At 37.5% G+C, this 144,179-nt stretch overlaps 4 protein-coding genes and 1 pseudogene across 12 annotated transcripts in view; 2 read left to right on the top strand and 3 right to left on the bottom strand.

Moving 5' to 3' along the window:
- The window catches only part of LOC136329974 (uncharacterized), a 3,465-nt gene extending 1,431 nt beyond the window's left edge, over positions 1-2,034 (bottom strand). Inside the window, exons 1-3 of the mRNA XM_066266519.1 lie at positions 1,864-2,034; positions 1,361-1,510; positions 635-745 (exon numbers count right to left, since the gene is read on the bottom strand). Of these exons, the coding sequence (XP_066122616.1) occupies positions 635-745; positions 1,361-1,510; positions 1,864-2,034 (432 nt within the window). The remainder of the gene's footprint in view (positions 1-634; positions 746-1,360; positions 1,511-1,863) is intronic.
- Positions 2,035-3,233: 1,199 nt separating this feature from the next.
- LOC136328981 (centrosomal protein 20-like) lies at positions 3,234-5,063 on the top strand. Of its 3 annotated transcripts, none has more exons than XR_010730123.1 (2): positions 3,234-3,913; positions 4,438-5,063. XR_010730123.1 is itself a non-coding variant. In XM_066264949.1 (2 exons), the coding sequence occupies exons 1-2, from the start codon at positions 3,246-3,248 to the stop codon at positions 3,878-3,880; spliced, it is 525 nt and encodes a 174-aa protein (XP_066121046.1). In that variant the 5' UTR covers positions 3,234-3,245; the 3' UTR covers positions 3,881-4,066. The 3 variants fall into 3 exon arrangements, 2 of the variants coding, with proteins under 2 accessions (XP_066121046.1, XP_066121045.1); XM_066264949.1 differs by lacking the exon at positions 4,438-5,063 and having other exon boundaries at positions 3,234-3,675; positions 3,786-4,066; XM_066264948.1 differs by lacking the exon at positions 4,438-5,063 and having other exon boundaries at positions 3,234-4,066.
- Positions 5,064-36,256: 31,193 nt separating this feature from the next.
- Positions 36,257-125,107, bottom strand: LOC136330949 (guanylate-binding protein 6-like). 4 transcript variants are annotated; one of them, XM_066268600.1, is made up of 12 exons: positions 124,853-125,107; positions 114,148-114,343; positions 110,749-110,876; positions 109,668-109,777; positions 109,284-109,480; positions 75,403-75,648; positions 74,430-74,710; positions 73,453-73,665; positions 72,329-72,431; positions 71,800-71,993; positions 70,724-70,799; positions 36,257-36,405 (listed from the first exon to the last, which is right to left on the bottom strand). In XM_066268600.1, exons 2-12 carry the CDS (start codon positions 114,335-114,337, stop codon positions 36,362-36,364), a joined length of 1,782 nt encoding a protein of 593 aa, XP_066124697.1. In that variant the 5' UTR covers positions 114,338-114,343; positions 124,853-125,107; the 3' UTR covers positions 36,257-36,361. The 4 variants fall into 4 exon arrangements, with proteins under 4 accessions (XP_066124697.1, XP_066124696.1, XP_066124695.1 ...); XM_066268599.1 differs by lacking the exon at positions 36,257-36,405 and adding an exon at positions 53,675-53,760; XM_066268598.1 differs by lacking the exon at positions 36,257-36,405 and having other exon boundaries at positions 67,933-70,799; positions 124,853-125,106.
- On the bottom strand, positions 46,299-46,816 carry LOC136328980 (large ribosomal subunit protein uL6 pseudogene; annotated as a pseudogene).
- LOC136330950 (uncharacterized) lies at positions 124,859-129,691 on the top strand. 4 transcript variants are annotated; one of them, XR_010730419.1, is made up of 3 exons: positions 124,859-124,995; positions 128,924-128,992; positions 129,292-129,691. XR_010730419.1 is itself a non-coding variant. In XM_066268602.1 (3 exons), exons 2-3 carry the CDS (start codon positions 126,295-126,297, stop codon positions 127,759-127,761), a joined length of 693 nt encoding a protein of 230 aa, XP_066124699.1. In that variant the 5' UTR covers positions 124,867-124,995; positions 126,271-126,294; the 3' UTR covers positions 127,762-128,386. The 4 variants fall into 4 exon arrangements, 1 of the variants encoding a protein (XP_066124699.1); XM_066268602.1 differs by lacking the exons at positions 128,924-128,992; positions 129,292-129,691 and adding exons at positions 126,271-126,331; positions 127,106-128,386 and having other exon boundaries at positions 124,867-124,995; XR_010730418.1 differs by lacking the exon at positions 124,859-124,995 and adding an exon at positions 126,133-126,331.
- The last annotated feature ends 14,488 nt before the right edge of the window (positions 129,692-144,179 follow it).

Genomic DNA, 144,179 nt, shown 5'->3' with positions numbered 1-144,179 from the left:
AGACCCCTCGGGAGGACCTAGCCCTGGTGACACCTCCTGTCTGACTTGTAGCCTCCGGAGTTGTAGGAAAATCCACGTCTGCAGTTGATTCCGCCCAGCTTGCCTCTGTGTGCAAGCGGCCAGTGCGTCCCATCCGGGCACACTCAAGTGTTCCCTGCAGCATTGCTGACATGGCCCCAGATTGAATTAGGCCAATGTCCCACAGCACCGAAAGGCTTTGGCACTGTCATCAATTCCCTCCATCAATTGAGACGGTCTGCAAGAACAGTGGAGCTGACTGCTCTCAGGACACCTGGGCCAAGTAGTTCAAATGACAAAGCTGGAAAGCCATGAATGTGCTCGTGGTCTACTGGGAGGTGAAAGACCATATTTCTGTTTCTCTCTCACATTCCTACAAATATGTGAGGAGGGTCTTTCTATCGCCCCATGTAGCAGGTGAGAGAGGTGAAGGTCCGGAGGTCCTGTTCTGTTTGTGAGTACATGGGACTCTGTACTCTGGGGGGGGGGGGGGGGAGGGAAGCCCAGGGAGGACCCCTGGTGGGGGGAGTGCCCCGATTTGAGGCTAGGTTCTTGGCCCTATCTGGTCACCTTATGGTCTCACCCGTAAGGATATCTCCCCCGGACCAGCTCTCACCTTGCCTGTGCCCTGGACGGTGCTGTCGGCCTGGTGCTGCTGCACTCTGATCCGATACGTGAAGTGGTCGGGACCATGGAACAGCTTCTCGACGATGTCGTTGTGGGAGCTCTGCAAAGACAGAGCCGTGGACTGAGCGAGTAGCATTGGGGACCTCCCCCCCTGACCTGTGCTCCTGTGTTGTGGCAGACCCAGCACACTAATGCAGGCTGACCACACAGCGCAGGCACTCCTGGCCGCACTGCTGAAAGGACAGCAGAAGTGAATCGCGACAAGTAGGAAGAGCAGTGAAGGGCCGCTTCACTGTGGAAAATGACCTCCTTATGGGACACTGTGGAGATGAATAGGGCCAGAGCTCCAGACCTGGCTGGCCTGTAGTGGTTTGTTGTGCTTTGTGAGAGGGCTGGTTATAGTGACATTTGTCCAATACTTTAATCTCCTCTCTACACCCATTTTTTTGCTGTTGTTTGGTTCAAACTGCCCTTTCAGGTGTGATGATGTGGCAAGCTTGGAGAAGGTCAGCACAAATAGTTGAGCTGAGAGCTCCATAGGGTACCTGGCATGGAGATAAGCAATTGAAAGCAGAGGAATGCCAAGACACCCAGAATTTAATTTAATTTAATTTTTTTATGGTTCCAAACTGCATGTGAAGACTGTGTTTCTACTAGAGCAGGGCCTGGGCAGGAGGATTGGAGGTACAGACTCCTTACGGAGGTGGACTCTTACCCCAGCGATCTCGGGTTCCTTGGTTCGGCCAGCTCCCACCTGAGACCACCACTGGACGCTGCTCCTGGCCTGGCGCACTGGTCCGTCGTACCGGCTGAGGGCGTAAGTGAACCTGTCAGGCAGCTCCTCTACGCTGTCCTTGTCGGGGCTCTACAAAGACAAAGAATGGTACCAGGCTAGGAAGCATCAGTGGCCAGCCTCGGCATCACCCCTGGAGGCAATGTCCACAACACTTTAGCTGCACAGATCACGCTCGGACAGGCACCTGCAAAGACCTCCGGCCAGGGAGAGAATGGGAAAACGCCTTCTGGTTCTGCAGGAGCTAGTGGGTAGAGGAGCCTGGTCCCCAGCACTCACTCACCTTCTCTTCCCGTCAGGTATGACCTGGGCTCAGCACAACATACCTGCTCAGACTTCTAACCCCTCACAACTCCCCCCTGCCCAAGATGAGCGCCCCTCACTCATGTGCAGCTGCGCAGGTCACGCCCTGGTGGGACCTGGACCTGATGACCCTGCCCGGGGCTGCCCATGGTCACCTGAGGCTTCCTCGTGCCAGAGGGCGACTGGCGCCGGCGGTGGCGCCTGCGCCATGGTCTCCAGCAACAGGAACTTCTCTCGCTCCGGGCTTTCTTCCGACCAGAGCCCCGGAAGGACGGGAAGCAGCAGAGAAACATCCTACTCTCCTGACTGTCTATAGTCAAGTGAGCTCTACTGGACGCTGTCTCTGGAATGTGGGTGCCTGGTTACCAGACTCCTAATTCCTGTTGGAGGTCGGTCACCAAGGAAGTGAGGTCAACCCTTCCAGGTTCCATGACCTGGGCTTTCTTCTTCAATCAGGGCCACTGAAGCCCTTCTCTGCCTGATGACTGGTCGTTTTCTTTGCCCATTCTTCTCTGTGGCTACTTTTCATTATTGTTTTCAATTGTTTGCAAGACTATGACCTCAGTTAGCCCACATCAGCGGCTCTACTTTAAATATACTATAACACAGAACCTATAAATGTACCCTTTTGTTCTTGAGAACTATGGCACCTATAAATTGTTTAACGTTTACTAATCACCTTTTTTTTTTTTTTTAGGTAATATCAGGGAAGCACAGCTGCTCGTTATCCCTTGACTGAACAATGGTCCTCGGCTCTATCGGGGAAGGTCGTCCTCTTCGATCGAGTGCGCAGCTTTGGGAGGGACACACTTGGAATGGTGAGGAAGGAAGGGCACACCTGCCTAGCCAGCCAGATTAGCCGAATCAACTCTGGTGATCAGTGCGGTGACAGATGTTGCAGCCAAATCACCCTCGCATCCTCTCCTTCATAATAGTATGTTTAAAAAATGTGTTTGGAGATTTATAATGAGATAAATTAGTTCTACTTAAATTTATTCATGGTAGTCACTTCAGAATGGTACTGGCAAGTATCAGTATTGGTGCATTTTCATCTTAGATGTTAAATTTTAAATAGTCATACTTGACTGTTTTCAAGTTATTGAAGTTCCATAAAAGTTTCACTGGCAGACTTTAAGAATGGAAAATTTAAAAGAAAAATGACTACATTCAGAGGTCTGTAAAATCTAACACATAAGTAAGAGTTATGTAATAAAAGTATTAATTTTCAAAGAAACAAGAGTGGTCACCTGTAAAATACTTCTGAGATCAAATTCAGTGAGTTCTCTGTCTACCTGTGCACCTTGCCATTACTTATAACTTCTGAAAGGCCGAGATTCTGAAACTTACCTTAATTTAAAGTAAAACATATTATTTTACCTATTACTGTTATTTGTTAACCTAAAGATGAAATCTTATGTGATTATAAAGCTCAGCATAAACTATTATTGCCATAGCCTACATCAAAAAGTGATTATCGGAGGCGCGCCGCTGGCGGCCGTTAAAAATGGCGAGTGTCGCCGAACTGAAGGCTGTTTTAAAGGACACCTTGGAAAAAAGGGGAGTCTTGGGGCACTTAAAAGCGAGAATTCGAGCTGAAGTTTTCAATGCTCTAAATGATGATGGTGAACCCCAACCACCATTGTCTCATGAAAACCTTCTTATTAATGAATTAATTCGAGAGTATTTGGAATTCAACAAATATAAGTATACAGCATCTGTCCTCATAGCAGAATCTGGTCAGCCTGCCGTTCCATTGGACAGGCAGTTTCTCATCCATGAACTAAATGCATTTGAAGACTCAAAGGATAATACAATACCTCTTTTATATGGGATTTTAGCTCACTTCATTCATGGAACTAAGGACAGCATCCAAAGTACATTTCTGAAAGGACCTTCACTTCAGCCTTCACACCCACACTGTGGTAGACAGCCTGGTGGGAGAGAGCGAATGGATAAGAGGAAGAGAGAAAGGTTTTCCAGACAAACAAGAGCTGAGAAAATTGAACAGCAGCAGACCTGCATTGTAAGAGGTGAAAGAAGCTAGTCTACAGGAAACAAAAAGATGACCACCTAAGAAAAGAGGAGGGGAAAAAAACTGAAAATGAAGATCTTCGTATTTCTCAAATCGTGAAAAGATGACATTTCCATTTGGCTATCTTTTATCTTAAAATTGTATGCATTAAATAACTTATTTATTTTCTCATTACCAAAATGTATCACCAATATTTATACTTTGTAGACATTTGAGTTTCTGCAAAACATTTAGTATTTCATGTTTTACTGCATTTGTGAATAAAAGCTCACTCTGTCATGTAGCTTACTGGATTTGACTTGAAAGAGAATGTATTGTTTTTAGAAAGTATTTTAAAGGTCCTTAGATTTGTGAGAAGTGAAAAGGTTTTGTAGTACCCTGTATGTTGTTCCTAAAAAAAAATCCAGGTCTTTATAACCATATCATCTGCTGTGTAGCATGGTACATTAATTAAATTCCCTCAGGCTGGAACTATAGTGGTTTGTAGAAGAAGAATTCATGCTTTCTTTTTTTAAGTAGTTTAAAGGAAAAATTATTTCTATGAAATTTGATCTTTTTGATTAGCTATTTTTTATATAACCACTTATAATTAGACTAAAATATCTGAATTACTATCTAAAATTGAAGTCTGAAACTAGGTAACAATGCACTTTTTCTTTCCTAGGATCATTTTGGCTTCTACTGGAAAATTTAATTAAAATGTAGAGGAGAAACTAATTTTTTTCAGTTTGCTGTAAGTAAAACAAAGAGTTTATTACATGAAGAATGTGGAATCAGCATGAAGAGACAGGCTTTAGGAAAATCCAGAAAGTACCTTCTAAAAGATGGCATTGTAATGTCCATGTGGCCTTCAGTTGTGCAATTATAAAATGAGCTATTAAACAGCCAACCCCTAGTTATTTGGGCTGTGAAAGTCTTATTAAATGTTAGTTATTATTCTTGGGATAGAAAAAAAGTAAGAGCTATTGTAATGCTATCTCTAAAATGCTGTTTTGATATTTATTAAGATATTTTTATAATGTAGAGTCTACAGACTGATTTCGCTGAAAACTGTTACAGTAGACAGCACCTGATTAGCAACAGTCAGAAGGTGTATTCAGAACACAGCTGCAGCAGCACCTGTACGCTGACAACGTTCAGCTTAAACGTCTTCCACAGGGAAAGTGGTAAGGGCAGCTGTTGGTAAAACTGGCATTCTCTGTAGAGTATTGATTCTGTGCTACCTTTGGAAATTATTGAAACTTTTGATTTTATACTTGATGCTAGTCAGTGTTTATTCCTTACAGATTAATCAAGAATTTTTATCTAAATAAAACAAATTGTTAAAGAAAAAAAAAGTGATTATCATGAAAACAAGTGTCTTTTCACAGCCTCTGCCCATTTTTTATTAATTTTTTTTTGATGAGGAACTGGATGAGTTCTTTATACATTTTGAACATTAATCCATTGCCAGAGATGTTGTTTACAAATATCTTCTCCCATTTGGTTAGTTGACGTTTGTCTTTTTGATGGCAGTTTCTTTTGCTGTGGGGAAGTTTTTTAGTTTGATATAGTCCCATTCACTTATTTTGGCTTTACTTCCCTTGCTTTTGGGGTCAAGTTCATAAAATATTTTCTAAGACCAAGGACTAAAAGTTTTAGTGCCAATGTTTCTTCTATGTAATTTATTGTTTCAGCTCTCATAGGCATATGAATGGTTAACAGATATATAAAAGAAGCTAATTTTATTAGTTATTAAAGAAAATTCAAATCAAAACTACAAGGAGATACCACTTCATACCTTTGGAAGGGCTGTTATCAGTAAGGCAGGCAACTACATGTATGGAGAAGACGTGGAGAAAAAGGAACCCTCGTTCACTGCTGGTAGGTATGTAAAGTGGTACAGAGTGGTACAGTCACAATGGAAAGCAGTAAGGAGGGTCTTCAAAAAAGTAATAATAGAGTTACCATATGAACCAGCAAACTCTCTTCCAGGTATCTACCTGAAATATTTGAAAACAGGTACTCTTAAAGATATATGCACCACTATGTTCATTCCAACATTGTTCATGGTGGCCAAGACATGGAAACAGCAGAAGTGTCCCTTAATAGAGGATTGGATAAAAGAGATGTGGTACATATATGTACAATGGAATACTATTCAGCCATAACAAAGATGAAATGCTGCCATTTGCGATGACATGGATGCATCCTGAGAATATGAAGCTAAGCAAAATTAATCAGTCAGAAAAGCAAAGACCCATATGATTTCACTCATCTATGGGATAGAAAATAGAAAGCAACAAGTGAACAAAGAAACAAAAACTCACAGACACAGACAACAATATGGTGGTTGCCAGAAGAAAGGGAGGGAGGGCAGTAAAAGATAAAGGGGTCAAAGAGTATAGAATGAGTTATAGCTGTCAAGGTTCCTATTGCTCAGAAAGAAGCTGGAGAGTTCTGATTAACCTTAGACTTCATTAAGGTATTAAGCACTGACAGCACAAAAAGAATGTTAACCTCCAAGCCCATTGAGAAAAAGAGAAAAACTGAGAACAAGAAAAATCAATTATTTGAGCAGAAGAGAGAAAATAAGAAGAAAGAAGCAAAAGAAAAGAATAGAATATACAAAATAAGATAGTAGGAATAAGTTCAACTACATTGAATTCAAATGGTATTATTGCAATAACTATATTAAACGTGAAAATACTCTGTATAATTTATGAATAAAGACACATGTGGCATAAATAGAGAAATATGAACAGGATGCAGACCACACTTGGTAGAGGGGTTACCTGCTGTAGAAGTAGGAAAAAGAATAGTTTGTGAGGGGCATTTCAAGTATTTCTACAATTTATTTTCTCCTTTAAAAGTTTAAGTAAATACAGCAAATGCTAACATTTCTGAGGAAGATGTAACTATTATATTCATCTTTTTCTGAATTATTTCATAATTTAAAGAAATTAACAGAAAAGCAATAGTCAAAAATATGATATTCTCATTACTACAAAATACAAAGTTCTGACCTGCCTTCTAATTGTATAGATTTCAGAAAATTTACCTTCATTTTAGAATGGTTAAGTTATTTTACAAATGAATGACATCTAAGTTCTCAACATAGTAAAAAGTGTTAAAAGTCTTATAATTTATTCAAAATCAAGATCAGTTCAATTCCAAATTCCTTATGTATTTTCAGAATTGTCTTTAAACTGAGAAACTAGTAATATCTCTGATAACAGCATCATTTTTAAAGTGCCCCTAGCCTAATTAGACCATAGGAGGTAAAAGTTCTAGCTTCAGAGAGTAACTTCCATGACAGCGAATTGAAACAATGAGACTTCAGCTATTACTGTAACAGAAAAAAAGGCTACCCCTAACCCCCTACTTTCCCTTGTATATAAAACCTAGTGTTTTCACAAAAGAGCATGTAGAATTAATTGCTTTTATGGTTATACAGTACCTGTTCAGTCCTTTGCCAAATCAGAGTGGTTTCTAAGACAGTGGCTAAAATTTCACACATTCTATGCATATTGGTCCATGGATGTCATTAAATCTGATTAAAGGCGCAGTGATCTTTAAAATCAGAGGAACAGATATATGTATGATCTGCACCTAATTTATATTTATTTGTCTACTTGAAAAAATAAGTTCTGTAGACTTATTCAAAGTGTAACAAAATTTTGATATATATACTATATATGTATAAGCAGTGGTAGGATTTAGCCGATTTGCACTTGTTCAGCAGAACTGATACTTAGTTTTTTGTTGAGTTCTTCAAACCGGTTGTTAAAATAGCACTTGCAATCAGGTTTCTGTCTATGGTGGGTGCCTGGGTAGCTGCTCAATGTGGAAATCACAAATTTACATTCCTTATTCTTTTTTTTTTTTTTGGATTTTTCTGAAGTTGGAAATGGGGAGGCAGTCAGACAGACTCCCGCATGTGGGATCCACCCGGCATGCCCACCAGGGGGCGATGCACTGCCCATCTGGGGCATTGCTCTGTTGCAACCAGAGCCATTCTAGCACCTGAGGCAGAGGCCATAGAGTCATCCTCAGCGCCTGGGCCAACTTTGCTCCAATGGAGCCTTGGCTGTGGGAGGGGAAGAGAGAGACAGAGAGGAAGGAGAGGGGGAGGGGTGGAGAAACAGATGGGCGCTTCTCCTGTGTGCCCTGGTTGGGAATTGAACCTGGGACTCCTGCACATCAGGCTGATGCTCTACCACTGAGCCATCCGGCCAAGGCCTTCCTTATTCTTTTTTAATGTTCACCTGCACAATAGCATATTCTAAGCATACTAGACAAGCCTGGAGGCTCATAGAAAGATACCTTGAAAGCAACTAGTTCCCAGCCCTGCCTGACTACGTTGGCGGCACTGACTGACAGAGCCTTACCCAGAGCTCTAAACTGAGTGGGGATAGAGTGGGGATTTGCCAGCTCTTTGAGCCTCTTACTCTCCAGGCAGTGGCAGGGGCAACGTCATAGCTGGATCACCAGGCTGCTATTTCAGGAAGGAGAGACTAGGAGACAGGCTCTGGGAAAATGACTGTCCCATTGTTGAAGACTGCAAATGATAACAAGCCCTGACTACCAATGAGACTGAGGCTTAGTATATGACATCGCCATAGCGACACATCAACTGCAAATCTCTACCTAAGCGTGACACAGGGGTAGAGCCTGGCGTACAGTGCCAGTGACCAGGAAGAAGGAGAAGAAAGAGAAAGGAAGAAGATAACCTCTCAAAATCAAGAATAATCCACAGTCTTTATAAATTTTTCCACTTTTTTTTGTTTCTAACATTTTCTTATCTTTATTTTTTTCTTCTTCTTCCACCTTGGTCCTTTTATCCTGTGCTCGTCTTATTCTTTTCCCTTCATCTTGAACTATAATACTCATAAGTGTTACATTTCCCATTTTTTTTCTTTTCTTTTTTCTTTCTCTCTATGAGGGTTACACTCCAAAACACGTAACACTCTCCTTTTTTTTAACTTTTCTTTTCTTCTTTTTCTTCTTTTTTCTTTTTTTCACTCTCTCTTAGTTACTTCTTTTCTGTTTTACTTTTCCTCTCATTTGATCCTCACTCACAAATTATTTTATTTGAGATTCAAACTTTTTACTTCACTTCTTAACTCATTAGCATTCCTCCCAACCCCAGCTCTCCATTCTATGTAGTTTTTGTTCCACTTAGTACAATAATTTTACTTGTTTTCTTCTTATCTCTTTCACTATATCTCTCATTCGACCATCATTTACAAGCAAGTTATTTTATTCTTGATCCAAATTTTTTCCTTTTTTGCATTTTGTGGGACCCTACTTTATTTTTGGTCCCTTTGTCACTTCTCTCCAACACAGGCCCTCTGTTATAGGTAGTTTTTGTTTCATTTAGCATAATATAATTCTCAGTTTTTCATGGTGTTTTCTCAAAGAAAAAAATAATAATTTTTAAAATTATTTTTATTCATTGTCTATTTTTTTACTTTTTATTCTTTATTAATTCTCATTAGTGTTATTAACAGAATCACCCTCAGATGCCATTAAGGAAAAGGAAATCAAATATCATGGATACAAAAGACAGAGATGTAGCACAGATACATGAGGAAAAAATATATAAAAGCAATTTTAATAGATTGGAAACCTTGGAGTTAAATGATAGAGAATTTAAAATAGAAATCATAAAAATACTCAGACATATACAAGAAAACACAGAAAGGCAATTTAGGGAGCTCAAAAAACAACTCAACAAACACAAAGAATATATTACCAAGGAAATTGAAACTATGAAAACAAATCAAACATAGATGAAAAACTCAATTCGTGAACTGAAAAATGAGGTAACAAGCTTAGCTAATAGAAACAGGCCAGATAGAAGAGAAGATTAGTGACATAGAAGACAGGCAACTTGAGACACAACAGAGAGAAAAGAGAGAGACTCAAGAAGACAGGCAACTTGAGACACAACAGAGAAAAGAGAGAGACTCAAGAATTTTAAAAAAATGAGAAAGGCCCTAGCCAGTTGAATTAGTGGTAGAGCGTTGACCTGGTATGCAGGAGTCCTGGGTTCGATTCCCAGCCAGTGCACACAGGAGAAGTGCCTATCTGCTTCTCCACCCCTCCCCCTCTCCTTCCCCTCCCGCAGCCAAGGCTCCATTGAAGCAAAGTTTGCCCAGGCACTGAGGATGGGTCTGTAGCCTCTCCCTCAGGCACTAGAGTGGCTCTGATTGTGGCAGAGTGACGGCCCAGATGGGTAGAGCATCACCACCTGGTGGGCATGCCAGGTGGATCCCGGTCAGGCGCATGTGGGAGTCTGTTTGACTGCCTCCCTGTTTCCAACTTAAGAAAAATACAAAAAAAAAAATGAGAAAGCACTACAGAAATTGTCTGACTCCATCAAAAAGAGTAACATAAAAATAGTAGGTATATCAGAAGGAGAAGAGATAGAAAATGGAATGGAGAACATATTCAAACAAATAATAGATGAGAACTTCCAAAGTTTGTGGAAAGAACTAAAGCCTTGAATTAAAGAGGCAAACAGAACACTGAGTTATCTTAACCCTAACAAACCAACTCCAAGGCACATCATAATGAAACTGACACAAACAAATGACAAAGAAAAAATACTCAAGGCAGCCAGGGAAAAGAAGAATACAACATATAAATGAAGGCCTGTTAGATTATCATCAGCTTTCTCAGCAGAAACTCTACAATCTCGATGAGAGTGGACCCCAATATTTAAAGTTCTGGAAGAGAGAAACCTCCAGCCAAGAATACTATGCCCATCAAAACTATCCTTCAAATACAAAGGAGAAATAAAAACATTCATAGATACAGAAAAGATGAGGGAATTTTTCACCAGAAAACCCCCACTTCAGGAAATACTAAAGGGGGGTTTCCAACCAGATACAAAGAACAAAACAAAACAAAACCACAAGTAAAAGCTCCACCAAGAACACAATAAAATCAAATTTAAACTGTGACAACAATAAAAAAAAAGGGAGAGGATGAATATTAACTGTAACAAAGGAGGATGGAGTACAGAAGCACTCATAAGATAGTATACTACAATGAACATGGTAGGTACCCTTTTCATTACTTAATGGTAACCACCCGTGAATAAACCACCACAGAAGTACATGACTTGAAAAAAGAAGTAACAGAGGAAAGAAGTATGGAATACAACCAAACAAAAACAAATGATAGAAAAACAAAAGAGAAGAATCAAACAAATACAAAATTAACAGAAAGTAATATATAAAATGGCTATAGAAAACCCTCAAGTGTCAATAATTACACTAAATGTAAATGCATTGAACCCTCCAATAAAAAGACACAGAGTAGCAGAATGGATTAAAAAAGAAAATCCAACTGTATGCTGCTTACTAAAAATACACATAAGCTACAAGGATAAAAACAAATTCAAAATGAAAGGCTGGAAAACAATACTCCAAGCAAATAACGTCCATAAAAAAAGCAGGTGTAGCAATACTCATATCTAACAATGCTGAATACAAGACAGCAAAATAATCAGAGACAAAAATGGTCATTTCAAAATGATTAAGGGGACACTGAATCAAGAAGACATAACACTTCTTAATATATATGCACCAAACCAAGGAGCACCAAAATATATAAGACAGCTACTGACTGATCTAAAAACAAAAACTGGCAAAAATAGAATCATACTTGGAGACCTCAATACACCTCTGATGGCTCTAGATCGTTCATCCAAACAGAAAATCAATAAAGACATATTGGCCTTAAATGAAACACTAGAGCAATTGGATATGATAGATATCTACAGGACATTTCATCCCAAAGTGACAGAGTACACATTTTTCTCTAGTGTACATGGAACATTCTCAAGAATTGACCATATGTTGGGCCACAAAAATAACATCAGCAAATTCAGAGAAATTGAAATTGTACCAAGCATATTTTCTGATTATAAGGCCTTGAAACTAGAATTCAACTGCAAAAAGAGGTAAACAAACACACAAAAATGTGGAAACTAAACAACATACTTTTAAAAAATGAGTGGGTCAAGGAAGAAATAAGCTCAGAGATCAAAAGATACATACAGACAAATGAAAATAACACTTATCAGAATCTCTGGGATGCTGCAAAAGCAGTAATAAGAGGGAAGTTCATATCACTACAGGCCTATATGAACAAACAAGAGAGAGCCCAAGTAAACCACTTAATTTCACATCTTAAGGAACTAGAAAAAGAAGAACAAAGACAACCCAAAACCAGCCAAAGAAAGGAGATAATAAAAATCAGAGCAGAAATAAATGAAATAGAGAACAGAAAAACTATAAAAATATTAATAAAACAAGGAGCTGGTTCTTTGAAAAGATCAACAAAATTGACAAACCCTTGGTAAGACTCACCAAGGAAAAAAGACAAAAGACTCTTATAAACAAAATCCAAAATGAAACAGGAGAAATCACTATGGACACTGTAGATATACAAAGAATTATTGTAGAATACTATGAAAAACTATATGCCACCAAATTCAACAATCAAGAAGAAATGGATAAATTCCTAGAACAATACAACCTTCCTAGACTGAGTCTTGAAGAAGCAGAAAGCCTAAACAGACCCATAAAGCAGGGAGGAAATAGAAAAAACTATTAGAAAGCTCCCCAAAAATAAAAGTCCATGGTCAGACAGCTATACTAGTGAATTGTATCAAACATTCAAAGAAGACATCTTTCCTATTCTACTCAAAGTCTTTCAAAAAATTGAAGAAGAAGCAATACTTCCAAACACATTTTATGAGGCTTACATAACCCTCATACCGAAACCTGGCAAGGACGGCACAAAAAAAGAAAACTACAGACCAATATCTCTAATGAATACAGATGCTAAAATACTAAACAAAATACTAGCAAATCGAATACAACAACATATTAAAAAAATAATACATCATGATCAAGTGGGATTCATCCCAGAATCTCAAGGATGGTTCAACATATGTAAAAACGATTAACGTAATACACTATATCAACAAAACAAAGAACAAAAACCACATGATCTTATCAATAGATGCAGATAAAGGTATTCAATAAAATACAACACAATTTTATGTTTAAAACTCTCAACAAAATGGGTATAGGAAGAAATTATCTCAACATAATAAAGGCCATTTATGATAAACCATCAGCTAACATCATATTAAATGGCATAAAACTGAGGACTTTCCCCCTTAAATCAGGAACAAGACAGGGTTGTCCACTCTCTCAACACTTATTTAACATGGTGCTAGAAGTTCTAGCCAGAGCAATCAGACAAGATAAATAAAAAAAATGCATTCATATTAGAAAAGAAGAAGTAAAGGTTTCACTTTTTGCAGATGATATGATCCTATACATCGAAAACCCCTAAGACTGCACAAAAAAGATTACTAGAAACAATAAACCAATACAGTAAGGTCACCGGATACAAAATTAATATACAAAAGTCTATAGCCTTTCTATATGCCAACAAAACATTAGAAAACAAACTAAAAAAAAAATCCCTTTTATGGTTGCAACAACAACAACAAAATACCTAGGAATAAACATAACAAAGAATGTAAAGGACCTATATAATGAAAACTACAAAGCTTTGTTAAGGGAAATTGAAAAAGATACAATGAAATGAAAAAATATTTCTTGTTCTTGGATAGGAAGAATAAATTTAATCAAAATGACTGTATTTCCCAAAGCAATATACAAAATTAATGCAATTCCCATCAAAATTCCAATGACATTTTTTAAAGAAATGGAACAAAAAATCATCAGATTTATATGGAACTATAAAAAACCCCAAATAGCCAAAGCAATCCGAAAGAAAAAGAATGAAGCTGGGAGCATTATAATACCTGACTTCAAATTATATTATAGAACCATGACAATCAAAACAGCATGGTTTGGCAGAAAATAGACATTCAGACCAATGGAACAGAATAGAAAGCCCAGAAATAAAACCACATATATATGGTCAAATAATTTTTGATAAAGGGACCAACAACACACAATGGAGAAAAGAAAGCCTCTTCAACAAATGGTGCTGGGCAAACTGGAAGGCCACATGCAAAAGAATAAAACTCAACTACTATTTGTCCCCTGGTAGTAAAATTAATTCAAAATGGATCAAAGACCTAAATATAAGACCTGAAACAATAAAGTATATAGAAGAAAACATAGGAACTAAACTTATGGACCTGGGTTTTAAAGAGCATTTTATGAATTTGACTCCAAAGGCAAGGGAAGTGAAGGCAATGATAAATGAATGGGACCACATCAAACTAAGAAGTTTTTGCACAGCAAGAGAAACTGATAACAAAATCAACAGACAGCCAACTAAATGGGAGATGGATATTTTCAAACAACAGCTCAGATAAGGGCCTAATATCCAAAATATACAAAGAACTCATAAAACGCAACAACAAACAAACAATCCAATAAAAAATAGGAAGAGGAGATGAACAGACACTTATCCCAGGAAAAAATACAAATGGCCAACAGATATATGAAAAGATGCTCATCTTCATTAGTTATTAGAGAAATGCAAATCAAAAGCAATGAGATACCCTCACACCTGTTAGATTAGCTATTATCAACAAGACAGGTAATAGCAAGCATTGGAGAGGCCGTGGAGAAAAAGGAACCCTCATCCACTGTTGGTGGGAATGTAAAGTAATACAACCATTATGGAAGAAAGTATGGTTGTTCCTCAAAAATCTAAAAACAGAACTACCATATGACCCAGCAATTTCCCTACTGGTTATATACCCCCAAAACTCAAAAACATTGTTAAGTAAAGACACATGCAGCCCCATGTTCACTGCAGCATTGTTCATAGTGGACAAGACATGGAATCAAACAAAAAGCCCTTAAGTAGATGACTAGATAAAGAAGATGTGGTACATACATACTATGGCAGGGGTAGTCAACCTTTTTATACCTACTGCCCACTTTTGTATCTCTCTTAGTAATAAAATTTTCTAACCGCTCACCGGTTCCACAGCATTGGTGATTTATAAAGTAGGGAAGTAACTTTATAAAATTTATAAAGCAGAGTTACAGCAAGTTAAAGCATATAATAATAATTACTTACTAAGTACTTTATGTTGGATTTTTGCTAAGTTTTTCAGAATAAATTTTTATAAAACAACAATTGTTTTAACAACAATTATAGTTAAATCTATCTTTTTATTTATACTTTAGTTGCTCCGCTACCGCCCACCATGAAAGCTGGAACACCCACTAGTGGGCGATAGGGACCAGGTTGACTACCACTGTACTATGAAATACTACTCAGGCATAAGAAATTATGACATCGGATAATTTACAACAAAATAGATGGATCTTGATAACATTATACAGAGTGAAATAAGTAAATCAGAAAAAACTAAGAACTGCACAATTCCATACATAAGTGGGACATAAAAACGAGACTAAGAGACAGGGACAAGAATGTGGCGGTTATGGGGTGGGGGTAGGGAGGAGAGTGATTGAGAGGGGGGAGGGCAGGGGCACAAAACCAGATAGAAGGTGATGGAGGACAATTTGACTTTGGGTGATGGATATGAAACATAATTGAATGACAAGATAACCTGGAGATGTTTTCTTTGAACATATGTACCTTGATTTATTAATGTCACCCCATTAAAATTAATTTAAAAAGTGGCAAGAATTCATGTAAACACAATAAATTAAAATTAATAATAGAAAAATGGCCAAAACTCAAATAGAGGTACACTGAAGGTCTAGGGGTTTTAAAGTCTTGGAGTTTGGGTGACACCATTAACTACATAATGTATACATTATGCCCACCCAGAAGGACACGCACATGTAAAACTTGAACAGCTGCAGCCAGATCCCAAAGTGAAAGTCTGCAGCAATGACGGTGCCAACATCAGTTTTGTGATGATGGCTGCTGCCTCTCCCACAGCCTGGCCCAGGGAGTCACACTCATTTAAATTTATACCAACACAAAGCAAGGTATCCAAAACCCAGGGTAAGTGGCTTTGAATAGATTTTTTTTTGTTGGATCTTTAAGAGGGTGTCTGCATCTCTGAGAACTCCTGTCTCTTTCTCAGTGAAATCTCACCACTTTTCTCTGTAAATGCTATGTGGACACCACTTCTAGGCTCTGGTGCTCTAGGCTGGGGTGCCTAGCCTGGGGCTTAGATCACCTCTCAGTGCAAAACTCCCCACAGCTAAGAGTTCCTCTGGACCTTTAGCCCGCCATTCGCTCCCAGATATGGGGGCAGCCCTTTTTGCATTTCTGCACTTCCAACAGTCTCCATGTGGCTTCTGTGACTTCTTGGTTATGGACTTCTTACTATTTAGTTCAAACTTGATTTTTCAGAAGCATTGTTTTTAAGTTTATTTATAACTCCAGTTTGGTCCTGGGAGGTGGTAGTTGGAACATCCACCTACTCCATCACCATCTTAGAATCTTTTATTTTAATTTTTTTAAGTTAATTAAGTTACCAATTTTTAATGATTGTGCTGAGTTTGATATGTGATAAACCTCTTATATACTCATTATTTCAATTAAGCCTCACAAATCATCATGAGTTGGGTAATAATGTGCTGATGGGGTATGCCAGAGAACCAAAGCTGATGAGTGGCTGTTCATTTACTTCCATGGTATGCCAGCAGCTTCCTCTAGTGGTGATTCTATATTTTTCTCTACTTATTTCCACAGAGCGGGAAGTGAGGTAGATTAGTTATCTGTTTTGCTCTTCATAATTACTCCTACAACATTTATGCATTTTTTTTAGCTACATCCTAGTACCCATGCCATAAAAAACAAAATAACAAAATCACCCACAAAACCCATGATGTGCCTTTGAAGCACATGTCATTAGATCATACCACTCACTAACCCTCCCCCCCTTATTCCATGGGCCCTGAATCATTTCATTCACTAACCATTTTAGCACCAGATTATTCCCCATTTTATGACTGCTCTTCTTAGTAGTCTTGAGACCTTTAGTATTCAGTAGACAACCATCTAAGGGCCTGGCCTGTCAGATCTGTGACCTCATATTCAAAGTCTTGTCAGTCATTTCACCTCAGCCTGGATATTTCTTACTGGTGACTAACCGTCTTCCATATCTCAATTTCAAGCATACTATACAATCAGTTCCTCTTGAGACCTCCTCCATGGTGAAATATCAAGTGGACAAGTCTTTATCTTCATCTTCATCTTCATCTTCAATATTTGTCAGAGATAATCACCCCTTCCTTCTGAAGCATTTTATTTTTCTGGCTGCTTTTGTTATCACTCTGGTTTTGCTTTATCTTACTGGCAAGTCTTTTTTTTTCCCTTCAGTTTCTGATTCAGTATTCTCTGTATTTTTGTTTCTAAATATCATAACTTCTCAGTTCTTGAGTTATTATTTCTTTTAAAAAGTTTTTTTCCCATTGATTTGGGAGGGAAAGAGATAGAGGAAGGGAGAGAGAGAGAGAGAGAGAGTGAGAGAGAAAAGCATCAACTCATTCATCCACCTAGTTGCCCCATTTATCTGCACATTCACTGATTGATTTTCCTACATGCCCTGATCAGAGGATTGAACTCGGGACTTTCGTGCACCAGGATGATACTCTATCCAGTGAGCAATCTGGCTGGGGTGAAGTAGTTTTTCTTAATCCACTCCCCAGTTCCTTGGCTGTAGTGAATGTATATTAATAATGTCCAAATTTGTCCCTTCAGCTCTGTCTTTACTCCTGAACTTCAAGCTTTTAAATTTAATTGACTGTTTGACATCTTTGCCTCTGTGTCTGATATCACAAGCTTAACATGTCCAAACCAGAACTCTTGATTTTCCCTTCTGTGTTTAAAAACCTGACCCTCTTATAGTCTCTCCTGTTTCAATAAATAATAACTTCTTTAATTCATCTTATTTTCTGTTTTCCTCTATAGCCTCAAACTCAGTCCAATGGCAAAACATACCAGCTCTAAATTTGAATTACATTTATGGTCAGACAAAATGTCACCATTTCTAGTCCAAGTCCATATTATCACTCATCTAGAATTCTGGACTTCTGATTCTACAGTTGTGTTTACTTTTGCTCTCTTAAACTATACTCCAGGCCTAGCAATATTGGCTATTAAAATTAATTGAAAAATCTTATATATAAATAAGTTAGCAAATTATACTTTTATAGTACATACTTTTCAAACAGCATATATGTTGCAAATGACAAGTTTTTGTTCTTTTTTATGACCAAGTAATGTTCCATTGTCTATAGGTACCACTGTTTTTTTCCATTTGCCATTTGATGGATACAAGGTTGCAGTCATATTTTGGCTATTGTATAAATGCTGCAATGAACATTAGATGCATACATCTTTTTGAATTAGAGTTTTGAATTTCTTTGAATTAAAATACAAAAATGAAATTCCTGGGTCATATGGTAGCTCTATTTTTGATTTTTTGAGAAACTTCTATGCTATTTTCCATAGTGGTGGTACCAATTTACAATGCCATCAACGAGGCACAAGGGAGTGGGGTTCATTTATTTTCTTAATGCCAACATTTATTGAACAGTGTACCTGGTTGTTCATTTGTCTTCGAAAAATAAATAAACAGACAGGATTATATAATGATTTATGGGCTGTAGTCAATGAGATGGACAATCAGCAACATGGAAGGAACATGATTAAAAAATTGGTGAGAAAAAATTTACAGAAGATGTATATCTATAGATCTTTCTGAACAGGTAAAAAAAAAAGTGAAGATATTTGTATGCCAAGACAATCTTCACTAAATTGTGATCTCAGCAGAGAAGAATTTTAATATCCAGTTGATAGGATGACACATTCTGTAAATATTTTTTTTTTGTATTTTTCTGAAGTTGGAAACAAGGAAGCAGTCAGATAGACTCCTGCATGTGCCCGACCGGGATCCACCTGGCATGCCCACCAGGGGGCAATGCTCTGCCCACCTGGGGCGTTGCTCTGTTGTAACCAGAGCCATTCTAGCATCTGAGGCAGAGGCCACAGAGCCATACTCAGTGCCCGAGCCAACTTTGCTCCAATGGAGCTTTGGCTGTGGGAGGGGAAAAGAGAAACAGAGAGGAAGGAGGGGGGAGGGGTGGAGAAGCAGATGGATGCTTCTCCTGTGTGCCCTGGCCGGGAATCGAACCCAGGACTCCTGCATGCCAGGCCGACGCTCTACCACTGAGCCAACCAGCCAGGGCCCCATTCTGTGGATATTAAGTCTCTTTCCCCAGCCATCCCTGTCATCACATAATTGATTCATAAACGCAATGGCCATGTTGGTAGGAGTGGAGGTTATACAGGGGTTCAAAAATATGAACTTCATCAAAAGTGATTTGGCCACTGCCACTGCTAAGTGCCTAACCTGCAAATAACAGAGACCAATACTAAAGCCCCAGCATAGCACTCTTTCCTGTAGTGATAAGTTAGCTAACTAGTAGAAGGTTGATTACATTAGACTGTTTTAATCATGAAAAGGGTATCATTTTGTTTATACTGGAATAGAAAATTACTCTGGGCATAAGTTTGCCTTCCTTGAATGCAATGATTTTGCCAAAATTACCATCTGTGGACTTGTAAGAAAGCCTTATCTGCCATCATGGCATTCCACATAGCATTGCTTCTGATCAAGAAATTCACTTCACAGCAAATGAACTGCTGTAATGGGCCAATGTTTATTGAATTCACTGATCTTACCATGTTTACCACCATTCTAAAACATCTGGCTTGATTAAAGTGTGGAAAGACCTTTTAAAGACTCAATTACAATAACAGCTAGGTGGCCAGATACCTTGTAGGAATGTAATACCCTAGGAAATCTCTTAGCATTACCATAAGAAGGTCAATGGAAAGGTACAACAATGCAATCCAGGGAGGATTAATAGTGACCCAGTCCTTTAAGGAATTAAGGTTTGTGTCACTCTGTCAGGTAAAGAATCATAACCACCTGAGATGTTTGTTGAAGGCTAAGGAAATATGGAATGGGTAGTGAAAGGAGGTAATTATAAATTCTAGTTAAGACCACATGATCAGTTACAGAAGCATAGACTGGAACTGTCGCACAGATTACCTCCTTATTTTACTATTGAATATGTTTGTGTCTCTATATGCAGATAGCCTTTTGTTTTCTCTCTTATGTTCATGTGACATAAAATGTATTGATTTTACATCATAATATTTAAGTTATGGGATATCAAGGAAAATAGTCAACATTGCTCAAGAATTTTACCACCTTTTCTAGGGATGAGGTTAGTATATTTTTCTAGTGCATACAGCGTGGTTGTATGATGTTAGTTAATTATGACCTTGTTTTTTCTATTTGGAGACTAAGTATGATTTAAAGAGATTCATATGAGCGCCAAGTTGAAAAACGGTGAACTTGTAATGTGTTTCAACTTGACTGTTCATGTAGAGACCAGATTAAAAATTATTTCTTCGTTTGAGCTGGTGTTTCCAGATGAGATTAGAATTTGAATGAGTGGACTCAGTAGATTGCCCTCTCCAATGTAGCTGAGCATCATTCAACCCATTGAGGACCTGAAAAGAACAAAAAGCAGGTGGAGGAGAAATTATTTTTTCCTGCCTCTCACTGTGGAGCTGGAACATTTCCTCTTCTGTTCTCAGATTGGAATATACACCATAGGCTTTCCTGATCCTCAAGTCTCAGGATTCAAATTAATTACACCTCCAACTTTCCTGGGCTTCCAGCTTATAGATGGCAGAACCTGGAACTTTTGAACCTCCATGATTGCATAAGCCTTATTTTATTTTTATATCTATCTATCTATCTATCTATCTATCTATCTATCTATCTATCATCATTATTATCTATCTATCTATCTATCTATCTATCATCATTATTATTATTATCTATCTATCTATCATCATTATTATCTATCTATCTATCTATCATCATCATTATTATTATTATTATCTATCTATCTATCTATCATCTATCTAATCATTTCCATCTTATTGGTTATGTATCTCTGGAGAACCTAACATGCTCTACATGAAAATTCTGATCAAGAAGTGAGTCATACTATTTCTATGATAAGATAATTGAGTGGTTTCCCAGGGCTGACTGAGATCATGCTGGGTCACTGTTTGATCCTTTTCAGCATCACTACTGCAGTCATGCTAAAGGTGACCTCTCAGTTTTTGTATGCTAATTTATCCGAGATAGAGATAACAACTCCTATAAACCCCACTCCAAAATACAGACTATCCAGAGGGAATTTATCAGTGTACCAGATTCCACTAAAAGTCTGTTTAGCAGGCATCATTTTTCCTAAGACTTTTGTGCCCATCACAGCCTGAATGGGAACACAAGCCTTTCATATCCTTGAAGATCATTCTCTTTCTACTTTGATGACTCCGTTCTTCTTTCTTATTCTCTTTCCTCTACCCACTACCTTGTTGTTTGGAAGAAACACAATTATTTAGAAGTAATTTATTTTTTCCTCTTTTTAATTGTAAAAAAGTTGGTCACCTTACATTTATTGAATAGCTAAATATAATCTTGTTCAAAAGTGCATGTTTTGTTTCAGACTGGTGTACATTTGAGTTTGGCTCATAGCATCTTAGGCGTTTGACCTGCTTTCAAAAAATGTGGAAAATCCATCCTTCAGTGCTTTGACATGATTTCATGAATGTGAGCTCCTGTTTCTATTCTGTTACTGTGATTTTCATCGTCATTATCATCATTATCACCATCATCATCATCATTATCAGCATCATCTTATCATCCTGGGAAAAAATTCCTCTCTAGCTGTGAACCTGGGATGTCAGACAAGTTACCTGCTTCTAATGTACAATGATGAAGCAGACATAAGACACGCATTCATGTTCCAAAAGGGAGAAATTGGAAGAAATAGAGACATTTTGGGTCTCAAACAAGTCAGAAACCCAGTACAACAAATTCCATTAGATTTTAAGGTTTGAGATAATCTGCCCTGGCTCCATGCTCTGTCCTTCTGGCCCCAGTGGACCTGCCATCCAGGACTGCCTGGACAGCAAGCTCATGCCCTCACTCTTTCCTCAAAGACCTTTTCCCTTTATTTGCTCATATCTGTTTCTTTTGGTATAGGCTTGTTTCTGCTAGTGTAAAATTCTCAAAAACCTTGTTGACCTCCTGGGGGTCCAAGCCATCAGAGAAGCTCTTCCATAGATATTTCTTGGATAACTGCATCCCGATTCCTGGTTTCTGCAGAGAAGTTTGATGGACTCAAAAGCCAGACACCTCATCTCTTTAGCAAATGGTTGTCCAGTCACACTCTTGCCACTATTTACAGAGCATGCTATCTGCACAGGCAGAGAATCATCCAAATCAAGTGGTCTTTTCTTTTTGCTTAGCTATTTCTTTTTTATTTTACCTGTCTCCTCTTGCATTTTACTATAAGCAGCAAGGGGAGAACAGACTATAACTTCAGAGATTTTCTTAGAAACCTCCTCAGTTAAATATCTAAGTTAATTACTTATACATTCTAATTTGCACGAAACAAAAGAATACAAATGGCCAACTTTTTTATTACTTTTATAACAAAGACTGCCTTTCATCCAGTTTTCAATAATAACTTCCAATATTATTTTGTTTGGGATCTCATCAAAAGTAATTTTAACATTCCCATTTCTAACAACATTTTGTTCATGGCAGTATACATATTCTCTGAGAGATCAGAAGCTTTCTCTATACTTTGCCTGTTTTGTTTCTGAGCTCTCACAATGATCACCTTTAATAGTCTCTTTAAAACAATCCAGAATTTTTCTATTATTCACCTTAAAGCTCTTCTAGCTGTTACCCAATTTCAAAGCTTCCACAATTTTAGGTATTTGTTATAACTTCCAGGTACCAAAATCTATATTATTCTGCTGAGCTTACAGTAACAAAGTACTACAACAGGGTGACTTATATTTAAAAAACTATATTGTTTCAAAGTTCTGGAAGCTAGAAGTCCAAAAAGAAGGTGTTGGCAGAGTTGGTTTCTTCTGAAGACTGTGTGGAAATAATGTTATATTCTAGGCTTCTCTCCTTGGCTATAAGGGGCCATATTTCTTCTATGTTTCTCCTCCTTCTTCATTATTTTTCCCTTCCAAATATTAGTTTTTTTGCACTTATTCTTGAAATTGATTTTATTTTTATTACATCCAGGTTGATAATCACATTTTTCTCAGTACCTTAAAAATATCATCACAGTATTGTCTGATTCCATCGATACTCCAGAAAGTCAACTTTCAATTCCTTTTTTAAAAAACTTTGTCATTTCTCTGTAAACACCTTCAGACATTCACATTTGTATTCTATAATACTGCTCTGATTTATCCATGTATGAATAACTATTTTTCTACTTCTTTTCACTGTGTTTCTTGTGTCTGCTAATGAGTGATTTTATAATTTCTAGAAAATCTTTGGCCATTATATCTTCAAATACAATTTCTGTCCCATTTCTTTGTTTTCTCACCTATATCTACTGATTAGATATACTTCAAATTTTCCTGTTTTAGCCTCTCTATGAATTCACTTCTTCCCCCTGTATGATTTTCTCTGATTTGTATCCCAGGTCCTTAATTCTCTCCTGAACTGTCTAACCTGTTGATTAATCTTTTGATTTTTTTACATTTTTTAATTTTTTACATTAATTATGCTAATTTTTAGTTTTAGTAATTCTAAAGGATCATTTTTTTAATGTAATATGGCATTATTGTAGATTTGTAATTTGGCAGATATTTTTATGCTTATCTTTTATTTCTATAAGCCTAGAATATATTCAAAACTGCTTCCTCTTCCACAACATAGTTGTTTACTTGGTAATTATAGTATATCAATCATTGTTATCCATAGTTGTCTTTCTAAGTACAGATTTCACAGTTGCACACAAACACCAATACAGAAAGAGAAAGAGAGAGTGAGATAAGAGAGAGACAGAAAGAGATTTATTTTAGGGAGTTAGATCAATTGTAGGGTTGGCAACTTCCTGCAAACTACAAGTTCAAGTAGAATTTTATACTGAATTTTTTACTTCAAAACTCAGAAAGCACCAGGTTAGAAATTCAAGCAAGATTTCTCTATGGCAATCTTGAGTTTGCCTCCTTTCACCACCTGCTGCTGCGCCCAAACAACCTTGAGATTTGAAAGTTATGAGAGTAGTCATCTCATGATGAAAAGCTCTTCTCCCACAGTGACTTGATATACAGGACTTAGGATCTCAGTCTCTACTGAGGCCCCACAACAGCCCAGAAGTAGCTATTCAGATAGCAAGTAACCTTCAGATGCATAAGCTTTAACCTTGTCCTGCAATACTAACAGCTCCGCTAAATCTCATGTTAGGGTTGCCAGATATGTTTTTTTCCTCATACTTCATTTCATCACTAACATCTCTCCCCTGCCCAGATTAAGGTAACTACTGTCCTGCTTTGGCACTTGATACAACTGGATTCATAAAGTTATATGATACTTGATACAACTGGAATATCTGGTGTCTTTAATCAATATCATGTTTGTGATATTAACCTATATTTTAGTGTGTAGCTGTAGACCTTTTATCCTCTATGTTATATATTATTCTACAGTAAGAATATTCTATAATTTATTTCTCTAGTTATCTAATGACAGATGGAGTAATTAGATATTTTAGCTATTATGAAAAGGGTTGTCATGAACTTTCTTGCACATATTTTTTAGCTCATATATCTGCACATTCTTCTCACAGGCATATCTAGGAATAGAATGCTGAAAATGCGTATTTTCACCATCAGTAGGTATGACAGGCACTATCAATCTCCTAGTTTTACTTATATTTTCACCAGGTGTTGCACAAGCACATCACACTGCTTATTGTCTGTTTTTTTTTCCTTTGGCAGAAGAGTAGTGGTAACATATTGTAGTTTTAATGACACAAAATTAAGCATATTTTAAGCTGTTTTTGGCTGTTTGGTATCGACTTTGTTATATACAAGGGTTGTTAGAAGTAGGTTTACAGTTGTGAGTACATGAAAAAGTTTATTTATTATTTAATTATTATATTTATTAGTATTACTAACCTATTTTGCCCACCCATGTATTGTGAAAAATTAATGTTATTTATGTATGTTTCTGTTTTTAATTTTTTTTTTTGTATTTTTCTGAAGCTAGAAACGGGGAGATACAGTCAGACAGACTCCCGCATGCGCCTGACCGGGATCCACCCAGCACGCCCACCAGGGGCGACGCTCTGCCCACCAGGGGGCGATGCTCTGCCCCTCCGGGGCGTCGTTCTGCCGTGACAAGAGCCACTCCAGCGCCTGGGGCAGAGGCCAAAGAGCCATCCCCAGCGCCCAGGCCATCTTTGCTCCAATGGAGCCTCGGCTGCGGGAGGGGAAGAGAGAGACAGAGAGGAAGGAGTGGGGGGTGGAGAAGCAAATGGGCGCTTCTCCTATGTGCCCTGGCCGGGAATCAAACCCGGGTCCCCCGCACACCAGGTCGACGCTCTACCGCTGAGCCATCCGGCCAGGGCCTCTGTTTTTAACTTTTTTTTTACATGTTCATTTTTTATCTGGAGATGTGTGTATTTGTGTGAGTGTATCCTTAAATACCTACTTACAATGAATATAACATTTGTATTTCCCAATGAAACACTTTAGGCAGTTCACAATTTTCTATTTTTCTGAGGCTCTCTTTAGTTTTGGTAACACATCATGTCTAGCTCATCATCCAGGTAACATCTCAGTTTCAAATTTATGCAAGCAACTAGTGTGCAGGACTCTCTGTCTGTGTAAGAGGCATGATAAAGAACAGAAATTGGTCCCAGAATATCTGGAAAGGACCTTAATTCCTTTACATAGGAACTCACTTTCAGAGCTCATTTCACATGCTAAGTCATTATAGAATTATTCACTTTATCAAGAACACCTAGCATACCAAAATTCATTTCTCTAACTCAAACATATTACCTCAACTGCATGTTCTCCTTAAAGAGAAAACAGATCAAGACTAATTCCTTTCATTTTCCACAACATTTGGATGCTTTCCAGGGCTAGCTGAGACCATACTTGGTCATGTCCTTTTTTTTTTTCATTATTATTATTGAGAGTCTGGGCAGCAGAGAATCAGACTCCCACATGCACCCTGAATGGGATCCACTGGGTAACCTCCTACCCTGGTAGTGTTCTGCCCATCTGGAGCTGTTACTCCATTGCTCAACAACCGAACTATTTTAGCACCTGAGGCGAGGTCATAGAACCATCCTCAGCACCTGGGGCCAACTTGCTCAAACCATTCGAGCCTTGGTTGTGGTAGGGAAAGAGAGAGAAAGAAAAGGGGGAGGACTAGAAATGCAAATGGTCACATCTGCTTTTTCCCCTGTGTGCTTAATTCCCCTGTGTGCCCTGACAGGGAATCGAACCTGGGAATTCCGCATAGCAGGCCAACGTTCTACTGCTGAGCCAATCTACTAGAGGGCCATGTTCTTATAACATGATTTTTTATCATCATGGCGATGATGATCTCTCATCTTTGGGATGTAATTGAATCAGAGATGGAGCTGAATATAGCTTCTGTTATAATTCCCATTCCCAAATGTAAGACTATTTAAAATTCAGTTATAAACATAGATTTTACTGAATGTGTGAGGTGGGGGTATCTGTTTTCCTTAGATATCATTGCCTTTCAGTTTTGTGGGGAATGATGACCTTCCACTCCTCCAAAGCCCATTCTTTTCTACAACTTAGGTTCATTCTTTCCTCTACCTATTCTGTTTTCTCTTCTCTATTTACTACCTTGCTTTTAAGAGCACATCTAATCGTCTAACAAAGCAAGGTAGCAGTTATTTTTCATTGTTTATCTCTCTGCTGAAACTTAGAACAGGGTGGTCTCTGCCTCTGCTTCAGTAGGCATTTCAAAGTGTTTTTAATAAACACATACCTTTTTCTCTTTATCAAGAATTTTGAAACCTGTTGTTAAAATTGTAAACCCTTGTTTTAGCATTTAATAACATGGAACCCAGCAATTATTCTGCTGTAATAGAAAAGGAGGCTGTATGTAAAATTTTGAGCATTGCAAAGTGTGTGCAGGTACCCTTGCTTTGGAAATTCTGGGGCAATGTTGAACAGAAACATGGAGGTGAAATGGAATAGATATTTTGTTAGCATTGGAGTTTTGGTGACTTTTTTAGCCAAGCCATAGCTTCCCATGCCATCAAATTTTTCTAGACCATGAATCACAGGCAGTCCCAGTGGAAGAAGGAGATGTCTGCAAATGCATCCTTAAGGAACAGTGGTTTGGTTTTCCTTGAACAGTTTTTATGCAGCCTGCTATGAGTTTGGAGCTTTAAAGAATCAGTTCTTATTTTTCTAGAGCTGTAAAGCAATGGATTTCCAAGAATTCAGCTTATTATATAATTAGCTCTTCTTTGTTTTCAGGTTCAATCTGAATTACAATTATGGGAAATACCCTGTCAAGTGACTTGAATGGCCTAAGAGATTGTCCTTCTGGCTTCCAAAACCTTACAGGGGATTATTTGAAAAACAAAGATTAGTCAAATTCTTAGAAAAAGAATGTAGAATGGTGCTCACCAGAGGTTGGAGAGAGGAGGAAATGAGTCATTTAACAGACATAGTGTTTCAATATTACAATATGATAAAAGTTCTGGAGATCTGTTATATAGCAATGTGATTACTCTTAACACTACTGAACTGTAAGCTTAAAAATGGTTAAGACAATAAAAAGAACAATGAGTGAAAATGTGTGTAATTTGGAGAGTAAGAAGAAATATATTATTTTTGGGAGTTACCATAACTTCTTTTGTTGTTCATCAAGACAAAGTACATAGCCCATGGAAATTTCTTTCTTTCTTTTTTTTCTTTCTCTCTCTTTCTTTCCTTCCTTCCTTCCTTCCTTCCTTCCTTCCTTCCTTCCTTCCTTCCTTCCTTCCTTCCTTCCTTCCTTCCTCCTTTCCCTTCCCTTCCCTTCCTCCTTCCTTTCCTTCTTTCTTTTCTTTCTCTTTCTTTCTTTCTTTCTTTCTTTCTTTCTTTCTTTCTTTCTTTCTTTCTTTCTTTCTTCTTTCTTTCTTTCTTTTTTTCAAGGTAGAGGAATGGAGACAGAGAGACAAACTCCCCAGTTGGGGATCCATCCAGCAAGCCCCCTACAGGGCTATGCTCTGCCCATCTTGGGTTGTTGTTTGGCAACTGGGCTATTTTTAGTGCATGAGGTGGGAGGCACCAAAGAGCCATCATCAGTGCCCAAGGCCAACTTGCTCCAACAAGCTATGGCTTCAGGAGAGGAAGAGATTGATAGAGGAGAGAAAGAGAGAGAGAGAGAGAGAAGGGAGGAGTGGTGGAGAAGCAGATTCTGGCCTCTCCTGTGTGCCTTAACCCAGGACATCCACACACCAGCTGGTGCTCTACCACTGAGCCAACCAGCCAAGTCTTCTCAAGGAACAGAACTGAGCACTCACTCATAGTGATTTTTTTTCTATAAGCTCTCTACTCATCTGATGCCCATATTTTTTGAGATGTGATTATTTCTGCTATATAATACATAAATGAGCTCTTCATCTGTCATACAAGTAAAGAAAAGCTATTCAGAAAATGTTTGTCCTCTGGATTTCTTTATGGCATTTTTATCTCAATCAATTTATTTGAATATATTTATGTAGTTTTTTTTCTATGTTTTTAAGTTCTCTGGGTTTTTATTCCACTAGAATAAAATAAAAATTACAAGATTATTTTTTAATTGTATGAATTTGCTTGTATAGGTAGAATAAATCTAATCTTTATTTTTTTTAGGTGCCTACCCAGTTATCTGATACTACCTTTTAAATAGTTTGTATTTTCCTCCAATTTGAAATGACACCTTTAACATCGAGCATATTCCTATATGCATTTGATTCTATTTTCTAGTGGGTCCTATGGCTTTGTTTCTACATGTATGCCCCAATGATACACTGTTTTAACTATTGTTCTTATATGGTCAACTTAGCTATCTTTGTTCTCTGTATTCACAAGTCACCATCTCTTGAGAAGGATGGTACTGGGTCAGGGAGGCACTTGGAGAGAACTGAGCCCCCCTCTTTGAAAATCAGTTTCCAAATGGACATGTAAGGACTTTAAAAATTTTCTTGAAGACTGAGTTTAAACTTACTCCGCATATCACTATTCTAGCATGTGTCCAGGTGTTGTGTTTAGAAGTCAGCGCATTTTAACATCACTGAGTTGAGTCATACAGACCTTTGCATTTGAGAGAACTTTGGGAGATAGGCCTTCTCTTCTTCTCTAGTGTTTCCCATAACTGGCTGAACATTACTGTCATGTAGCAGGACATTTGGTTGTTTAAATAATGCCGTTTCTTAGGGTACCCTTCAAAACAATTAAGTCAGATGGTGGAAGGAGAGGGAGTCATCAGTGTGGCTTATGCAGCCAGTTTGAGCACCAGTGGTCGGTCATAATGCTCATTACAGTGAGATAACTTAAGATCATGAATGAAAACTGTCTCCCCTTTTTAAAGAACCAGGAGAAGAACCCCATTTCTCCATGCAGTGTTCATCCACTCCTCTTGCTGCTACTCCTCTTGGGTTATGTGATGTGATGTGAGGTTATCACTTCATAGTGAGCTCTTGTCTTGGAGAAGTTGAAAATCTCCAGAAATAAAGCCAGTAATTGACACCTCTGGGCAGATAATCAGGAAGTCTTTATTTTCTCTCTACTTTTCAACTGCTGTTTTGAATTAGAAATGAAAACTTTAAGCTCAAGAATGTGTTGCATGTTAAGGGAATTTGATGAATGAGTATTTCTTCTCCACAACACTACAGGACAGTGAGTTTGAGAACAACTCTCAGTTGCTTCTCTCACTCTGGTTACTCTCCTTGGAACTTACTGTCTCTTTTATGGAAGCTGAAGAAAACTAAGATGGTGCAGGCCTGGGGATGGAGGTGGGAAGAGATCCACTGAGTAAATACATTCCCATCAGCTTCCCATTTTCATTCCCCAGAGCTGCTTTATATAACAATTAGTTCTCTGCTGCAGAAGAATAGCTTTATTCCCAAACCCCAGGGACTGTGTCAATACTCTTATTCAATTAGGTCTGGCAGGTATTTCTAGAAGCATCAGATAGGTTGGACATGTCACAGTCAGAAAGGGTGCTCTCGGCACAGTTATATCAGTTTAAGTACTTGTTTATAGTAGATCCCACTCAAATAGAAAGCTTCCAAATCAACTAATAAATAGATTACAGAATATTTTTCCAAATGAATTATTATAAGCAGTTTCAAGAATAAGAGGCCCAGCAAACAATGGTAGGGAGTATTAGAAGCAACAATTTATTGATTACCTCAGAGTCATGTCCTGGCATGCTCTAGAACATTAGTCTCTGTGTTTTTATGTGGTTTATCTTCTACAGTCTGACATACATATATCTTAATTGGACATCTAGGGTTCTTGACACTTCCTGCTCACCAGGTACAATTAGTATGCTAACCTCAATAGAGTGGACTGGCACAGCAATCTGTAGATATCCAGAAAATCAAAGTCACTGTGCACTACATTGTGTCAGAAAGAAAAAGAGTTAACAAAGATTTTTTTAAAATCTTATTTAGAAAAATTAATTTAACAGGGTGACATTAATCAGTAAGAGTACATAGGTTTCAGGTAAAATTTTCTATAACATTTGAACTGTTGATTATGTTGTTTACCTATCACCCAAAATAAAATTGTTTTCTGTCACCTTATATTTGTCCCTCTTAACTCATTTCCCCCCACCCCACCCCTTATGCCCTTTAACCCTGGTAACAACTTCACTTTTATCTATGTCCATGAGTCTCAGTTTTATATCCCTGGATACAATATCAATGTACAGGAATCTATTCCTTTTCTATACACCAATGATAAAACTTCAGAAAATGAATACAAAACAACAATTTCTCTTACAGTTGCAACAAAAAATATAATACTTAGAAATAAACTTAACAAAAAATGTGAAGGAACTATATACTGAAAACTACAAAGCATTATTAAAATAAATTGAAAAAGACACAATGAAATGAAAAAATATTCCATGTTCATGGATTGGAAGAATCAACATAGTTAAAATGGCCATATTTCCCAAAGCTATGTACAAATTTAATGTAATTTCCATCAAAATTCCAATGTCATTTTTTAAAGAAATAGAACAAAGAATCAGCTGATTTGCATGGAACCATAAAATAACCCAAATAGCCAAAGCAATCCTAAGGAAAAAAAGAAAGATTTAACAAAGTTTTGAGCAAGAAGTTGAATGTCATTCCACTAGAAACAAACTGCTGATGGAGTTAATCCCTTTGCTGATGGAGATGATAAAGAACACATTCACCAGAACAATAATAGTATAAAAAGGTCTAAAGCTAGTGTTTGTTGGGTGATATCACAATTGGCATCTGGTGATTTCTACTGCTATTTCTTTTAAGATTTGGGTAGACCACCCTTATCCAATACAATCCATCTAGTTTCTGCAGTGACCAAATAGGTGAATTAAATAGATATACTATAATGCCAGACATCTCTTCAGCTTTTAAAACTTTATGGATAAAAAAATGTGCTATATGTATTCAGTGAAATATTCTGTTATAAAAAGAAAGAAATACTGCCATTTATGATAACATGGATGAATCGTAAAGGCATTATTTTAAGTGAAATGGGCCAGACAGAGAAAGACAAATAGTGTATGATCTCACTCATATGTGAAGTCTAAAATTACCAAACTGATAGAAACAGAGAACAGATAGGTAGTTGCCAAATGCAATGAATAGATGAGTGGGTTATAGAAAGAAACTGAGCGAAGGTTGTCAAAGAGTGGAAACTTCCAGTTAAAAAGTGAAAAAATTTTGGTATGTAATGTACAGCATGGGGACTATAGTTCATACTACTATATTATATTTTTAAAAATTGCTAAAAAAGTAGATTTTTAAAAGTTCTCTACACACAAAAAAATTATAAGTATGTGAGGTAACAGATGAATGTGTTAACTAATTTTATTATAGTAATCATTTGGTAATATAAGCATACATAATCTGTAAAAATTAATATTTCAATGGAAATAATATTTATTGTTAATATAAGGTCTACTGGAAAGGTGTCCGTTTCTATCACAAGTTTCTTTTTTTTTATAATTTTATTTTTTTAATGGGGCGACATCAATAAATCAGGTTACATATATTCAAAGATCAACAAGTCCAGGTTATCTTGTCTTTCAATTATGTTGCATACCCCTCACCCAAAGTCAGATTGTCCTCTGTCACCTTCTATCTAGTTTTCTTTGTGCCCCTCCCCCTCCCCCTTTCCCTCTCCCTTCCCCCCTCCCCCCGTAACCACCACACTCTTATCAATGTCTCTTAGTCTCACTTTTATGTCCCACCTACGTATGGAATAATGCAGTTCCTGTTTTTTTCTGATTTACTTATTTCACTTCATATAATGTTATCAAGATCCCACCATTTTGCTGTAAATGATCCGATGTCATCATTTCTTATGGCTGAGTAATATTCCATAGTGTATATGTGCCACATCTTCTTTATCCAGTCATCTATTGACGGGCTTTTTGGTTGTTTCCATGTCCTGGCCACTGTGAACAATGCTGCAATGAACATGGGGCTGCATGTGTCTTTACGTATCAATGTTTCTGAGTTTTTGGGGTATATACCCAGTAGAGGGATTGCTGGGTCATAAGGTAGTTCTATTTTCAGTTTTTTGAGGAACCACCATACTTTCTTCCATAATGGTTGTACTACTTTACATTCCCACCAACAATGTATGAGGGTTCCTTTTTCTCCACAGCCTCTCCAACATTTGCTATTACCTGTCTTGTTAATAATAGCTAATCTAACAGGTGTGAGGTGGTATCTCATTGCAGTTTTGATTTGCATTTCTCTAATAACTAATGAAGATGAGCATCTTTTCATATATCTGTTGGCCATTTGTACTTCCTCCTGGGAGAAGTGTCTGTTCATGTCCTCTTCCCATTTTTTTATTGTATTGCTTGTTTGTTTGTTGTTAAGTTTTATGAGTTCTTTGTATATTTTGGATATTAGGCCCTTATCTGAGCTGTTGTTTGAAAATATCATTTCCCATTTAGTTGGCTGTCTGTTTATTTTGTTATCAGTTTCTCTTGCTGAGCAAAAACTTCTTAGTCTGATGTAGTCCCATTCATTAATTTTTGCCTTCACTTCTCTTGCCATTGGAGTCAAATTCATAAAATGCTCTTTAAAACCCAGGTCCATGAGTTTAGTACCTATGTCTTCTTCTATGCACTTTATTGTTTCAGGTATTATGTTTAGATCTTTGATCCATTTTGAGTTAATTTTAGCACAGGGGGACAAACTGTAGTCCAGTTTCATTCTTTTGCATGTGCCTTTCCAGTTTTCCCAGCACCATTTATTGAAGAGACTTTCTTTTCTCCATGGTATGTTCTTGGCCCCTTTATCAAAAATTATTTGACTATATATATGTGGTTTTATTTCTGGACTTTCTATTCTGTTCCATTGGTCTGAGTGTCTATTTTTCTGCCAATACCATGCTGTTTTGATTGTCGTGACCCTATAATATAGTTTGAAGTTTGAAGTCAGGTATTGTAATGCCCCCAGCTTCATTCTTTTTCTTTAGGATTGCTTTGGCTATTCGGGGTTTTTTATAGTTCCATATAAATCTGATGATTTTTTTGCTCCATTTCTTTAAAAAATGTCATTGGAATTTTGATGGGAATTGCATTAAATTTGTATATTGCTTTGGGTAATAGCCTTTCTATATGCCAACAATGAAACAACTGAGAACGAACTCAAAAGAATAATCCCCTTCACAATTGCAACAAAAAAATAAAATACTTAGGAATAAACATAACAAAGAATGTAAAGGACTTATATAATGAAAACTATAAACCATTATTAAGAGAAATCGAGAAAGATATAATGAAATGGAAGAATATTCCCTGTTCTTGGTTAGGAAGAATAAATATAATCAAGATGGCTATCACAAGTTTCTACACATAAGCACATATTTGGCGCATGTGTGCCTCTCTATTTTTATCACTTAATGTATACATACTGATGTAGCAAATTAACTAAAACAAAGTTGATTCACGTTAGTCTTATGTGTGAAGCGATAGTGTACCCATGGCTATTGATAAAGTTCATTTATGCCACTGTAATTTTTATGAATTTCAACAAGGAAGAAATGCTACAGAAGCATGTCTGTCACATCCACCATATTCCCCGGACTTAGCACCCTCTGATTATCACTTGTGTTTTTTTTTGGGGGGGGGGTTGTATTTTTCCAAAGTTGGAAACGGGGAGGTAGTCAGACAGACTCCCACATGCGCCTGACCAGGATCCACCCAGCATGCCCACCAGGGGCCGATGCTCTGACCATCTGGGGCGTTGCTCTGCCACAATCAGAGCCACTCTAGCGCCTGAGGCAGAGACCACAGAGCCATCCTCAGCACTTGGGCAAACTTCGCTCCAATGGAGCCTTGGCTGCAGGAGGGGAAGAGAGACTTGTTTCTGTCCTTACAAATTTTTTGAAGGGCAAAAAATTCAAAAATGAAGAAGATATCAAACAAGCACTGGTTCAATTTTTTGCATCAAAAGATAAAACATTTTTCAAAAATGGGATATACAAATTGCCCCTCATGCTGGCAAGAAATCATTAATAATAATGGCAATTATATTATTTAATTAAGTTTATTGACAGTAAGAAAAATTTGTATTTTGTTTTATTCCAAAAATGAACAGAACTTTCTGGTAGACCTTATATTTAAATAGAACAATATTAATATTAAAATAAAAATAAAAGACAAATTTTCAACAGAAATAATGCAAATTAGATGATAGTGAAGTCTTATCTTTATAATACTAAGAGAAAAACTTTCAACCTGAATTTTTTGTCGAGTGGAAATAATTTTCAAAAATAAAGGCAAAGACTTTTTTAAACATACAAAAGGTAAAATGTATTCACATAAGATCTACAATACGGAAATGTTAAAGAAAGACTTTTAAGCAGAAGGAAAATAATATCAAATGGGGGTCTGGATTTTCACAAAGAACTTAAAATGAGACTACAAGAGTGAATATAAAAACTTGTCTTTTCATTAATATAATTTTAAAGCATAAGCAACTGTTTAAAACAAAAATAATAAGCATAGATTATATGGTTTATAGCATGTATACTACTAACATACGTGACAACAATGGTATAAATCCAAGAGGGAAAGAAAGTAATTGTAATGTATATGTATTACATACAAAATTTTATAGTATCACTTAAGAATGGCCAGTTGTAACTTAAAGATAAATGCCAAAAATCTTACTTCAAACATTTACAAAATGACTCTAGCTAATAAGTCAATCAAAGAGATAAAATAGAATCATAAAAAAATAATGAATGCAACAGAAGTCAGAAACAAAGAGAAAGGGAAACAAAAATATGTTGGACCAATAGTAAAATAGAAAATTTAAACTCAATCAATAATTGCATTAAATATGAAAGGGTTAAACAACCCAATTAAAAGACAAAGATTAATAGATTTAATAAAAACCCCAAGATTTAACTGTGTGGGCTTTTTATTGTGACTGTAACACAGTACCACAAAGTTGGTGTCTTATAAACAACCACAATGCATTCTCTTTTAGTTCTGGAGGTTAGAGCCTAAAATAGAGGAGCAGAGGTACATTCCTTCTGGAGCCTCTAGAGGAGAATCCATTTCTCCTGCCTTTTCTAGCTTCTCATGGTTTTTCATCCTCCATCCTCAAAGCCAGCTGTGTTGCACTTATAAATTTTGTTTTCTGTGTTCCATAATCATCTTGCCTTTTCTGACTAATCCTTCTGCCTCCCTCTTACAAACACCCTTGTGATTACATTGGGCCTACCCAGATAACCTACAATAGTATCTGCATCTCAAGATCCTTAATCACAATACTTGCACTGAGATTTTTTTCTCTGAGCTTCAACTCCTTGTGTGTTATGGAATTGTTAAATGAAGTTGTAATTTTCCAAGTACAATCTACATAATTTACTAATAAAAAGAATAAATAAGAAAAAAAACCCAACAACAACCTAAAAAACAAAACTATTCTAATCACATTTGCAAAGTCCCTTTTTCTCCGTAAGGTAAAATATTCACAGACTCCAAGTGTTGGGACGCAGGCATCTTCTGGGAAGCCATCATTACTCAGCCTACCATGCCCCTACACACTATTTACAGGAAACCCTCTTTAACTGTAAAGAAAAATAGAAGTTGAAAGCAAAAGAATGGAGACAGATGTACTGTGCTAGCACAAAGAGAAAAAAAAAACCTCAGAGAGGCCAAAGTAATATGAGAAAGTAAATTTCAGAGCAATGAATATCACTGGAAAAGAGAATGTTATTTTACAATGAAAATGTTCTTCAGGAAGACATAAAAAAATCATAAATGTTTAGGCATCAAATAACAGCTTCAAAATGCATAAAGCTAATCTAATAGGACAGCAAAGAGAAATAGACAAATCTACAATTACAGTTGGAAATAACAATGTCTCTATTTCATTAATTGATAGAATAACTAAATGGCAACCAAATATAGAAGGCCTGCTTACTTGTACCAATTGATGTTTATGGAGCATTCCACCCAATAATAGCAGAAGTTATGTTCTCTTTAAATGCACACATTTTCCAAGATAGATGAAATCTGAGGACATAAAACATAAATTAATAAATTTATTTATTATTTTTTTTAGTAACTTGGCTAGACTGATTTATTAATGCTTATTTACCCCACAATGTAAAGCATCTGGTGTCACTCCTCAGAGTGCTCAGCCGTAGGCTTGCACACAATCATCCTGAGATGGCAGTGCTTCTATTAGGCTTTTTAGAGTCTCTTTCCATAATCTCTCCATTAAACTGTCTTGTACCACTGGTATCATAACCAGCTGTTAGAGCTCCACTAATTTTGGTTCATTGAGGTATAGTTTTGGATGGTGCCTTGGAGAATAAATTGGTCTTGTGTGAACCAACTAAATTTGGGGAAGGGTAGTTTTTGAGGTTTTTGACTGAGGAGGGTTCCTAACTGTCTCTTCCCCTGGTTCTTACTGATAGCTAGCTAGCCTATGGTTTAGCTTGCTGATCTTAATTAAGAGGAGTATGTAATTTTTTACCACCCAGATTTCTTGACTGCTTACCACTCAAACCTCAATTGGTTGTGAAATAATTCTTGAGCTTGAATTCCTTTACAATTTGTACAAATAAAGTCAAATAATGTCTTTGGGAAGAATTGCACAGTTCTTTGTTCTTATGTACCTTCCCTCACCCTGAGCAAAAACCTCTGAGTTCCTGTTCTAGAGCTGTGGGTATGACAGTGGCCACTTCTCTCAGTAACACCTCTGCTTCAAAGCAAGCACTATATAAGGGCAGAAGCCTCTTATTTTCTCAACTTGCCCCGGCTGAATTGGAACCCCCGCAAACTATGCAAGTGTGAGCAGAACTCCAGAATCCTCAGCCTGCTGCACTTACCATAGGTCCTCCACCGTATGAAGGGTGTGGTTAGGGAGCCCCTGATGTCTGTCTCACCAGAAATTTAGCTTCTTCAGCTCAGAGCTGGGCTGATGAAAAACACTAATGGCCTGCCCCTCTCAGTGTGATACTGTGAGCTGTGTCCCTTAGCTGGGAGCTGAGGGTAGACAGAGCCTTGTTTTCCTGGCCATACCTAACCAAAGTGGAGATTCTGTCATACTGAGCTGGGAGGAGTGTGGAGAGAGAGAAAGTATTGACTCAGGTGCCATGGACTCTCACTTTTCTTACCAAAATTTAGTAGATTTTTCTGAATAAGTATTAGAGCAACTTCTAGAGACTTTAAATGGTTTTTTTTTTCCTGTATTTTTCTGAAGCCGGAAACAGGGAGAGACAGTCAGACAGACTCCCACATGCGCCCGACCGGGATCTACCCCGTACACCCACCAGGGGGCGACGCTCTGCCCACCAGGGGGGGATGCTCTGCCCCTCTGGGAGGGGTCGCTCTGTTGCGACCAGAGCCACTCTAGCGCTTGGGGCAGAGGCCGAGGAGCCATCCCCAGCGCCCGGGCCATCTTTGCTCCAGTGGAGCCTCGGCTGCGGGAAGGGAAGAGAGAAACAGAGAGGAAGGAGAGGGGGAGGGGTGGAGAAGCAGATGGGCGCCTCTCCTGTGTGCCCTGGCCGGGAATCGAACCCCGGACTTCTGCACGCCAGGCCGACGCTCTACCACTGAGCCAACCGGCCAGGGCTAAATGGTTGTTTTTAAAGTAATTAGCTACAGGTCTGGCCTGTGGTGTTAACCAGGAACGCTGATGTCAGTTCGAAATTCTGGGTTTGCACAGTAAAGGCACATATGGCAATCAAGCAATCAATGAACAACTAGGCTGAAGCAACTATGAGTTGACACTTCTCACTTCCTGTTTCTCTTTCTGCAAAATTAATAAATAAAATCTTTAAAAAATAATTTGCTCAGGAATGATTGTTTTATTTGGGTATTGGTTCTCTGAAACTCTTGACATTGCCATTCTAGAATTCAACAACTTTTGAATTTTTTATTTTTGTGTAGTAGTGTATAGAGCAGAGGGAGACTTTTCCTGGTACAGCTGAAGACAAAGGTGGTTAAGTATTTACTCTTCTTAGTTGAAGAGACCCTCAGATCTTGGCACACACCACCTCCCTTTGCTAACTGCCTGTTTGGCACAACTGGAACAAATGCTCTCTATCTCCTCCCTATCATTGTTTGGGAACCACAACAGCATCTCCAAAGGTCTGCCACCAAGTGACCACTAAAAAGCAGTCACCTAAAAGAGCTAGATGATGTTGTTCAGGAGTTGGGGTGGAACCCTTGACCTCATCAGTTCTATGGAGTGGTTAGAGAAAGACAGAGTAAAAAGTCTTCTAATGTCTCTCTCTTCTTTCCTTTCCAATCATCATAAAAAAAGAAACATTGATTCAAGGAGAGAAAGCATGTGTGTACAACAGTATACCATGTCATATGGAAGTGTTCAGTGAAATCACAACTGAGAAGAATATATTGTGTAATGGTGTGCATTGCCTCTTATTTTGGAGAGATGAACACAGCAATTATTATACTGCTTAAAAAGCCTGACTTAGAACATCTTGAATAGGAGAAAGTGGAATAAGAAACAAAGAAAATTTATGAACATCAAAATAGAAAATGATTTTCATCTTAATGTCTTTTTTTTTTTGGTGACAGATACAGAGAGAAAGACAGATAGGGACAGATAGACAGAAAGGAGAGAGATGAGAACCATCAATTCTTTGTTGTGGCTTCTTAGTCTCCTTAGTTGTTCATTGATTGCTTTCTCATATGTGCCTTGACAGGGGGTGGGGGTGGGGTTCAACTGCTGCAGAGTGAATGACCTCTTGCTCAAGCCAGTAACCTTTTGGTTATGTCTGTGATCCCACACTCAAGCCAGTGACCCCGCGCTCAAGCTGGATGATGCTGCTCTCAAGCTGGTGACCTTGGGGTTTTGAACCTGGGTCTTCTAAGTCCCAGTCCGATGCTCTATCCCAGTGGTTCTCAACCTTTCTAATGCTGTGACCCCACAATACAGTGCCTCATGTTGCGGTGACCCCAAACCAAAAAATAATTTTGGTGGCTACTTCATAACTGTAATTTTGCTACAGTTATGATTCGGAATGTAAATACCTGATATGCATTATGTATTTTCCGATGGCTTTAGGCGACCCTGCCGGGGTTGCGACCCACAGGTTGAGAACTGCTGTTCTATCCACTGCACCACTGCCTGGTCAGGCTTAATGGGTTTAAGCAAACCACTTGGATACTATCTGATTATCAAGCACAAAACAAGCAATATGATATCTGCTCCAAATATTTTACCTTTTATCTGTTTGATGACCTTGGTTAGAATTTCATTGGTCAAACTGAAGAACAGACATATATTTCATAAAGATAAACCATATTTGGAAACGTAAAACAACTCTGAATAACTGTCTGAAGTTATTAAAGTTTAAAGAACTAAAATCATATAGAATATGCTCCTTGACTTAAGAAATTTAGATTAAAAATTAATTTAAAAATTTATAAAAATGCCAAATATTTGGAAATTAGTCAAGCACACCAATATACTGTAAGAATTAAATTAGAGGTAAGAATTAAATTACAAAGGTAAATTAAAAAATATTTTGAAACTACAGTATATCAATATTTGATATTCATATTGAATTTAGGAAAATTTATAATTTTAGAACTTTATTAACTTAAAAGGATTAAAATCACTGATCTAAGTTCATATTCTAAAAGATAAGAAGAGAAAGGAATTTAAGTGCAATGCATATAGAGGAAAGAAATTTATAAATGAAAAAGATAATGTAAAGACACATGCACCCCCAAGTTTATCACAGCATTATTCACAGTGGTTAAGATATGGAACCAACCAAAGTGTCCTTCAATGGAGGATTGGATAAAGAAGATGTGGTACATATATACAAGGAAATACTACTCAGCCATAAGAAACAACATAATGCCATTGACAACAACATGGATGGACCTTGACAACATTATACTGAGTACAATAAGTAAATCAGAAAAAGGTAAGAACTATATGATTTCACATATAGGTGGGAGACTCATGGACATAAATAAAAGTGAAGTGCTTAGTAAGGGGGAGGGGAGAAAAGAGGGACAAGTATTTCATGACGGAGACAGTTTGACTTTGGTGATGGGTACACAACACAATCAACAGTTCAAAGACTATGGAGATGTGTACCTGAAACCCATGCATGTCACTGGAAGAAAAAGTCAGACACTGGGTTACCCATCACCCCAATGCCAATAAAGAGAAATGAGGACCAAGTAGGCATAAGGTATGTCTTTCATTTCAAATTGCAGCAACTTGAGAAGGCAGGTTACTCCTGTTCAAAAGAACAGTCTTAACAGTCCCCTGGTACTTCTGGTTTTTTTAGGGTTCAGGGGCTGTTAGTAATGGCATAAGGGGCAAAAGAAAAAAAAGAGAAAAGTCCGTGCAGATAGTCATGTAACAGTGTGTGGGAGACGGGAGTCCGGTTTGCAGGAACATCTTTTCTGCAAGTTCTTCTGATGTAGCACAGGCCTAATCAGCATAGTCCAGTCCTATCTGGTGTCTTGGTAAATTTTCAAGGCCAGGGTGGAAGAGGGAGTAGCCATCTCCAGGAACAGCCAGGGTTATGATACCTCTGAGAAGCTGTGCAAGAGAACTCCCTGTGTTTCTTAGGCCAGTGATTTTCAACCTTTTTGGAGCCGCGGCACATTTTTTACATTTACAAAATCCTGGAGCATACCACCTAACAAAATAACACAAAATGACACTCTAACACAGTACATATTATACATATAGTTAATAATATAGTTTCTAAATGTAACTATACTCACTTAGTGCGAAACCTGAGCCTGTTTCAATGAACACAAAAGGGATATCCTGGCAGGAATGGTAGAAAGACACACACAAAGCTCTTCCTCAACAGTTCTCAGTCTCTCTCTGCTTTTAGTTTTTATCGCAGTCAAGCTTGAGAAGCTCAGCTCACATAGATATGTGGTTGAAAATGGGAGCAATGTCAAAATAGCTTTGTTGGCCAGAATGGGGAACTCCTTGGCAACAGATAACCAAAAACTGTCCAAAAGAAGATCAGCAAACTTTAGCTTTAAAGTTATATAACATTGTGATGCATTGTATATCGCCCTCTGCGGGGGCCTCTTTTAAAAAGAAAAAGGTCAAATATCTATATACATCATCAGGATAGACATAACCAGCTGAGGCTGAGGCTTCATCTAGTGGTGGCAACATTTACCTCCAGTCCTGACCAGGATTAGAAATCGGGACCATGGGGAGGAGTAGCAGCTTCAACTACTCATGGCCACACAATGACAAGTGAGCAGCAGCCCAAGCAGGGACCTTCCTGGGTGTGGATGAGAGGCGGCCTACTATAGGTTCATCACTAGTGGTTGGGATGAATCCTAGAAGGTGATTGGTCAGTGAGAGTTCTTGTGCCTCCACTCTTCCTGTCGCTGATAGCTGGAGGGATTGTGAGGGGAATGTCTATGTTCGGATGGAGGCAGCTGGCGGGCCAGATAAATAGCCTCCGCGGGCCATATCCAGCACGTGGGCCGTAGTTTGGGGACCCATGTTTAATTTCCCCAGGGCACACCTGACCATGTCTCACGGCACACTAGTGTGCAGTGGCACACTGGTTGAAAAACACTGTCTTAGGCAACAAAATAAAAGTAAATTTGTGAACTAAGCTCTTAGTTATCTACAGTGCCTTAACTCCTTGCAAGAAATTCTGTGACTTAGCCCTTAAAAAACAATCATTGTAATTTAATCCCTTACATGTAATCTTATTAATCAATGTCACTCTATTAAATTTAATTTTCTAACCAAAAAAAGAAAAAGATAAAAATTTTAAAAAGTTAGCATTTTCTCATTTAAAAATACTTACAAAATTGATCACTTATAATGATCAAGAAAAAGCACAATATTGAATATAAACTGTAATTTAAAAATAAATTTTAAGTGCAAAGTGATAAATTACTAATATCAAGAATTACAGTGAACATATCATGACATATTTTACACACAAAACTGAACCTATTAAAGAAATTTATGAACATATTTATGCCAATACATTTGACAATCTAGATGAAATAGTCTCTGAAAATGTCAACTTATCAAAATTGACCAAGTAAAATGAGAACATTTAGATAATCATGTATTAATCAAAATTAATTCCAGACTTAAAAATTTCCCAGGAAAGAAGCTGAATGGACAGATAGATTCATTGGTGATTGCTATCAAATATTAAGGAAAAATAAAACCAGTCATATATTATTGTTCTCAGAAAAATGCTACAAGCACCTCATAGGTTATTTTATGAGGCCAGCATAAATTTGACCCCCCAAGTAGGACAATAATAGTACAAGGTAATAAAATTATACATCAAATTTCTAATAAACATACATCAAAAAATCCTTAACAAAACATTGCAAATTGAATATAGCAATATAAATTAATGGTGGTAAATCATGACCAATGGGGCTTTTCTCAGGAAAATAGGATTTCCTGACCAGGTAGAGGCACAGTGGATGGAGCATTGGCCTGAGATACTGAGGACCCAAGATCAAAACCTCAAGGTTTCTGGCTTGATTTCAGGCTCACCAGCTTGAGCGTGGGGTCGCCAGCTTGAGCGTAGGGTCATAGACATGACCCCATGGTCGTTGGCTTGAGCTCAAAGGTCGCTGGCTTGAAGCCCTAGGTCACTGGCTTCAGTCTAGGTGCTGGCTTGATTAAGGGGTCATTGGCTTAGCTACAGCCTCCTGGTCAAGGCACATATGAGAAAGCAATCAATGAACAACTAAGATGCCACAACAAAGACTTGATGCTTCTCATCTCTCTGTTTCTGTCTGTCCCTCCATCACTCTCTCTCTCTCTCTCAAAAAAGTATTAATTTTTCACTTAAAAATAAATACAAATGCAATTCACAAAATTAAGAGATTAAAGGAGAAAAATCATATGATTATTTTAATGGAGGCAGAAAAAAATTTTTTTTTATTCAGTGAGAAGAGAGGAGGCAGACACAGACTCCTGCATGCACCCCAACTGAGATCCACCTGGCAAGACAACTAGGGGATGATGCTCTGCCCACCTGGGACATTGCTATGTTGCTCACTAACCGAGCTCTTCTTAGTGCTTGAAGTAGAGGCTATGGAGCCATCCTCAGTGCCTGGGGCCAATTTGCTTCAGTCAAGCCATGGTTGCAGGAGGGGAAGAGAGAGAGAGAGAGAAAGAGAGAGAGAGAGAGAGAGAGAGAGAGAGAGTGAGAAAGAGAAGCGAGAGAGGGAGTGTTCCCTGGTTGGGAATTAAACCCGGGACATCCAAATGCGGAGCCAGTGCTCTACTACTATGCCAACTGGCCAAGGCCAGAAAACAATATTTCACAAAAGTCAACATGTATTTTTAACTAAGAAAAAGAAAGAAAGAAAGAGAGAGAGAGAGAGAGAGAGAGAGAGAGAGAAAGGAAGAAAGAAAGAAAGGAAAGAAAAAAAGAAAGAAAGCCTGACAAGAAAATTAAAAAAGAACACTTTCTCAATTGGATAAATTATATTAGTGAAAATTTAAAATGAACATTGTACATTGCAGTGACTCTTGAGGCTTTTCCATTTAGACCAGAAAAAAAAAATGGATTTCTCTCTCACCACTTTCATTAAACCTAATAGTAGAGATCTTCAGGCCATAGTAGAGGTGCTAATCAGTGCAGTAAAGCTAGAGGTAAAAGTCATAAAGTTATGAGAAAGACACAAAACTGTCTTTATTCACAAATAAAATTATTATTTTGCCACATAATATCTTTCTCCACTTTGTCAAAGCATAGACACTGATAGTCTCTGCATATTAAATATATGCAGAAGACAGGAGCAAAGAGAGATTGAGATCTTCCTTAGTCTTACTGTATCAGGGAAGGGATCATTAATTCATGTTTGATCAGAGGCTTTTCACTGGACCAATCACCTGGGCACCATATTTAGTCCAGCATGAGACACAGGGCACAAAAACTGTAAAACAGAAGGAAATCTTACCTCTTGCCACAGCATAGATGGACCTGGAGACCATTATGCTGAGTGAAATAAGCCAAACACCATGTGATCTCACTCTCATATATAGAATCTAATGAACACAATAAACTGAGAAACAAAATTGAAACAGAGCAGCAGACACAGGAAACAGAGGGAAAGGGGAAGAGGGGACTGGATCATAGAAGGTGAAGGGATTAGCCATAAACCTATATATATAACACATGGATACAAACATCAGAGTGGAAATAGTCAGAGGGAAAGGGCAGGTAGAGGTAGGGGATGGAGGACAAAGCAAGGAGACTGGGAGTAGAAAGAGACTTTGCTTGGGGCAGCAGGGGGCAGGATGCAGGGTAAAGGTGGTGTTATATTGAAGTATACACTTGAAAAAGGTATCTTTAGGTGAACCATATCAGCCCAATAAATTAAAAAAAAAATATATATATATGGTCTACCAGAAAGTTCTTTCCGTTTCTATCACAACAAGTTTTGACACGTAAGCACATGTTTATTTGGCGCATGTGTGCCTCTCTATTTTTATCACTTAATGTATACATATTGACGTAGCAAATTAACTAAAATAAAGTTGATTCACGTTAGTCTTATGTGTGAAGCGATAGTGTACCCATGGCTACTGATAAAGTTCATTTATGCCACTGTAATTTTTACGAATTTCAACAAGGAAGAAATGCTACAGAAGCATGTCTGTCACATCCACCATATTCCCTGGACTTAGCACCCTGTGACTATCACTTGTTTTTGTCCTTACAAATTTTTTGAAGGGCAAAAAATTAAAAAATGAAGAAGATATCAAACAAGCACTGGTTCAATTTTTCGCATCAAAAGATAAAACATTTTTCAAAAATGGGATATACAAACTTCCTTTACTCTGGCAAGAAATCATTAATAATAATGGTAATTATATTATTTAATAAAGTTTATTGACGGTAAGAAAAATTTGTATTTTGTTTTATTCCAAAAACGGACAGAACTTTCTGGTAGACCATATCTATATATACATATTATATATATATATGTATACATATATATAAAATACACACACATATATATATAATAAAAGAAAGTGTCAAAGAGACAGGATTGTGTTGTCTGAAATAAGAAAAATCTTGTTTAAATAATTTTGAAGCCACACATCTAAGAGAAGAGATTCTAGAAAGAACTCTCCAGAGTTGCCGTATCAGTTATGGTGTAATCATGAAAACAGAAATCACTAATTTGTTGAAATAAATAAATTTGTATAGCTGATAGAGGAAGGCTCATGATGCAAGCAGCCCAGGGCTAAGTAGTGGCTTGAAGAAGAAATAATCTAAAGCTGGAAAGACGACAAGGAAGTGATACTGAAGCCCACAGGCCTGGGCTTCAGTACATTACACAGGGCCTATCTTGTGGGAGCTGGAGCAACCGAGGGGGTAATCTGGCGATCGGATAACACCAGGGGCAATAAGCAAATAGGGAAACCCCAAATTGCCCTCTCCTCCTCACTCAGGATTTTCATCCAGGGCTTCCTATATTGGCCAAACCCAGCAGGAGCCAGATAAAGGAGAAAAGGGGCTACTGTGCTGCAGATGCAATTTCCACTGCAATAGAGAGCAGCAGGCTAGGAGAACAGGTCTCAGAGAAAACAGATAAGACTAGCAAAGATGTCCTATCCAAATATTAGTATTAGAGAGACAGAGAAAATTTTCTATGTCAAATAGGGGCTTAGAAAAATTCACAAACTCGTTTTTTTCTTTTTTAGTTTATAGATGCCATAAGCTTCATTTATTCTATTTATTATTTTTATTTGTTTATCTATCTATTTATTTTTTCCTGTTCTTGAAATTGATGTTATTTAATATAGTCCCTTTTTTAATTTCCCTACACTTTTTTTTAAATACATGGTTTTTATTACATCTTTAAAATAGAGCAAATAAGTCTGAAGAATTATTCAGCACCTTGCTGTTTCTATAGTTAAGACAACCTGAATTTTATTCATCAGCTTGCTGAACTGTCCCTTTTTCAGAAACATAGATACCATCCAAAAATGTTCTGATATCCTTCTTTTTAACTTTTGTGGTGTACTGGCTGAATTTGATGTAAGTTCAATGCTGTTTCCATTAAGAATCAACTCATCTTTCTGGACTTAAGATACTGAACAAGCAACGCCTGACCTCATCTGAACCCTGCAGATGCATTTTTCACTCATTGGTGGGGAAGTGAGAATACACAGACCTCATCTTGTTAAGAAGCTCAGAGTAATGCCCTTGATTACGTTTTGCACGTGACTGCAAATATTGCAAACACTGGCCAGTTCCTCTCTATTTCCCCACCATTTGTCAACCCAGAGCCTTTTTTTTTTCTTTCCAAGAGGCTGAGTTCTACAGTGATGTGATTGAAGTCCCTCCACAGGATGCCTCTGGGGCCCTTCACAATAACTGTGTCCCTTCAGAGTTATGTCAACATTTTCTGGGATGTAGACAATCTGATTGCTGAGACTGGTCTTCATGCTCGTAGTACATGTGGCAAAGAGAGAATGTCTTTGGCCCTAAACCGTTTTCACTCACTCTACTCTCCTGCTTCTAGCAACCATCAGTTTGCTCTATGTATCTATGGGTATGTTTCTCTTTTGTTTTGTTTATGTATTTGTTTGTTTTTTAAATTTCCACAAATAAAATAAAATGGTATTTATGTTTGTCTGTCTGACTTATTCACTTAGTACAATACCCTCTAGTCCAACCATGTTGTCGCAAATGGCAAGATTTCATTCTTTTAATTGCTATGCAATATTTCATTTTATATATACTATATCTTCTTTATCTGCTCATCTATTGATGAACACCTAGGTTACTTCCATATTTAGGCTATTATAAGTAATACTGTAATAAACAAAGGGTTGCATATATCTTTTCGAATTAGTGGTTTTGTGTTCTCAGATAAATATCCATAAGTGAAATTGCTGGGTCATATGGCAGTTTTATTTTTTAATTTTTTTGAGGAACCTCCCTACTCTTTCCTATAGTGAGTATACCAGCTTACAACACCTCCAACAGTGCACAAGGAGTTCCTTTTCTCCACATCCTTGACAACACAGTTACTTGTTGACTTTATGATGATAGCCATACTGATGGTTGTGAAGCGGTATCTCATTGTGGTTTTGACTTGCATTTCTCTGATAATTAGTAATGTTGAGTATCTTTTCATTCATCTGTTGGCATCTATATGTCCTTTTTAATGATACATCTATTTAGGCTCTCTGCCCACTTTATTTTGGGTTTTTGCAGGTTTTTTTTTATGTTGAGTTATATGAATTCGTTATATTTTTGGATATTAACCCCTTAATTGGATACATCATTTGTGAATATATTTTCCCATTCAGTAGACTGTCTTTTCATTTTGTTAATGGTTTCCTTTGCTCTGTGAATATTTTTAGTTTGATGTAGTTCTGTTTGTTTATTTTTGCTTTTGTTGACCTTGTCCTAGGATACATATTGAAATGATATTGCTAAGACCAATGTCAAAAAGTTTACTGGCTATGTTTTCTTCTAGGAGTTTTATGGCTTTGGGTCCTACATTTAAGTCTTTTTTTTTTTAAAGTTAGTGAACTCAAATTTTATTCATCATAAAATTTATACAACTCTTTATCAGTGTCAAAACTCCCCTCCATTAACTTGTCCTCATCTGTATCTGATGATGAATCACTGTCTTCAACAAGTGCAAAAACAAGCATGAAAAAGCGAGAAATGCAAGTAAAAAAAATCTACAACCACTGTATAAGATGCACCAAGTTGTTTTTTGTTGTTGTTTTTTAATAAATTTTTATTAATGTTAATGGGGTGACATTAATAAATCAGGGTACACATATTCAAAGAAAACATGTCCAGGTTATCTTGTCATTCAATTATGTTGCATACCCATCACCCAGAGTCAGATTGTCCTCCGTCACCCTCTATCTAGTTTTCTTTGTGCCCCTCCCCCTCCTCCGTCCCCTCTCCTTCTTTCCCTCCCACATCCTCCCTCCCCCCACCCCTGGTAACCACCACACTCTTGTCCATGTCTCTTAGTCTCGTTTTTATGTCCCACCAATGTATGGAATCATGTAGTTCTTGTTTTTTTCTGATTTACTTATTTCACTCCGTATAATGTTATCAAGTTCCCATCATTTTGTTGTAAATGATCCGATGTCATCATTTCTTATGGCTGAGTAGTATTCCATAGTGTATATGTGCCACATCTTCTTTATCCAGTCTTCTATTGAAGGGCTTTTTGGTTATTTCCATGTCTTGGCCACTGTGAACAATGCTGCAATGAACATGGGGCTGCATGTGTCTTTACGTATCAATGTTTCTGAGTTTTGGGGCTATATACCCAGTATGGGGATTGCTGGGTCATAAGGTAGTTCTATTTTCAGTTTTTTGAGGAACTACCATACTTTCTTCCATAATGGTTGTACTACTTTACAGTCCCACCAACAGTGAATGAGAGTTCCTTTTTCTCCACAGTCTCTCCAACACTTGCTATTACCTGTCTTGTTGATAATAGCTAATCTAACAGGTGTGAGGTGGTATCTCATTGCAGTTTTGATTTGCATTTCTCTAATAACTAATGAAGATGAGCATCTTTTCATATATCTGTTGGCCATTTGTATTTCTTCCTTGGAAAAGTGTCTGTTCATGTCCTCTTCCCATTTTTTATTGTATTGTTTGTTTGTTTGTTGTTGAGTTTTATGAGTTCTTTGTACATTTTGGATATTAGGCCCTTATCTGAGCTGTTGTTTGAAAATATCATTTCCCATTTAGTTGGCTGTCTGTTTATTTTGTTGTCAGTTTCTCTTGCTGAGCAAAAACTGTTTAGTCTGATGTACTCCCATTCATTTATCATTGCCTTCACTTCTCTTGCCATTGGAGTCAAATTCATAAAATGCTCTTTAAAACCCAGGTCCATGAGTTTAGTACTTATGTCTTCTTCTATGTACTTAATTGTTTCAGGTCTTATGTTTAGATCTTTGATCCATTTTAAGTGAATTTTAGTACAAAGGGAGAAACTGTAGTCCAGTTTCATTCTTTTGCATGTGGCTTTCCAGTTTTCCCAGCACCATTTGTTGAAGAGGCTTTCTTTTCTCCATTGTGTATTGTTGGCCCCTTAATCAAAAATTATTTGACCATATATATGTGGTTTTATTTCTGTGCTTTCTATTCTGTTCCATTGGTCTGAATGTCTATTTTTCTGCCAATACCATGCTGTTTTGATTGTCCTTGCCCTATAATATAGTTTGAAGTCAGATATTGTAATGCTCCCAGCTTCATTCTATTTCCTTAGGATTGCTTTGGCTATTCGGGGATTTTTATAGTTCCATATAAATCTGATGACTTTTTGTTCCATTTCTTTAAAAAATGTCATCGGAATTTTGATGGGAATTGCATTAAATTTATAAATTGCTTTGGGTAATATGGCCATTTTGATTATATTTATTCTTCCTATCCAAGAACAAGGAATATTTTTCCTTCTCATTGTGTCTTTTTCGATTTCTCTAAACAATGCTTTGTAGTTTTTGTTATATAGGTCCTTTACATTCTTTGTTATGTTTATTCCTAGGTATTTTATTTTTTTATTGCAATTGTGAAGGGGATTATTTTTTTGAGTTTGTTTTCTAATATTTCATTGTTGGCATATAGAAAGGCTATGGACTTTTGTATGTTAATTTTGTATTCTGTGACCTTACTGTATTGGTTTATTGTTTCTATTAATCTCTTTGTGGAGTCCTTCGGGTTTTCAATGTATAGGATCATATCATCTGCAAAAAGTGAAACCTTTACTTCTTCTTTTCCGATATGGATGGCTTTTATTTGTTTCTCTTGTCTGATTGCTCTGGCCAGAACTTCTAGCACCACATTAAATAAGAGTGGAGAGAGTGGACAACCTTGTCTTGTTCCTGATTTAAGGTGGAAAGTCCTTAATTTTATGCCATTTAATATGATGTTGGCTGATGGTTTATCATATATGGCCTTTATCATGTTGAGATATTTTCCTTCTATACCCATTTTGTTGAGTGTCTTAAACATAAAGTTGTGTTGTATTTTATCAAATGCCTTTTCTGCATCTATTGATAAGATCATGTGGTTTTTGTTCTTTGTTTTGTTGATACAGTGTATTACGTTCACTGTTTTACGTATGTTGAACCATCCTTGAGATTCTGGGATGAATCCCACTTGATCATGATGTATTATTTTTTTAATATGTTGTTGTATTTGATTTGCCAGTATTTTGTTTAGTATTTTAGCATCTGTATTCATTAGAGATATTGGTCTGTAGTTTTCTTTTTTTTGTGCCGTCCTTGCCAGGTTTCGGTATGAGTGTTATGTTGGCCTCATAAAATGTGTTTGGAAGTCTTGCTTCTTCTTCAATTTTTTGGAAGACTTTGAGTAGAATAGGAACCAAGTCTTCTTTGAATGTTTGATAGAATTCACTAGTATAACCGTCTGGGCCTGGACTTTTATTTTTGGGGAGGTTTTTAATAGTTTTTTCTATTTCCTCTCTGCTAATTGGTCTGTTTAGGTTTTCTGCTTCTTCATGAATCAGTCTAGGAAGGTTGTATTGTTCTAGGAATTTATCCATTTCTTCTAGATTGTTGAATTTGGTGGCAAATAGTTTTTCATAGTATTCTACAATAATTCTTTGTATATCTATGATGTCTGTGGTGATTTCTCCTCTTTCATTTTGGATTTTATTTATAGGAGTCCTTTCTCTTTTTTCCTTGGTGAGTCTTGCCAAGGGTTTGTCAATTTTGTTGATCTTTTCAAAGAACCAGCTCCTTGTTTTATTGATTTTTTCTATAGTTTTTCTGTTCTCTATTTCATTTATTTCTGCTCTGATTTTTATTATCTCCTTTCTTCAGCTCATTTTGGGTTGTCTTTGTTCTTCTTTTTCCAGTTCATTAAGGTGTGAAGTTAAGTGGTTCATTTGGCTCTCTCTTGTTTGTTTATATAAGCCGAAGTGATATGAACTTCCCTCTTATTACTGCTTTTGCTGCATCCCAGAGATTCTGCTGTCATATTGTCATTTTCATTTGTCTGTATATATCTTTTGATCTCAGTGCTTATTTCTTCTTTGACCCATTCATTTTTTAAAACTATGTTGTTTAGTTTCCACATTTTTGTGGGTTTTTTTTCCTCTTTTTTGCAGTTGAATTCTAGTTTCAAGGCTTTATGATCAGAAAATATGCTTGGTACAATTTCAATTTTTCTGAATTTGCTGATGTTATCTTTGTGGCCCAACATATGTTCAATTCTTGAGAATGTTCCATGTACACTACAGAAAAATGTATTCTCTGTCGCTTTGGGATGAAATGTCCTGTAGATGTCTATCATATCCAGATGCTCTAGTGTTTCATTTAAGGCCAATATGTCTTTATTGATTCTCTGTTTGGATGACTGATCTAGAGCCGTCAGAGGTGTATTGAGGTCTCCAAGTATGATTGTATTTTTTTTTGTATGATTGTATTTTTATCAGGTTTTTTTTTAGGTCAATAAGTAGCTGTCTTATATATTTTGGTGGTCAGTGGTGTATTGAGGTCTCCAAGCATGATTGTATTTTTATCAGTTTTTTTTTTTTTAGGTCAATAAGTAGCTGTCTTATATATTTTGGTGGTCAGCAGTGTATTGAGGTCTCCAAGTATGATTGTATTTTTATCAGTTTTTTTTTTTTTAGGTCAATAAGTAGCTGTCTTATATATTTTGGTGCTCCTTGGTTTGGTGCACATATATTAAGGATTGTTATGCCTTCTTGATTCAGTGTCCCCTTAATCATTACGAAATGACCATTTTTGTCTGAGTACTTTTTCTGTCTTGTAGTCAGCATTATTAGATATGAGTATTGTTACACCTGCTTTTTTTTGGATGTTATTTGCTTGGAGTATTGTTTTCCAGCCTTTCACTTTGAATTTGTTTTTATCCTTGTTGCTTTGATGTGTTTTTTGTAGGCAGCATATAGTTGGATTTTCTTTTTTAATCCATTCGGCTACTCTGTATCTTTTTATTGGTAACTTTAATCCATTTACATTTAGTGTAATTATTGACACTTGTGGGTTCCCTATTGCCATTTTATAAATTGCTTTCTGTTAGTTTTGTATCTTGTTTCATTCTTCTCTTTTGTTTTTCTATCATTTGGTTTTTTTTGTTTGTATTCCACACTTCTTTTTTCTGTTGCTACCTTTTTCAAGTCATGTGCTTCTGTGGTGGTTTTTTCAAGTGTGGTTACCATTAAGTATTGAAAAGGGTTACCTACGATATTCATTGTAGTACCCTATCTTATGAGTGTTTCTGCGCTTCATCGTCCTTTGCTACTGCTAATCTCCGTCCTCTCCCCCTCTTTTTTTTTTCTTTTGTTGTCACAGTTTTAAATTTGGTTTTATTGTGTTCTTGGTAGAGCTGTTACTTGTGGTTTTGTTTTGTTTTGTTCTTTGAATCTGGTTGGAAATCCCCCTTTAGTATTTTCTGGAGCGGGGACTTTCTGATGATAAATTCTCTCATCTTTTCTGTATTTGTGAATGTTTTTATTTCTCCTTCATACTTGAAGGATAGCTTTGATGGGTATAGTATTCTTGGCTGAAAGTTCCTCTCTTTCAGGGCTTTAAATATTGGGGTCCACTCTCTTCTAGCTTGTAGAGTTTCTGCTGATAAATCGGATGATAATATAATAGGCCTTCCTTTATATGTTGTATTCTTCTTTTCCCTGGCTGCCTTGATAATTTTTTCTTTGTCGTTGGTTTGTGCCATCTTCATTATGATGTGCCTTGGAGTAGGTTTGTTGTGGTTAAGAAAACTCGGTGTTCTGTTTGCTTCTTGAATTTGAGGCTTTAGTTCTTTCCACAGGCTTGGGAAGTTCTCGTCTATTATTTGTTTGAGTATATTCTCCATTCCATTTTCTCTCTCTTCTCCCTCTGATATACCTATTATTCTTATGTTATTCTTTTTGATGGAGTCAGACAATTCCTGTAGGGTTTTCTCATTTTTTATTTTTATTTTTGAGTCTCTTTCTTCTTCTCTCTGTTGTGCCTCAAGTTGCTTGTTTTCTATTTTACTAATCCTCTCTTTTATCTGGCCTGTTCTATTAGCTAAGCTTGTTACCTCATTTTTTAGCTTGTGAATTGAGTTTTTCATTTCTGTTTGATTTGTTTTTATAGTTTCAGTTTCCTTGGTAATATATTCTTCGTGTTCATTGAGTTGTTTTCTGAGGTCCCTAAATTGCCTTTCTGTGTTTTCTTGTATATCTCTGAGTATTTTTAGGATTTAAATTTTAAATTCTCTGTCATTTAGCTCCAAGTTTTCCAATATATTAAATTTTTTCTCCATAGATTTTTTCCACATCTATTTGTGTTACCTCTCTATCTTTTGTATCCATGATATTCGATTTCCTTTTTCTTAATGGCATCTGAGGGTGGTCTTGTTGATAGCACTAATGAGAATTAATAAAGAATAAAAAGTAAAAAAAAATGGAAAAAATTTGGAAAAAAACCCCACAAAAACCCCCAATAATAATTTATTATTTTCCCCCCTTTTCTATCTTCTCTTCCCCTTCTCTCCTCTCCTCCTTATTTAAGTATCATGATGACCTCTGAATTATATTATGCTAAATGGAACAAAAACTGCCTACCACGAAGGGCCTGAGTTTGGGGGAAGTGTTCAAGGGGCAAAAAATGAAGTAGGGACCTAAAAAATGCAAAAAAGGAAAAAATTATTGTCTAGTATAAAATGATTTGCTTGTATGTGATGTTCGACTAAGAGATATAATGAAAGGGATAAGAGGGAAATAGAAAAAAGGAGAAAAAAAACTATTGTATTAAGTAGAGCAAAGACTAAATAGAATGGAAATCCTGGGTTGGGAGGAATGCTAATGAGTTAAAAAGCGTAAAAAGCACCCAAAATGCCACAAAAAAAAATCCTTGAGTCCCAAATTAAGTAATTTGTTCGTGATTGAGGATTGAATGAGAGGAAAAGTAAAAGGAGAAAAGAAGAAACTAATAGAAAGGGAGAAATAAGAAAAAGGGGAAAAAGAAAGTAAGAAAAAATAGGAAAAGAAAAAAACAAAAAGAGAGAGAGAGACAGTTAAGGATTTTGGAGTGTAGCTCTCATGGAGAGTAAGGAAGAAGAAAAGAAATAAAATGTAACACTTATGGGTAGTATAGTTCAAGAAAAGGGAAGAATAAGATGGGCAGAGAATAAAAGGACCAAGGTGGAGGAAATAGAAATAATAATAATAAAGGCATGAAGATAAAAGTAACAAAAAAACCAGTGGAACAAATTATAAAGTCTGTGGATTTTTCTTTTTCTTTTTCTTTTTCTTTTTTGTATTTTTCTGAAGCTGGAAACGGGGAGAGACAGACAGACTCCCACATGCGCCCGACCAGGATCCACCTGGCACGCCCACCAGGGGCCACGCTCTGCCCACCAGGGGGTGATACTCTGCCCCTCCGGGGTGTCGCTCTGCCACAACCAGAGCCCCTCTAGCGCCTGGGGAAGAGGCCAAGGAGCCATCCCCAGCGCCTGGGCCATCTTTGCTCCAATGGAGCCTTGGCTGCGGGAGGGGAAGAGAGAGACAGAGAGGAAGGGGGGGGGAGTGGAGAAGCAAATGGGTGCTTCTCCTATGTGCCCTGGCTGGGAATCGAACCCGGGTTCCCCGCACGCCAGGCTGACGCTCTACCGCTGAGCCAACCGGCCAGGGCCAGTGGATTTTTCTTGATTTTGAGAGGTTAACTTCTTCCTTTTTTTTACTCTCCCTCTTCCTGGTCGGTGACTCTGTACCCCAGGCTCTGCCCCTGTGTCACGTTTAGGTAGGGATTTGCAGTTGATGAGATTCTATGGCAATGTCATATAGTTGGCTTCAGTCTCATTGGTAATCAAGGCTTGTTAGCATTTGCAGGCTCTGACAATGAGAGAGTCTGTTTTCCTGGAGCCTCTCTCCTAGTCTCCCCTTCCTGAATTAGCAGCCTGGTGATCCAGCTATGAGGCTGCCGCTTCCTCTGCCTGGGGAGTAAGAGGATCCAAGAGCTGGCAAATCCCCACTCTAACCCCACTTACTGCAGGGCTCTGGGTAAGGCTCTGGCAGTTAGAGCCGCCAACGTAGTCAGGCGGGGCTGGGAGCCAATTGCTCTCAAGGTGACTTTCTTTTTTTTTTTTTTTTAATAAACTTTTATTAATGGTAATGGGACGACATTAATAAATCATGGTACATATATTCAAAGAAAACATGTCTAGGTTATTTTGTCATCAAATTATGTTGCAAACCCCTCGCCCAAAGTCAGATTGTCCTCCGTCACCCTCTATCTAGTTCTCTGTGCCCCTCCCCCTCCCCCTAACACTCTCCCTCCCTCCCTCCCATGTCCTTCCTCCACCCCCACCCTTGGTAACCACCACACTCTTGTCCATGTCTCTTAGTCTCATTTTTATGTTCCACCAATGTATGGAATCATGTAGTTCTTGTTTTTTTCTGATTTACTTATTTCACTCTTTATAATGTTATCAAGATCCCACCATTTTGCTGTAAATGATCTGATGTCATCATTTCTTATGGCTGAGTAGTATTCCATAGTGTATATGTGCCACATCTTCTTTATCCAGTCTTCTATTGAAGGGCTTTTTGGTTGTTTCCATGTCTTGGCCACTGTGAACAGTGCTGCAATGAACATGGGGCTACATGTGTCTTCACGTATCAATGTTTCTGAGGTTTTGGGGTATATACCCAGTAGAGGGATTGCTGGGTCATAAGGTAGTTCTATTTGCAGTTTTTTGAGGAACCACCATACTTTCCTCCATAATGGTTGTACTACTTTACAGTCCCACCAACAGTGAATGAGGGTTCCTTTTTCTCCACAGCCTCTCCAACATTTGCTATTACCCGTCTTGTTGATAATAGCTAATCTAACAGGAGTGAGGTGGTATCTCATTGTAGTTTTGATTTGCATTTCTCTAATAACTAATGAAGCTGAGCATCTTTTCATATATCTGTTGGCCATTTGTATCTCTTCCTGGGAGAAGTGTCTGTTCATGTCCTCTTCCCATTTTTTTATTGGATTGTTTGTTTGTTTGTTGTTGAGTTTTATGAGTTCTTTGTAAATTTTGGATATTAGGCCCTTATCTGAGCTGTCGTTTGAAAATATCATTTCCCATTTAGTTGGCTGTCTGTTTATTTTGATATCAGTTTCTCTTGCTGAGCAAAAACTTTTAATTCTGATGTAGTCCCATTCATTTATCTTTGCCTTCACTTCTCTTGCCATTGGAGTCAAGTTCATAAAATGTTCTTTAAAACCCAGGTCCATGATTTTAGTACCTATGTCTTCTTCTATGTACTTTATTGTTTCAGGTCTTATATTTAGGTCTTTGATCCATTTTGAATTAATTTTAGTACACGGGGACAGGCTGTAGTCGAGTTTCATTCTTTTGCATGTGGCTTTCCAGTTTTCCCAACACCATTTGTTGAAGAGACTTTCTTTTCTCCATTGTGTGTTGTTGGCCCCTTTATCAAAGATTATTTGACCATATATATGTGGTTTTATTTCTGGGCTTTCTATTCTGTTCCATTGGTCTGAGTGTCTATTTTTTTGCCAATACCATGCTGTTTTGATTATCGTGGTCCTATAATATAGTTTAAAGTCAGGTATTGTAATGCCCCCAGCTTCATTCTTTTTCCTTAGGATTGTTTTGGCTATTCGGGGTTTTTTATAGTTCCATATAAATCTGATGATTTTTTGTTCCATTTCTTTAAAAAATCTCATAGGGATTTTGATGGGAATTGCATTAAATTTGTATATTGCTTTGGGTAATATGGCCATTTTGATTATATTTATTCTTCCTATCCAAGAACAAGGAATATTTTTCCATCTCATTGTATCTTTTTCGATTTCCCTTAACAATGCTTTGTAATTTTCATTATATAGGTCCTTTATGTTCTTTGTTATATTTATTCCTAGGTATTTTATTTTTTTTGTTGCAATCGTGAAGGGGATTATTTTTTTGAGTTCGTTTTCTAATATTTCATTGTTGGCATATAGAAAGGCTATGGACTTTTGTATGTTAATTTTGTATCCTGCGACCTTACTGTATTGGTTTATTGTTTCTAATAATCTTTTTGTGGAGTCCTTCGGGTTTTCGATGTATAGGATCATATCATCAGTAAAAAGTGATAGCTTTACTTCTTCTTTTCCGATATGGATGCCTTTTATTTCTTTGTCTTGTCTGATTGCTCTGGCCAGAACTTCTAGCACCACGTTGAATAAGAGTGGAGAGAGTGGACAACCCTGTCTTGTTCCTGATTTAAGGTAGAAAGTCCTCAGTTTTATGCCGTTTAATAGGATGTTGGCTGATGGTTTATCATATATGGCCTTTATCATGTTGAGATATTTTCCTTCTATACCCATTTTGTTGAGAGTCTTAAACATAAAATTGTGTTGTATTTTATCAAAAGCCTTTTCTGCATCTATTGATAAGATCATGTGGTTTTTGTTCTTTGTTTTGTTGATATGGTGTATTACGTTAACCGTTTTGCGTATGTTGAACCATCCTTGAGATTCTGGAATGAATCCCACTTGATCATGATGTATTATTTTTTTAATATGTTGTTGTATTCGGTTTGCCAGTATTTTGTTTAGTATTTTAGCATCTGTATTCATTAGAGATATTGGTCTGTAGTTTTCTTTCTTTGTGCCATCCTTGCCAGGTTTTGGTATGAGGGTTATGTTGGCCTCATAAAATGTGTTTGGAAGTATTGCTTCTTCTTCAATTTTTTGGAAGACTTTGAGTAGAATAGGAACCAAGTCTTCTTTGAATGTTTGATAGAATTCACTAGTATAACCGTCTGGGCCTGGACTTTTATTTTTGGGGAGATTTTTAATAGTTTTTTCTATTTCCTCCCTGCTGATTGGTCTGTTTAGGCTTTCTGCTTCTTCATGACTCAGTCTAGGAAGGTTGTATTGTTCTAGGAATTTATCCATTTCTTCTAGATTGTTGTATTTGGTGGCATATAATTTTTCATAGTATTCTACAATAATTCTTTGTATATCTGTGATGTCTGTGGTGATCTCTCCTCTTTCATTTTGGATTTTATTTATTTGAGTCCTGTGTCTTTTTTCCTTGGTGAGCCTTGCCAAGGGTTTGTCAATTTTGTTGATCTTTTCAAAGAACCAGCTCCTTGTTTTATTGATTTTTTCTATAGTTTTTCTGTTCTCTATTTCATTTATTTCTGCTCTGATTTTTATTATCTCCTTTCTTTGGCTGGTTTTGGGTTGTCTTTGTTCTTCTTTTTCTAGTTCCTTAAGGTGTGAAGTTAAGTGGTTTACTTCGGCTCTCTCTTGTTTGTTCATATAGGCCTGAAGTGATATGAACTTTCCTCTTATTACTCCTTTTGCTGCATCCCAGAGATTCTGATATGTCGTATTTTCATTTTCATTTGTCTGTATATATCTTTTGATTTCTGTGCTTATTTCTTCTTTGACCCATTCATTTTTTAGAAGTATGTTGTTTACTTTCCACATTTTTGTGGGTTTTTCCCCCTCTTTTTTGCAGTTGAATTCTAGTTTCAAGGCTTTATGATCAGAAAATATGCTTGGTACAATTTCAATTTTTCTAAATTTGCTGATATTGTCTTTGTGGCCCAACATATGGTCAATTCTTGAGAATGTTCCATGTACACTACAGAAAAATGTATACTCTGTCGCTTTGGGATGAAGTGTCCTGTAGATGTCTGTCATATCCAGGTGTTCTAGTATTTCGTTTAAGGCCACTATATCTTTATTGATTCTCTGTTTGGATGACCGATCTAGAGCCGTCAGCGGTGTATTGAGGTCTCCAAGTATGATTGTATTTTTGTTAGTTTTTGTTTTAAGGTCAATAAGTAGCTGTCTTATATATTTTGGTGCTCCTTGGTTTGGTGCATATATATTAAGGATTGTTATGTCTTCTTGATTCAACTTCCTCTTAATCATTATGTAATGACCATTTTTGTCTCTGAGTACTTTTTCTGTCTTGTAGTCAGCATTATTAGATATGAGTATTGCTACGCCTGCTTTTTTTTGGGTGTTGTTTGCTTGGAGTATTGTTTTCCAGCCTTTCACTTTGAATTTGTTTTTATCCTTGTTGCTTAGATGTGTTTCTTGTAGGCAGCATATAGTTGGATTTTCTTTTTTAATCCATTCTGCTACTCTGTGTCTTTTTATTGGCAAGTTTAATCCATTTACATTTAGTGTAATTATTGACACTTGTGGGTTCCCTACTGCCATTTTATAAATTGCTTTCTGTTAGTTTTGTATCTAGTTTGATTCTTCTCTTTTGTTTTTCTATCATTTGTTTTTGTTTGTTTGTGTTCCATACTTCTTTCCTCTGTTGCTACCTTTTTTAAGTCAAGTGTTTTTGTGGTGGTTTTTTTAAGGGTGGTTACCATTAAGTAATGAAAAGGGTACCTACCATATTCATTGTAGTACCCTATCTTATAAGTATTTCTGCACTTCATCATCCTTTGCTACTGTTAATCTCCATCCTCTCCCCCCTTTTTTTCCTTTGTTGTCACAGTTTAAGTTTGGTTTTATTGTGTTCTTGGTGGAGCTGTTACTTGTGGTGTTGTTTTCTTTTGTTCTTTGAATCTGGTTGGAAAACCCCCTTTAGTATTTCCTGGAGTGGGGGCTTTCTGTTGATAAATTCTCTCATCTTTTCTGTATTTGTGAATGTTTTTATATCTCCTTCATACTTGAAGGATAGCTTTGATGGGTATAGTATTCTTGGCTGAAAGTTCCTCTCTTTCAGGGCTTTAAATATTGGGGTCCACTCTCTTCTAGCTTGTAGAGTTTCTGCTGAGAAATCTGATGATAATCTAATAGGCCTTCCTTTATATGTTGTACTCTTCTTTTCCCTGGCTGCTTTGAGAATTTTTTCTTTGTCATTGGTTTGTGTCATCTTTATTATGATGTGCCTTGGAGTGGGTTTGTTGGGGTTAAGAAAACTTGGTGTTCTGTTTGCTTCTTGAATTTGAGGCTTTAGTTCCTTCCACAGGCTTGGGAAGTTCTCGTGTATTATTTGTTTGAGTATATTCTCCATTCCATTTTCTTTCTCTTCTCCCTCTGATATACCTATTATTCTTATGTTATTCTTTCTGATGGAGTCAGACAATTCCTGTAGGGCTTTCTCGTTTTTTATTATTTTTGAGTCTCTTTCTTCTTCTCTCTGTTGTGCCTCAAGTTGTTTGTCTTCTATTTCACTAATCCTATCTTCAATCTGGGCTGTTCTGTTAGCTAAGCTTGTTACCTCGTTTTTCAGCTCGTGAATTGAGTTTTTCAATTCTGTTTGATTTGTTTTTATAGTTTCAATTTCCTTGGTAATATATTCTTTGTGTTCATTGAGTTGTTTTCTGATCTCCCTATATTGCCTTTCTGTGTTTTCTTGTATACCTCTGAGTATTTTTAAGATTTCTATTTTAAATTCTCTGTCATTTAGCTCCAAGGCTTCCAATATGTTAAGTCTTTTCTCCATAGATTTTTCCACATCTATTTGTGTTACCTCTCTTTCTTTTGTATCCATAATATTCGATTTCCTCTTTCTTATTGGCATCTGAGGGTGGTCTTATTGATAGCACTAATTAGAATTAATAAAGAGTAAAAAGTGAAAAAAAAAAAAAAAGAAAAAAAAAAAAAGGTAAAACACCCCACAAAAAAAAAAAACAGTAATAATTTATTATTTCCCCCTTTTTTTCTCTCTTCTCTTTCCCTCCTCTCCCCTCCTCAGGGAAATATCGTGCCTATAATGGAGGGCCTGATTTGGGGTGAAGAGTTCCAGGGGAAAAAAAAGGGAGTAGGGACCTACTAAATGCAAAAAAAAAAAAAAAAAAAGGAAGAAAATCTTAGACAAGCATAAGATGATTTGCTTGTAAGTGATGGTCAACTAAGAGATATAATGAGGGGGATAAGAGGGAACCAGAAAAAAGGACCAAAAAAGAATAATAAAGAAGAAAAAATAAAAATAATAAGTAAAAATCTGTTGTATTAAGTGGAGCGAAGACTAAATACAATGGAGACCTTGGGTTGGGAGGACCCAAAATGCCACAAAAATAAACAAACAAGAAAAAAAAAAAAACAAAAGCAAAAAAGAGAAATAAAGCCAAAAAATAGCCTTGAGTCCCAAATTAACTAATTTGTTCGTGATTGAGGATTATATGGGAGGAAAGTAAAATGAGAAAAGAAAAAACGTATAGAAAGGAAAAAATAAGAAAAAGAGAAAAACGAAGGAAGAAATAAAATAGGAAGAGAAAAAAACAAAATAAAGCAAGACAAAAAAAAAAAAGAGGAGAGAGTGAGAGTTAAGTGTTTTGGAGTATAACCTTAAAGGAGGGTGAGGATGAAGAAGAAAAATAAAATGCAACACTCATGGGTAGTGTAGTTCAAGAAAGGGGAAGCATAAGATGGGCAGAGAATAGAAGGACCGAGGTGGAGGAAATAAAGGCAAAAAGATAGAAGAAACAAACAACAACAACAACAACAAAAAATTAGTGGATCAAGTTGTAAAGTCTGTGGGTTTTTCTTGATTTTGAGAGGTTAACTTCTTCCTTTTTCTTTTCTCTCCCTCTTCCTGGTCGGTGACTCTGTACCCCAGGCTCTGCCCCTGTCACTCTTAGGTAGGGATTTGCAGTTGATGGGATTCTATGGCAATGTCATATAATTGGCTTTAGTCTTGCTGGAAGTAAAGGCTTGTTGGCGTTTGCAGGGTCCAACGATGAGAGAGTTTGCTTTCCTGGATTCTCTCTCCTAGTCCCCCCTTTCTGAATTAGCAGCCTGGTGATCCAGCTATAAGGCTGCAACTGCTTCTGCCACAGGCGCACTTCCTTGCGGTTTGAAAGAACGTCCCTGTGGTAGATTCCTCCACACCCTCGTCTCTCAGATTCAAGTGATAACAGTCCTTTCGCTATCAGTTTGTGTGGAACTCCGGAATGCTCCGAGGATAAATTTTTGTTTCTAGTTGATAAATTTGTTGTGATTTAGGGGAGAGCTGTCGGACGCGCTGATCACGGCGCCATTTCCGTGACGTCACTCCTCAAGGTGACTTTCAATGAACATCTAGGCCTGTTCAGCACGCCTAGCCCTCTGTGGGACCACTCTCCCCAGGCTTTCTGCACTTTGTAGCCTGTTTTGGCTGAGAAGAAGATGCCCTATTTACTGCCTGCAGTACAGGTCTTAACATCTGCCAAGTCCCTCTTTTTAGCGTATATTCCTGAGTATGACAGCTCTGTCAATCAGAAGTTGCCCCCTACCCTTTAGCAAGAGGCACTAAAGAATATCACGCCTCTTGTCTTGGATCCCTGAACTGAGAGAGATATTGTCAATTAGAGCCCCGCAGGTCAGTTGGGAGGTACGCAGACTGTGGGTTAAGGTAATTTCAGTGATTGGATCCACAGTTGTGCTCCAGGACAGACTGGAAGCTGCCCGCGCACCCCTCCCCTGATGCTTGATTGTTACCTTGAATGGCTGGGTGAGGTGTGAAGCGGAGAGAAGCTCGGGCATAGGGAAGTTCGCTTTGGCGCACTCCCTGCTTGCCACTGGTGGTTGGGGTGCTCTGGGCACGCCCACAGCTGGGGACGCTCGTGGCGCACCCGCGGCTGGGGACGCTCACGGTGTGTGGGTCACTGGGGACGCTCACGGTGTGCTGGTCTGCAGGGGTGTGGTTTTTTATGGTACACGGGCTGCCACTCCCGGAGTGCGGGCAGGCAGTTGCTCGTGTGGGTTGACTCACCACAGGCACACTCCCTCCTCGGCTTGAACGAACATCCGTCCATGCCGCAGTTAGCTTCCTCCACACCCTCAGCTCCCTCCCGATTCTCAGTTCCAAGTGAAAGCAGCCCTTTCACCTTCAGTGTGTGTGGAACTCCTGGATGCTCGAAGGATAGATTTTTCTGTCTCTAGTTGATGAATTTGTTGAAATTTTGGGGAGATCTGTCGGACGCATTGCTCATGGCGCCATTTCCATGACGTCACTCCCATTTAAGTCTTTAATCCACTTTTAAATTTATTTTTGTATTGGTATAAGAAAATAATCCAGTGTTATTTTTTTTCCATCTATATGTTCTATTTTCCCAAAACCATTTTCTAAAAAAACATTTACTTTTTCCCATTGTATAATCTTGTCTCTTTTGTCATATTTTAATTGACCATATACAGTAGGGGTTATTTCTGAACTTTTTATTCTATTCCATTGATCTATGTGTCTGTGTTTGTGGCAGTACCATAATTGTTTGATTATTGTATCTTTTGAGTATAATTTCAATTTAAGACACATGATAACTCCAGCTTTGTTCTTTTCTCCTGATGTTCTTTTTTCCTGAGGTAGCTTTGGCTATTTAGGGTCTTTTGTGTTCTATATAAGTTTTATAAATATTTGTTGTAGTTCTGAGAAGAATGCCTTTGGTCTTTTGATAGAGAGTTCACTGAATATGTATATTGCTTTGGGTAGTATGAGCATTTTAGCAATATTAATTCTTCCAATCCATAAGCACAGTCCTTCCATTTATTTTAATTCTCTTCAATTTCTTTCTTCAATGTCTTATAATTTTCAGAGTACAGATCTTTAACCTCTTTGGTTAAATTTATTCATAGCTGTGCTATTTTTTTATGCAATTGTAAATGGGATTGTTTTCTTAATTTTCCTTCTGATTGATTGTTATTAGTATATAGAAATGCAACAGATTTCTGTATATTAATCGTGTATCCTGCAACTTTACTGAATTAATTTATTAGATCTAATGGAATTCCTGAGCTCATTTTAAAAAGGTTTAAACCTCTGATAAACACTCAACTCTAAGATAGAAAATCCTTTGAGTATTTACTTACAGTCAAAAGCATTTTGTGCTGAACTCATTTTAGGCTTTGTAGCTCTAAATCCAGTGTTCAGAGTTACAAACCCCAATCCATGTTCTGCGAGAGAGCTTGCAGATAGTAGTTGTTTTCATCATTCCATTTATCAAGGAACTTGAGCCAGTTCATGAATGTAAACTATAGTCTTTCTGCTTAGTATCTTGTCCATGTTTTAGTTCTAAGAACACAACATTCTCAGCAGGTCTTAACATTTTTATGTTTACTTTTTTTCTGTTAAAATTATAGGAAAAATATGTATCACCCTGTCAAAATTATAAAAAATGTTATACTTATTAATTCATCCAATTATTCATCTATTTATTCATTCTTTCTATCACAAACCACTTGGGTTTTACAATGTTTAATGTTCATGTATTGGATCCTTAGGACTTAATAATGAGTACCCCTGAAGAAGCATGCAATTATATTTTCAGGAAATATAAATTAGATGAAGTGAAAGTAAAGAAAGACTGTTGGTTCCTATACGAACAGTTCTTAATCACTAGCAGAAAAAAAATATTGTTTATTACTGCCTACATAGTATTATTTATTTTTAAGGTCCTTATACATTGTAAGCTTCATAAAGAAAAGAGCTTTATCTGTCTCATTCCTTTCTTTTTTCATAGAGCCCAGAAAATGATGAAGTATATAATGAAAATTGAGGTGACAGTTCAAATAAATAATTCTAATAGTTAATGCTTATAAAAAAGATGTATAAGTTATTAATTAAATACAAATATTTTTTTATTTTTTTAAATTTATGATGCATTAGTTTCCTATTATTGCTATAACAAATTACCACAAACTTAGTATCTAATAATAACACAGATTTATTCTTTTAAAGTTCTGGAAGTCAAAGGTCAAAAATGGGTTAGCAAGGATGCTTTCCTTTTAGAGGCTCTTAGCGAGAATCTTTCCTTACCTTTTCTAGCTTCAGAAGATACATTCTTTTCCTTGGCCTTCCGGCACTTTTTTTTTTTGTATTTTTCTGAAGCTGGAAATGGGGAGGCAGTCAGACAGACTCCCGCATGCGCCTGACCGGGATGCACCCAGCACGCCCACCAGGGGGTGATGCTTTGCCCATCCGGGGCATCGCTCTGTTGCAACCAGAGCCATTCTAGCACCTGAGGCAGAGGCCACAGAGCCATCCTCAGAGCCTGGGCCAACTTTGCTCCAGTGGAGCCTTGGCTGCGGGAGGGGAAGAGAGAGACAGAGAGGAAGGAGAGGGGGAGGAGTGGAGAAGCAGATGGGCGCTTCTCCTGTGTGCCCTTGCTGGGAATCGAAACCAGGACTCCTGCACGCCAGGTCGACGCTCTACTACTGAGCAAAGCGGCCAGGGCTCCTTCCGGCATTTTTAAAAACAACAATGCAGTATCTTTCAATCTCTCTCACTTTTATGTCCCGCTGACTTTTTTTCAGAATTTTAACCTCTTGCTTCCTTCTTATAAGGAACCCTGTGATTACAAGGGTCCACTTGAGTCATGTACCTATTTCAAGAGCTTTAACTAGATCACATCTGCAAAGCCTTATAACCACATAAAGAAATATACTCACAAGTCTAGCAATTATCTATGGACATCTTTGGGGAGCCATTACTTTGCCTTCTATATAGAATGTCTCTAAGGGATTAAAACAACTGTTGAATTTGAACTCTCAATGGGAACAGATATTTCTGTAGAATAGCTTGCTTTTCCATTGAACCTTATCATGTACCGGCTGCATATTCATTACTGTATGGTTTCTTTCTTTAAAAAGGTAACTTCATTTTTTCTTCTGAATGCTTGAAATCACAACTGGATAAAGCAGTTTAAAATCTCTAGTGCAGGTGTATTAACAATCTTACAGAGGCAGATTCTATAACCCCCCAACTCACAGAGGAGGAAATGTACACAGAAAAGTTTCTCTTCCACTGCTAGCTTTTAAATGATCTTAGAGAACCTGATCTTGTTTCTAAAATGCAAACTACCTGTCACCTCTTCCAACATTTGACACATTTATGTAATTCTTGCAATTTAAAACAATCATGTATACATCATCTTTTTGTCTTTACTATAGAAGTTTATGTAGCACATTCCATGCCTAAACATATTCCGAGGGATGCACACAAAAACGTGACAAACTGTCCTCAGATGAACTTTACTATCTAACTGAAACAAATACTAGACCCAAGTTAGTTGTAATTGGGCAAAGACTCACTTATTACCTGAATTCATGTGTCCCTACTTTAATAGGGAGTCTGTGAGTCTATCAGTATCTGGGTATCAATGCCCAGTTAGATTCCAAATCAGGATTTCTTAAGTGTTAAATATTGCTGTGTCTTCAAAGCATATGAACTTGAGTAAATAGCCAGTGGTCCCCTAAAGGGAGGGCAGGAGGAATAATTTTCATTATTCTTGTTCTAGAGTTCTAAGGTCCTTCTTCCCGAGGACCCAGCTTCTCCTTCCTAAGGAACCCCTTCTTCCAGATGATGGGTTTGAGGTCTGAAATTGGTTCAGATCAAAAGATTGTAACAATTAACTGAGGCTATAAATCAATAGCCTCTTCATAAACCATCCTTGACTGCACTGATTATTTTCATCCTGTCCTTCTTGACCATGCTCTATTCATCATCTTCTGAATGTTCCATGGTCAGACCTAGCAGGATATCACCTCAGCCTTGGTGCTCAATAATCACTGCATCAACTTGACTTCTGATATTTAAGTGCCAACACCTGGCCTCTATGTGTTGGTATCTCTCATGTTCAACACCACCAAATGCCCTGTTCTGTAGTGGCACGATGGACAACCTGCACTGGCATGCAGCGGAGAGGCCACCATGGAATGTTTTAAAGATAAAGGGATCCATCCTTCTCACCAGCACATGTTCTTATTTTTTGGTAATTCTGCTTCTAACATCTAAAAGCTGTGATTCAGAAATAGAAAATAGAGCACAAACTGGCTGAGATTTCAAAGAATCACCAGAAACTTTATACCTTAGTTCTGAAGTAAATATGGGGATTAAAAAAACAAAGCCAAAGTGAAAATATTAGGATGCAAACTTTGTGCTTTCTGGAACTCTGATTCTTAGCCTTAAGCCTCTTATTAAAATTGGCTGTGATTTCTAGAATTAATGAACAATTTATTATCTAGTGGTTAATTTTATATCTTATTAATATTTATTATTAGTATAGTATTTTGAATTTCTTTCTTATTTATGAATAGGTAATACAAATTGTCTTATTAAATTCAAAAGACAGAATTTATAATGAAAACTATGGGTCCTTCCACTTCGGATCTCACTCATGTTAGTAATTTTCATAAATTATTTTTATTTCCACAGAAGGCACATTATATACACTGCTTTGCACTTATTTTTTCATATTAAAATATATTTTTAAAGTTTTCTTTCTGTATTAGTATAGATAGACGTCAAATTATTTAATGATTACCTAGAATTCCACTACATGTCTGTACTAAACTTTATATTATCAATCTCTCCATTAAAAATAATGCTGCTTATTATGTTGTGATGGGCACAAAACATAATCAACAGTTCAAATGCTATAGAAATGTTTATCTGAAACCTATGTATTCTTATTGATCAATGTCACACTGTTAAAATTAATTTCTAAGTAAAATAGTAAAGTAGTACAACCATTATGGAAGAAAGTATGGTGGTTCCTCAAAAAACTGAAAATAGAACTACCTTATGACCCAGCAATCCCTCTACTGGGTATATAACCCAAAAACTCAGAAACATTGATACATAAAGACACATGCAGCCCCATGTTTATTGCAGCATTGTTCACAGTGGCCAAGACATGGAAATAACCAAAAAGCCCTTCAATAGAAGACTGGATAAAGAAGATGTGGCACATATACACTATGGAATACTACTCAGCCAAAGAAATGATGACATTGGATCATTTACAGCAAAATGGTGGGATCTTGATAACATTATACGGAGTGAAATAAGTAAATCAGAAAAAACCAAGAACTACATGATTCCATACATTGGTGGGACATAAAAACGAGACTAAGAGACATGGACAAGAGTGTGGTGTTAATGGGGGTGGGGGGAGCGAAGGAAGGAGAGGGGAAGGGGAGGGGGAGGGGCACAAAGAAAACTAGATAGAGGGTGACAGAGGACAATCTTACTTTGGGTGATGGGTATGCAACATAATTGAATGACAAGATAACTTGGACATGTTTTTTTTGAGTATATGTACCCTGATTTATTGATGTCACCCCATTAACATTAATCAAAATTTATATTAAAAAATTAGAAGACAAACAATGCTGCAATGGGTCTCACTTGTGTGTGTGTGTACATGCATGTGAGTCTATAATTAGGCAATGTATTTCCTAAAAGTTAACATGCAATATCAAGATATAAGTACATTAAAATGTAAGAAATATTAGGACAGTTTTTCAACAGAAGTTGTACAATTAACACTCCCTTATAAGTCTTTTTTCCCACATGTTTCTAACACAATTTGCTATAAAATTTATTGATTCTTGCCCTGGCCGGTTGGCTCAGTGGTAGAGTGTCAGCCTGGTGTGCAGGAGTCCCGGGTTTGATTCCTGGCCAGGGCACACAGGAGAAGTGCCCATTTGCTTCTCCACCCCTCCCCCTCTCCTTCTGCTCTGTCTTTCTCTTCCCCTCCCACAGCCGAGGCTCCATTGGAGCAAAGATGGCCCAGGCACTGAGGATGGCTCTGTGGCCTCTGCCTCAGGCGCTAGGATGGCTCTGGATGCAACAGAGCGATGCCCCAGAGGGGCAGAGCATCACCCCCTGGTGGCGTGCTGGGTGGATCCCGGTTGGGCGCATGCGAGAGTCTGTCTGACTGCCTCCCCATTTCCAGCTTTGGAAAAATGAAAAAAAAAAATTTACTGACTCTTGGTAATCTGAGGAGTGAAAAACTATATCTAGTAGTTTTTAGCTTATTTTTAAATTCTAAATAAGGCTGCGTATATTTTATTTCTTTCCTGTAAACTATCTATTCACTTATATTGAGTTTTATCTCTTTTGTAGTACTCAAATAAGTTAGCTCTTTTTCTGTGAAAGAGGTTGAAAATAGATTTTCAAAAGTGCTATTTGTCTGACCTTTTTTTTTAGCAAAAAAAATAGTTTATTTCAGTCTTATTCATTTTTATATGTATTCTATGTCTTCTGGGTTTTATGTTATGTTTAGAAAGGGCTTATAAGATTTTAAAAAATTATTTGAGATTTCCAAATTTTATGATTTCAATCTTCATGTTTAAATGTATAGTAAATCTGAAATTTACTTTGCCATACCATATATATGAGCTCTAATCTCTGTTTTCTTTAGTTGTCTATCAAGTTATTTTTGACAATTTATTCAACAGTTAATTATTTTTTACTGACTTGAAATAAAACCTTTAAGATAAATGCTTCTTCAAATTATCTGCTTCTATCTCTAGAGCATGTAAAACGTTCTATAGCTTCATCTGTATTGTTAGGGTTAGGGCTGCTCTGGTCTTATTAATGCAGCTCTAAAATAGGTTTTCATGTGGAGAGATGTGATTCCTCTTTTTTATTCTTAACTCTATCACCCTGACAATTATTAAAGCATTTGAAACATTTTAATTAAACTTGTCTGAAGGTAGAAGTCTACCTTTTTAAATTGAGGTACAATTGACATATAGCACTATGATAATTTCGTATATACAACACAATAATTCAGTATCTGTTTATACTGTAAAATTATCACAAAAACAAGTCTAGGTAACATTGATCACCCTACAAACTTACAGAATTTTTTTTTGCAATGAGAATGTTTTAAGATCTATCTTAGCAACTTCAGATATGCAATAGAGTATTAATAACTATAATCACCATGTTGTACACTACATACTTGTGACATTTATTTTACAACTGAAAGTTTGTTCCTATTGACTCCCTTCACTCATTTCACCTACCTTGTCCTTATAAAAACAATTTTTAAACCTCAGAATACATTAAAGTTATATTAAGGAAGAACTTATTTCAATATATATTAAGTGCCCAAAGGGAAATATTTTAGGTTTGGTGTGTCATACAGTGATTGTTGCAACTACTTCACTCTGCTGTTGTGGCATGAAAGCAGTTACAGATGATATGTAAGTAAATGGGCGTAGTGGTGTTCCCATAAAACTTTATTTACAATAACAGGCAGCTGGACAGATTTAACCTGTAGGCCAAAGTTTGCCAACTTCTGTAATACTTTCTTGGCTTTCTATTTAAATGAATAAAATTGACTCAATCTATCTAAGTATGTCAGGCACTGATATCTTAGTAGGCACTTTTTATGTTTAAAACTTTTGCGAATGAAACTTAAAAACATACACACCAAAAATAGGACAGAGCATATATGCTCATTCTACAATTTCATTAAAAAAAATGCTAATCCTACTTAAACAGTGAACTCAGAGCCTTCAGACCCATCCCAATTAGATTAGCAGGAATAGATAGGACTGCAGTGGCTTGATTGGCAAATGTGTCCAGGGCCTGTGATATAAAAGGAGTTTTACTCTTTTTAGTATTTTCAATCATACTTCTCAGATGATTTATCTCTGCCTTCATTTCATCAGCTTTCTTCTTAAATCCATTATTAAGAAATTCCTCTTGGGTCTAAAACAAAGGGTGTGGAGAGACAGAAATTTGCTTTTGAAAATTGTTAATTCTCAAGAGTAAGATTTTCTATGCAAGAATGTTATTAAATTTTCTTTATTTTATACATAAAAGTATTCTCTCTTATTAGATCATCAGAGGATAATATTTGAAGCAGACACTATCTTCTGGGTTAGACCTGAACAGTGAGAGGAAGGATACTTTTCAACCTTATTAATAATCACGCACCATTAGGGTCTTGCTCGGATACTAAGCCAGGCTTGAGGCAAATGCAATAATATGTTCCACAAAAGTATTGATTAGGTGGGAGACATCAGTCCACTTGCACAAATTTTCAGTCTACTTTGAATGGCCTGGTTCTCCATTTTGTGGCAACAATAGGAACATATAGCTGATCAAGAAATCTGATGTAAACACCTCTAGATGAGAAAAAAGAAAATTCCCCGAATGCTATGTGATGACTTAGGCAAACTATCCATAGCTGGAGCCAACTGACACTGGTTTAGAAGGTGTGGGTTCCCCGTATTTCTATGTCTGGACATATCTGGTAGTTTTAGGCAAGCATGAATCCAAATCAGGGTTTTTGCTGGTAGTAGCTTCTTGATAATTGACAGCGATCTTGATAAAGTACCCTGCTGGTGCTTATATTAAAAACACCAGGTTGGAATATCTACTTGATAATCTAAAAAACCTTGTTTAATTAGGGCTCCATGAGATCATCCTAGAAACGAACTACTGTAGCAACTCAAACATTGCAGAGGCGATTTATATTCGTCAAGGACTTGGAGGAGCCAAGGTCACCTTGGACTCCTGAGAGTCTCAGTGTGGAGCAAAACTCAGAGGCCTTTAGGAAAGCCAGGATTCAGTACTTCTGGTGAATCAAATGCACTAAATAGCAGCAGTGGTTCTCTTTTAAATTTTCCTTTAATTTTCACCCATTCCATTCTTATTAACCAGGGCGATGACCATCAGCAACTACTGAGGCCAGGGCCGGCCTTACCTTCAGCTTGTGTTCCAGTGTCTTCGTCTGTTCTCTCAGAGCCTCGTCTCTTTCCCACTCCAGCTTCTCTCTCAGTTGGACCATGTTTTCCTGAAGGCTTCTATTTTGTGCCTCCATCTGCTGCTGCTGCTCCCAGTGTTTCTGTCTCAGCCACTCCTTCTCCATCTCAGCTGCCTCCTTCCTGGCCCGCTCCTCTGCCCCAGGGAGGTGTTAGAAAGAGAAGAAAGTAAAAGATCAGGCCTGAACTCTACCATCTTGAGATCAGAAAGCAAATCAGATTTGAAAGAGAGGATGAGGAATCTCAGATTTCACCTGATTACGGCTACACCATCAAGAGCTGCTTTGAGAATGTGATAGGAAAGGCCTTTGGATCTGCCTGATGTATAACCACAGCTGTGCTTGTTACTTTCAAATTTGGCAGAAGAAGGGCAACTTTGGTGTTTTGGAAAAATCTTCACGTGATCTGTCAGAGGGCACTGCAGGGACCTACCCCCCCCCCCCCTACTGAGAGTTGGGTTGTGCCCCATACCTTCTATGGCCTTCTGCCCTTGGGTCAGGGTTCTATCTGCCTGCAGGATGGATTTCTCTATTGGCATCTGTGACTGCAGGAAGTCTTGGAAGACTTCTTTTGCCTGAGGAACCAAGAAGAAATGAAGAACTTGGAGTTCCTCTGAGGAGATTTGTTCTGTGCAAACAAGTCTATTCATGTCATTTTTACTTTTTATTTAAAATGCTCCAAAGTGTCCAAGCCCCTTACTGTGGACAGAGACTTTGTATATCTTCTTCCAGCCCCTCTTCCAACAGTAGTTGTCTCCACATGCCCTTCCTTTCAGCCAGTCAGAATTATGTGCAGTTGTAAAAACCCATAATCTCTTGATGCTTTTATGTATTTGCATGTTTACTTGGGGTACTTCCCTTTGGATAACTTCTCAACCTGGACAACATGTACACATACTTCAAAATTTACATCCCTGTCCTCTTCTGGCAGGTTTTATAGACTATATGTCTAATGTGAAATGCAGACTCTAATCTATACTGCTGTTCTCTCTAGCCACTTGCTAGAAGTATGACTTGAAGCAAGTTATATAACCTGCTTTCTAATTCACATCTATAAAAAAATGTGGGCAATAAAGGTAAGTGCTTCATAACATTTTTTTGGAAGACTAAATAAAATTTTAAGAGAAAGAGATTAACACTCTGCCTACAGGGATTAGCAGTTCAATATGTTAATTGTATTTTTACTATTACATTTATTACCATTACCAGTGCACACCAGGGTCACAGGTTTGTGTTATCACTCTATGTAACTGTCGATTAATTTGGTTCTCTCTCTCATGTTGATCAGCTGTGAGTACAAAATTCAGACATTCCATCACAGATACTCAACACTTAGTACACTAAATTTCATATTGCTGGATGGAGAAATAATTATTTCTCTTCTGTATCTTGTGGATCTCACAAATCCATACTCAGCTTTTAGAATAAACATTTCTTCTCTCTTCAGTGAGAAAGAGCAAACATTCAGCTTGAAAGCTAAACAGTCATGCTATCCCCATGATCTCATATTACCCACAAGGCTACTGTGCTCTCAGATTTTCAGGCGTGCCTCTTGACCTTCATCTGTGGGATCCCCATGCTCCCCTCCTTCCTCACCTTCACTCCTTTCTTGGGTACTTCCCAATAGCGCCGTTCAATCCTTTCCTTTGCTCTCCTGTAGTTCTCGTGCCCTCTGGGAACAGAGAAATTTCCCTCCGAAATAGCATCCATTAGAGCCATTGAAAGCTGATCCAGTGTATTCTGGCAGTATTTAACAGAAGCCTCTTCATTCTTCTGCAAGAAACTCTCTTTTTTATTCTTTATGATTTCCTGCAAGAGAAATGTAAACAGGAATCATCAGTCAAAAGGAACAGAGGAGATAAAATTCTGAAGAATCTATTAGTTGGATACTCTTAAGAATACTTATTGGTCCAATGTATTAGTTGGTCCTCTTAAGAATGTACTTATTGATCAATACCCTGTTAAATTTAATTTTCTAAATAAAAGTAAAAAAAAGAAACAAAGAAAAAGTATCCTAAGTAGAGCAGCAAACCAATGTAGCAATAATCAAGAGATTTATTTCTAACTCTGAAAACTCTCTGCAAGACCCTGCTAAAGCTTCTTAACCTTCCTGGGCCTCAGCTTCCTCTGTGAAATGTTGAGATTGCATATATATACTTTGTGGTTCCCAGCAACTGTACCATTCTGTAATTTTTATCTTCAATAACAATCATACAACCAGAAATACTATAAATAATTACATGGTAAGAGAGTCTGTCTAAGGAAACAGTGTCTAGGAGTAGGAGTGCATATATCCAGAGAGCAGCCAGCTCGGGAATGACTTTCGGGGATTATGAAATCATGCCACACTTCACTAAAGAAGACACTGATGCTGATTTTGCTTGCGAGATCTTTAATAACGTTCTCCAGTTTGAGGAAAAAGAAGTAAATATAGTTCTCTAGAATTCTCCCTCTCAGGAGAATTCAGACTACTTTAGTCTGAAGAAGAGATGAGCTATGAAATAAATATGTAGACCGGCAGGCATCATCCGAGAAGGGCGAGAATAAGGAGGACAAATGCTAAGACAAAGTACCATAAGCTTCTTCTGGAACTCCCTCTGGTCATCCTTGAAGGAGTTCTCCATGAAGATTGCAATGGCTTCCCTCTCACAGGCCATGTGCACATCCAGCAGCTCCTGGAGCGTGTCTGTGGGGAAGCTCACTCGCTGCGCCATCTGCTGGCTGTAGTGCTCGGCTGCCTTCTGCACAGCCGCTGAGTTCTCAATCTGGGCCAGAGTTGTCACTGCGTTCTCCAAACAAGGCACTGATCCTTTGTTGATGGTATCCACGTAAGTCACTACTAGAGTCCCCAACCCTGTAAGAAACAGAGAATAGGGTTCAATGCCAATTTATACTCAGTGAGATCCAAGATTCTGAGATCACAATTCTGAAACTACACACACACATGCACACACACCTACTTATTTCTATCATCACTTTAATTTGCACATTTACTCACTATTCCTGTATTCTCCAGGCCATCATATTAAACAAATGTTAAATTCCTACCCTCATCTAACATAATCAGAAGTTTCTGTGAATAATTCTTACACATTACACAGATAAAGGAAAAATAAACTACACAGATAAAGAAGAAGGATAGTTTTGATAATAATCATTCTTAATTCTTAAGCTTTCAATAGATTTTTAAATACTCAGATATGTATTTTGGACTAAAATAACCTCCCAAGAAGAGTCTTTGAGGAAAACACTTAATATATAGGAATTCCCCTGAAAATACAATGTACTTTGTTTTTATTCCTAGTTCATGGTTTTATTATCAGTGATGGCTTCTTCTTAAATGTGGGACTCCAGGGTATATCAGTGATAATATTTGGAAAGGAATTTGTTAATACCATAGCAAAAGACACATACATATTTCTCTTTGGAGTATGAATATTATAAATACACATTTTTATGTAAAATAAAACTACTAAAAATCATGTATTATAAATAGTTAACCCATATTAGACCATCAGAAATATGGCTTTGTAAAAGGACACTCACGGTTCCCAGTAACTTGGACTCCTTCCCTGAGGGTCTTAGTCCTTGCATGGGTGAAGATGTAATTACAGAAGTTTTCCGATTGTTTCCGGAACTTAGGATCCAGTTGACTTTCCAAAATATTATCAATATGGGCTAGGAGCTCTGTTTCTTTTGTTGGCCGGTCAAAGACAAAACACTTCCGTTTTGGAAAAAAATGCCTGATACACTCCTTAAGTATGTTGGAACTTTTAGCTTTGGGATTTAGACCTGGAGTAAATGAAAAACACAGTTACAGTCAGCATGGTCCTGGTACAAGGCAGCAAAGATTTTTATGAATGGGATTGTTGATCATTGGAGACTTTTATACTCACTGAATTTCTTTAACATAGTCTTACAAATTATAAAATAAATTCATATGAATGACAAATTACTGGAGAGAAATTTTAGGACACATCTACCTGAGGGAAAAAATTATGGCTCATATCCACAAAACCAAACATGGTAACTGATCTATTAGATGTTTATCAAATGAGTGATGGTCAAATATCAATTTCTGATATACTTCAATCAATGTTGGAAGTAGTAAACTGTAGGAACAAAAATGCGGAGGAGCTACAAAGATAATGGAGGAATGATTAACATAGGACATAGGACACCTTGTTCAGTTAAGAAAAACTTCATTGACTGAATTTGCATACTACAAATAAGATTAGCTATTTGTTTTATATAGAAAGTCTGAAAGCTACACACTACCTAAATGTAATTTGAAAAAGTCATCAGTACTCCAGAAATACTTTGGTTTTGCCAAACAATCACTTACTTAAATACAATTATTTGAAATAATTTATTAACTTAAAATAATGACACAGTGAATAAATATGTTAGTACAGGGGTTCCCAAACTACGGCCCACGGGCCACATGCGGCCCCCTGAGGCCATTTATCTGGCCCCCGCCGCACTTCTGGAAGGGTACCTCTTTCATTGGTGGTCAGTGAGAGGAGCATAGTTCCCATTGAAATATTGGTCAGTTTGTTGATTTAAATTTACTTGTTCTTTATTTTAAATATTGTATTTGTTCCCGTTTTGTTTTTTTACTTTAAAATAAGATATGTGCAGTGTGCATAGGAATTTGTTCATAGTTTTTTTTATAGTCTGGCCCTCCAATGGTCTGAGGGACAGTGAACTGGCCCCCTGTGTAAAAAGTTTGGGGACCCCTGTGTTAGCATAAAAAGAGGACATAGGCCCTGGCCAGTTGGCTCAGTGGTAGAGCGTCGGCCTGGCGTGCAGAAGTCCTGGGATCGATTCCCGGCCAGGGCACACAGGAGAAGCGCCCATCTGCTTCTCCACCCCTCCCACAGCCGAGGCTCCATTGGAGCAAAGATGGCCCGGGTGCTGGGGATGGCTCCTTGGCCTCTGCCCCAGGCGTAGAGTGGCTCTGGTCACGGCAGAGTGACGTCCCGGAAGGGCAGAGCATCGCCCCCTGGTGGGCAGAGCGTCCCCCTGGTAGGTGTGCCGGGTGGATTCCGGTAGGGCGCATGCGGGAGTCTGTCTGACTGTCTCTCCCAGTTTCTAGCTTCAGAAAAATATAAAAAAAAGAGGACATACTGAGGGAAGTTAAATGAAAAAACTGGCTATTGTAAGAAATTATAAAAATGTTGTTCTAGTTCAAGATGGCGATGTAAGTGTCTTTGGTCACTTCCCAAAGACACACCGAATCTACAGCTACATATGGTAACAACTTCTTCTGAGGTGAAAAACAAAACCTAAAAACTGGTGGAGCAGTCCCCTCACATCTGGCAAATGAGAGGGAAACCACATTGAAGTAGGTAGGAGAAGCTGAGACACAGTATCACCTGAAAACCCACCCCAGGCACAGCCACTCACAGTCTGGGAAGAACCCAAATCCTGGAGATTCTCTCTGAAGAATAAAGTGTTTGTGTTCCAAGTTTTAAGACCAGCACCTGAGATGAGCCTCCAAAACATCTGGCTTTGAAAATCAATAGGCCTTATCCCTACTAGACCCATGGGGCTAAGGTGAGCTCTTAAAAGGCTCACGTGCAGACTCATCCATTCCAGGACTCAGTGCAGAAACAAATCTTAGAAAACACTTTGAAAAAGAATTATTTGCTAATTTTAAAGTATTAGTCTAAATGGCAGGGGGCTGCTGGGATACTCTGGAGATGGAGGATCGTGGGTGCCATCTTCCTGTTCTCTAACACCTTTAGCCTAAGGGGCAGGCTTCTGATTTGGCACACTTACAGGGGACTATTGAGGTGGTCTCGAGAAATGAGCACAATTTTTATACTCTATCTTTATTTTATTCTAGCTCACTGGTATCTTCAAGAAAGGACCCTATACCTTGTCATGTGTCCTGATTTCTGTGGTTGTTCTCAGGAGACACCTCTACAGCTCCTGGCTCTGTTTCCCAGTGTGTCTTATACTTGCGGGTTCCACAGGACTGTAACCAAGGGAGAAAGTGTTCTTAAACAACTACTACCCCCAAGACAGAGCCAAAGGAAGCAGACTCAGGAGCTCAGTCTTTCTGTGAAAGATACCTATTGGTTTACCTTCACATCTGCAGCTTGAGGGGCAGGTTTCTAATTAAACAAACATATAAGGGTCTGCTGTAATCTTCTCCAGAGACCTCTGAGGACAGGCACTATCTTCATGCTGTTACTCTGCCCCATTCCAGAGCACCAGTATCTCTTGGAAGGGAGTTCTTATTTGGGTTCCATGCCCCAATTTTTATATTTAGTACCCCAGTTTTTGTGGCTGCCACCCAGGCGTACTTCTTGATTGCTTAGACCCATTATCCACAAGTGCTTGTGTTCCTGGGTCCCATGAGACTGTACAAATAAGGCCACCACCCCCAAAATAGTACACAGACATCAGGTTAAAACACAGCCCCAGTTGTTTTTTGTTTTGTTTTTGTTTTTTAAAGTCCCACTAGCTTGTCTTGGAGTTTTGGCCATAAGGGCAGAAATCAAGTTTAGCTCAATTAAAGGATATGGAGTTGCTTTCAGGGAACATAGATTGGGGGACACCATCTTTGCAGTCTGTCTCTGCCTTGCTAGATCTTACCAGCATCTCCCAGAAAGGAGCTTATACATTTGTCACGAGCCCCAATTTTTGTGACTGCTGCCCAGATCATCAGGCTTTGGTGGCTTATGAGGCTTATGCTTTTGTTCTCATAAGACTATATATTTATTTGCATACTTTTGGGTATTATTCTTAAGTGGGAAGCAGGGAGGTGGAGAGACAGACTCCTGCGTGCACCTGACCGTAATCCACCTGCCAAGCCCAGTAGGGGGCCAGGTCTGCCCATCTGGGGCTATTGCTCCATTGCAACCCGAGCCATGTTAGTGCCCGAGGCATGGCCATGGTGCCATCTTCAGTGCCTGAGCCCACTTGCTCCAGTGGAGCCTTGGCTGCAGGAGGGGAAGGGAGAGAAAAAGAGAGACAGAGAAGAGGAGAGGAGAGGGGTAGAGAAGCAGATGGTCACTTCTCCTGTGTGCCCTGATCAGAAATCAAACCTGGGACATCCACATGCTGGGCCAATGTCACCACTGAGCTAACCAGCTAGGGCCTATTTATTTGCATTTAAAAAAAATCTTCTGCCTGCAGATATGACTTCTAATCAATCTGAATCTAGGTGCAGTTTTCCTTTTGGGTCAAAGAGAGATCATATCACACCCTAAACTAATGAGTGTGACAATAAAACAAAATAAGCTTCTGGGAATCACAGAGGCTTGAGAAACAAGCAAGAGTTAGGGTAGGGCTGAACAATAAGGCTCATATTCTATACAAGGCCACTACTTAATGAACAGGATGGGTGGTCGTTTCATCTAAAGCATGGTAGTCAACGTGGTCCCTACCGCCCACCATTGGGCTTTCCAGCTTTCATGGTGGGTGATAGTAAGTTGTTTTATAAAGATTTATTCTGCTAAACTTAGCAAAAATCCAACATAAAGTACTTGGTAAGTAATTATTATTATATGCTTTAACTTGCTGTAATTCTGCTTTATAAATTTTATAAAGTAAAGTTACTTTCCTACTTTATAAATCACCATTACTGTGGAATTAGTGGGTGGTTAGAAAATTTTACTACTAACAGAGATCCAAAAGTGGGTGGTAGGTATAAAAAGGTTGACTATCCCTGATCTAAGACCTAGAAACCAATAAGAGAATTAAGCAAGATGTGGAAACACAGGAACATGTTCCAAATGTGATAGCAAGAGAAAACCTCAGGAATATAAAGAAAGCTAAATGAATTTGAGATAGGTAATTTACCCAATAAAAAGTTGAAAGTAATGGTCATAAATATGCTCATCAAATGAAGGAAGAATAGATGAACACAGTGGGAAATTTAACAAAGAGTTACACAATATTAACAGGTACCAAACAGAACTCACAGAAATGAACAATATAATAAATAAACTGAAAAATATATTAGAAAGGTTCAATAGCAGACTAGATGAAGCAGAAGAAAAGACAAGTGAATTTGAAGACAGGGAAAAAGAACTCACCCAATCAGAGCGACAAAAAAGAAAGAAGATTTCAAAATGGCAACATAGGAAGACTCGAAACTCACCTCCTACCATGAACACGCCAAATATACACCTACATATAGAATAATTCTTCCTGAAAAAATGAGGGCTGACTGAACATTTTTTAAATTTTTTTTATTAATTTTAATTTATTATGTTAACATGGATACAAGTGTCTCACTCAATATAACACAATTAACACCACTCCATGCCTCATTACACCCCTTTTACCCCTCTTCCCTTAACTCCCTTGCCCCTTCCCTCTGGGATTTTCTGTCCTGTTATCTGTATCTATGTGTTATGTATATATAATTTTACTAATCCTTTCACCTTCTCTTATCCCATCACATCATCTCCCTTCCCTCTGACAGCTGTCCTTCTGCTCCCTGTGACCCCACCTGTCTCTTTTCCATTCCTCAGTTCACTTTATTCATTAGATCCCACATATAAGTGAGATCATATGATATTTGTCTTTCTCTGCCTGGCTTTATTTCACTTAGCATAATAGTGTCCAGGTCCATCTATGCCATCGCAAAAAGTAAGAGTTCCTTCTTTTTTTGTGGCCACATACTGTTCCATTGTATCTATGTACCACAGCTTTTTAATCCACTCGTCCACTGACGGACACTTGGGATGTTTCCAGATCTTGGCTATTGTAAAGCTTTTGCACAACAACATAAAAAGGACTATACAGAGAAGTATAGAAGAGATAGAAATATGATACTCATGTGAACCCTATTCAGAGACGGAGAACTGCCATAGAAGAATATCTCTGAGGGGCAAATAGGCAGACCTGTTTACTCTAGGACACACACACACACACACACACAGAGATTTAAAAACCACTCAGACTATATAAAACATTTATTAATGACTAGGTGCCTGTCAAATGTTTGGGGAACTACAGGAACTCTCCAGGATCTGTGGGCACTCTCTGAGATCAGTGGTGCCAGCAAACACCATTGTTTATGTTTCCCCTCCTTAAAGTAATGGCGACAGAGCTCAGTACATGGATTCTAGCCAGTCTGCAAGGCCTACACAGTGTGGCCCAGGGCCACCATGCAAGGTCTGCTGTAGCCCTGACCAGTGACCACCCTAAGACAAACCAGAGTCATGTTGCCAGGGTCATCTCAGCAAGTGCCCACTGCAGCCCCAGACAGTTGGTTCCCCAGAGTTTCCAACAACTCCACTCTCTGGATGACCTCAGACAACATCCACTACAGCCCTAGCCAGCCAGCTCCCCCAAACTCTCCAGAGATCCATGTCCCAGGCTGCCTCAGCCAGCATCTGCTGTACTCTCAGGGAACCCCTGAAGCCCTGTACATTCAAGCACCTCAGTCACCAGCCAGCCAGACACCCAGGTACTGCACAGATACACCTCAGTTGACCAGACCAAACCACCCAACTCATGCAATCTACACAGTAGTCACTCCTACACAAAGTCACTCCTTCAAAATCAGAAGAGATATCTTTTATCTAACCCATAAAAGCAAACACAGAGAGTAAAGCAAAAGGAGAAGATAGAAGAATATGTTCCAAAAGAAGGAAAAGGAAAAAAACCCTACTGAAACAGAGATAAGTATTCTGGCTGATAAAGAATTCAAATTCTCAAAGAAAACCAGAGAGAAGGTGACGGAAGACAATTTGACTTTGGGTGAGGGGTATGCAACATAATCAAATGTCAAAATAATCTGGAGATGTTTTCTCTGAACATATGTATCCTGATTTATTAATGTCACCCCATTAAAATTAATAAAAAAGAATTCAAATTCTTTAAAGATATAGAACAAAATATCATCAGATTTGTATGGAACCCCAAAAGAACCTGAATAGGCAAAGCAATTCTGAGAAAAAAGACTGAATTTAGAGGTATCACACCCTCTGATCAAATATCATAGAAATGTACACTTAAAACCTATAAGATCTTAATAACTAATGTCACCCCAATAAATTTAATGAAAAATAACCAATTATTGACTCAGAAGAAAGAATAGTGGATCTCACCCAATCAAAACAAAACAAAACAAAAATCCAAAAAGAATGTTTTATAAAATAAAAATAGTTAATGAAACCTCTGGGATAATCTCAGGTGCATTACTATTCACTTTATAGAGTAAGAGAAAAGGATAGTAAGTTGTTTTTTTAGGAAAAGTGGCTGAAAACTTTCCATTCTGGGAAAGGAAATAGAGAACCAAGTCCGAGAAACACAAAGAGTTCCAAATAAGATAAAGCAAAAGAGACCTACACCAAGACATATTACATGACAAAAGTTAGGGGAGACTCTTGAAACTGGCAAGAGGAAAACAATTAGTAACATATAAGGGACACCCATAAGGTTATCAAGCAATTTCTCAACAGAAGCTACAGGCCAAAAAGTCAGAGACAGTATTTATTTATTTATATCTGTATATTTATTTATTAGCGAGAAAGACAGACAGGGACAGACAAAAAGAAAGAGAGATGAGAAGCATCAATTCTTTGTTGTGGCATGTTAGTTGTTCATCCATTGCTTTCTCATCTATGCCTTGACCAGGTTGGGGATCTCCAGCTGAGCCAGTGACCCCTTGCTCAAGCCAAGGACCTTGGACTTCAAGTCAGCAACCTTTGGGCTAAAGCCATAGAACTTGAGGTCACATCCATGATCCCACGCTCAAAGAAGATGAGCCTGCACTCAAGCCAGAGACCTCAGGGTTTTGAACCTGGGTCCTTCGCATCCCAGCTCAGTACTCTATCCTCTGTGCCACCATCTGGTCAGTCAGAGACAGTATATAGTTAAATTACTGAATGGAAAAAGCTTATAACACAGAATACTTGGTAAAGGTACATTCAGAATTAAAGAAGAGATATTTTCTGAGAAAAGCAAAAACTGAAACAATTCATCATCCCTAAACTGGTTTATAAAATATCTTTATGTGGAAAATTTAAGGCCATAATTAGAAATTTTAAAAATACAGATAAGGAAAGATGTAATACATACAGGCAAATATTTAGTAAATGCAATGGATCAGCCATTTACAAAGCTAGTATGAAGGTTAAAAGAAAAATCAAATATAAATATAAGTAGTTAGGAAATACAGAAAACAAAATGATTTAAAACACTATGTTGTAAACAAAGTATGGAGGGTGAATAAAAATGTATTATTTTTAGAATGTATTAAAACTTAAATGCCTATCAGCTTACAATAGGTTGCTACTTATAAATATATATATATGCATATATGTATGTTTGTGTATGTATTTAGGTATATATATACATATACATGTATGTGCATATATATACATATACATGTATGTCTGAGTGTGTGTGTGTGTGTGTATATATATATATATATAATATATATATATTTGAATGTTATGGTAACAAGTAAAAAAACCTACAAAACATATGCAAAAAAAAGAGAAAGAAACCCAACATAACAGTAAAGGAAAGCAACAAATTACAGAAAAAGAAACCAAGAAAAGAAGAAAGAAACAGGGAAAAACTACAAAAACAACCAAAAAAATTAATAAAATTGTAATAAATACATACCTATCAATAATGCTTTTAGGCCCTGGCCGGTTGGCTCAGTGGTAGAGCGTCGGCCTGGCGTGTAGAAGTCCCGGGTTCTATTCCCGGCCAGGGCACACAGGAGAAGCGCCCATTTGCTTCTCCACCCCTGCCCCTCTCCTTCCTCTCTGTCTCTCTCTTCCCCTCCTGCAGCCAAGGCTCCATTGGAGCAAAGATGGCCCAGGTGCTGGGGATGGCTCCTTGGCCTCTGCCCCAGGCACTCGAGTGGCTCTGGTCGCGGCAGAGCAACACCCCGGAGGGGCAGAGCATTGCCCCCTGGTGGGCAGAGCATCGCCCCCTGGTGGGTGTGCCGGGTGGATCCCGGTTGGGCGCATGCGGGAGTCTGTCTGACTGTCTCTCCCTGTTTCTAGCTTCAGAAAAATACAAAAAAAAAATAAAAATAAAAAAATAAATAATGCTTTTAAATTTAAATGAGCTAAGTGCTCAAATGAAGGACCATAGGGTGGCTGAATTAATGAAAAATTATGACCCACAAGATGCTGCCTACAAGAGATTCACTTAGGATGGAAAGATACCTATAGATTATAGGTGAAGGATGGAAAATGATATTCTATGCAAGTAAAAATGAAAAGAATGCTGAGGTTGCAAAATTCATAAAAACAAAATAAACTTTAAGACAAAGACTATAAAATGATTCAAAAATAGCAGTACAAAATGATAAAATGGTCAATCCAAGAAGATAAATCATTCACAAATATTTACACACCTAATATAGAAGTATGTAAATATATTCAGAAAATATTAACAGATACAGAGAGAAGTTGACAACATAATAATAAAAGAAGACATTAATAACCCACTTAAATCAATAAATACATCATTCATACAGAAAATTAGTAAGAAACCATTGTTCTTAAACAACAAAAAAATTAACTAGATGGACGTAATAGTTATTTGCATAACATTTCATCTAAAGCATACAGGATTAATATTCTTTTCAAGAGTGTATGGAACATTCTTCAAGATAGATTGCATAATAGGCCACAGAACAAGTCTTAATATACTTAAGATGATTAAAATCACATCACATATCTTTTCTGACCACAATAGCACAACACTAGAAATGTATCATAAGAAAAAAACTGGAAAAACATAAACATGTGGAGACTAATTTACATGCACTTAAAAACCAATAAATTGAAAACAATTTTAAGCAGAAAATAAAAAACTATCTTGAGACAAAAATAAAACACAACTCTCCAAAATCGATAAGATATAACAAAAGCAGTTTTATTAGGGAAGTTCATAGATATGCAAGCCTACCTCAAGAAACAAGAAAAATTCAAAATAACCAATCTAATTTTACACTTAAAGGAATTAGAAAAAGAAGAGCAAACAAAAGACAAAATTGGTAAACGGAAAGAAATAATAAAGATCAGAGTAAAAATAAACAATATAATATAAAAGATCAACAAAATTAAGAGCTGGTTCTTTGAAAAGATAAACAAAACTGATAAGCCATAAGCCAGACTCATCAAAAAAAAGGGATGGCAAAATTAATTAAATTAGAAATGAAACAAGAGAAATTACAACTGACATCAAAGAAATGAAAATAATCATATAAGAATCTCGTGAGCAACATCCATTTATGTTTAAAACACTCAATAAAATGAGGATAGGAGGAAAGTACCTCATCATAATAAAGGCCATATATGATAAACCATCTGCTAATATTATATTGAATAGTGAAAAACTGAAGGCTTTTCCTCTAAAATCAGAAACAAGAAAAGGCTGCCCAGTCTATCCACCCTTATTCAAGATAGTTTAAAATTTTTTATTTTATTTACTTATTTTTTTATTTCTTAAGAACATATTTATTATTTTAATTTTTTAATTTTAATTTTAATTTATTGTGTCTACATGGATTCAAGTGTCCTACTGAATATAACTCCCTCACCCCCACCCCTGTGTCCTTTTTTATACCCCCTTTGCCCACTTCCTCTAACTTCCTCCCTCTGCCCTCTAGGATTTGCTATTCTGTTATCTACATCTCTGTTATATATATATATAATTTCACTAATCACTTTACCTTTTCTGATCTCATCACCTCATCTCCCTTCCCTCTTACTGCTGTCCCTCTGGTCCCTGTGAACCCACCTCTGCCTCTATTCTATTCCTCTGTTCACTTTGTTCATTAGAGTCCACACATAATTGAGATCATATGATATTTTTCTTTCTTTGCTTGGCTTATTTCACTTAGCATAATAATTTCCAGATCCATCCATGTTGTCACAAATGGTAAGATTTCCTTCTTTTTTATAGCTGCATAGTATTCCATTGTGTATATGTACCACTGCTTTTTAATCCACTCGTCCCCTGATGGACACTTGGGCTGTTTTCAGATCTTGGCTATTGTAAATAATGCTACAATAAACATGGAGGTGCATATCTTCTTTTGAATCGGTGATTTGGTATTCTTAGGATATACTCCTAAAGGTGGGATAACTGGGTCAAAAGGCAGTTCCATTTTTAATTTTTTGAGGAAATCCTATACAGTTTTCCACAGTGGCTGCACCAGTCTGCATTCCCAGCAGGTTCCCTTTTCTCCACACCCTCACCAGCACTTATTGTGCATTGTTTTGTTAATGAGCACCATTCTGACAGGTATGAGGTGATATCTCGTTGTGGTTTTAATTTGCATTTCTCTGATGATTAGTGACATTGAACACTTTTTCATATGCCTATTGGCCATTTGTATGTCCTCTCTGGAGAAGTGTCTACTCAGTTCTTTTGTCTGTTTTTTAATTAGATTGTTGACATCCTGGTATTAAGTTTTACAAGCTCTTTATAATTTTGGTTATTAACCCCTTATCAGATGTATGGCAAATATGTTCTCCCATTGTGTGGGCTGTTTTTTTATTTTGTTCATGGTTATCTTTTGCTGTGCAGAAGCTTTTTTGTTTGATATAGTTCCATTTGTTCATCCTTTTCTTTATTTCACTGGCCTGTGGAGACAAATCAGCAAAAATATTGCTATGAGAAATATTGGAGAGTTTACTGCTTATATATTCTTCCAAGATGTTTATGGTTTCATGACTTACATTTAACTCTTTTATCTTTTGAGTTCATTTTTGTGAATGGAGTAAGTTGGTTGTCTCATTTTTTTTGCTTGTACCTGTTCAATTTTCCCAACACCATGTATTAAAGAGACTATCTTTACTTCATTGTATGCTTTTTCCTCCTTTGTCAAATATCAATTGACCATAAAAGCTTGGGTTTATTTTGGGGTTTTCTGTTCTCTTCTATTGATCTGTATGCCTGTTCTTATGCCAGTACCAAGTTGCTTTGAGTACAATGGCCTCGTAGAATAACTTGATATCAGGAAGTGTGATACCTCCCACTTTATTCTTCTTTTTCAAGATTGTTTAGGCTATTTGTGTTCTTTTTTGGTTTCATATAAATTTTTGAAATATTTGTTCTATACCTTTGAAGTATGTCATTGGTGTTTTAATGAAAATTGCATTGAATTTATAGGTTGCTTTGGGTAATATAGACATTTTAATGATGTTTTTTCTTTCTTCCTCTTGTTTGTATCTTCCTTGATTTCTTTTATCAATGTTTAAAAATGTTCAGAGTATAATTCTTTTACCTCCTTGGTTAAATTTACTCCTAGGTACTTTATATTTGTTGTTGTTGCAATCGTTAATGGGATTGTTTCCTTAATTTCTCTTTTAGACAGTTTATTGTTGGTGTATAAAAATGCCTCTGATTTCTGAATATTAATTTTGTATCCTGCCACCTTGCCGAATTCATTTGTCAAGTCTAGTAGTTTTTTGACAGAGACTTTAGGGTTTTCTATGTACAATAGCATGGCATCATAAATAAGGATAATTTTACTTCTTTTCCAGTTTGGTGCTTTTTATTTCTTCTTCTTGTCTGCCTGCTGTGGCTAGAACTTTCAGAACTATGTTGAATAAGATTGGTGAAAGGGGCACCTCTGACCTGTTCCTGATCTTAATGGGATTACTTTTAATTTTTGCCCATTGAGTATGATGTTGGCCATGGGTTTGTCATAGATCGCCTTTATTATGTTGAGGTATGTCCCTGTATTCTCACTTTGTTGAGAATTTTGATCATAAATGCAGGTTGGATTTTTATCAAATGCTTTTTCTGCATCTATTGATATTATCATGTGATTTTTGTCCTTCCTTTTTGTTCATGTGATGAATCACATTGATTGATTTGCAAATATTGTACCAGCCTTGCCTCTCCAGAATAAATTCCACTTGATTATGATATATGATTTTCTTCATGTATTGCTGGATCTGGGTTGCTAATATTTTGTTGAGAATTTTAGCATTCAAATTCATCAGGGATATTGGCCTATAGTTTTCTTTCTTTGTAGTGTCTTTACCTGGTTTTGGAATGAGGATTATGCTCACCTCATAAAACCAGCTTGGATGTCTTCCCTCCTCTTGAATTTTTTGAAATAGCTTGAGAAGGATAGGTGTTAGTTCTTCTCTGAATATTTGGTAAAATTCATCTGTGAAGCCATCTGGTCCAGGACTTTTGTTTGCTGGGAGTTTTTTGATAATTGTTTCAATTTCATTTGTTGTAATCAGTTTGTTTAGGTTTTCTGATTCTTCCAGATTGAGTTTTGGAAGATTATGTGTTTCTAGAAATTTATCCATTTAGCCTAGGTTGCCCAATTTTTTTGACATACAGATCTTCATAGTATTTTCTTACAATCCTTCATATTTCTTTGGTGTCAGTTGTTACTTCTCCTCTCTCATTTTTAATTTTATTTATTTGAGTCCTCTCTCTGTTTCTCTTGATGAGTCTGGTTATAGGTTCAATTTTGTTTACCTTTCCAAAGAATCATCTCTTGGTTTCTTTGATTTTCTGTATTTTTTTTTTAGCCTATATGTCATTTATTTCCTCTCTGATTTTTATTATTTCCTTCTTTCTACTTCTTCTGGCCTTTATTTGTTGGTCTTTTTCTGGTTTTTAGATGCAGGATTAAGTTGTGTCTCTGAGCTTTTTTTTTGCCTCTCAGAACTGCTTTTGCTGTGTGTCATAAATTTTGAGTTGTATATTCATTTACATTTGTTTCAAGAAAAGTTTTTATTTCTTCTTTGATCTCTTTGTTAACCCATTCATTGTTTAATAACATGCTATTTCGCCTCCAATTGTTTGAATGTTTTTCAGTTTTTCTATTGTAATCGATTTCTAGTTTCATGCCATTGTGATCAGAGAAGATTCTTGATATAATTTCAATCTTCTTAAATTTATTGAGACTCGTTTTATTTCCTAACATGTGGTCTATCCTAGAGAATGTACCATGAGCACTTGAAAAGAATGTAAATTCTGCTGCTTTGTGGTGAAATGTTCTGAAGATATCTATTAAATCCAGTTGATCTAGTGTGTCATTTAAGGCTGTTGTTTCTTTGTTAATTTTCTGTCTGGAGGATCTATCCATTGATGTTAGTGGGGTATTAAAATGCCCTACTATTATAGTACTGCTGTTGATCTTGCCTTTATGTCCATCAGAATCTGCTTTATATATTTAGGTTCTCCTATATCAGGCACATAGATATTTTCAACAGTTATATCCTCCTGTTGGATTGCTCCCTTTATCATTATGTAGTGACCTTCTTGATCCCTTATTATAGCCTTTGTTTTAAAATCTATTTTGTCAGATATAAGTACTGCTGCTCCAGCTTTTTTTTCATTTCCATTTGCATGAAATAGATTTTTCATCCTTTCACTTTTAGTCTATGTGTATCTATTTTTCTGAGTTGGGTCTCTTGTAGACAGCATATGTATGGGTCCTGTTTTCTTATCCTCGCAGTTACCTTATGTCCTCTAATTGGAGCATTTAATCCATTTACATTTAAGGTAACTATTGATATGTAGTTGATTTTTGCCATTTTATTCTTTAAATCTATAATTCTCTTTTTCTCGATTTTTTTTCTTCTTTGCTTTTTTTTACAGCAGGTTCCTTAAAATTTCTTGCAGTACTGGTTTGCTTATAATCAGTTCTGTGATTTTTTTTTGTTTTGTTTGGGAAACTTTTTATTTCTACTTCAATTTTAAATGATAGCCTTGCTGGATAAAGAAGTCTTGGTTGTAGGTTCTTGCTTTGCATCACTTTAAATATTTCTTGCCAATCCTTTCTGGCCTCAACTGTTTCTGTTGAGAAGTTGGATGTCATTCTTATGGGGCCTCCTCTGTAGGTAATTAACTGCTTTTTTTCCTTGCAGCTTTTAGTAGTCTTTCTTTGTCTCTTAACTTTGTTACTTTAATTATGATGGCTTGGTGTAGGCCTCCTTGGGTTCCCCTTTAATGGGACTCTCTGTGCTTCTTAAACTTGTGTGAATTTTTCCTTCATCAATTCAGAGAAGTTTTCAGCAATAATTTCTTCAAACAGGTTCTCTAACATGTTGTTTATCTTCATGTTGTCACATAGCTCTCTTAGAGTTTCCTCAGACTTTTCGAGCTTCTTTTCTTTTTACTGCTCTGCTTCCATGCTTTTGTGTATCTCATTCTCTAAATCACTGATTCGATCCTCTGCTTCATCCAGCCTGCTGTTATTTTCTTATAGTGGAGTCTTCATTCCTGATATCATATGTGTCATTTCTGACTGGTTCTTTTTAATGATTTCAATACTTTTTTTTGATTATTGCTACCTCTTTATTTAGTGCTCATTATGTCCATCTGTTGTTGCTCTAAGATCCTTGTGCATCCTAAAAATTATTGTTTTAAACTCTGCATCTGGTGTTTTAGTTAATTCCATCTCATTCAGTTCTTTTTCTGGGGATTTCTCTTATTGATTCATTTGGGCAACATTTTTATCTTTGCCCATTTTGTCTGTATATTAGATAGCACTCTCTGACTTTGCAATTTTGTGTGGTCTTTGTGAAGAAGATGGGCTCTGTGGTACTGTCCTCCTGACCAGTTGTGTTCCTTGTTCTAGGATGCTTCTTGAGGGTACTATTTTCCCTCCTGTTGTATGTATTAGATGCAGTTGGTCCTTTCATGGGTATGGTAATCTCTTCAGGCTGGCTGGCTCTAAAGGTCAATCTTGATCATGTGTATTACACACTGTGCAATGTCTTTCTTATTGGGGTATTTATTCTCCATAGTGTCTAGTGCCTGCTAGACTTACCTTTGTGTATGTTGCTTGTGTAAGTAGTTGAGCCTAGGGTTGGTGCTGTCTGCCACCCCCTACTAGTAGTGTTGGCTCTAGTTTGTCTTGTGTTGATGACAGCTGTTGTTTATAACCCGCTGTGGGCTACTGGTCTGCAGCTACTGCAATTTTTGCTGTTTGTGTCTGTGTTTTCTGAGCCTGGGTACTGTGTGAGGGGCCAACCTTTTTATTCAGGATCAGCTTCTTCCTGCTTAGAGATGATAACAGCTCCATAAAAGCCCCAAGCTCTGTAAGACTTATCTCCAATTTTCAGCTTCTCCTCTTCCTCTTCTAGCTGCCTTGGCTTCCCACAGAGTCTTCTGTAGTAAGACTGTAGTGTGGGCTAAGATTGGCCTCACCAAACCAACCCTACTACAGGTTGCATGCTTGGTGGATTAAGGCAGCTGAGGTTGTGAATACAACATTTGTGGGACCTCCTACTTCATGTGTATCTTGGTCAGGAGCTCAGTACGGGGAATGTGGCCCCTACTAAACAGTTTTATCCCTCAGCCACTGCTGGATACTCAAATTTTATTTCTCCCCAACAAGGTGAGCAGCAGGTTCAGACTGAGTGTGGCTGACAGTCTCCTCTGCAGAAGTTCATTCAGCTGGTGAGACCCTATTCTCAAGGAGGAAGACTGAGAAATTCCTTTCCTGGTGCTGGCTGTGCCCCTACAAATGGTGGCTTAGTCCCTTAACCAGATCCAGAGATAGACTCATAGGGGTACACATGTTAAATGTCCATGCACCAAGCCTCTCTCCCTTCCCCTTGTGGAATCTAGCCTAGAAGAACAGATTATCCAGTGCCCAGGCTGGCTGACTGCAAAGCTCCATCCTATCCTATGCACATGATCCACCTTGCCGCTGCTGACCACAGAGAGTGGAACTCACCTCACATGGGCCAGGTGTGAGGAGTTTTTCCTTAGGATACCATCATAGCAAAGGTTGTGAGGTCCTGAACCAATGCTTTCTGCACCTGGCCCCCGGATGTGCCAGCCCTGGGCCTCCCAAACAGTAACCCAGCACAGACCTGTGGGAGACACTGCCCATGACTGGCCCTTAGCTACCTTCATAGAGCTACAAGCAATTAAGAGTTTGTGGCTGCCTCTGCTACACCCAGGTGTACATGGAAATACCAAGCTGCATTTCTAGGCTGGCTTTTACCTATACTGGGCCTGGAGGAAGGTCTACTCAAATAGTCACATTTCCCTGAGTCCTGCCTTTTGCAGCCTCTGTCTGCTGGCTGCTTGTTGGGCTTAGCTTTTGAAAAAACCTCTGCTAGAGTCAAGAGCCTGCAGCAATTCAGGGATTAGGAAGGGTGGTGGGTGTGGCTCTGCCCTTTGGCCCCAAGTGTCAGTGTGTTCAGTCTTTTTTCACAGACTTCAGTAGGGTGTGGCCCCGGTAGTCTGGTGGATGTGGCCTCTGAGACCCAGAAGTGTGGTCTTCCACTCTTCAGACAGTTTCAAGTGCGTCTACCATGAGGTAGAAGCACCAGTCATAGACTCAGGAGAGTGTGTATGGGGGAGCTCTGGTCTCAACACCAGAAAACCGAGTCACTAATGTGCCCCCTGCTTCCTGGCCTATATGAAAGACCTGTCACCATGACTGGGGTATGTGAGACTCCTGAGAGAAGGGCAGCTGCTTTTCCTCAGGCTGATGACATTCTGAGGTGATTGCCCCACTCAAGAAAATGGCGACTGCAGTACTGGAGAATGACTCAGCACAGGGATTCTGGTGGCTGGCCCCCACAGTGTCTCTTCCTGGGCCTCCAACTTTACACTCTCCTCACACAACTCCAGTCCTCTCAGCTCTCTCTCCACCCCCTGATCCCCGAGTAAATGGCTGTGAACGAGGTTTTCTGCGCAGACCCTTTTAGACCAAGTCTGTGTCTGAGAGCTCTGTTTCTTTCTTGCAGACAGAAACCCTGCTCTTTTCACAGCTAAATGCTGTCTGAGTTTCTCCTCTAGGCTCTGGGGCTCTATGTTGGGGCTCTGGTCCTGGGCCTGGGCACCCACACCTCTGAAGGCCAACCTCCCGCAGTGAGAGTCCTTCCAGACCCTTAGCTACAGCTCGCTCCTGGGATCTGGTTAGCCCTTTCTGTGTCTCCGCCCTTTCTACCAGTTTCAGTTTGGCTTCTTCTGTGATCCTTGGTTATAGACTCTGCTTAGTTTAGTCCAAAGTTGGTTTTTCAAGACGATTGTTTTTAAACTAAGTTGTAATTCAATTTGGTCCTGAGAGGTGGCAATTGGAATGTCCGCCTACTCTGTTGCTATCTTTGTTCTCCAGTTCTAAAAGTTTTGGCCAGAGCAATTAGACAAGGGAAATAAATAAAAGGCATTCATATCGGGAAAGAAGTAAAGGTATCATATTTTGCAGATGACATGAGCCTGTACATAGAAAACCCCAAAGACTCCAATAAAAAACTATTAAAAACAGTAAACCAATAGAGTAAAGTCTCAGGATAAAAAATCAATGTATAAGTCTATTGCTTTCCTATATGCCAGCAATGAAACTTCAGAAAATGAACACACACACACACACCCACACACACACACCTAATTCCTTTTACATTTGCAACAAAAATATAAAATACCTAGGAAAAAACTTAACAAAAGATGTGAAAGACCTATATACTGAAAATTACAAGAAAAATAAATGGAAAAAGACACAATAAAATGGAAAAATATTCCATGTTCATGGATTGGAAGAATCAACATAGTTAAATAGGCCATATTACCAAAGCAATGAACAAATTTAATGCAATTCCATTAAAATACTAATGTCATTTTTAAAAGAAATAGAACATAAATTCACCAGATTTGTATAGAAAATTGCCAAATAGCCAAAGCAATCCTGAGGAAAAAGAATGAAGATGGAGGTATCATACCATTTGACTTTAAATTATACTATTGGGCCATGATAATCAAAACAGGGCCCTGGCCGGTTGGCTCAGCAGTAGAGCGTCGGCCTGGCGTGCGGGGGACCCAGGTTCGATTCCTGGCCAGGGCACATAGGAGAAGTGCCCATTTGCTTCTCCACCCCCACCCCCTCCTTCCTCTCTGTCTCTTTCTTCCCCTCCCGCAGCCAAGGCTCCATTGGAGCAAAGATGGCCCGGGCGCTGGGGATGGCTCCTTGGCCTCTGCCCCAGGCACTAGAGTGGCTCTGGTCGTGGCAGAGCGACACCCCGGAGGGGCAGAGCATCGCCCCCTGGTGGGCAGAGCATTGCCCCTGGTGGGCGTTCCAGGTGGATCCCGGTCGGGCACATGCGGGAGTCTGTCTGACTGTCTCTCCCGGTTTCCAGCTTCAGAAAAATACAAAAAGAAAAAAAAAAAAGAAAAAAAAAACAGCATGGTATCGTGCTGTGCAAGAGGTACAGTACACTGTTGGAAATACTCACAGATGGATTTTAAGGGTAAATTTATCATGATTAATAACAATAAAAAAATCAAGGCAAAATAAAAAGGGGTTTGAAGTTATGTAACCTAAAGTAGAATTAAGAAAAAGAATCAATGTAACAATGAGCTATACAACATCACCAGATGAAGAAACATCAGCCTGGTTTCTAGAGTAGTAGTTAAAGCAATAGACTAAGAAAAACAGAATTATGAGTATGTACAAATCTCACCAAACTGTGGAGGAACAGATTCCCAAACCGGGAAGTGTCAGCCTGGACTCCTAAGTCAGCCATCACCTTGCACATCAATGAGGAAGAGTTAGAGCTTCACGGGTGGTATAAAACCCTACCTTTTTTATGGGAAAATTTTGGCTGGAGGCTATTACACAGGGTCCTTCATGCATATATCCTCTAGGAATAAAAAAAGGTCACCAAAAATCATAATAATTAACTAGACTAGCAATTAAGTGATAAGGACATCCTCTCTGGCTTCCAGGAAATCTGCAGCAGGATGTCTTATCCCACCCTGAGTAATGATTCAGTCATTCTTGTAACCATTTTTTGTGACCTTTATTGTTCATGTTCAATTGAGTTCAATTTCATATATTTTTTACATACTGTTCCTCCACAGATATTGGCAGAACAACAGACATACAGACCAATGGAACAGAATCAAGAGCCCAAAAATAAAACCACATGTATATAGGCAAATAATATTTGACAAAGAAGCCAAAAACATACAACAGAGAAAAGAAAGCCTCTCAATAATGGTGCTGGGAAAATTGGAAAGCCATATGCAATAGAATGAAACTTGACTACACTTAGTCCCCATGCACAATGATTTATTCAAAATGGAATAAAGACCTAAACATAAAATATGAAACAAGAAATTACACAGAAGAAAACATAGGTACTAAACTTATGAACCTTGATTATAGAGAACAATTTATGAATTTGACCCCAAAGGCAAGGGAAGTAAAGGCAACAATGAATGAATGGGACTATATCAAACTAAAAAGCTTCTACACAGCAAAAGAAATCAGCAACAAAACAAAAAGGCAGCCAAACCCAATGGGAGATAATATTTGTAAACAACAGCTCTGATAAGGGATTAATATTTAAAATATATAAAGAATTCACAAAGATTAACAACAAATAAGCAAACAATCCAATAAAAATATGGGGAGAGAACCTATAGAGACCCTTCTCCCAAGAAGACATAGAAATGGCCAACAGATATATAAAGAAAATGCTCATCTTCACTAGCTATTAAAGAAATGCCAATCAAAACTACAATAAGATACCAGCTTACACATGTTAGATAGGCTATTGAGAAGACAGGTACTAACAAGTGTCGGATAGGCTGTAGAGAAAAAGGAACCCTTATTCACTGCTGGTGGGAATGCAAACTGGTACCACCATTGTGGAAGAAAGTATGGTAGTTCCTCCAAAAATTAAGAATAGAACTACCATATGACCTGGCAATCCCTTTATTGGGTATCTACCCCTAAAACTAAAAAACATTGGTATGTAAAGACACATGCACTCCCATGTTCATCGCAGCATTATTCACAGTGGCAAAGACATGGAAACAACCAAAGTGTCCTTCAATAGAGGATTGGATAAAGAAAATGTGGTACATATACACTATGAAATACTACTCAGTCATAAGAAATGATGATATATTACCATTTACAAAACATGGATGGACCTTGATAACATTATACTGAATGAAATAAGTAAATCAGAAAAAGCTAAGAACTATATGATTTCACACACAGGTGGGATATAAAACTGAGGCTCATGGACATAGATAAAAGTGAAGTGGTTACCAAAGGGAGGGGGTTGTGGGAAAGCAAGTGGGGGAAGTGGAGTAAGGAGGAACAAATATGTGATGACAGAGAGTGATTTGACTCTGGGTGATGGGAACACAACGTAATCAACAGATCAAAGGTTACAGAAATGTTTGCCTGAAATCTATGTACTTACTGATTAATTTCATCTAGTTAAATTTAATTTTCCAAATAAAAAATAAAGTCAATTAACAAAAAAGAATCCTGTGAACAATTATATGCTAACAAATTGGACAACCTAGAATAAATGGATAAATTTCTAGCAACATACAACCTTCCAAGACTAAATCTGAAAGAAAAAGAAAATCTGAACAGACAGTTTGTAACAGAATTGAATCTGTAATCAGAAACTCCCAACAAATCAATGTCAAGGATCAGAAGGGACCACTTCTAAAGAAGAATTAATAGCTTCTTTCTCAAACTAGTCCAAAAAATTCAAGAGGAAAGAGTATTGCCAAACTCATTTTACAGAGTCCTCATTACCAAATACCAGTAGCAGACAAAAACATTACAAAAGAATTACAGTTGACCCTTAAACAAGGTGGAGGTTAGTGGTGCTGGACAATGTGTTCTCAAAAACCCATGTATAACTTTTGACTCCTTAAATCTTAAATGCTAAAAGTCTACTGTTCATTGGAAGCCTTACTAATAACATAGTTAATTAACACATATTTTTGTATTTTATATGTATTATATTTTGTATTCTTGCAATAAAGTAATCTAGAGAAAGAAAAATATTAAAGAAAAGAAAGGAAGAGAGAATACATTTGCTGTATTTATTTTAAAAAATCTGAGTATAAGTGAAACCATGAAGTTCAAAACAGTGCTGTTCAAGGATTAACCACAAAGACCAATATCCCTAATGAATGTATTTAGAAAACTTCTCAACAAAATATTAACAAACAAAATTCAACAACACATTAAAAGAATCATGCACCATGATCAAGTGAGATTCCAGGGATGTTCACAAATTAATCAATATAATGCACCATATAAATAAAACCAAGCGTAAAAATCATATTCTTTCAATAGATTCACCAAAAAAAGTGTTTGAAAAAATTTAGCATCCTTTTATGTTTAAAAATCTTAACAAAATCTTAAAGAAGGAATATAACTCAATATAATAAAGGTCAGTATGCAAATGTGCAGCTCACATCATACTTAATGATGAAAAAAATGAAAGCTTTCACTTTCAAAGAAAGAATAAGACAGGATGCCCACTCTCATCAGTTATAATCAATATACGATTGAAAGTCCTATCCGCAGCAGCAGAGAAGAAAAAGAAATAACGAGTATTCAAATCAAAAAGAAAGAAGTAACACTGTCACTATTTGCAGATGACATGATACCATATACAGAAAACCCTAAAGACTACACCAAAATTTATCAGAAATAATCAATGATTTTAGTAGCTTCAGAGTACAAAATTAATATTCAGACATCTGTTGCATTTTAATATACTAATAAGGGATTAGAAGAAAATGCTAGAAAAATATGATTTATAATTATACCAAAACCAATAAAATACCTAAAAATATATGTAATCAAGAAGGCAAAAAATCTATACTATAAAAAATATAAGATGGTGACGTCACAGAAATGGCGCCGTGAGCAGCGCGTCCGACAGCTCTCCCCTAAATCACAACAAATTTATCAACTAGAAACAGAAAAATTTATCCTCGGAGCATTCCGGAGTTCCACACAAACTGATAGTGAAAGGACTGTTATCACTTGAATCTGAGAGACGAGGGTGTGGAGGAATCTACCACAGGGACATTCTTTCAAACCGCAAGGAAGTGCGCCTGTGGTGAGTCAGCCCATATACTTGGGAACCGCGAGCCGCCACGGCGAGCCCCCGCGAGCCCCCGTGAGCGGCCGCCGCGAGCCGCTGCTGCGAGCCACCGCTGCGAGCCGCCGTGAGCCCCCGTGAGCAGCCGCGAGCAGCCGCGCGCGCCCGGTCCGGTTGAGCACCGCTGACGTTCCCAGCGGCCCGCACACTGCGAGTGGGGGTCGCCGACCACCGGTGCCCGGAGCGCCCCATTCGCGCGCATGCCTTGGGCATTCCACGCGCCCAGGGCGCCCTGCTGGCCCGCACACCCAGGGGGCTTCATTATCCTGCGCCTGGTGCGGTCCAGCCGCCAGCGGCGGGGCGAGCGGGAGAGGCTTGGGAGATTCTCTCCGTGGGCGGGGCACCTCACCCAGCCATTCAAGCTAACAATCAAGCGTTGGGGGAGGGGCGCGTGCAGGCAGCCTAAAATACCTTCGGAAGCACAGCTGCGACCCAATCACTGAAATTAGCTTAACCCATGAAATCTGCGCACCCTCGGTTCTAATTGATAAGATCTCTCTCAGTTCAGCGATCCAAGACAAGAGGCGTGATATTTTTTAGTGCCTCTCGCTAAAGGGGCGGGGGCACCTTCTGATTGATAGAGCCTCCATATTCAGGGATAAACGCTAACAAGAAGGACTTGGCAGATAATAAGGTCTATACTACACTAGTCGTAAGCAGAGACTAGTGCCTCTTCTTCCCTGCAAAAACAGGCTACAAAGTGTGGAAAGCCTGGGTTGAGAGGTCCAACTGAATGCTAGGTGCTGAACAGTCACCTTGACAACAATTGACTCCCACCCCCGCCTGATTACACTGGAGGCCCTGACTGTCAGAGCCTTTCCCAAAGCCTTGTAATGAGTGGGGATAGAGTGGGGATTTCCCAGCTCTTTGAGCCTCTTACTCCCCAGGCAGAAGCAGTTACAGCCTTATAGCTGGATCACCAGGCTGCTAATTCAGAAAGGGGGGACTAGGAGAGAGAATCCAGGAAAGCAAACTCTCTCATCGTTGGACCCTGCAAACGCCAACAAGCCTTTACTTCCAGCAAGACTAAAGCCAATTATATGACATTGCCATAGAATCCCATCAACTGCAAATCCCTAACTAAGAGTGACAGAGGGGCAGAGCCTGGGGTACAGAGTCACCGACCAGGAAGAGGGAGAGAAAAGAAAAAGGAAGAAGTTAACCTCTCAAAATCAAGAAAAACCCACAGACTTTACAACTTGATTCACTAATTTTTTTTTTGTTGTTGTTGTTGTTTGTTTCTTCTATCTTTTTGCCTTTATTTCCTCCACCTCGGTCCTTCTATTCTCTGCCCATCTTATGCTTCCCCTTTCTTGAACTACACTACCCATGAGTGTTGCATTTTATTTTTCTTCTTCATCCTCACCCTCCTTTAAGGTTATACTCCAAAACACTTAACTCTCACTCTCTCCTCTTTTTTTTTTTTTTCTCTTGCTTTATTTTGTTTTTTTCTCTTCCTATTTTATTTCTTCCTTCGTTTTTCTCTTTTTATTTTTTCCTTTCTATACATTTTTTCTTTTCTCATTTTACTTTCCTCCCATATAATCCTCAATCACGAACAAATTAGTTAATTTGGGACTCAAGGCTTTTTTTTGGCTTTATTTCTCTTTTCTGCTTTTTTTTTTTTTTTCTTTTTTGTTTATTTTTGTGGCATTTTGGGTCCTCCCAACCCAAGGTCTCCATTGTATTTAGTCTTCGCTCCACTTAATACAACAGATTTTACTTATTATTTTTATTTTTTCTTCTTTATTATTCTTTTTTGGTCCTTTTTTCTGGTTCCCTCTTATCCCTCTCATTATATCTCTTAGTTGACCATCACTTACAAGCAAATCATCTTATGCTTGTCTAAGATTTTCTTCCTTTTTTTTTTTTTTTTTTTTTGCATTTAGTAGGTCCCTGCTCCCTTTTTTTTGCCCCTTGAACTCTTCACCCCAAATCAGGCCCTCCATTATAGGCACGATATTTCCCTGAGGAGGGGAGAGGAGGGAAAGAGAAGAGAGAAAAAAAAGGGGGAAATAATAAATTATTACTGTTTTTTTTTGTGGGGTGTTTTACCTTTTTTTTTTTTTTTTTTTTACTTTTTACTCTTTATTAATTCTAATCAGTGCTATCAATAAGACCACCCTCAGATGCCGATAAGAAAGAGGAAATCGAATATTATGGATACAAAAGAAAGAGAGGTAACACAAATAGATGTGGAAAAATCTATGGAGAAAAGACTTAACATATTGGAAGCCTTGGAGCTAAATGACAGAGAATTTAAAATAGAAATCTTAAAAATACTCAGAGATATACAAGAAAACACAGAAAGGCAATATAGGGAGATCAGAAAACAACTCAATGAACACAAAGAATATATTACCAAGGAAATGGAAACTATAAAAACAAATCAAACAGAAATGAAAAACTCAATTCACGAGCTGAAAAACGAGGTAACAAGCTTAGCTAACAGAACAGCCCAGATTGAAGATAGGATTAGTGAAATAGAAGACAAACAACTTGAGGCACAACAGAGAGAAGAAGAGACTCAAAAATAATAAAAAACGAGAAAGCCCTACAGGAATTGTCTGACTCCATCAGAAAGAATAACATAAGAATAATAGGTATATCAGAGGGAGAAGAGAAAGAAAATGGAATGGAGAATATACTCAAACAAATAATACACGAGAACTTCCCAAGCCTGTGGAAGGAACTAAAGCCTCAAATTCAAGAAGCAAACAGAACACCAAGTTTTCTTAACCCCAACAAACCCACTCCAAGGCACATCATAATAAAGATGACACAAACCAATGACAAAGAAAAAATTCTCAAGGCAGCCAGGGAAAAGAAGAGTACAACATATAAAGGAAGGCCTATTAGATTATCATCAGATTTCTCAGCAGAAACTCTACAAGCTAGAAGAGAGTGGACCCCAATATTTAAAGCCCTGAAAGAGAGGAACTTTCAGCCAAGAATACTATACCCATCAAAGCTATCCTTCAAGTATGAAGGAGATATAAAAACATTCACAAATACAGAAAAGATGAGAGAATTTATCAACAGAAAGCCCCCACTCCAGGAAATATTAAAGGGGGTTTTCCAACCAGATTCAAAGAACAAAAGAAAACAACACCACAAGTAACAGCTCCACCAAGAACACAATAAAACCAAACTTAAACTGTGACAACAAAGGAAAAAAAGGGGGGAGAGGATGGAGATTAACAGTAGCAAAGGACGATGAAGTGCAGAAATACTTATAAGATAGGGTACTACAATGAATATGGTAGGTACCCTTTTCATTACTTAATGGTAACCACCCTTAAAAATACCACCACAAAAACACTTGACTTAAAAAAGGTAGCAACAGAGGAAAGAAGTATGGAACACAAACAAACAAAAACAAATGATAGAAAAACAAAAGAGAAGAATCAAACTAGATACAAAACTAACAGAAAGCAATTTATAAAATGGCAGTAGGGAACCCACAAGTGTCAATAATTACACTAAATGTAAATGGATTAAACTTGCCAATAAAAAGACACAGAGTAGCAGAATGGCTTAAAAAAGAAAATCCAACTATATGCTGCCTACAAGAAACTCATCTAAGCAACAAGGATAAAAACAAATTCAAAGTGAAAGGCTGGAAAACAATACTCCAAGCAAACAACACCCAAAAAAAAGCAGGCGTAGCAATACTCATATCTAATAATGCTGACTACAAGACAGAAAAAGTACTCAGAGACAAAAATGGTCATTTCATAATGATTAAGGGGAAGTTGAATCAAGAAGACATAACAATCCTTAATATATATGCACCAAACCAAGGAGCACCAAAATATATAAGACAGCTACTTATTGACCTTAAAACAAAAACTAACAAAAATACAATCATACTTGGAGACCTCAATACACCGCTGACGGCTCTAGATCGGTCATCCAAACAGAGAATCAATAAAGATATAGTGGCCTTAAACGAAATACTAGAACACCTGGATATGATAGACATTTACAGGACACTTCATCCCAAAGCGACAGAGTATACATTTTTCTGTAGTGTACATGGAACATTCTCAAGAATTGACCATATGTTGGGCCACAAAGACAATATCAGCAAATTTAGAAAAATTGAAATTGTACCAAGCATATTTTCTGATCATAAAGCCTTGAAACTAGAATTCAACTGCAAAAAAGAGGGGGAAAAACCCACAAAAATGTGGAAAGTAAACAACATACTTCTAAAAAATGAATGGGTCAAAGAAGAAATAAGCGCAGAAATCAAAAGATATATACAGACAAATGAAAATGAAAATACGACATATCAGAATCTCTGGGATGCAGCAAAAGCAGTAATAAGAGGAAAGTTCATATCACTTCAGGCCTATATGAACAAACAAGAGAGAGCCGAAGTAAACCACTTAACTTCACACCTTAAGGAACTAGAAAAAGAAGAACAAAGACAACCCAAAACCAGCCAAAGAAAGGAGATAATAAAAATCAGAGCAGAAATAAATGAAATAGAGAACAGAAAAACTATAGAAAAAATTAATAAAACAAGGAGCTGGTTCTTTGAAAAGATCAACAAAATTGACAAACCCTTGGCAAGGCTCACCAAGGAAAAAAGACACAGGACTCAAATAAATAAAATCCAAAATGAAAGAGGAGAGATCACCACAGACATCACAGATATACAAAGAATTATTGTAGAATACTATGAAAAATTATATGCCACCAAATACAACAATCTAGAAGAAATGGATAAATTCCTAGAACAATACAACCTTCCTAGACTGAGTCATGAAGAAGCAGAAAGCCTAAACAGACCAATCAGCAGGGAGGAAATAGAAAAAACTATTAAAAATCTCCCCAAAAATAAAAGTCCAGGCCCCAGACGGTTATACTAGTGAATTCTATCAAACATTCAAAGAAGACTTGGTTCCTATTCTACTCAAAGTCTTCCAAAAAATTGAAGAAGAAGCAATACTTCCAAACACATTTTATGAGGCCAACATAACCCTCATACCAAAACCTGGCAAGGATGGCACAAAGAAAGAAAACTACAGACCAATATCTCTAATGAATACAGATGCTAAAATACTAAACAAAATACTGGCAAACCGAATACAACAACATATTAAAAAAATAATACATCATGATCAAGTGGGATTCATCCCAGAATCTCAACGATGGTTCAACATACGTAAAACGGTTAATGTAATACACCATATCAACAAAACAAAGAACAAAAACCACATGATCTTATCAATAGATGCAGAAAAGGCTTTTGATAAAATACAACACAATTTTATGTTTAAGACTCTCAACAAAATGGGTATAGAAGGAAAATATCTCAACATGATAAAGGCCATATATGATAAACCATCAGCCAACATCCTATTAAACGGCATAAAACTGAGGACTTTCTACCTTAAATCAGGAACAAGACAGGGTTGTCCACTCTCTCCACTCTTATTCAACGTGGTGCTAGAAGTTCTGGCCAGAGCAATCAGACAAGACAAAGAAATAAAAGGCATCCATATCGGAAAAGAAGAAGTAAAGCTATTACTTTTTACTGATGATATGATCCTATACATCGAAAACCCGAAGGACTCCACAAAAAGATTATTAGAAACAATAAACAATAAGGTCGCAGGATACAAAATTAACATACAAAAGTCCATAGCCTTTCTATATGCCAACAATGAAATATTAGAAAACGAACTCAAAAAAATAATCCCCTTCACGATTGCAACAAAAAAAATAAAATACCTAGGAATAAACATAACAAAGAACGTAAAGGACCTATATAATGAAAATTACAAAGCATTGTTAAGGGAAATCGAAAAAGATACAATGAGATGGAAAAATATTCCTTGTTCTTGGATAGGAAGAATAAATATAATCAAAATGGCCATATTACCCAAAGCAATATACAAATTTAATGCAATTCCCATCAAAATCCCTATGAGATTTTTTAAAGAAATGGAACAAAAAATCATCAGATTTATATGGAACTATAAAAAACCCCGAATAGCCAAAACAATCCTAAGGAAAAAGAATGAAGCTGGGGGCATTACAATACCTGACTTTAAACTATATTATAGGGCCACGATAATCAAAACAGCATGGTATTGGCAAAAAAATAGACACTCAGACCAATGGAACAGAATAGAAAGCCCAGAAATAAAACCACATATATATGGTCAAATAATCTTTGATAAAGGGGCCAACAACACACAATGGAGAAAAGAAAGCCTCTTCAACAAATGGTGTTGGGAAAACTGGAAAGCCACATGCAAAAGAATGAAACTCGACTACAGCCTGTCCCCGTGTACTAAAATTAATTCAAAATGGATCAAAGACCTAAATATAAGACCTGAAACAATAAAGTACATAGAAGAAGACATAGGTACTAAAATCATGGACCTGGGTTTTAAAGAACATTTTATGAACTTGACTCCAATGGCAAGAGAAGTGAAGGCAAAGATAAATGAATGGGACTACATCAGAATTAAAAGTTTTTGCTCAGCAAGAGAAACTGATATCAAAATAAACAGACAGCCAACTATATGGGAACTGATATTTTCAAACGACAGCTCAGATAAGGGCCTAATATCCAAAAATTACAAAGAACTCATAAAACTCAACAACAAACAAACAAACAATCCAATAAAAAAATGGGAAGAGGACATGAACAGACACTTCTCCCAGGAAGAGATACAAATGGCCAACAGATATATGAAAAGATGCTCAGCTTCATTAGTTATTAGAGAAATGCAAATCAAAACTACAATGAGATACCACCTCACTCCTGTTAGATTAGCTATTATCAACAAGACGGGTAATAGCAAATGTTGGAGAGGCTGTGGAGAAAAAGGAACCCTCATTCACTGTTGGTGGGACTGTAAAGTAGTACAACCATTATGGAGGAAAGTATGGTGGTTCCTCAAAAAACTGCAAATAGAACTACCTTATGACCCAGCAATCCCTCTACTGGGTATATACCCCAAAACCTCAGAAACATTGATACGTGAAGACACATGTAGCCCCATGTTCATTGCAGCACTGTTCACAGTGGCCAAGACATGGAAACAACCAAAAAGCCCTTCAATAGAAGACTGGATAAAGAAGATGTGGCACATATACACTATGGAATACTACTCAGCCATAAGAAATGATGACATCAGATCATTTACAGCAAAATGGTGGGATCTTGATAACATTATAAGGAGTGAAATAAGTAAATCAGAAAAAAACAAGAACTACATGATTCCATACATTGGTGGAACATAAAAATGAGACTAAGAGACATGGACAAGAGTGTGGTGGTTACCAAGGGTGGGGGGGGAGGGAGGACATTGGAGGGAGGGAGGGAGAGAGTTAGGGGGAGGGGGAGGGGCACAGAGAACTAGATAGAGGGTGACGGAGGACAATCTGACTTTGGGCGAGGGGTTTGCAACATAATTTGATGACAAAATAACCTAGACATGTTTTCTTTGAATATATGTACCCTGATTTATTAATGTCATCCCATTACCATTAATAAGAATTTATTAAAAAAATATATAAGATATTACTGAAGAAAACACAAATAAATAGAAAGATATATTATGCTTATTGATAGGAAAAAGCAATATTGTTAAAAAATCCATACTAGCCAAAACAACCTACAATTTAAGGCAATCACTATGAATGTCAATAACATTTTTTTTCACAGAACAAGAGCAAATATTTCTAAAACCTATATGTAACCACAAAAGACCCAGAACAGCCAAATCAATCTTGAGAAAAAAAACAAACAAACTTGGAGGTATCATACTCCCTTATTTAAAACTATATTATAAAGCTATATTAATCAAACAGTAAGTTATAGATATAAAAATAGATATATAGATCAATGATGCAGAACAGAAAACCCAGAAGTAAACCCACAGTGATATATAAACAATTAATCTACAACAAGGGAAACCAGAATACAAAGTGGGGAAATAACAGTCCCTTCAATAATTGGTGTTGGGAAAACTGGATATATATAAAGAATTTTGACAACTTTCTTACAACATATATAACAATATATTCAAAACGAACTGACTTAAATGTGAGACCTGAAACCATAAATCTCCTACAAGTAAATACAGTCAGTAAACACCATGACAGTGTCCTGTTGTTCATGATACAATTATTTTTTGGATTTAACACCAAAAGCAAAGGCAACAAAAGCAAAAATAAACAAATGGGCCTGTATCAAACTAAAATCCTTTCTACAGCAAAGGAAACCATCAACAAAATGAAAAGACAGCCTATTGAATGGGAGAAGATATTTCAAATGACATACCCAATAAGGGGTTAATATCCAAAATATTTAAGGAACCAATAAAACTTAACATAAAAACTAACAATCTGGTTACTAGATCTATCTTGGTGATCACATTATAAGGTATATATAAATATAATATCATCATGTTGCACACCTAAAAGTAATACAATATTGTGTGTCAACCTCACTTAAAAACAAATATAAATAATATTTTAAATAAAAAAATATGAAGATAATTTAAAAGATTTATGGGGTAACATTAAGTTTACTAAAATTTGCAATATAAAAATCTCAGATGAAGAAAAAAGAAAAGAACAAAAAACTAATTTGAAAAAAAATGGTTGAAAACTTCCCTAACCTGAGGAGGGTAACAGACTTCCAGATCCAAGAAACACAGAGAGTTCCAATAAGGTGAACCCAAAGAGACTTAAACTAAGACATATTATAATTAAAGTATCAAAAGATAAAGACAAGGAGAGAATTTTAAAAGCAGCTGGAAAAAAACAACTTGTTATGTATAGGAAAACCCCTATAAAACTGTAAGCAGATTTATTTAGCAGAAATTTTGCAGGCCAGAAAACAGGATCAAGATTTATTCAAAGTGCTGAAAGACAATAACATACAGCCAAGAATACTCTACCCAGTAACTTACCATTCAGAATTGAAGGAGAGATAAGAGTTTTGCAGGCAAGCAAAAGCTAAAGGAGTTCATCACCATTAAACTGTCCTTAAAAGAAATGTTAAATAAAATTCTTTAAGATGAAAAAAAAGTGTACTAGTTAGTAACAAGAAAACATGAAAGTATAAATATTACTGGTAAATGTAACTATATAGTAGAGGTAGTGACTGAATCACAAAGCAAGTATGAAACTTAAAGAAACAATTAATAATAAATATGGCAATAATAATTAAGGCATACTCAAGATAAAAAGATTTAAAATGTGGTATAAAAATATAAAACATAGTGGGGGTAGGGGGACTAAAAATGTAGAGTTTAGAATGTGTTCAAATGGAAATTGTTATCAGCTTAAAACAGATTGTTATAAATATATTCTTGTAGGTCAAACTTACGGTAATCACAAAACAAAAACTTATAATAGACACAGAAAAGATAATGAGAAATGAATCCAACCATGTCTCTAAAGAAAGTCATCAAACCACAAAAGAAGGAAGGAAGAAAAGAAGAAAGAAAGGAAGAAAAGAAGAAAGGAAGGGAGGAACTACAAAATGGCTAGAAAATAAAATAAACAAAATAGCAATAGGTACATATCTGTCAATAATACTTTAAATGTAAATGGACTAATTCTTCAGTCAAAAGAAATAGAGTTGTTAAGTGAATAAAAAGGCAAGACCCATCTATATGCTGCCTACAAGAGACATACTTCAGATGTAGGGGTACCACAGGCTGAAAGTGAAGGGATGATTAAAAGTTAATCCATGCAACTGAAAACAAAAAAACAAAAACAAAACAAAACAAAACAAAAAATTGGAGGCAGCAATACTTAGACAAAATAGGCTTTCAGACAAAGACTGTAATAAGAGATAAAAACGGGCAGGCATTACATGTTGGGGTCAACACAACAGATGAATATAAATTTGTAGTTACTCATGCTTTTAAATATATAAAGCTATTATGAACTGACCTAAAGGGAGGAAGTAGGCAACAATATAATAACAGTAATGATGTGAATGTCTCACTTATATCAATGGATGGCTCATGTAGACAGAAAATCAATAGAGAAAAAAGCACCTTAAATTACACATTAGATCAGATGAATTTAACAGATCTATACAGAACATTTTATATAAAAATGTCAGACACATGTTCTTTTCAAGCACACATGGATTCTCTAGGATCTACCATTGATTAGGTCACAAAAAAATCCTAATAAATTTAGAAAGATTGAGTTCATATCAAGCAACTTTTTGTCCACAATGGTAGAAAACAACAACAACAAAAAATCAATTACAAGAAGAAAATTGAAAATCTCACAAACAGGGAGATTAAACAATATGCTACTGAACAACCAATAACTGGGTCAAAGAAGAAATCAAAGGAAATTAAAAAGTTCCTTGAAATAAATGAAAATGGAAATGGACATATAACATACCAAAACATGAGATTCATCAAAAGCTGTTCTGAGAGAGAAGTTCATAGTGATAAATGTTTCCCACAATAAACAAGAAAAACTCAAATAACCTAACTTTTTACCAAAGAAACTAAAAAGATGTAGCTGTATGAACACAGTAAATGTGCACTTCCATTTACAGCAATTATTCCTGAGAAATAGCTGATAGACAACTGAACAGCTTTCGCACAACACAGAGAGAGCCACCATGCACAGAAGATAGGAGAATTGTATGAGCTGCCCCAAATCTGAGGAAACTTATCAGTAATGGAGAAGCCTGTGACCACCATGAGGTCATGCCAGTGAAAGTTCTACCCAAGTTGTATGTCAATTATATCCCTATTTACAAAGAATAAAGAAAGAAAGAAGAGAGAGAGAGAGAGAGAGAGAGAAAGAAAGAAAGAAAGAGGAAGAAAGAAATGGAAGGAAGGAAGGAAGGAAGGAAGGAAGGAAGGAAGGAAGGAAGGAAGGAAGGAAGGAAGGAAGGGAGGGAGGGAGGGAGGAAGGGAGGGAAAGAAAGAAAGAAAGAAAAAGAAAGAAAGAAATATAAATTATCTTAGATAAAATTTTATTGTGAATAATTTCACTCTACATTAAGCCCCAGTCGTCTTGGGTGAGCTTATTAGCTATTCATAAGTGACACTGTACATTCATTTAAGAAAAACTGAACTACAATATCTACTATGCTAGTCACAAACAAACTCTTAAAATAAAGCCAATTAAATTAAGTATTTATAAGCTATTACTAAGTGTTACATATTTTTCTTAGTTATAGAGAAACAAAAATGAATATGATAATTGTTACATTTGAGATGACTAATGGTATTACCAAACATTTGTTTGAAAACAAATCTGAGTGAAAACAATAGCCATTATATCAAATAAAAATAATGAATCTGTCAAAAGGGAACAGCACATACTGGAGTTAGAAAAACATTTTGTTCTGAATGTTAAAGGATTTGTAGAATGTGGACATGAAGAAACTATAGTCATTAGAACTTACCAATGAATAACAACCTAGGTCCCAGTAACCTAGGGCTCGATCTAGTCTTAAGATATGCAACTCCTAGAGATAATAAACAGTGTTTATTCCTTCCCACCCTCTATTGGACCACCCACTGCACAGCCATGCTCTGTTACCTGGAATCAGCTTCAAGGCATTCTCCAGGTACTGATCTTCTGTGATAGGGTCACCGTTTAACTTCAGCTCCAGGGTGAAATCCCGTACAGTCCAGATAAAGTCTGGGAAGAAACTCACAAAATCTGTGGAATCTTTTACTTCACGCTGGGTGGGGGAGGACTTTGCCCTGATGAGTTCTGTGAGCTCTGTCACATAACTAGGACCTGGCTAAGGAAAAATAATTTCCTACCCACCCTTCCTACATTTCCCTCAAAAAAATTATTATAAACATTATTATTTGCCCTGGGTTCCCTCTGTGCCACCAAAGGCCACTCAATCACAGGGAAGGGGAACTTAACTTGATCTCCATTCCCATCAATTTCTCAGTAAAACTGGGAGGATACTGTAGTTTCTCCAAGGCATCATGGTTGATGGTGCTCATGCTGTTGTAGACAAAGCAGCTACTCAGAAGTACAGCCAGGGCAAAGATCCATGAGTCATTCTTAGGATCGCCCTAGAAAACATGTTGAAAAACACTTAGAAGTCTTCTCCTCAGAAACTCATTCAGTTATTTGTTTAATTATTTTTTATTTTTTATTTCAGATCATTGTGTTTGGTACAAAGAAAAAACTTTAAAATCAGAATTAAAGGCAAATCTCAGCTTTGGCAATTACATTAACATTTCTTGTGACCTCAGTTTCCTCATGTACAAAAGAATTCTAATAATACTTTCCTCAAAGTATCCTTTTTATTTGAATGGAATTAAATGAGATAATTTTGAACAATTAGCTATTCATAAGTGACACTGTACATTCATTTAAGAAAAACTGAACTACAATATCTACTATGCTAGTCACAAACAAACTCTTAAAATAAAGCCAATTAAATTAAGTATTTATAAGCTATTACTAAGTGTTACATATTTTTCTTAGTTATAGAGAAACAAAAATGAATATGATAATTGTTACATTTGAGATGACTAATGGTATTACCAAACATTTGTTTGAAAACAAATCTGAGTGAAAACAATAGCCATTATATCAAATAAAAATAATGAATCTGTCAAAAGGGAACAGCACATACTGGAGTTAGAAAAACATTTTGTTCTGAATGTTAAAGGATTTGTAGAATGTGGACATGAAGAAACGAGAGAAGCACGCAAGTAGAAAAACCTGCAGAAACAAAATGAGAGTAGACTGCGATAAATAGTTATTTGGTCTGACTGACACAGAGCAGAAGGCAGGTAGAGAAGATATATAAAATTATTCACTTCAGTGCTCAAAAACATCTTACCTAATATACCACATTTTTAAAAAATCTAACTTAATTATGAGTTTCAAAAGGGCCAAAGTCTGCTGTCTCATTCATTATAGTTGGATTTCAGCATTTCAAGAATAGATCACAATAGTTAAACTACAAAGGATCATAAAGAGATAAGGAGAAAATCTAGAATCAAAATGATCTGTTTGTGACCTTTTGTCTTACCTTTTCCACATCACCCAGGCCCTCGGTGTCCAGAAGAACCAGAGTGTGGTTTGGTTTGGACGGGTGTGGTACACACCACATCCAGATGCCCTTGGTTTCAGACTGCACTGTAGAGCCCAGAGGGAAACCTAAAAGAGACGGGAAAAGCAACATAAAGTGACAACAGACAGTCCAAGGAGTCCATGGGCTACATAGTCAGACATAAAGGGTTAAAAATCCCCTAGGATACAACATAGTGCTTTCTCCATTTCAAGGATGTCAAAATTTGTGTCATCTAACTCTTCATACATTTAGTGGTCATATTCTTTCTCACACACACACACACACACACACACCCACACACACCAATTTTATTTATTTATTTTTAACTTTTCAATGATCATGACTCCCTGAAGAAGTTAAGCTAGTTGAGTGTACTATAATTAGATCAAGACCTTTCAATAGTCTGAAGAATGAACAAGACAATTTATTCAATAATTATTTAAGTACCTATTATATTCTAGGCATTGGGGATACTTCCAAGGCCCTGGAGATAAATTAGTTGTTAAAATGGATAGAAATACCTTCCCTTTGGAGTCTTATTGTCAGTACTCACTAAGACCTTGCTAATTTACAACCAGTTAATGGGTTATCCAGGTGAAATCTGGTCTTAATGGATTGGTCTATGGAGAGACAGAAATGGGTAAATAATAATAAATAGATAAATCAATCAATTAATAAATAAGCCTTCTTAAAAATGTGGTTACATCTCACCTCTTACTTGTTTTAAAGATGTGACTCACAACTAATTTAAGAGATCCCAACAACTAGTAAGGCACTCTTTAAGAGAAATATCACATCACATTTATTCTGATTATTTTCTATGTTGGGAGAAAACAGAACTTCTCAGAGCCCTGCAGAGAACCAAAATAGAAAAAGTGTTGATGTGCGGTTGATGTTGCTCATTTTCTGCCTATGAAATTCAGTATGTTGTCCTTTATTTTTCTCATGACTTATTTTATATTCTCAGTGTCAGGTTCTCCTTACATCAAACTATACTCATGGGCTTTGTAGAATTTGGATATGTTTACCTAAAAGATATTCTGCAACACCAAGGTACTGTGTTCTAATCAGAATTTTCAGGAAGGCCAGCCAAAGCCACATAAAAATAACAGTGAGCTAAAAGATAAACATTTTAATTTATTTTTCTCTTATTCCATGAAAGAAGCATTTATTTTATGCTTACTATGTTCTATACACAAACTTGTTGCTGCAAATTTGTCAGCAAAGACTCCAGGTAAGGTTTTCTCCTCCACTGATTTTAATTTTAATATAAGTGAAAAATAAACAAGTAAATATATATAAATACATAAACTATGTGATATTGTGTTAAATTTAAGTGGAGAGGCAGCATGAGACAAAATGGTCAAGGAAGATTTCTTTGGAAATTGACATTTGTGCAGAGACTAAAAGGAGCTAGCTGGGTGGAGGAGCAACAAGCATTGCAGGCAGAGTGAACCAGAAGTGCAGTGACTTGGACATAGGAAAGGACTTGCAATTCGCAAAGGTAAAAAGGAGGCTGGTATGGCTTTAACATAACCAGTGATAAAAATAATATTAAAGATGTGTTTGTAGAAATAGGAAAAACTAAGTCATAGAGGGCCACTGTGGAATACAGATTTTGTATAAGAATAATGCAAACTTAAGGAAAGCATTAAAAGCAACTAGATTAAACCTTGCTTGGTTGTATTAAAGAGAATTTATTACGGTTAAGTAAAAGTAAGGAAGACATTTAAGAAAAAAAAGTATTTCAGGTAAAGATGACACTGACTTACCATCATAAATAAAAATGTTAAAATAAAATTGTAGAGAAAGAGACTGATTTGAGATATGTTTAGTAAGACTAACAAGAGGACAGATGTATGAGTTGGGCGATAAACTAAGTGAGGAATATAAGGTTTGCACCTTGAGACTGGAAGATTGGTACCCAAATAGGAAAAAAACGATTGGAAAAGTAGTAAGTGTGTTGTTATTTTGTTTTGTATCATTTTTTTTCAGTATTGTTCCTTGTTTTTCTTTTTTATTGTATTTATTGGGATGACACTGGTTAATAAAATTATATAAATTTCAGGTGTATAGTTCTATAATACATCATCACATCATCTATATATTGTATTGTATGTTCAACACCCCAAGTCAAGTTTCCTTCTATCACAAATTTATCCTCCTATACCTTCTTCTACCATAGCCCCTTTCCCTCTGTTAATCGCCATACTGTTGTCTATGTTAATGAGTGGTATTTTTGTTATTATTTTCTTAATCCATTCACCTTTTCACCCAGCCCTGAAACACTCTTCACTTCTGACAGCTGTCAGTCTGTTCTCTATTATGATGAGTATGTTTCTATTTTGTTTAGTTTCTTCTGTTTGTTAGATTTTTCTTCTCAAAGTAGGGATTGATCTAGACTTTTATTATGAACATGATGATTTTAAGTGGACAACTTTCAAAAAGAAGAAAATTAGTGGTTATTTGATAGTAAGTCTGAACATCAGAAGAGATGTTAAGGTAAGAAATATCAATTACAGAGATATGGGGATAAAAGTGACATTTAATCCAAGGATTGGTTGAGACCACATAGAGAAAGTATGAATAGAGGAGAGAAAAGATCACAGTACCAAGGTGACTGGATGAATAGTTGCTGATAAAAACGCTGAAGAGAACTAAACGCAGAGGTGGAAGGAACCCCAAAGAGTGTAGTCCTTCAGAAGCGAAGGAAGAAAAGAATTTCAAGGAGCAGAAAGAATTCAACCAGAAGATATGATGTCAAACAGGGAACTAAGGTGGGTCCAAAGATACATCTATTAAATCATACAAAATGGAAGTCATTGGTAAATATAACAAGAGTATTCAGTGGACTGTTAGGGTTAGAACCAGAGAGGAGTCAGAGAGAGGTGTTAAGAGAAGAAGTGAAAAAGAGAAAATTAAGATAAAATATTTTAGCTTGAAGAGGAATAAAAAGAAAAAAATGGGGTGATAGTCATAATAAGATATGGCGTCCAGGGAGAATATTTAACATGATAGATATTTATCAATCATCTTATTAGTTAATAAGAATATTAGAGTACAGAAAGCAAAATTTCATGGGGGAGACATAATTTCAAAAGTACAATACCTGGTGGGTTAGAAAAGATGGCTCTGAGAACACTAGTATGGGAGATTTTTGTTATAGAAAGTGAAAACAATAGGAATGAGAATTAGGAACAACAAAAATCAAGTTGCAAGTTTAATGGTGAGAATTAGATTTATTAATGTGTTTAATAAGAAATTTAGAATCTCCTTTCATGTGACCATAGACAAGTCGTGAGAAGTTGAGATTCAGCTGGAGTTAACAAATCACCTCTATCACAGGACTTCACTCACCCTTCTTTTCTCTTGCAAGACAGTTCATCAAATAGGATTTTCCTGTTCGGTACAGCCCAACAATGGCCACAACCACCACTTGTTGAGAAATCTTGTGAAGGATCTTTAATGCTTTCTTGTTCACCGACATCTGCTCATTCTTGTTTTCCACCAAACACATGGGAACCGACATGATGGGTCCAGATGCCATGGCAACCTGAAACCCCAAAAGAGTGTCTCTGTAGCAATAAGATAACAAACTCATTCTTTTCCTCAAGATTAATCAAAGAATGTGTACATCAGCAGAGGGCCTGTGGGACTTCTGTACTTCCCTATGGCACAGAATGTAAGTTAGCATTAGCAGACCACAGAGGAAAGGGCTTCCTCCACCATAATCTACTATGATGATAGAGATCAAACAGCAGATATTACCAGCCTCCAAAGTTTTACTTTCATAATAAAAATAAAATCCAAGCAATGTTTTTCATCCAGTGAGAATCTACATTGTGCTGAGCTCTGTGACACATGCTTTACAAAGCTAACCTCACTGGTATTTATAAGAACCTTTCAAGTTTGGGTTTATTATACCCACTTTGTATATGTAGTAAATGAAGTTCAGAAAGACTGAGCGATATGCTTGAATTTATATGTGAATAAGTGGTAGATCTTAGAGTTGAAATCGGGGAAATCTGTGTCGCCATACCATGCTTTGCAATCATTTATCTGGCAGAATAATATTCCTCAGCAACACTGATTATTCCACATACTCCTAGATTAGTAATGTATAGGAGCTTCTATCGACTATCCTATACCAACAATACATTCTCTAATGTATTAGTGTGCTGAGATGGGTTTTCTTATATTTCTGCAGTTAGGCCCTCATTCCACATACCACCCAGCAGTTTCTGGACCAGGCTCTTACAGTGCATGATCCGTTTTTCATCAAGGGCTCCAGGTCACCTAGTATGTTTTGAATAGTATGACCTCATGTTTTCACTCCTTGTCTTTATTTAAATACACTGAATGAGTACCTATTATGCACCTGAAACTCTGCTTGTTTCCTGGGATAAAATTATTTATAAACTATGGTTTCTGCCCACAAAATTATACTACAGTAGCTGTATCAGGTAGTATTAAGTTTAGCTATGAGAAACAAAAAAAATGGTTCATAAAGAATTATACTACTCTCTTACATAAATTCCAGGATTAGTAGTCCAGAACTTGCAGGGTAAATTTATTTCATAAAGGATTGGTGCCCAGAAACCTTCCTTATATCATATGCTCAGCCAAGTGTGAGGCAACCCAAGGTCTAAGAAGGCATGCCATCATACTTATAGTAAGAGCAGACAGGAGAAGGGAAACTAGCATAGGCTTTCACTTAAATAAGAGTTCAGCCCTTTTACTTAAAACAAAAAATAATAAACTTTAAGTTATCACATTACCATATCCACAAGGCAAACTGAAATAATCATGAGTAGTCTGGAAAAAATATATACACAACAAATGAGCAAGTGTTCTAATAGTATAAAAGATGGAAAAAATAGAACAGCTACCATTGTTTGCTGGCAACTATCTCAAACTAGATGCAGACAGTTAATACAACACTGATCACAGCTCCCTCTCCACCTTTAATAATCTCCACTAAAGTCTAAGCTTGCTCTCCACTTACTCTCCATGCTGGGCACACAGAATGGACTCAGTCAATGTCTGTTAAGGTGAAATTATTCTGAAGCAAAGGGTCTATGTGAGTGACATGTGTTTGAGAGAAAACTGTGTATAGACAGTAATTGAATCATGCGTTGAGTTGGCAATTCAGCCTTAAGAATAGTAAAAAAAAAAAAAAAAAAAAAAAGATCTGAGGAAGTCTAAGGCATGATCATCCTAGGAGAGTTGGGGTTTCAGAGGCCAGGTCGACGGGATGAGCATCCAGAGAGGTGAGAGATCAGCAATGATAAAGAGCCAGATCGTTCACTGCAGATTTCAGCAGGGAGGTCAAGGACACCCCTCCTGAGCACAGACTTACTAAAGTGGTGGAACCTGAGCTGAAGGAAGAGGTGTCCATGAGGGAAGGAGGAAGATCCAGAGAAGGCAGGTTCCCTTCCAAGAGGAAAAGATTGGAGGAGCATGTCAAGGGTCTCAGGAGATATACGCTGAGGTATGAAGTAGTGAAGGGTCAGAGCCTCTGCTACATATACCTCCCCCCCCCAAAAAAATCAGAATAAGAATGTAAATAAAGGAAAGAATACATTTATTTAAAAAGAGAAAATGCATTTAGAGGATCCTCTTCAGACAGCGTTAAAGGGAACAATATTTTTCTCTCTAAGTACATTCCAGGGTGGTTCAGATATGTGTTTAGTGACCCTTCATAGCCACTAGACCTTTCTCAGATTACGGATATTACAGTATCTTAGAAATCATCATCCTTATCATCATCTTAGTATATTTTAAGAACTGTGAATTTTGCAGTTAATATGTATAGACTGATAGTAGAAGACACTTCAAAATCAGCCTATATTTTAGGCCAATTAGTGATTAGTATTTCATACTAAAAATGTAGATCAATAAAATAGACTTTAAATATAAATATATAAAATTAAAAAATAAAAAGAGAAAATGCAAATATCATAAAATATCACCAGGGTAAATCTAAGTGAAAGGTACATGATATTTCTTTGTAATCTTAAACTTTCTCTGTATTTCAGAACTATTTTTTCAAAATAAGAGTTTAATCTGAAATAATTGAATTGTTGTTGAGTTATAGAGAGTTCTCCATATTACTGAATATTAATCCCTATTCAGATATATAACTTTCAAATACTTTCTCCCATTATCTGAGTTACCGTTTTACTCTGGTAATAGTGCTCTTGACATAACTTTTTAATTTCATAAAGTCTAGTTTGTCTATACTATCTTTTGTATCTAATGCTTTGGTGTCATATCCAAGAAATCCTTGCTAAATCCAATACTGTGAAATTTTTACCCTATGATTTCTTCTAGGAGTTTCATAATTTTAGGTCTTATATTTAGAATTTGGAAAAATTTTGAGTTAATTTTGGTATATAGCATTAGGTAAGGTCCAACTTCAATCTTTTGCATGTGGATATATAATTTTTCTAGCACTGTTTGTTAATAAGACTGTCCTCCCCATTGAATGGTTTTGGTAACTTGTTGAAAACCATTTGAACATAAACATGCAAGGGTTTATTTCTGGGGTGATGTTCTACTCCATTGGTCTATATGCCTGTCTTTATGTCAATACTACATAAAATATAATTGATTACTAGAGATTTATACCTTTTGTGAGTTTTGATATCAAGAATTGTGAGTCCTTCAGCTTTGTTCGTCTTTTTGAGATTGTTTTGGATATCAAGGTCTATTGAGATTCCACATGAATTTGAAGACAAATTTTGCTATTTCTACAAAAAAAGTAATTAGGATTGTGATAAGGATTGAATTGAGTTTGTAAATCACTTTAACTAGTATTATTGAAGTGTTAGCAATGTTGTCTTCTTATCCATAAAAATGAGATGCCTTTCTATTTATTTATGGCTTATTAAATTTCTTTCATCAATGTTTTGTAGTTTTTATTGTACAAGTCTTTCACCTCCTTGTTAAATTAATTCCTAAATGATATTTTTTGGCACTATTGTAAATGAAATTGTTTTCTTAATTTCCATTTGTCTGTTTATTGTGAATATATAGAAATGTAACTGTTTTTTGCATGTTGACTAGGTATCCTACTACTTTGCTAAATGTATTACTTCCAATTTTGTGGAATTTTTAGAGTTTTCTATACATAAATCATGTTATCTGTGAACAGCGATGATTTTACTTCTTGCTTTCCAATTTAAGTGATTTTTTTCCCCCAAATTGCTCTGGCTAGAATTTTCAGTACTGTGTTATATATACTAAAAGTGGTGAAAACAGGGATACTTGTCTTGTTCCTTAATCTAGAGAAAAACCTTTCAATCTTTCACCATTATGATGTGTGCTTTTGGCTTCTCATATATGAATTCTACTGTGTTGAGATAGTTTCCTTCTATTTCTAGTTCACTGCGTATTTTTACCTTGAAATGTGTTGAATTCTACTAAATGTGTTCTCTGCATAATGATCGTGTGCTTTTCCTCCTTCATTCTATTAATTTATTGTATTACATTCATCAATTTTTGTATGTTGTAACATCCTGTATTCCAAGAAAAAAACCCCACTTGGTCATACAGTATTATGGATTATGCTTCTCTTAATATGCTGCTAAATGCAGTTTGCCAGTGTTTTCTTGAGGATTTTTGCATCGATATTCACCAGGAATATTGGTTTGTAGTTTTCCTTGTAGTGTTTTTGGTATCAACATAATACTAGTTCAAAGAACGAGTTAGGAAGAATACCCTCTTAAGTTGTTTTTAAAAGTTTAACAATTGGTGTTAATTTGTCAAATGTTTGGTAGAACTCACCAGTAAAGCCATCAGGTTATTTTTACTGTCAAAAAATTTATGGCCCTGGCCGGTTGGCTCAATGGTAGAGTGTTGGCCTGGTGTGCAGAGGTCCCGGGTTCAATTCCCGGCCAGGGCACACAGGAGAGGCGCTCATCTGCCTCTCCACCCCTCCCCCTATCCTTCCTCTCTGTCTCTCTCTTCCCCTCCTGCAGCCAAGGCTCCATGGGAGCAAAGATGGCCCGGGCGCTGGGGATGGCTCCTTGGCCTCTGCCCCAGGCGCTAGAGTGGCTCTGGTCTCAGCAGAGCGACGCCCCGGAGGGGCAGAGCATCGCCCCCTGGTGGGCAGAGCGTTGCCCCCTGGTGGGCATGCCGGGTGGATCCCGGTCAGGCGCATGCGGGAGTCTGTCTCTCCCTGTTTCCAGCTTCAGAAAAATACAAAAAAAATTATTACTAATTAAATATTTTTACCAATTATGGGTAAATAATAATTTTTTTGTGATTTAGTCTAGGTAGATTTTGTCTTTTCAGAATTTGTTTATTTCATCTCTAAGTTATTTAATTTGTTGATGTGCAATTGTTCATAGTATTCTCTTATTATTCATTTCTTTTCTACAGAATTGATAGTAATCTTCTTTCTAAAACTATCCTGAGGAAAGAGTCTATGTGTGTGACTTTCTTTTCTGATTTCAATATATATTTTTTCTTAATCAATCCAGCTAAAAAGTTTGTCAATTGGTTGATCATTTTGAATACCCAACTTTGGTTTCATTGATTTTTTTCTACTGTTTTTTTTTTCCTCTATTTTATCTCTACTCTAATCTTTATTATTTACTGTCTTCAGTTACCATATGTTTAGCTTGCTCTTTTTGTAGTTCTTTAAATTAGAGAAAACTTATATTTTTTATTTGAGATATTTGTTTTTTAACATTTTAAAAATTTTATTGATTTTAGAGAAAGATGAAGGAGTGATAGAGAGAGAGAGAGAAATGTCAATTTGTTGTTCATTTATTTATGCATTCAGTGGTTGATTCTGTATATGCCCTGGTTGGGAAGTGAACCTGTAACCTTGATGTATTGGGACAATGCTCTAAGCAACTGAACTATCTAGCCAGGGCCCTTTCTTCTTTTTTAATGTAAACATTTATACCTATAAATTTCTCCTTAGCACTGCCTTCACTGCATCCCATAAGTTTTGTTGTGTCTTTTTAGCATTATCATTTGTTTCAAGTACCTTTCAATTTCCCTTGTGATTTCTTCTTTGATCTATTGGTTAAGAATGTGTTGTTTAATTTCCACAAATTAGTTAACTTTCTAGTTTTACTTCTGTAATTGACTTCTAATTAATTACATCCATTTTGGTCAGGAAAGGTACTTTGCATAATATTTATCTTTTTATATTTATTAATACCTACTTTGTGGTTAACGTGTTCTAGTTTGAAAAATGTTTCATGCACTGGAGAAGAATGTGTCTTCTGCTGTTGTTTGTAGAGGGTTCTGGTAACTCTAGTTGGTTTACTACATTGTTCAACTCTTCTATTTATTTATTCTCTGCTTTATTTATTTATTTATTTATTTACTGTATCTTTCCAAAGCTAAAAGCAGGGAGGCAGTCAGACTCCCGCATGCACCCGATTGGGATCCACCTGGCATGTCCACCAGGGGGTGATGCTCTGCTCATCTGGGGCATTGCTCTGTTGGAACTGGAGCCATTCTAGAGCCTGAGGCAGAGGCCATGGAGCCATCCTCAGCACCTGGGCCAACTTTGTTCCAATGGAGCCTTGGCTGTGGGAGGGGAAGAGAGAGATAGAGAGGGTGGACAGGTGGAACGGTGGAGAAGCAGATGGGCACTTCTCCTGTGTGCCCTGGCCAGGAATCAAATTCAGGACACACACTAGGCTGATGCTCTACTGCTGAGCCAACTGGCCAGAGCCTCTCTGCTTGATTTGTCTATCCATTACTAGAGTGGGATATTGAAGTCTCCAACTATTATTGTAGAAATGTTTATTTTCATTTCAATTTCAATTTTTACTTTATATGTTTTGAAGGTCTATTATTAGGTGCTTAAATGCTTATAATTATACATTATACTTTGGTATATAGAACTTCTAATTAATATATAATGTCCTATGTTTTTTATAACTTTTTTACTTTAATTTTTCTATTGACTTGAGAGAATGAGGAACAGAGTGAGAAAAGGGGAGAGAGAAGCATCAAAATCATTGTTCCGGCCCTGGCCGGTTGGCTCGGCGGTGGAGCGTCAGCCTGGCGTGCGGGGGACCCAGGTTTGATTCCCGGCCAGGGCACATGGGAGAGGCGCCCATTTGCTTCTCCACCCCCACCCCCTCCTTCCTCTCTGTCTCTCTCTTCCCCTCCCGCAGCCGAGGCTCCATTGGAGCGGGGATGGCCCGGGCGCTGGGGATGGCTCCTTGGCCTCTGCCCCAGGTGCTGGAGTGGCTCTGGTCGTGGCGGAGCGGCGCCCCGGAAGGGCAGAGCATTGCCCCCTGGTGGGCAGAGCGTGGCCCCTGGTGGGCGGCCGGGTGGATCCCGGTCGGGCGCATGCGGGAGTCTGTCTGACTGTCTCTCCCCGTTTCCAGCTTCAGAAAAATACAAAAAAAAATAAATCATTGTTCCACTTAGTTATGCATTTATTGATTATTTTTTGTACGTGCACCAAAACAATTATCTATCCATGTTGCCAAACAGCCAGAGTCATTTTTTATTTTAAAGACAAGTTTGTCTGATATTCATATAGCCACTGAGGCTCTCTTTCTGTTACTATTTTTGTATTGATAAAATATCATTTTCCATCACTTTACTTTCAGACATGTTGTGTCTTTGGATCTAAAGTAAATCTCTTAAACAGCATATAGTTTTAACATGTGTTTTTAAATAATAAATTTTGTTACTCTTTATGTTGTGATTGTAGAGTTTAGTTTTTTTACATTTAGAGTAATTGCTGATAAAAAGGAATTAAGTCTATCATTTGCTATTTGTTTTCTATGTGCCTTATAGTTTTTTTATCCCTCATTTCCTGCATTATTGCCTTCTTTTATGTTTAACTGACTTTGCACTAAAAGATTTTAATTCCCTAATCATTTCCTTTTGTATATATTTTATAGCTATTATTTTTGTGGGTACCATCAGGATTATATTTAATATCCTAAAATTATCACACCTTAATTTAAATTTATACCAGCTTAGTTTGAGTAACATACAAAAACTCTCTTCTTTAAAGCTCTGTTCTGATCCTTTTTAATTGCTGATATCACAAAATAACATCTTTTATACATTGTGTATTCAAAAACATAAATTAACCATTTTAAATCATTAGTGTTTTAAATAATGTAGAGAATAAAACGTGATCTTACAATTCAAAGCTAAAATAATATTAGCTTTTAGGCTAATTATTTAAATTAATTGTCTCTTAAAAATAGTTGAAAACAAAAGGAGTGACAGGCTGGCTTTACAATAATACCAGCTGTTATAATTGGCCAAGTGTTTACCTTTAACAAAATATTTATTCTATTGGTGCTGCTGCTATGAAGCAATGGGGCAGAGAAGCGTCCTGAGAAAATCTCAGCTATGCTTTGCCCTTTCCCTCAAAAGTCCATCCAAGCCCTGATATCTTCTAAGGCTAACCCACTCAACAGTCCACAATTTGGTCCTGGTAGAAACTCCACTCATTAATTATATTTCAGAGAAACTATGAGGAAAGAGAAACAAAATGAGTAACCAAAAGGAAATGGTAACATCAACTCCTCCTGGGGGTCCCTAATCACCATTCCAATCATAACAGTGATAATCACCACCTTGCGCTTCTCTGGAAAATGGTTTTCGTACCTAGGCTGCAATTTGGCAGTCCTTGACTTTAGTTGTTCCTTTTCTGCTACATTCCTGACATAGTAAGCATACACTATGCCTTGTAATGAAAAATTCATCTAGTTTTGGGTCTGCCTTATGATCTCTGCAAGAGTCAAAGTGCTATCAAACCTGTGAGGACCTCAGGTTGAATGTTATTGCTGTCAGAGGACAGCCCCATCTTATTGTATAATGGATAGAGTGGCTCTATCCAAAGCAGGCATTCTCATCAGAGAAAGGCAAAGTCGTCACCTTATGCAATGTCCTCTCTTAAGATTTAATGTCTAACCAGATATGGAGAAAGCAGAGAGGCTTATGATGCCGAGGAAGAGCCTGACATTAAGACAACCTGAGGACAGAGCCATAACGGTTAAGCCACAGATTTCATACATCATGTCTGCTGTCTCATGGTCCTAGTTGTTGAAAACAGCTACAGAACTACTGATGGGCATGGCAAGTATTCATCAAAATCTGAGTTTTTAAATTGACAATTATAGTTTGACATATGACATCATTTATGTAATAAAAATATGTAATATCTATAAGAACCATTTATGATATGTAAGGGACTGAAGGAATTTTAGGTCCCAGAGTGAAACAATGTTCAATTTTTCTCTTTTTTGAGAAGTCATAAAAATCCTTTTGACCACAAAGTTGAAGTATTCCCCCATATAAGAAAATTGAGTCATTGGGAAATTGATTTTGTTTTTCAAAACTGAAGTGTACATCAAAATAAAAAATATATATAGATGCATGTTATAGGCTAATAAAAAGTATATATCATATTAATTAAAAAGTGAAGAAAGAATAACAAGAAAACCTCTCAACTTCTGCATTCTCCATGTAACTGTTCAAAAATATGCCTGTGGAAAGACCCCGAATCAAACTGCCCTTGGGTGGGTCTGGATAACTCCTGAACATGTCTGCCTTAGCATTTCAGTAGGGAAAAGAAAGAACTACTTTTCTTCTGTGAAGTGCTAAATTGCTCCTGCCCTATTTTCAGGATGTACCAAGAAAGAAGCTGCTCCAGGAGTCCAAAGCAAGCTTGGGCCTGAGCAGGGATTTACAGCCACTGTGTGTTTTCCGACTTTTAAAAATGCAACTGGGGGTTGAGAGAAGGCTGAAATCTTTAAGCAGCCCATTCCTTTTTTACTCTCCTTTAGTCTTTTCCCTTCCAGAACATAAAGGCAGCCAGCACTTTCTGAGTCAGTCTGCCCTTGATATAAAAAAAAAAAAAAAAAAAGACAACTGAGAGGTAAGTGAATCTACTCTAATTTGGAGTCAGGATTGAGATAAATCCATCGTAATACAAATTACAATGAGGAACACGGAGGAAGAACGGTCTTTCCCACCTTCTTGCCTTTAAAGAGACAGAATACCCTAATCTCTCATCCCTCCCTGCACCTATCTTTTCCAGATCACTTGCTGCTGTCCTGGATATGTGACATGCTGCCAGGCTGTCACCACACACGCACCACTGCTCCAAAGGCAGAAGCTGAGCTCCCAGAACCAGAGCCAGCAGCTGAACCCTGCAGCCCAGACTATCAGGCTGCCTGCGCTCTTCCTCCGGGGTCCTCAGAGGCCATTTTGAACCAGATATTGAGAGGTTTAAGCTCAAGACCAAGTTGTCTGTGAAAGAAAGTTGATGAATTAGCACTACTGCCCTACAGCTCCTGGAGTCTGTGTGTTTAAGAAGTTCCCAGTGGTTTCTCACTCCTCCTTGCTCCCTTTCCTCCCCCCACTTCTCTGTTGCTGTGTTATAGAAGGTGGAAAGAAATGGAGCAAAAATCAGAAACTGAAAATAAAAGTAATTTATGTCATTGTTTTTTTTGGTAGGTACCACACATCTGGAAACAGTGCAGAATACAAAACAGGCTTAGACCTTTATAGTGATTCTTAAGAGTTGATTTAAGAGACTGAGAATGAATTATTTTATATAAATAGAGCTTCTTAGAAGTTTTCAAATACTAAAATGGTTAAAACAAAAATAATTTAAATATTATATATAGTGTGTTTTGAGGACTCCTTTTAGTCTCTCTCCAGTGTCTAGCAGGGGCCAGTCTGAAGCAGGGAGTGAGGAGAGGGAGGAAGCCACTCCACCCTGTACCTCTAAGTTAGGGTTAGAGTTCAGTCCATCAGTCCCTGAGAGGACTTCTGCCTCTTTCCATAGATGAGGGAGTAGGCACTCCTTCTCCAATGCAGGGCTCTTTGTGCAGCCACGCTGAGTGCCCGAGAAGAAGAAGCATCCCTCCAGGACACTTGGCTTGCGCCGTCGCCTCGCAGCTGCCTCAGATACAAACGCAAGAAAGGCTGAGCTGCCCAGAGCAAAGCGCTCCGCCGCGCCCCTGCCGGTGCCTAGCTGCCCCGCCGGTTGGACACGCGCCGTTGTTTTACGAACACGCGCGTGGAAGACCACGTCTAAGAGTGAACTTACTTGGTGCAGGGTCACACAGACTGGGAACAAGTTCTCAGCTGGCCTCGCTTTTCCCTGGCGCGCTCCTAGTGCGTCTGGCTCCTTCCGGTCCCGACTGGTCTGTTTAGAAGCCGAACATCCAGCCAGATATCACAGCCACGGAGGTATGGGTCGGCGTGCAGAGCCGAAATCGAAAGGACACGCGCGTCTAGGGATTTTAACTATTAAGGGTTTTCATGTTTCTTAACGAGTGTGGGGGCCATCTGAGGTGGACGATTCTTGGTTTCTCCACACCCAGTGCCCCCCCCCCCCCCCCCCCCCCCCCCCCCCCCCCCCCCCCCCGCCACTTGGTTAGTGTCTCCTGCCACCGCAATGAACACAGGGCAGCAAGCTGAGTGGCAGCCCCTGACAGGAGGCTGACAGAGGTCCACAGCCTCTCTGGGGTATTTTTGGAAACAATTTGAGTGTTTTCTTGTTTGTTTTAATATTTACTATGTCATTTCGTTCTTTCATTTTAAGGACTCTTATTATCACCATAAGTCATTTTTCATTAAGGAATCTTACAGCACAGATATAATCGCTATAATCATCAACTCGCATATGTGCCTTAACCAGGCAAACCCTGGTTTCCAACCAGGGACCTCAGTGTTTCAGGGTTCCTGGTCCGAGGCTTTACCCACTGCACCACCACAGGCCATGCCTATCAACACACCTTTAAAAAGCCACCAATACCATAAATATTTTCGTTCAGTGTTCTGGTTTTATCTTCCATTAAGGTTTTCCCTTCATATTTGAATTTTAGTGTGATCATTAATTCAGAAAAAAATAAATATAAAATTTTAAAGCATTTCACTGTATTAAACTACAGACCAAAAATTGTATAATCGTTAGTCATTTTCTGCATCTGTTGCCTTCTGGATGGCTATAGGGTAAGAATTGTGTTATTGGAACAATTTTGGGTTAGTTTCATTGCCCATTTTTTATTCTGAGTTGGTTTCAAAGGCATTAAAGTGTTAATTCCATTTTCATCAATCTGTTTGTTGGAAATTGGCCCTGTGACAACATGGTAAAAACTAACAACAGCTAGATGTTATAGAGTCACTTTAATGGCATAATCAAAAATAGATTATTGTGGGTGGAGCACAGAGCACATTCCTAGCAGCTGTGGCTGATGCAATGCTGTGAGAATACTACAGCTCCCAGAAGCCTCCTGGGCATTCCCAGGAAGAAAGCTCGCCCGCAATAAGGAAGTGACTTAACGCCAACCACGCAGCTCCCTGATCTTTTCAGGCATTGGCTTTGAAGGACATGCTGTAACACCCTATAGGTTGAACCTGTGTATATAAGCTAGTTTAATTCTTGAATAAAGTGGATCTGCATCACTGAACCTGGTCCCCAGAGTCAGGTCTTTGCATCTCCATCGTCCTCACCCCTGGCAGGACTTGTCCACAACTGGTGCCCGAATGTGGGGCAGGGACCTAACCAGCATCCAAGGGATGGGTGAGTGACTCTCTGTAATGGGAAACCTTCTCCCTCACTCTCGAGACCCGCAGGCTCGAGCCCTGCATGCCCTATTGCAGAGTAGGCAAGTTAAAGTTTGTGAAAGGATCACTGTACTTGCTAGGAGATTCTCTCTGGTCTCAATCCCTGGATTGAGGACGCACCCCTCTGTGACCTGGATACTTGGGCCCGAGCTCTCCGACGCGTTCATTCGGCCGAGGTGCATGGGGGCAAACCTTCCTTCTCAGCCTCACTTCTGCCTTATTGGCAATACACACCTGCTTGACTGGTGCTCCTGCTGGGGACCCTCCGCCAGTCCCTAAGGTCTTACAGGCTACTCCTCTTTCAGAGGAACCCCTACCTCCATATTCGCCTCCCCCTGTAGAGGAAGAAAAGGGTTGGGCCACAGGGTTTGATGGACTTGCAGCCGAGCATGCAGAAACAAAACTAGATACATTAGAAACCACGCCATCAGCTTTGCCACCCGTAAAAGCAGAAGTAGCTACTTCTGCATTCCCTGCTGTGGCTCAGTGCCCCACCTCAGCCTCTCAGATGCCATTTTCTCCAGCATGTGTTCCTGCTGCAGACCCATGGGCCAGCCTATACGCCCCCATGTGCCTTTTTTCTTTGTCTTATCTATTTTTCTGTATCTATTGCTCTCTCTCTCTCCTCGCCCCCTCTCTTAAATGACACTGGAAGGACCCTGCCACAGCACAGTGGCAGGGGTCACACCCTCTTCTAACACAAGGGAGAGGTTATGCTTGTGTTTTTCAGCCAGTTTGGATCCCAGGAACCCCCTAACCTGCTTGACAGGGTTTCTTGGGTACCCACTAAGTGGTTCAGTCTTCACCCATCCAAAGCCACAGCCCTGGCCTTCTCCACACCAACTACACCTGAGGGGAGGAGGTCCTCGGCGCTCCAGAAGAAGACCTCGTGGCCGGCATGCACACCCCATCACCTGGGGGGATGTGGAGGTTTTGGCAGGGCGAGCCCAGAGAATTGCCCCTGACAGGCCCCCAGGCCCTGGTGCTCTGTTCTTGCTTGTGTGTGCTATAGTATCCACTGACTCCCAGATGCAGGCAGCGACAGCCCAGGGCTCAAGCCCGGCAGTGCAAGCTAGTGTTTTCAGTTCATCTTTGGAGGATGAGCAGAATTGGGCCGGAGTTGCGATTCGCAGATTCCAGAAAGTAAACGGCGGCAGCTGTGGTGGGAGGATGAACGGAAGCCAGGCTTGCATTGCTGAGTGGCCACTGGAATGGCAGGGAGTGCCTGCTAAGCCGCTGGTGGGTTCACTGACATTTTGGAACATAGGGGTGGATGCCATCATGCTCTCCAGAGCAGAGATGGAAATGCTGACTGCCATTGCCATGTGCTCCTCTTTGGGACAGTGTAAGACCTGCCAGGATGGCAGGGATGAGGGGGGTGGCTGAGGCCTTATGTGCGTGGACTGATTTCCTGGACTATGACCTAAGTGAGCACTGGCTCCTTTGTTGGATGGACTTATGGATTTTGGACAATGTGAAATACTCTGATGGGGGTGGAAGATGGCTTTACTGTAGGCCCTTCCCCTTCCCTGGGAATCTTTTCCCATGGCTAGAAAGAAGGCCAAGGACATTTTACGCTTTTGGCAAAGTGCTCAGAGACTGGTGAAATGTACCTGTGTAATTGTTGAAATTGTATGATTTGTCAAGTTGTTGTAATTTGTGTAATGTGCCTTGCAACCATTTGCAGTATGCAGCCCACGGCAAGCCATTTGTTCTGTGTTTGGATGCTGGACCTTTGTGGGAAGGGGGTGTTCATGGACCTACATCCATTTTTTACAATCAAAATAAAACTGTGTTTAACGACACCTAGAAGATCTCTGTAACACAATGAAAGGGAAATGACATCCTGACCCCTAGGAGAAATCCCCCATTCAATTCTTAACTAGTCAAACATTACAGAAGCTTGCCTCATTGTTTAATACAGCTAATCTATTAGCATATAGTATAATAGGTATTATAGTTGTTTTAGTTCTACTAGGGTTCTGTTGCATAATGCATAACATTCAGAAGCTACAACAACAGCAAGCTGTCATTCATCAAGTCCTATTGGCCTTAATTAAAAGAGAAGGGGGAGATGTGGGTAGAGCACAGAGCACATTCCTAGCAGCTGTGGCTGATGCAATGCTGTGAGAATACTCCAGCTCCCAGAAGCCTCCTGGGCATACCCAGGAAGGAAGCTCACCTGCTAAGGAAGTGACTTAGAGCCAACCACGCTGCTCCCTGATCTTTTCAGACATTGGCTATGAAGGACACACTGTAACACCCTATAGGCTGAACCCATGTATATAAGCTAGCTTATTTCCTGAATAAAGTGGATCTGCGTCACTGAACCTGGTCCCTGGAGTCAGGTCTTTGCGTCTCCATTGTCCTCACCTTCGACAGGACTTGTCCACAGATTATTATTTTGTGTGTGTGTATGTGTGTGACAGAGACAGAAAGATAGAGGGACAGATAAGAGAGAGAAATGAGAAGCATCAATTCCTTATTGTAGCACCTTAGTTATTCATTGATTGCTTTTCTCTTATTTACCTTGACTGGGGGGCTCCAGAAGAGCAAGTGACCCCTTTCTCAAGCCAGTGACCTCGTGCTGAAACTGGTGAGCCTGCACTCAAGCCTGGTAAGCCCGCATTCAAGCCTGGTAAGCCTGTGCTCAAGCTGGTGACCTCAGGGTTTCGAACCTGGGCCCCCTCTGTCCTAGTCTGATGCTCTATCCACTGTGCCACTGTTTGGTCAGGCAAAAAATAGAGTATTAAAATGAAAAACTAGTTACAAGAAAGCTGTTACATTGAATACAGTAGCAGAAAATACATTGAAAATTGAAAATTTTAAATTCCTTTAAATTTGTGATGTCATATTACCAATCAATCATATTTTCATTGAAATGTTTATCTCTCTCTCTCTCTTTTTTTTTTTTAGAGAGAGAGAGGCAAGAACATGGAACTGCTCCTGTATGAGCCCTAACCAGCAAATCAAACGGGCAACCTCCATGCTCCTGAACAATACTCCGACCAGCTGAGCTATTGGGCCAAGGCTAGGAATATTTCTCTTTCGATACGAGTTTATATCCCAGACTCCTTATTTTCAGAGTTAAAATGTATTCTTATTGAGTTATATTGTTAAACAATTTTTAAAAATTGTCTTTATTTGGTATTTTAAATTTGGGCAATGTGTTTTTTCTTGCAACACATAGTGGTACATTTCACTTGTACAGGTAATACAATTGTGAGGCCCATTACTATTGTACATTTAAAGATCAATGAAGCAAAGCTCTTACTTTTGGATGATCTGTATCTTGAAGGTGATAAATAAAAAATAAAACCAGAAATAATGGGTGTTGAAATGATGTTACAGATAAAGTGCTTGTGTCTACAAAAGCAATGTTTAATTATATTAAGAATGGTTATAGATGGTTTCACAGAGATTTCATTTCTGTTTAATTTTAAAGAATAACTCACTTTTGAACAAAGAAATGATTGAAGGAAAAATATTTTAAAGCAAAAGAAGGAAATGAGCAAATATACAGAAGTAGGTGCCAAATGCTAGGAATCAGTCCTGTCCAATGCAGCTAGTATAATGGGCTCACTGAGAGTAATATAAAAAGATTGATTAGGACATGGATCATAGACTATTTTGCACAGGCAGGTAGAGATCTTGCAGATTACTCGGCATGCTGAAAGCCGTGTTTGAATTCCATTTCTCTAATAGCAAGGGTAGAGAGTGAATAAATTGAGTATATTAGAAGTCGAGATCTTTTAGGTGTTAGGGACTATAGCTCAGAAGACATGTTACAGTCTCACCCCTCTAGGTTCCATAGAGTCATTCAGGGTTTCAGGTTCCTTCTATTCTATTGTTTTATATTCACTAAGGCATTGTACACATCTAAATGGTCAAAGATTTGAGTGCTGCCACATTTGATGTCCAGATAGATGAGAAAAAGTGACTGGTGGAGAACAAGCTTAAAGTTACCTGACCCAGATTCAGAAGAAACATACAAATGCTTCTGGTTACATTCTATGTACACATGATCATACTTAGGTGCAAGATCAACTAGAAAGATGTAATGTCTACCTGGGTTACCATGAGCTCGTCACATAATATATATATAAAAATATAATATTTGAAGCCAAAAATTTTGTGATAGTTCTAAAAGTATATATAACAATATCAAAACAAACTTTATTAAAAGATCTTTAATTTAACTTGGCATTTCTAGAGCTGAATGTAAGCTGGGTTGGGTGTCATGACCCTATACTACTGTGACACAGAGACTGATGATGAAGGATGAGAGCTGATGAAGACTATAAAACTAGTTAGTACTTTTGACCTTTAAATCAATATAATATCATTGTTATTTTATTGTTTTGTTAACTTATTTTATTATTTAAAATTTATTATTTTTTATTGTTTAAAAATATATTTGGAGTCTTTCTTCCACCTTCCATGGTAGTAAATAAATAGTTGTAAGAAAAAATATCTTTAAAAGCATGTATTCTAAAAGTATAAGTCATAAAGTGTACTATTGCTAAAGAAAGAATTATTAAAATTATTTCTTAAACTGATAGAGAGTAATGAGACTGGATTTAACTGAAATAAAATGTTTGCATGTCCTACTAGTTTACTTACAGAAAAGATGATTGAGCAAATTTTTTAGAAAGTATGTTTATTTGGCTTCAAGTATACTCAGCTTTTGGGAATGGTAGGAATTCTCAGACAAGAAAAGTTTTATTTTAACATGCTGTACACAGAGCTTGACAGAAGACCATAAAGCTGCTGCTGATATACCAACCTTCCAGAAAGCCCAAACTTGAAGCTGTCTCAGTTCCAAATTCTGTAGAGTACTGTTCTGCAACTGAGAAAAATGTAGCTATAAAGGAATAATGGCCCTCAAAAGATGACTCATAGGTCAGGAAATTCTAGAATTAAAGACAGTAGCTGACTGTGACAAAAACAAAGCAATATGAAAAGCAGCTTGGATATTGGTAGGCCCTGAAATGTACAGAATACAAAGTTTATGGTTTCAGAATTATACAAAGTGTCAGCAATGGAATCAACTTAGTGGGTTCACCATGTAAGTATATTACTTTGCTCAAAAGCTGGACTAAAATTACATCACTATAGGAAGAGTACACCTCTGCATGTTCTTCCTTTACCTAGAACATAGAGTCTAATGGGAAAACTGAAATTATATGTTTTTATTTGAAAGATGAATATCTTGGGGAATACTGAGGTTCTTGTATGACCTCCTACAATGGAATGTTAGGATTACATCTGAATTGTTAAAAGTTCAGTTTCTCCCATGTCACATTTTGAGAAGCCCTTTCTTCAAAACCCACGTGCCCCTTCTCCACTCATCTTCAACTCATGCTATCTCCTGTCACTTGTCTACTCTTACATGAGGGGTGACTTAGACTTCTGCCACATCACTGAAGTCCCTGGTCATTCTTCCTTCAGGGAACATTTTATAGTTCACTGTTCTGAGTCTCTGTAAATCCAGGAGCCACGGCCACTATCAGAGCAGCCCGGCTCATGCAGGTTCGCATTGGATTCGGACAGTTGGTAAAGAAACAACGGAGCCACAAACTGATGGACCATAGTCTTTAATTCTAGCTTGCACCCGGCGGGCAAGTAAAAACACACACTGGGCTCCAAAACCCACTCACATTCAGTGCTCACAAAGCCACTGACTTATCCGAGTTTCCTAGAATCAAAGGTTTCTAGCTCACCAGCCTTATTCTCCTCAGTTCCCCATCTCCTTCCTTCTCCAGCGTCAAACTGCAAAAACTGGCCTCTCACTCAATACTCTGCCATCTTGGCTGCTTCTCCTGGCCACATGGCCTCTTTCTGCTCTCTGCTCTGCTCCCTCTGCTCCCTCTGCTCTCTCATGCTAATCATCCCAGGAACCAAGAGAGCAAGCTCTTGTTCTGCCCCCATTTTATAGTGTAGAAATCCAAACCTTTCATCCAATATACAAAACAGGGAAGTCTCCAATACAAAGTCACTTCTCTGAGGCATGATTGGATTGTACCGCCTCACATCAAAACGGGTGGGAAAGGCTTAATCCCAAAACCAAGCACCAGGCTACAAGGATTCTACCTGCCCACAGAGACACACATTAATATCACCTGGGCGACAGCCTCCTCGTGGGCAGCGTTGTCTTTAACAAAGTGAGCATAATATATTTTATCTGCCCAACAGTCTCCTAAGAACAGCTCAGTGACTTGTAAATGTGCCTTATGTGAAGAAACATCTTCTTGTCCTGGAAACATAAAATGGAAAATTTTCCTCGAGAGTCACTGGTGTGGTCCCCTCCATGCCTACTTCATCTGTCATGGTGTGAAGACATCTGTAAGTGCACTGTTGTTGCGCCACACCTTCAGTTACCCATTTACAACATTTTTCAGGGGTTGTCTATTTAAAGTACATGTAGATAAAAGAAATTTAAAATTTTTGATCAGTTTCTAGTCTCAGGGTTATACAGTCCTCAGTCTAAAACCTCTTCAGGTTTCATTTAGAAATGAGATGACATTTTTCCTGGCTTAATATTTTTTTTTTTAGTGTTTCTTTGGTATCAGAAAATTTGCATAACAAGGTTAAGAGACTTTTAAATTTGAAGGAGTGTGTGTGAGGAAGGGGATCATTGTCTTTTAGATCTACCCCAAGAGGTACATCAAAAACCCATATCAAGCCTGACCAGGTGGTGGTGCAGTAGAGTGTTGGACTGGGATGCAGAGGACCCAGGTTTGAGACCCCGAGATTGCCAGCTTGAGCACGAGCTCATCTGGTTTGAGCAAAAACCCAAGGTCGCTGAATCTAGCAAGGAGTCACCTGCTCTGCTGAGGACCCACGGTCAAGGCACATATGAGAAAGTAATCAATGAACAACTAAGGTGTTGCAACACGCAATGAAAAACTAATGATTGATGCTTCTCATCTCTCTTCATTCCTGTCTGTCTGTCCGTCCCTGTCTATCCCTCTCTCTGACTCACTCTCTGTCTCTGTAAAAAATAAATAAAAATTTAAAATCCCATATCAAAATAAATAATATGAATACCATCAAAATAGAAGAAGGAAGTAAAAGGGATAATTTTTTAAATGAATGAAAGACAAGAACCCACATACCCAGAAGTTTAGGCAACCTCATGTAGAATGAGTAAGAAAATCACGCCATGGCCCATTTATAAAATCCATATATTAAGACAAAATCTTAAACACTTAGAGAAACAATTAAAAACTGCCTACGGAAAATCAAAAAATGGAAAGTCAGAAGACTTATTCCTAAAAACTATGACAGTTAGAAGAAAGAGGAATAACATTTCTAAAGTACTGAATGAAAAAGAATGTCGGAGATGACGTCAGAGTAATGGCGGGGTAGGAAGCGATACCGATAAATCTCCCCCAAAACTCAACAAGATCTTCAACCAGAAACAGAAAAACCTATACTTGGAGCTTCCAGATGCTTTGCAATACACCCAAAGGTATGATTGAGTGAAAAATTGGCTAAATATATAACCAAACCCCGAAGGAAATAGGGAGTAAGAAATGCTCCTCCTTCCTCACTAACCTAAACAGGGCGGCTTTCTCTGGTAACTGTGAATATAGAAACGGAGGCGGGCAAAGGGGGTGAATAGATCCAGGCCGCCGCGGCACAAACGGCTGAACCAGGCTGTGGTACGGAGATCCAAGCCGAGGAAAATCTGATCCTGTGGCAACCCGGGCAATACAAGCTAACACTCGTGCCAAACCCAAACAAAGAAAGAAAAGCAGAGCGGCCATTTTACCTGGTCTCCTGGTCGGTGCACAGTTGGTGGGCGAGAATTTCTTCCTGGGAAAGCCACGCACGGGAGGGAGTGAGAACTAATTCCAACGGTGGAGATTTTCCATGCTGGAGGGTGTTTCACTCAGAGGGAACCGCGGCCGGCCTCATATCCTGGTTTGCGCACGCAGATAAGGAGTGAGCAATTCCTCCGAGTGCCTCGGCAGTGCGCGCCCGTGTTATCGCACAGAGGGGCAGAGTCAAGGGCCTTTGTGTGGGCCAAAGCGGAATCTCGAGCTGCCCCAGCGCCTTGCAAAAGCCGCGCACGGGGACGGAGTGAGACTCAATTCCAACGCTACAACTTTTCCCTGCGGTTGGGGGTTTCACTCAGAGCGTGAGACTGCTGGCCGGATATCCTGGTCGCAGACAGTGAGTGAGAGTTTCCTCCAAGTGCCCTGGAAGTGGGCGCCTGCTTGTGTTACCGGACAGAGTGGCAGAGCCAGAGGTCTTTGAGTGGGCAGAAAGCCCGCCTGATTATGCTAGCAGCTCTGACTGACTGAGCCTTACCCAGAGTCCTGTGCTGAGTGGAAATAGAGTGGGGAGTTGCCAGCTCTTTGAGCCTCTTACTATCCAGGCAGAGGCAGCAGCAACCCCATAGCTGGATTATCAGGCTACTAATTAAGGAAGGAAAGACTAGGAGAAAGGCTCCAGGAACATGGACTCTCTCACTGTCAGAGCCTATAAATGCTATTGAGCTTCGACTGCCAACGAGACTAAAGCACAATACATGACATTGCCATAGAGACTTATCAACTGCAAACCTCTACCTGAGCGTGCCAAAGGGGCAGAACCCGGGGTACAGAGTCACCGACCAGGAAGAGGGAGAGAAAAGAAAAAGCAAGAAGATAACCTCTCAAAATCAAGAATAATCTGCAAACTTTATAACCTATCCCATTTTATTATATTTGTTCGTTTGTTTCTCTTATCTTCATTCTTGATACTTTTTTTTCCTCCTCCAATTTGGCCGATTAACTCTCTACCGGTTTTACTCTCTCCTCTCCTTGAACTACACTACCCATAAGTGTTACATCTCCCATTATCTTTTCTCTTCTCTTCCTTTCTCTCTATGAGGGTTGCACTCCAAAACCCTTAACTCTCTCTCTCTCTCTCCTTTCTTTTTTCTTCTTTTAGTGGTTACCTCTTTTTTTTCTCTCTCTCTTTCTTTTCTCCCTCTATATTAGTTTCTTCCTTTCTCCTTTACATCTCCTCTCATTCAAACCTCAATAACAAACAAATTATCTTATCTGGGACTCAAACCTATGTTTTTGGCATTTTGAGGGGTTTTTACTTCACCTTTTTAACTCACTAGCAGTGCTCTCATCCCTGGCTCTAAATATTATCTAGTTCTTGTTCCACTAAATACAATAGTAATTTTTTAACTTTTCCCCCCATTTTTCCATTTTCCTCTTATTCCTCTCATCATAACTCTTAGACAACCAACACCTAAAAGCAAATCATTTCATTCTTGACCCAAATTTTTTCCTTATTTGCTTTTTGTGGGTCCATAAGCTCTTTTTTTTTTCTTTTTTCTTTCCTTTTTTTTTTTTTTTTTTGCCCCTTTATTACTTTTCCCCAATTCAGGCCCTCCATCACAGGCATTGTTTGTTATAATTCACAGTCCACCACAAGATTTTCTCAAAAAAGAGGGGAGAGGAGAGGAGAGGAAAAAAGGAGGGGGGAATAATTTCCTTTTTTAAAATTTTTATTTTATTTTTCTTTATTTCATTATTAATTATTTTTTTAAAAAAAACAACTCTTTTTTATTTTTTATTTTTTTATTTTCATTTTTTTAACTTTTTATTCTTTATTAAATCTAATTAATACTATCAACAAAACCACCCTCAGATGCCATTAAGGAAGAGAAAATCGAATATCATGGATACAAAAGAAAGAGAGGTAACACAGCTAGATGAGGAAAAATCTATGGAGAAAAAATTTAATATATTGGAAACCTTGGAGCTAAATGACAGAGAATTCAAGATAGAAATACTAAAAATCCTCCGAGATATACAAGAAAACACAGAAAGGCAATTTAGGGAGCTCAGAAAACAACTCAATGAACACAAAGAATATATGTCCAAGGAAATTGAAACTATAAAAACAAATGAAACAGAGATGAAAAACTCAATTCACGAGCTGAAAAACGAAATAACAAGCTTAGCTAATAGAACAGGTCAGATAGAAGAGAGGATTAGTGAAATAGAAGACAAGCAACTTGAGGCACAACAGAGAGAAGAAGAAAGAGACTCAAAAATTAAAAAAATGAGATAGCCCTACAAGAATTATCTGACTCCATCAAAAAGAATAACATAAGAATAATAGGTATATCAGAGGGAGAAGAGAGAGAAAATGGAATGGAGAACATACTCAAACAAATAATAGATGAGAACTTCCCAAGCCTGTGGAAAGAACTAAAGCCTCAAGTTCAAGAAGCAAACAGAACTCCGAGTTTTCTTAACCCCAACAAACCTACTCCAAGGCATATCATAATGAAATTGACACAAACAAACAGCAAAGAAAAAATTCTCAAGGCAGCCAGGGAAAAGAAGAATACAACATATAAAGGAAGGCCCATTAGATTATCATCAGATTTCTCAGCAGAAACTCTACAAGCTAGAAGAGAGTGGACCCCAATATTTAAAGTCCTGAAAGAGAGGAACTTTCAGCCACGAATACTATACCCATCAAAGCTATCCTTCAAATACGAAGGAGAAATAAAAACATTCACAGATACAGAAAAGATGAGGGAATTTATCATCAGAAAACGCCCACTCCAGGAATTACTAAAGGGGTTCTCCAATCAGATACAAAGAACAAAAAAAAAAACAGAGCCACAAGTAAAAGCTCCAAGAAGAACACAATAAAACCAAATTTAAACTGTGACAACAACAAAAAGAAAGAGGGGGAGAAGATGGAGATTAACAGTAGCAAAGGACGATGGAGTGCAAAAGTACTCACAAAATAGTTCGCTACAATGAACAGGGTAGGGACCCTTTTCATTACTCAAAGGTAACCACCATTGAAAAAACCACCACAGAAGCACATGAGATAAAAAAGATAGCAACAGAGGAAAGATGTATGGAATACAACCAAATAAAAACAAAAGATAGAAAATGAAAGAGAAGGATCAAACAAGACACAAAACTAACAGAAAGCAAGATATAAAATGGCAATAGGGAACTCACAAGTATCAATAATTACACTAAATGTAAACGGATTAAACTCACCAATAAAAAGGCACAGAGTAGCAGAATGGATTAAAAAAGAAAATCCAACTGTATGCTGCCTACAGGAAACTCATCTAAGTAGCAAGGATAAAAACAAATTCAAAGTGAAAGGCTGGAAAACAATACTCCAAGCAAATAACATCCAAAAAAAAGCAGGTGTAGCAATACTCATATCGGATAATGCTGACTACAAGACAGGAAAAGTACTCAGAGATAAAAATGGCCATTTCATAATGGCTAAGGGGACACTGAATCAAGAAGACATAACAATTCTTAATATATATGCACCAAACCAAGGAGCACCAAAATATATAAGACAGCTACTTATTGATCTTAAAACAAAAACTGACAAAAATACAATCATACTTGGAGACCTCAATACACCGCTGACGGCTCTGGATCGGTCATCCAAACAGACAATCAACAAAGACATAGTGGCCTTAAACAAAACACTAGAGCACCTGGATATGATAGACATCTACAGGACATTTCATCCCAAAGTGACTGAGTATACATTTTTCTCCAGTGTACATGGATCATTCTCAAGAATTGACCATATGTTGGGCCACAAAAACAACATCAGCAAATTCAGAAAAATTGAAGTTGTACCAAGCATATTTTCTGATCATAAAGCCTTGAAACTAGAATTCAACTGCAAAAAAGAGGAAAAAAATCCCACAAAAATGTGGAAACTAAACAACATACTTTTAAAAAATGAATGGGTCAAAGAAGAAATAAGTGCAGAGATCAAAAGATATATACAGACTAATGAAAATGACAATACAACATATCAGAATCTATGGGATGCAGCAAAAGCAGTGATAAGAGGGAAGTTCATATCGCTTCAGGCATATATGAACAAAGAAGAGAGAGCCCAAGTGAACCACTTAACTTCTCACCTTAAGGAACTAGAAAAAGAAGAACAAAGACAACCCAAAACCAGCCGAAGAAAGGAGATAATAAAAATCAGAGCAGAAATAAATGAATTGGAGAATCAGAAAAACTATAGAAAAAATTAATAGAACAAGGAGCTGATTCTTTGAAAAGATCAACAAAATTGACAAACCCTTGGCAAGACTTACCAAGGAAAAAAGAGAAAGAACTCATATAAACAAAATCCAAAATGAAAGAGGAGAAATCACCACGGACACCGTAGATATACAAAGAATTATTGTAGAATACTATGAAAAACTTTATGCCACTAAATTCAACAACCTAGAAGAAATGGATAAATTCCTAGAACAATACAACCTTCCTAGACTGAGTCAAGAAGAAGCAGAAAGCCTAAACAAACCTATCAGTAGAGAAGAAATAGAAAAAACCATTGAAAACCTCCCCAAAAATAAAAGTCCAGGCCCTGACGGCTATACCAGCGAATTTTACCAAACATTCAAAGAAGACTTGGTTCCTATTCTACTCAAAGTCTTCCAAAAAATTGAAGAAGAAGCAATACTTCCAAACACATTTTATGAGGCCAACATAACCCTCATACCAAAACCAGGAAAGGATGGCACAAAAAAAAGAAAACTACAGACCAATATCTCTAATGAATACAGATGCTAAAATACTAAACAAAATACTAGCAAATCGAATACAACAACATATTAAAAAAATAATACATCATGATCAAGTGGGATTCATCCCAGAATCTCAACGATGGTTCAACATACGTAAAACGGTTAATGTAATACACCATATCAACAAAACAAAGAACAAAAACCACATGATCTTATCAATAGATGCAGAAAAGGCTTTCGATAAAATACAACACAATTTTATGTTTAAGACTCTCAACAAAATGGGTATAGAAGGAAAACATCTCAACATGATAAAGGCCATATATGATAAACCATCAGCTAACATCATATTAAATGGCACTAAACTGAAGGCTTTCCCCCTTAAATCAGGAACAAGACAGGGTTGTCCACTCTCTCCACTCTTATTTAATGTGGTACTAGAGGTTCTAGCCAGAGCAATCAGACAAGACAAAGAAATAAAAGGCATCCATATCGGAAAAGAAGAAGTAAAGGTATCACTTTTTGCAGATGATATGATCCTATACATCGAAAACCCCAAAGAATCCACAAAAAGACTACTAGAAACAATAAGCCAATACAGTAAGGTCGCAGGATACAAAATTAACATACAGAAGTCAATAGCCTTTCTATATGCCAACAATGAAACAACTGAGAAGGAACTCAAAAGAATAATCCCCTTCACGATTGCAACAAAAAAAATAAAATACTTAGGAATAAACATGACAAAGAATGTAAAGGACTTATATAATGAAAACTATAAACCATTGTTAAGGGAAATTGAAAAAGATATAATGAGATGGAAGAATATACCTTGTTCTTGGCTAGGAAGAATAAATATAATCAAGATGGCTATATTACCCAAAGCAATATACAAATTTAATGCAATTCCCATCAAACTTCCAATGACATTTTTTAAAGAAATAGAGCAAAAAATCATCAGATTTATATGGAACTATAAAAAACCCCGAATAGCCAAAGCAATCCTAAAGAAAAAGAATGAAGCTGGGGGCATTACAATACCTGACTTCAAACTATATTATAGGGCCACGACAATCAAAACAGCATGGTATTGACAGAAAAATAGACACTCCGACCAATGGGACAGAATAGAAAGTCCAGAAATAAAACCACATATATATAGTCAAATAATTTTTGATAAAGGGGCCAACAACACACAATGGAGAAAAGAAAGCCTCTTCAATAAATGGTGCTGGGAAAACTGGAAAGCCACATGCAAAAGAATGAAACTGGACTACAGTCTCTCCCCCTGTACAAAAATTAACTCAAAATGGATCAAAGATCTAAACATAAGACCTGAAACAATTAAGTACATAGAAGAAGACATAGGTACTCAACTCATGGACCTGGGTTTTAAAGAGCATTTTATGAATTTGACTCCAATGGCAAGAGAAGTGAAGGCAAAAATTAATGAATGGGACTACATCAGACTAAGAAGTTTTTGCTCAGCAAGAGAAACTGATAACAAAATAAACAGACAGCCAACTAAATGGGAAATGATATTTTCAAACAACAGCTCAGATAAGGGCTTAATATCCAAAATATACAAAGAACTCATAAAACTCAACAACAAACAAACAAACAATCCAATAAAAAAATGGGAAGAGGATATGAATAGACACTTCTCCCAGGAAGAAATACAAATGGCCAACAGATATATGAAAAGATGCTCATCTTCTTTAGCTATTAGAGAAATGCAAATCAAAACGGCAATGAGATACCACCTCACACCTGTTCGATTAGCTGTTATTAGCAAGTCAGGTAATAGCAAATGTTGGAGAGGCTGTGGAGAAAAAGGAACCCTCATACACTGTTGGTGGGAATGTAAAGTAGTACAACCATTATGGAAGAAAGTATGGTGGTTCCTCAAAAAACTGAAAATAGAACTACCTTATGACTCAGCAATTCCTCTACTGGGTATATATCCCCAAAACTCAGAAACATTGATACGTAAAGACACATGCAGCCCCATGTTTATTGCAACATTGTTCACAGTGGCCAGGACATGGAAACAACCAAAAAGCCCATCAATAGATGACTGGATAAAGAAGATGTGGCACATATACACTATGGAATACTACTCAGCCATAAGAAATGATGACATCGGAACATTTACAGCAAAATGGTGGGATCTTGATAACATGATACGAAGCGAAATAAGTAAATCAGAAAAAAACAGGAACTGTATTATTCCATCCGTAGGTGGGACATAATAGTGAAACTAAGAGACATTGATAAGAGTGTGGTGGTTACGGGTGGGAGGGGGGAATGGGAGAGGGAAAGGGGGAGGGGGAGGGGCACAGAGAGAACAAGATAGAGGGTGACGGAGGACAATCTGACTTTGGGTGGTGGGTATGCAACATAATTGAACGACAAGATAACCTGGACTTGTTATCTTTGAATATATGTATCCTGATTTATTGATGTCACCCCATTAAAAAAATAAAATTATAAAAAAAAAAAAAGAAAAAGAATGTCAAACAGAATTCCCTCCCCAGTAAAAATGTTTCCAAAAAAATACAAACTCTGGTCAAATAGCTCGGTTGCTAGAGCATTGTTCCAATATAAGAAGGTTGCTGGTTCAATTCCTGGGTAGGACACCTATAAGAACAGATTGATGTTCCTGTCTCTCTCTCTCCTTTCCTCCCTCTCTAAAATAAATAAATAAAATTTAAAAACAAGATTATTTTTAAAAATACAAAATACTTTCTCATAGTAAAACTGATTGAATTTATTGTAAGCAGACTTTTATTAAAAATTGATAAAGAAGGTTGTTCTCCTTCTTATAAAAAATGAGAAATGCTTAAAATGATAAACAAGTAAATATAAATTAAACAGAATGCATAAATAAATTTATATTAGGAATTAGAAAGGAGACAGTTTATCATCACAAACCCTCCAAATAGTCAAAATAATATGAATAATGTTATGTAAATAATTTAAAAGTTGAGTAAAATTAAAAAAAAATCCAGTGAAATGTAAAGTACCACACTGACACAAGGAAGAGATACGCACCTGGAAAATTCTAGTGACTATTATCAAAATGGAATCCATGAGAAAGAAGTCTTTCTATAAAGAAATCACAAGGCCTGGATGTTTCCATTGTGATTTCTACAGAACTTCAAGTAAAAATAATCTCATTTTTTATATATATCCTTTCAGATCACAAAAAATATAGAATACGGCCCTGGCCGGTTGGCTCAGCGGTAGAGCGTTGGCCTGGCATGCGGAGGACCCGCGTTCGATTCCCGGCCAGGGCACATAGGAGAAGCGCCCATTTGCTTCTCCACCCCCTCCTCCTTCCTCTCTGTCTCTCCCTTCCCCTCCTGCAGCCAAGGCTCCATTGGAGCAAAGATGGCCTGGGCGCTGAGGATGGCTCCTTGGCCTCTGCCCCAGGTGCTAGAGCGACGCCCCAGAGGGGCAGAGCATCGCCCCTGGTGGGTGTATTGGGTGGATCCCGGTCGGGCACATGCGAGAGTCTGTCTGACTGTCTCTCCTCGTTTCCAGCTTCAGAAAAATTCAAAAAAATAAATAAAAAATAAAAAAATATATAGAATACATTAACCAATTTATTATTTGTATTGAAGATCCTTTATATCAAACTGTGACTAAGCAGTACACACAAAAAATAAGAAAGCTGTATTACTTATAAATATAGAAGCAAACATTCTAAATCAAAATTCAGTGTATACATCAAGGATAAAACGTCATGACTTAGATTCATCCTTAAAAGGCTACTGTAATTAAACTTTTAAATAATCACTGACATTAAATGATATGATTAAAAGGAAGTAAATTATATGATCATTTTAATAGATGCAAAATAAAAGTGTGATAAATCTTATCCAATTTTGGTATAAAATTCCATCAAATTGGGTATAAAAGGAAGCTCCCTTAACCTAATAAAAAAAAAAAAGAAAAGATAACTACACAAATTATAGAAAACCTATTTAGAGGTTAAATCCTTCTTTTGTGACTAGGAAAAAGATAGCAAAATCATCTTTTATTACATCTGTTTTATACAGAATAGTAAATTGCAGTGTACTATAAAGTGAGGGGAAAATCTAAAAATTGGAAATGATGAAATTAAATTGTCATTATTTGTAAATTATTAAGGTGGTGATGATGGTGATATGTTTAAACTTTAAATTTTTTTTCGCACCCAAGTTCATTGTATTATTTATCTGTTATTTTATAAAATATTTATCATTTTACTGTTCACCTTTAAGTCTATAATCCACTAAGAATTTTTTTATGTGATGTAAAATATGGATCCAAAATAAAAATTTAAAGGTGGATATCAATTCTCTCAATATAACTTAATCATAGGAATGAGGAAAAGGTTACCTTGTGTGTGTGTGTAATAAATATATGATACTTCTACACATGTATGTAAGATCCTTTGTGTAAGTATCTCTAAAATTCCTGAGTCATAGGATATGTATTTCTTCAGTCTTTCTAGATAAAGTTAAACAGCATTTCAAAGTTTCTATAACAGTTTGCACATTACACATACATGCATGCAAACACACACATATAATTTATTAAGGTGACCAATCATCCTCCTTTAGGGAGGACAGTCCTTCTTTAATAAGTTTCATCCTCCCTTGAAAAGTGTCCTCTTACATGTCTTCCTTTTTGATATTGGAAGACTAATCTGTAAATGTAGTATTTGATTGATGCAGAGTCAATCCATTGCATGTGATGTGACATATTTGTATTAGACATGACGATTTGTCAAGGATCACTACAGTGTGGCGAGATGTGATTATAAAATGCATGTGCTCTGCACAGGAGACCTTGAGAGAGCACGTGATATACCGAGCACGCAAATGGCTTTGTGTACTTCTTACTTAAACAGGACACGGCACATATGACAATGTAGACTCACGATTATTTCTTTCTCAGTGAATATTCAATCATAGACAGGTAAGCACAATTCACATTTTATTAACTCATTATCTATTTAATAATTTCTAAATATGTATAATATTATTTACAAGTATTTTCCCAAAATTTGAGTTTTAAAGTGGAAATCTAACCTCAAACCATATCTATTAATAATGAATTTTGATTAAATAGTTGCATAAAACAGATGTTTTTTAATTACAAAATGAAAAATACACCCGAATATCACTCCGAATTAGTGGTTTTGTTTGATATTTAGTTTTGTTAATTTAGTTTCCAGAAAATTCACCTACTATGATGT

The sequence above is a fragment of the Saccopteryx bilineata genome, chromosome 3 (assembly GCF_036850765.1).
Source record: "Saccopteryx bilineata isolate mSacBil1 chromosome 3, mSacBil1_pri_phased_curated, whole genome shotgun sequence".
In the NCBI taxonomy this organism is placed as follows: Eukaryota; Metazoa; Chordata; class Mammalia; order Chiroptera; family Emballonuridae; genus Saccopteryx; species Saccopteryx bilineata.
This window is presented reverse-complemented; position numbering and strand designations above follow the sequence as displayed.

Excerpts from the sequence above, each read along its gene's own strand:
- LOC136330949 (XM_066268598.1), bottom strand. The coding sequence starts at position 114,337 with ATGGCATCTGGACCCATCATGTCGGTTCCCATGTGTTTGGTGGAAAAC. Across the intron at positions 73,666-74,429 it reads AGTTCCAGAAGAAGCTTATG|GAAATCATAAAGAATAAAAA; the intron begins GTACTTTGTCTT and ends TTTCTCTTGCAG. Across the intron at positions 70,800-71,799 it reads CACTGGAACACAAGCTGAAG|ACCCAAGAGGAATTTCTTAA; the intron begins GTAAGGCCGGCC and ends CCTTTGTTTTAG.
- LOC136330950 (XM_066268602.1), top strand. The coding sequence starts at position 126,295 with ATGTGGGGCAGGGACCTAACCAGCATCCAAGGGATGG. Across the intron at positions 126,332-127,105 it reads AACCAGCATCCAAGGGATGG|CCAGTTTGGATCCCAGGAAC; the intron begins GTGAGTGACTCT and ends TGTGTTTTTCAG.
- LOC136328981 (XM_066264948.1), top strand. The coding sequence starts at position 3,246 with ATGGCGAGTGTCGCCGAACTGAAGGCTGTTTTAAAGGACACCTTGGAA.